This window comes from Phoenix dactylifera, chromosome 3 (genome assembly GCF_009389715.1).
Source record: "Phoenix dactylifera cultivar Barhee BC4 chromosome 3, palm_55x_up_171113_PBpolish2nd_filt_p, whole genome shotgun sequence".
NCBI classification, from domain to species: Eukaryota; Viridiplantae; Streptophyta; class Magnoliopsida; order Arecales; family Arecaceae; genus Phoenix; species Phoenix dactylifera.
Genome location: NC_052394.1, coordinates 6,791,635 through 6,931,950, shown reverse-complemented (window position 1 = coordinate 6,931,950; position 140,316 = coordinate 6,791,635). Strand labels below are relative to the sequence as shown.

Below are 140,316 nucleotides of genomic sequence, written 5' to 3'. Positions count from 1 at the left end.
TGATTTTAATTGATATCATCAAATCCATCCAAGCATTTCTTCCATTTGAATAATCAACATGGGTTGCATATAGAAGCATCAAAATCATCCGCGCTTTGAATTATACCTATAGAACCCTTTTTTTTCCTCCTTTCTGCTAAGCAAGTGCTACTTCCTCTTGCTGGTCAGAAATATAATGAGAGTCTATATGACTATTAAGATAACTAAAGGAAACCAACTATATATTAAGGTACGGTAAATGATTTTTTTTTTGATAGATCAGATGATTTTAATTAACTGAGAAAAAATATATCCATAAAAATCAGAAAATAAAATATTAAAAAAAATAGATAGAAATATAATGCCATTCAATGAGAAAAAGTAAATGACCTTTTCACTTGCAGAGGTAACCAAAAGAAGCCGGCTTGAATCCCACAAGAAAAGCAATGCTATATGGTGGTTCAACTCGCAAATATCCAAACCAGCATGACCTGCCAGAAAACAGGCGGTTTTCCACCTTGTGGCACAGTGATTACTTTGGAAATCGTGTCGGAAAGGAGACAATCTCAATCCGGGCATCCCCTCGGGGAATATGTCCCCACGAAATCTCCGGTTGAAAGGCCATGCTCATCTCGACGAGTAGAAAATAATTCCGGTTGGTACTGGGAGGCAGAATTGATTGGTTGGGACGTGGGTGGGTGGCTCCATATATTGATGGAGTAGGAGAGTATTAAACATAGCAATGGAAGAAACACTGGGAAGAGTTGGGAAACACCCCGTTATCGACTGATACGTCTGAGATGGTGACCATTCTTTACGCTCTTGGGAGACGTTGGGAAAGGGTTGGAAGGAGGAGCACATGAAGGCACATGCAAGCGGAAAGCACGCAGAGAAAGGAAAGGAATCTTTCCTCTTCTCTCTCATCCATAAGTTGGAAACACGCAGCTGTACGGGTGGCAAGAACCGACACCATTTGTTTGCTTGCCCTGCTATCGGATTTGGTTGTTTCTTGGTTGTTTTGTTTCATGAGATGAGAGAAATAATAAAGGGTCCTCCGTCCTGAGCTCTGAATGCGCAATCCAATGATGATGATGCCAAATTCTCAGCTCCCGTAGCTTTTAGTTTGGATTTTGCTTGCTTGACAGTCAGTAACCATGTACGCCAAGGAGTCGCCGCTATGGCCAGTAGAAACCTTAGTCGCACAGCAAACTGGACTTTGAATGCGAGGAGTTTGCATTTGAATCTTGAGAGGTGGCTTCTCGAAGTATTCATATGAATAATGTCTCCATCAAGTATATAAACTGGTTGATGGCATCCGCGTTACTCTTTCCGCATGCACATAAAATAATGCAGAGAACTATATCGCATCACTGCACCATAACCATCGAGAATTCCAACTGTTTGGGTCGGCCGATCAAACTTGAATCCATCTGTCACAGTTGAACGTAAGTTTGACAAATTGTCTTGTTCCAACTAATGTTTGTCCGCCAGCTGCCAAACGTTGAAGAGTCGTGAGTTGCGACCGCACTTTTTTCACTACTGGAGAATTGAAGGCCCCAAGGCTTCTTTCTTGGTGTCTTCCTTTCCACAGGTCCAAAGGAAAACAGTACGCTTAGGGCCGCACAGCTATTCTATCACCTAAAGGTTTTCATATATTTTCTAATTGGCTTCTGCTTTGGTCGTAACTCTTGCTCCCGTAAGGTGCCATGCAGAAGAAAATTGACCATCGCACATGAGATGGAACGCATTCCAGGAGCTCTGCTAGGAGCAAAGTTGAATCCAGCGTATAACTTTTTGTACAAATCGATAAGATAGCATTGTTTTGGAGATACCTGAAAGTACATAGTTACAGTAATTATTCTCATTTGATTTCATACTTTGCGTCAGGTTTTCATATGGTTGCGGTAATGCTACCAGAGGCTCCCTTTTCTGCTTTGAGTGGACATGCAGACATATTTGGCCATTTTTTGCTGTCATGGTGGACTAAGTATGGCTTTTCTAACAGCTATCATTGGACTGGCAAGGCTGTTATCATCGTTATCATGGCTAATTAAGATAATTTTAGGGCCTACATAATGAGAAAATAGTGTTACTGAAACCTTTGTTGGATTTCATGTACGGCATCTAATTTCGATGGACTGATCATGAGCTCAGAAGGATGTATGAGCATCCAATCATGCATGATATCTCATCAGTACCATTACATGCATCGACTTGCAGAGATCAATGTCTACTTGCATCATTCTCTTCTTGACAGAGGAACTCGCCCTTGAGTTATGGTTCACCGAATAATTTTCTAGTGATGCCTCTGTATAGCATCATCATCATGTAAGAAGATGGCTCCACCGAATATATCTGCCTCGCCTCATTATGATTGGGAGGACGATACGAGGTTGCATTGCTAACCAAACATTGATAAAATTTATCGTGCTGCCACGAGCTTTGGCATAAAGTTATAGATGTTGTTATTGTATTTTCCTGTGAAGAATGATTCATACCACGACATCATGGTTGCAGATCGGCACTCCAGAGATGCTGCAAGCTTGCAATTAATACAATCCCACAAGGTGATATAAAATAATTGCTCTGTAATCTTTCATAATTTCTTTCTGTCAACTTGTATAAAAAGATCAAAACCCAAACGGCTGATCAGGGCTGATAATGCTGGATCAGGGGAAAGATCTCAGGTGTACTGGCCATGGGTACAGGGGGACATAACCGATGCACCAGGTTCGGGGTTGTATCTAAAGAGTGATTCACCTTCATTCGCAGTGTTGTCCACTGGATTGCGCAATGGCCATTTTGAGATCCATGCAGACGGATGAAAAAAAAGATGTTGGAGTATTTTGAGATCTATATACAATGTGATCAAATGATTAATGTTATGAAAGAAAATCAATTATTGTTTCACGTGAAAGATACAACCCCAACCTCATAGTTGACCTGATTAATGTTTGAAACCCAATGAATTTGTTCTTACTTGATTTAGCAAAAATTTGAGAAAGCTAGCTTAAGAAAACCGGATCACGTAACAATTAGCATCACTCATAATATTTTTCTTTATCAGCGTGATTCTGTGTCAACCTATATTAATTTCTTTTGTTAGCATAATCTTGTTAGAGTGATTTTAGGGATCACATGACAATCTATATCACCTATAATATTTTCATCTATGGAGTTTGCACACGAGTATATATAATCTCTGAGATGTACCGAATATGTGAAGAAGAAACAACAGAAAAATAAAATCACTTTTCTTTCTCTTTCTCTTTTTCTCTTATTTTCTCCTTCTTCTCCAAATATTTCAACACAATGGATTTGCTCTTACTAGATTTAGCAAAAAATTGAGAAAGCTTAAGAAAACTGTCACCGAGCACAAAGTTAATTGGAGTCAACTGTCTGCAAACTTCATCATGGTGTTTAGATATACCTAACCAAATCCATGTACCTTGATGCTTACCCTTTATGGAATGAGATGTCAGGAACAACCTAAGCGTTACATATTAGGCCACAAGTTGTTTCCAAACCCAATAACCCATCACCCAAAAATCTAAAGGCATTTTTATAATAATATCCTAATATTTTCTTATTGTGGTGCAAGCACTTGCGTGCCTCCCACGACAATGAAGCACTAAGACTGTTTATCATCCTTGTTATATAGCGGATTTAAAGTCGATAAGTACCACATCCCTTTCTATTGAATAAAAATTCTATACCAGCGCTGCTATTATAAATCTTGTAGTAGAGCTTCAAGAATCCTGCCCCGTCAGCAAATTTATGACTCCCAATGCAAAAACTTTCATAGGGTCCAAGACCTGTTAGAATCCATGTTACGGACCGCCGCCATGGCCATAGAGTAGGAGTTGGAGAGGAGCTTCAGTTAGAAATGGATCTCAGAACTTCTAAAGGTTAGAACTTCTACTAACAAATTTAAATATTTTTTGGGTATTTTTTGCTTGAACACAAATTTCACATTTGACCTTTTTTTTAATCTAAATGGATCTCAGAAATCATATTCAAGTTAGTCATGTGATGGGTCCGATTAAAATTCACATTACCCAGCCTACCATGCCAAACATTAGAAGATTCAAAATTTAGAATAAATGAAGAGTCTTTATTAGAATCTTTAGGAATTACACTCAATTTGAATAGGTTTCCGATACAAATCCTTTTCCAACAAACTCGTTATTATGAGTGATTATAAGCTTATTAAATTCTTATACAATCTTATAGCCTCTAGATACAAGAAGAGATCTACTGATGAGATTTCTTCTAACGTTGGGGATGAACAACACTTTGTTGAAGATTAGAGTTTTTTAAGATGTCATCTTTAGGTCCACTCGTATTTTTTCTGACACTTGTGCTGAGGAGTCGTTTCCAAGTGTTACACCTCTTCCACTTGATTCTTGAAAGGTGGAGAATCATGAGCCATCAAAATAAATATGAACATTAGCTCTAGAATCAAGCCATCAATCGCAAAAAGAATGGATAAGAAAAATTAAAGAATTTTGACTTTCTGACTTGAAGGAAGATCGAGAACCATCTTCAACCTTATTTACTTGAGATTTAGGTGATCCTTTCTTTCAAGGTTCAGTCTTCCTATGGTATTAGTCCTTCGCCATAGATTTGACAGCCTGCATATGAAGCATAAGGTTTTCTTCCTTTCTGGCTTCTGATATAGACGGTTATGGCTTTTAGGAGGTCTAGAGGAAGAAACAAGGTTTGAAAGATTTTGATTTTTTTAAAAGAATTTTTCATGGGGTTTGAAATAAGTTTGACTTGATTCGGTCAAATTGATCTTGGGTCCAAAAGCAGGTTTAGGCTTTGTCGATGCTCTTCTTCTATCCTGATAGAGTTTATAATCTCTGATAGGGTTAAGTCGCCTTGCTTATGCTCAACTCACGAGAAAAACTCAACCAAGATAGAGTGAAAGAGTCAACCAAGGCTTGGACTCTATAATTTTTAGAAAATTTGCAATATGTCAATTCAACTTTTCTAAGAAGATCTTAAAATTCATAAATTTGGACATTGATAGATTTAGAATGCACCATGGCATATTTATGAAACTTAGATATAACGAACCAATCAAGATCGGCATTATCCAACCATATTCTACTTCAAGAGCATTCAAAAGCTCCTTGGCCAATTTGGTAGAAAAGTACACCTCATATAGAGGATCAGCAAGGGCACTAAGAATCCTATGACGACAATGAAAATCAATTTCTTCAGGAATTTTAGAGTTAGAGCCAGATGATTCAGCTTGAGGGCTAGGAGAGGGTTGAGAGGTTGATCCAGATGGTGGTCTAGAATCAGAAAATTCTATTATAGAGATCAACGCTAATGTGGTGAACCAATATTTTACTTGGCTTTGCCACGTTCTAAAAGAAGATTCACTAAATTTTTCGGGTTTGATTGAACTGCAATCATCAAAAAAAGTCATTTATGAAGTTTTGTTTCTTTAGTTTGTTCTGCAAACACAAGTTTCAAGCAGATTAGCCTTATATGTTTGAATCGTTAATTGGTGGCTTTCAATAATATACCTCTAGATTTTGAAATAAATGCAAGAAAGAGATGTAATAACAATAAAATTAAATTACTATACTAAAACAATATAACAAGTAACTTTGGAATTTCTGCATGTTTTTCAAAGATTACGTTCTTAGACTGTTGAAAATAATTTATCTAAAACTGCTATAACTTTATTTCATAAAAGTATTATAAAGAAATAATTTACTAGAATAGTTCAGAAGATTGAAAAGAGCTTGTCTGGATCGAAGCGTATGATATATACCGTCATAAGAATGTGATTCGTCCTCTACGTGCAGGTCTATAGTGATCTAGCTCAGTCTAATCCTCTTTGTTGGGAGGTTTGATCCGACAGACTTCTTTAAATACCAAAATGAAAAAAAAATTTGAAAAATGCTTGGAAGAAGAAAAACAAAAAAAAAAGAAAGAAAAATTTTATGTATCTTCTCAAAGAGCAAAAAAGTAATAGTATGGATTTAGTAATCTAATATACTGGACGTAAAGCTATTTATTGATTCTATCTGATGACGGATACAATATAGAATTTTTGAGATTTACGGTGTTTTGAAGATATTGCATGCCTATGGAAATCACAAGGGGAGCGAGAGAGATCCGAAGCCCATGGGAGAAGTCTTGCAGGAGAGAAGGGCGGGTAGAAATCAAAGAACCTCCCATTGAGATGGATTTCACATACTTCGCCATCTTTTCGCGTTTCTTAAAAGGTATGTTCGGTTACCAATTGCGGGGGGGAAGAATAATCTTAGGTGTCAGCTTTAAAAAAAAAAAAACAAGTACCATTTAGGTGAAAAGAAAAACAAAGACCAATCACTGTCTCGGACAGAGGATCTCGTGAACATCTGGACCAATCAGTGCCCTGTTTCGTACCAACGCTAGCCTCAGAGCTTATCCATTCCCTACTGTGAATATCATGTCTATCTATCTACCCCATTAAGTAAAAGCCTCCATCACCATCACCATCACCATCACCATCACCATCACCAGATTGTTCTGATCTCGTTCCTCAGCCAAAAAAATTGACGGCATTGTTAAAAAAAAAAACAAAAAACAAAGAAAGAAGGAAAGGCACAGGAAAGGAGCAACAGCTCGCTCTTCAACGCACACGAACTCCCAAAAGCTATTGGTCGCAGTCGCAATAGGTTAAAGAAAAAGTGAGAGGGAAGCGGCAAAGGAAATGCCCGTTTGCCCAGAGATCGAGACAGAGAAGTGGACCACAGGACAGCGTAAGTACCCCCGTGATCTCCAGATAAATTACACGAGCCACGCAGAGACGAAGACCACAGCGTGACACCGCGCGGGGCCGCAAAGGATGGATCTCCGACCATGGGAAATTTACTTGCTTCAACCATCACAGCATCAGTAAGTAGCGGTTAATATCGTCGAACCTCAAACAACAAAGAATTTTCTATTCCAGTTTGAGTAGAGAGATGATGATTTTGGCTATCATAGAAACAGGGTTGTTTGTATTTTAAATTACGTGTCTTGTTGAACAGTCTATTTAGTACTTCAATTATTACCTAATATAAAATGTAATCTACAATTGACAAGACGTGAGGAGTTCTATGATCAACTTAAACGAGTACTTAAGCTTCTAGTCTCATCCGTTCCACCATTAGATGCGAACTAAATTATAACGTCATAAATTACCATGCCCAGTCCTTTTGAAAGCTACCATTTAATCTTAACCACCTTTCACCTCGGAAAAAAAGAAGGTTACCATTTAATAGCAAGATGATTGAATATAAATTATAAGATAGCTTCGAAGGGAAAGGAAGCCACAAGACGCTGACAAATTCCAAAGATATTAATTACCTTTGCCAATGTACGGGGAATTCTTACACGGAAAAATTCCACCGTAGAGTGTAGGTCACTTCACTCTAACCTAGTCATTGGAGTTTCTTGCAGTAGCTGTTCCCGCTGCATCCACCCAAGAGAAGAATGAGAGAGAGAGAACAGAGAAGACTCGTCACTCCATGATAACAATCAGAGGTACCGACTGACATCTAAAGGACATGCAAAGGCTGTTAAAGAGACGATAAAACTATGGGCAAGAGTACTAAATAAGAGAGTAAAACTATAGATGTTACATCTACACAGGTGAAAAAAGAAGTTGAAATTATCGTTTTTCACTTTTTTTTTCTTTTATCACTGTTACCTACAGTAGATTTAAAAGATGGGGAAAAAAAAAGAAGAAGATGAAAGTAGAAAAAGTAAAAGCCAAATGGAAGGGGGAAGGAGAGAGACGACGCAAGAGGATGACGACAGCCTTCATGGTGATAAATAAACCTTCACTCTGTAATCCTCCGTCTTCTCCTCCGCTTGGTGTGGTCCTTTCCTCTGCTTCGCTTAGCTATCCTTTCGCAAATCAGTCTGGCTTCTGTTGTCCTGTCCTGTTCTCTTCTGTTTGGTGTCTGTACTCGATATTCAAAATGTTAAGTATCTAACGGCTGGTAGCTGAAGGCTAGTAAGCTAGCTAGCTTGCACTAGTACTAGTAATAGTAGTAGAAAGTAGCAGGCTTTTCGTAATGCTGTATTGGTGGTAGGCTGATTGATTGATTGCTGACGACCGAGCTGTTGTTTCCCTTGCCCATCTTCTCCCTTACCACCCCTATCCCTGTTTCCTTTCTTGCAAGCAGCAACACTACGGCATTGCATTGAGGGGTTGGGGAGACAGTGGACAGCCACTCTTATAACTTATAGTCTAGTAAAAGCTGTAAAAACAAAAACTATATGAACCTTCGGAAAACTATCCATCCTGACTGCAACTTCTCTTTTCCTATATCCATTCCACTATCACTCTTTCCTTCCTGCAACATAACATACAAGCAATGAAGAACAGCTAGCTATAGAATTCCATCAATTGAGCGTTGACTGCAAGACAATGATGGGAATATGGACTGCTGCTTACTTTGATTGGGAGGGCTGACCCCCACTTTACATTCCTATCGCTCCATGACCGGACGAGAACCTAGTCGAATCGAGCATTTTAACTTAAAAGTACTTCTAGATGATGAAGTACACATTGATGTAAGTTCAGGACAAATTACTACAATAGAAGCAAGCTACCTGGGCATCTGGAAGAGGCAAGATTTGAAGGTGGCCATGTCCAGTGTAGAAGTAGCCGGCAGCAGTGTGGAGGTGAAGAGATGGTTATTGCTGCTGCTGCTGCTGTTGCTGGTACCAATGTAGGAAGCCGTAGCAGCGGCAGAGGCCGCCAGGTTATCGGCTTCGCCGGCCGAGAACGAGTCCAGCGTAAACGAAGTCTTGGTGGGCGAAGCAAAGGGACTATCCGGCAGGTTATGCTCGGCACTGCCAAATTGTTGAAGAACAAATAATACAGCCCGTTACACAAACAAAACAATATATATCCATACATATAAAAGCTTCCCAAGCGTTAATAATTCTAAAAGAACCTTTCTTCTTTTAAGTTTCTTTTATTCTCTTTCCATCGCTGTAGTGGGAAAGAAATGGTTTCACAGGAAGAGAGAGAATAATAATAATAATAACAACAACAGTATTATAGATAATAACAAACAAAGGGCAAGTGGGAGAGGGCTTTTCAATTATTTTATCACCTTTCTTGGAAATCGCTATCTCCATTGGGGGTCGTCTCACCGGGAGATTCCTCCTTATCGGCAGCGTTGACTGGCGTCTGGCGAAGCAGTCCGTGGGAAGCAGTGCTTCCCTTGAGGTCTGGTGCCGCGCCAGGCGGCTCACCGAAGCTCTTGCTGCCTATGAAGAGAAAAATATACCCTCTCATTCACCTCCACCGTTCACCCGAAAAATAATCCAAGTATAGAAACCACTAGATTGCATTCATAGCTAAACCATCCATCAAATCCAGCTGATTAGCTCAATCAACCTAAAAGGATTCGTACCTTCCGATGGCGAGTCTTCCTGGCTTCCACCATTGCTCCTAGAATCCAGAGCAGGAATGGTGATGGTTGGAGGAGTGGCAATGGTGGAGCTGGTGGTGGAGGTGGGCATGGAGGAGGAGAGGCTTCGGGTTTTGAGGTCGAGGAGCTGGAGGCCCATGAATCGCCTGTTTTGGAGCTCAATGGCCTGCTGCAGCTCCGCTGCCTGCTGCTGCTCTTCTAGCTTCCTCCTCAGTAACAACTCCTGGCTGCTGGTGCTGTTATACAGCATCCTTGCTGCTGCTCTCCAATCCACTCCAGTTCAGTAAACTAAATATAAAAAGAAAGAAAAGAAAGAATACTGACTCTATATATCGAAACGGAGTAGAGAAGAACTAACCGAGCTGCTGAAGGTCATAGGGGTCTCTGGAGTCGAGGCCAGTAGGGGTAGTACAGCCGGAGAAATCCCCCCTCTCGGCCTGCTGCTGCTGCTTCCTGCGGCCAGAAAGGGTCGGAATTAGATATCAAGGTAGGAAACAAATGTTGCTCAAAAGCTAGGAAAACTTGTTCGAGCCAGGAGGGAAGCGGGGGAGGAGTGGTGCCTGTACTTGTCGGGGACTTTTCCCTTCTCCTTGTAGGGCTTGACGAGGACCCGGGCGTCGCACACGAAGTGAGGGTTCCCCTTGGCCAGGATAAGCTTCACCGTTTCCGGGTAGACGAAGGTCACGAACCCAAACATCCTCTTCTGCTGGTATGGGATCCTCACGTCCTGAACTGGCCCATAAATGCTTCATTTTGGAAACAGAAACAAAGCGGCGAAGATTAGCTCCCGGATGAACAAACTTAAGTATTTAATAGGCAGCAGCAAAATAATTCCAACCTGAAATAGTTTGAGACATCTTCTTCGCGAAAAGTGCTGTCGGCCGGAAAGGTCAAATAAATCTGCCTCGATGCCGGATTCACCATGCCGGCAAAATCACTCCTTTCCATTCTAGACCGGCCTATGAACTTGTGAGACTCGTCGCCTCCGAGCATCAGCGCTGCCGCCGCTGCCGCCCTGTCGGAATTCGAAAGCCAGCACCTTTATTAAGAACCATTCATGGACTAGGACGCTAAAATTGGATCTTTGGCGTCACAAAAAGAGAGAGAGAGCAAATACCTTTGGCTCTCATTCTGCTGCTGCTGGAGCAAAAAGTTGAGGCATTTGCTCGATGACGAGGGAGACGGCGGCACGGAGACAGTAGGGGAGTAGGGGAAGGCGGAGGCCATGAGCTGGGAAGCGCCACCCAGCCTCTGGCTTTTGGACCTCAGCAGCAGCTCCTGGCACTGCTGCTCCACCACGGCATCCATTTTGCTCCCCGCGGCCACCGCCGCGGCGGTGACGGCGGCGTCGTCGGGAAGCCCGTGGAGGAACCGGCAGGCGCTGCCGTTCTTGCAGTAGCCCCTGGCGAAGTAGAGGCAGGGCTTCCACCCGAAGGTGCCGGTGGGGTCGGCGCCGAGGCAAAGGTCGGTGACGGAGCAGCTTCGGCGGTGGTGGCCGTTGGCCCCCCAACCGACCCCGTAGGGGTAGAGCATCCCGTTCCCGTCGCCACTCGGGCTCCGGCACTCGACGTCCTGGTAGAAGAGGTCGTTGGCGGCGGCGGACTTGGAGCCCATGGGGAGGGGGGAGGAGACCTGGGCGTCGTTGAGGAAAGAGAGCTGGTCCTGGAGCTGGAACTCGTCGATGAGGTCTCCCGCGCCGTGGAACGGCGAGGCGACGACTGGATTGCATGGGCTTATGAGCTCATCAGCGGGGTTCTGGACGAGGACGTCGTCCGCGGAGCCGTTGAGAGCGCTGCCGTTGCTGTTGGTGCGGGAGAAGACGGGGGGCGGAGCCCAGGAGGAGGGGGAGGAGACGGAGAGCGGCGGCGGGGGAGCGAGGCCGAGGCGGGTGGAGTTCTGGCGGGGGAGGAGGAATGGAGATGGGGAGGCTACGGCGGCGGAGGGGGTGGCGGGGGTGGAGGGGGGGACGAGGCCGAGGTCCTTGCGGGCCTTGAGAACGACGGAGTGGACGAGGGCCTCGGGGCCGAAGGCGAGGCGGATCATCTCCTTCTCGCCGTGGTCTTGGATCAAAAGAAGCCCCATGATCTTGGCGGCGTTCTCCGGGTCCAGGCTCTGGATCCTCGAGAACACGATCCTCGTCGCCTCGTAGGCGTCCATGGAATTTTAGAACAAAAGACTCCTCCTCTTCTTTTACTGCTTCCTATTTCTCCTCCTCTTTTCTTCTTTTATTAACTCACTTCTGCACCGGCTAAAGAAAAAGGAAAGAGAGGAAAAAAAGGTAAAGAGGAAAGCATGAAGGGTGTGTTAAAAGAGAGAAACAAGACGAGAAAGAGCAGCTGACACTAACTCCCCTCCTACTGCTGCCATTAAAAAGCAGTTGTGTGGAGAAAAGGGTGGGGGATCGAAGAACAAAACAAAAAAAAAAAAAGAAAGCCAAAGTCTAAAACCTTATTCCTTTTCTCCCCAAATAAGCAGTACCACTGCTTGTGCTTGTGCTTGTGTTTGTTACCTTGAGCTTTGTTTGTCTAATAAAAAAGAGCAGCTGCCGCTGCTGCGAGGCTGCTGCTTTCTATGGCACTCGTGGTCACTGCTACTCTAGAGTCCTCTTCCCTCCCTCCTTTATCTCTCTTACTCTCAGAAGAACAGTGCAGCCCTGAGCTACTGGCCAACTCCATTCCCAAAGATCAGAGAGAAGAGTGGAAAGCTGCGAGTCACCAGCAACGGCCTATCAATTATCCTGCCCTCTTCGGCTCACTTATTGCTTCGCCCAGTATGGTTTGGCGACGATTCTAATGGCCTCTTTCCTCTCTCTATCCCTCTCTCCTTCTCTCTGCTTTGGTCGTTTAAAGCAGGAGAGAGTGGTAGTGTGTCGATAGATCCAGATCTGCTCATATAGGGCACGTTCTCCTCTGCACCTGAAACCTCGCTCCTCTCTCTCTCCCCTCCTTTCTCTGGCACGAGGCTCCGGGGGCTTGGGTCAATGGGCCTTTCCTCCTCTCACTCTTTTCTCTTTCCCTCTTCCTTCCACTGGCAAATGCCCTTTTCCCTAAGCCATGATTTGGGTTCCGGTCTTGGCCCCTCCTCGCTCCCTCCTTTTGTCGTCTTTATTGCTGTTCTCGTGTTGTTGTTGTTGCTGCTGCCCCCCTTTCACGATGATAATAATAATATAATAATTACGTCTAAACTAATAATATCCTGCATCCCAGTTCGCGCACCACCACCATACCGTAGCATATTTATTATTTTATTATCTTAATCATAAATCCAAGGAGCAACTATTCTGCGGATTTGAATGGCATCAGCTCTCTCTGGCGATCATATCGCCGTCCCTTTCGTAGATATTGATAAATGATGGGGCTGGTAAATGTTCACCTCCATCTGCAAATTTTTCTCGTTTCACCATCATGGATCCTTGCGGTCTCTAGGCCTTTCTTGACCTTTATTGCTTGTGTCTCCGTCCATGGAATTCAACTAAAAACCTTATTCTATATTCGCTTCAGTTATAAAAATAAGTACAAGTGTTAAAATAATTTGGACCACAGTTTCTGGGAAAGGAGTATAGCTAGTTATATTGGTCAAATTTATTTATAACAGATATAACTATTTCAAAAAAAATGTGTCATAAACTATATCTTAAGAATAAAAATATATTATATATACGGACAAAAAAGCTCATCATTTAAAGATATTTTAAAAGACATATATCTTCATTATTTAAAATAAAAACAAAAAATAGTCATGATATGACTATTTTTATTATTTATATTTTTCTTATTTCTGGGCCAAATGGAGCCTCTTGCTATTGTTATTTTTTAGTGCTCAGCTTTCACTGCGGCCTTTGGGTGGGGCCAGGGGGGGTTGGGTTAATCATGTGCACGGTGGCACCACATGGGGTTTTTGTACCGCGCAGGGAGGGGGGGAGTGAGTCGTGGGGTCGGGTGGGCAGTGGAGGGGACGAGACGGGTTTAAAGCGAGGCGAAAAGTACCCTGAGGCTTCGGAGCCTCACATGGCTGGTGCGGTCACCTCCTCGTTCCCACAACCACACGGATTTGATCCCACGCTCACATTCCACCATTCCACCCCACGCCCCCGCCCGAACGTTCGTGGTGTAAAATACCGGTCGTCATAATGATTTATACCAGTCTTTTGTTTTTAGGTTGATGGTTATTAGCATTGCGACCACTACTTTTATTTATTTATTCATAATGCAATGATGGTATCAATTTTTCAGATATAACAGAGTCAATTTGGCTGCATCACCATCATTTTAACCTTGGTCCTGTAATCCTGCGTCACAATAGCTTGAAGTGGATTTAGCTGTCATAACTGACAGTCATTCTTTTATTACTTTTTCACTATTTGTTTAATTATATGAGTATTTTAGCAAAATACAGTGGATACTAAATAAAAAAAAAAAAAGAAGATGCATTGAGGTTGGTTTGTTGGATCCTGTTTAGTTAAAGCCCACAAGTGTATTTTGAATTTTGTAAATTCTAATAGTCATAATGGCATAAACTGAATTTCACAACGGTAGGAAGTCATGAAAACTTTTTTTTCAAAATATACATACAGAGCTCTCTCTCTCTCTCTTCAGAAAAACTCCTTTCAATCTCCCTCTCTTGAAGTATGGCAAACTTTCTTCATACGCGGATCTCCTTGTAATGTGGCAAGCTATTGTAGAGTCTATGACTCAAGGTCAGATCTATTTCTTTTAAATTTACATGGTTACGTGGTAAAACTTTATTCTTCTTATAGCTCTATAAAAGTTGAAGTTTAAACTTTAAGGAATATGGTTATTGTCTGGGTAGAAAAACTAGGTTCGCATTAACCAATTTTTTTGGCCGATCATATTACATGTTAATTTCTTTAGCATTGTTTTTTCTTTTTTGTATTTGTTTGGAAAAAAAATAATCATCCGTGTATATCATCAATCATTTCTAACATTGCTCATTCTTTCCAGCTGCATGATAGCAATCATGATTACGTCTCAGATTCCCCACTTTGAGATTGGTCAGACAAATAACAAGCATCTTTTTCCTGTTACACCAATAGATAACGGAAATAGCGGTGCCACTGGTGAAAGTATGGTCGCTACTCACGTGCTAATGCCTTGAATGCCACGGACAGCCTGACGTGGAAAAGTCTCCGGTTCTCGAATCCTTCATGGCCAGTCTGGATTTGGAGAAGTCCGCAATAAAAGCGTAAGGAACAAATTGACCAATTGGGTCACTTCTTTGGGTCTGTGTGTTTGTGTTCGTGCGTGCGTGCGTGCGTGCACGTGTGAGCGCGCACGTGTGTGAGAGAGTAGGAAACGCAACACGGCAAGCTAGTGCCGGGGCAGCCATGGTTAGTTGATTGGCTCAGCTTTAAAGTAAGGAGGAGAGAGACGTTTAAGGAGGCAGAATCCAACAGCGCCCATGTTTGCCATTTCAAACCAATCCGGTGGAATCGGAAGCCGCACCGTCTCATCCCGCTATTACTGGCTATAATAGGAAATATCATTTAATTGCCTCGATGTTGGAATAAAAGGTTTTCTTTTATTCAGTTTTTAATCAAGAAATATTAGTTTATTCGAATGGGCAATGAATAGTTAGTCACATTAGAGTCACCATAAAGAAGTCATCATAGTAATTACTGTTTTTAAATATATAATATATTATACAAACACTAGAATAGGGTTCATCTGTGAATCTAAACACCTCCATGTTTTCTGGCTTTTAGTGATGAATAAGGCCTTGAATTATTTTTAATTTTTTTGCATGTATGCCCTATTAATCCGGCTTATTGCATATTTATACTCCAAAAATCACCATTTATATGCATATCCATCAAATCATCATGATTTAATAATATTGCTCATTTTATTAGATTTTTTATTGATGATATTAACAAATAACGATTTTAAGTATAAAATAATACCATTACCCTTCCGCATTAATATATTGAAAAAAAAAAATCAACACTTGGTTTGTATAAGGAGCTATAATTTTGTATAAATTTTTCAGAAATATTAATTTGAAGAGGTAAGAAAGTTTTTTTTTACGATTTTTTTTATTATTATCATTAGCCAAAAAAATCTAATAGAAGAGGTATTATTGCAAAACAAGATGATTTAAGAAACATATTTGTTGATAGCGATGATTTTCAAAAAATATAATATAATAAACCATATTTGCAAGAATGTACATGCAAAAAATCTAACTAGTTTTTTTACCATTGCTACGGTGTTATAACATGTGGTTGTTTCGAACCATTTATACCATGTTAGCTAAAAGGTCCATAACGCAATGGAAAAAAAAAAAAAAAAAAAACGTGATTCAAAGTATTGAAGCTTGCAATATTGACTGGTCTCCCGGTAGTATATCGGAGTTCAGATCAATGTAGTCATCAGGATCCAAGTTCAGATGAGCTAGCTCAGAGCCGAATCAGCCGATCCAAAATTTTGGTCAGGGGTCAGCTTGAGGGCGACCTGCACAGAACAAAACCCAACTCCTCAGCTGAACTAGCGGCGGTGCGGGTCGGGTTTGATGGCCAAAAGGGCGTCACGTCCTATCAGAGAAAGGACAGGCATGTTTGTTTTGTTCAAAGGGGAGGAGAACGAGGCGAATGGTCCCAAAAAATCCCATCACAGGCCAACTCTGTTTACTGCTGTTCGACTAAGACACCTTGTTTAATTTAATGATAACCCCACCATGATGGCAAACAAAACAAGCTTATCTAGCCCTAATTCCAGCTTGAGATTGGCCGACGGCTCTTTGCATATAGCTTATCATAGGAGCACTCTAATCAGTGGTGGTTTCGAACCCGAAGCTGTCACATTTGTAAGAATTGCACCCACTTGCTCGTACACTAATCTGTGGTTGCATGACTGGGACGTGGACTGAGTAAAAGCTCAGCCGCTTTTGAAGACCAGATGGCTGCCATTATTGCTGCGGTGGTTGTGGTTTTTGGACTGGAAGTTTGCGAGAGGTCTCTGTTTAAGGAGCCGAAATGTCTTTGTCGAGCATGGGGAATTATTAAGCCAGCTTTAGCTGGTTCCAATCTTTGATGCGCAGCTTCCCACTTATAAACTTCTCCATTTATGATTAGGAGTTCATTACGTTGCTTAGAGTTTGGGAAACACTGGCATCAACTGGGTTTGACCAGGAAAGGACAGGGATTGCACGGTTTTCTTCTATTTTTAGATCCAAATGAACTTCATTACAGGCTGAGGGCAGTACACGTCGAGTTTTCAGAGTCGTGTTGGAACTTGGAAGCATGATGCAAGGCTGCTCCCAGGTGCACTTGGAAGTGATCGTATTCCGAATGTGAATCTTAAGATCCGCTGTGCATTGCAGTAAAATATCGGAGTCTGTAATGGAAATATGCCTATCGCATCAGCGGATGTTTGGAGAATGCGGTGCCAAATTTGCATGAATAAAACATGGCTACTTTCAAGAGCAAATTTTCCACGCAAACCGACACCAGAAAAAATTAATGAAGCCTAAAATCTATAAGTTATTATAAGTTATATGGATACAACAACCTTATAGCTTGTTAAGACTTCAGCCACAGGATTGATTATGATTCTACAAGATACAACAAAAAATAGTAGCTAGGCATGAGAATTCTAAGGTTGATTTCTGAGTAGCTATATACATGGTCCCAAGACATCTATTGCCGGATAAAAACATACAAGTAATTGTGTACAGGGAAAGTGTGCAAGATTTACAAAAGAGATAACCGGGGCAAAGTAATTGACGACTATACAAAATTGAAGGCTTTGCTGAATGACAATAATAATAAAATCAAGATCAATTTAGCATCTTCATTTTGTAGGGAGCACTATTATCTTAGCCAAGTATACACAAAAATGGGGCACCTCAGGTGGCCAAGCTCTTCTTGTATCAATTTTGCTGATTTATGATTGTTTGCCTCTATTTTCTCTTGTTGTCTCTTCATTGCTATCAGTATTTCTATAGATCTTCTTTTGCCGAAAAAAGGTTTCTTGGGAGCATGGATCTTTGGCTTTGCATGTCCAAGTTGTTCTTACCTGTTTTCTCGGTCTCCTCCCTTTGCTTCAAGACTTTTTTTTTTCTTTGTTTCTTTGAGAAATATCTTTGCTACTAAGATTTCATCTCCTCGCACTGGAAGAACCCTTTGTTTTATTTATTAATAACTATGTTCACATATATATTAAAAGATCATCTCCTAAATGTAAAACATAGATTCACGTTTTCACTAATTGAGAAAGGAGCATACTCCTAACTCAAAAAGGGATCTTAGCCATTTCTATTCCACTGGTTGATGAGTCATTTCCTTGACTGCCAAGACTGAAATAGCGAATGTTTGAAAATATGCTCCATAACATCGATTGAGATAAGTAGCCTAAATTAATTCAGTTGATAATCATTATTAAGATAATACTTGATTGCTCAACATCGTCTTCTTCACAACTTATTTAAAGTTTATATAGACTTCCTTCCGCATGAACAATACGACTAGTTATTGCATCTTCAAGCTCGTAAGAATATCATAATGGTTTCCATGCAGTAGCTTAAACTTCCACACTTTGCTTTAGTTGACATGGTAGGTATAGGTAGATGAATAAAGATAATAAAAATTTGACAGCACATTACTTCAATCAAATCGTTTCCCTTTTCCCAGCTCATAAAACCACCTCAATTAGAACCCTAGTATATTATTATTTCATTAATTTTCCTCCTAGTACATCACCTTGCCCTCTATGTTGCAGGATATCTATTTCGTTGAAAAGCCACCAGGATAAATTATGCAACTATACAAGCAATCAGAAATTTTCTTATCCAGTTGCAAGCCATATCTATAAAGAATTTATAATCACATACAGACTTGCATCCATCTAGCTAGCCACCCACCTACCTACATAAAAATCCCACTTTGTTGGTTGGTCCTATTTTCCTTTGAGAGTTCATTTGATGAAATGCATACCGCCATGTTTATCCAAAATATAAAATAGAAATCTTGGATTCAAAGAATGATGCTGAAACGGTAAGCTCGCACTTCTCATGGATTGATATGAATACCATAAGTTGAAGAATTTATTTTATGGAAACACATTTTTTTATTCTTCATCTATACCTTCGCTTGGTACTTAAATGAACTAGAATAGCTTATATACATAGGACATAAAAATCTAAATTGCAATGTGCTGGATCCATAGATCCTCATGATTTGCGCACGATGATTATATTTAATCGCTAAACAATCCTATCCAAGATTAATGGCGCAAACCTTATTGTTTATGTTGCAAGATGAGTGAGATAGGCAATTAATGGAGCAGTTTTTTTGTCCAAGCTCTATAGGTAGCATGTCACATATATTGCCTAGGGCATTGGTCTAATGCTAGATATCTTATTGTTATCCAATTTGGCATTGCGGTGTTTGCCTAAAAGTACTATATATCTTCACCTGGTATTGCAGAGATTTCACTATAATATAGTAGGTTGTTGGTTGGTCTCATGAGGTGGGTCTCACAAAACAATGACTCCCCGCAAGTTTCGCTGCCTGCTGGCGCATGGCACATGGGATTAGTATCTTCTTGGTACATAATCCAACGAGGAAATCCCACAGTTTTCACTGGATTGATCCGTACCCTGCTACCAAACAGCAAAGATTTATATAAGATCATCTCCGAGCACAGAAAAACTAGGCTTCATGCTGAACCCCATGCAGTATCTCGAATAGGCTCTTCCATCCTAAGAATGGAGTTGTATAGATTAGAGATTGAGATGAGAAGGTAATTTGTTATGGCTACGATTGGATAAGATTCTTTTAAACAGTCCGTGCTCGCGTTCTTAGTGTCGATGGTCACACTCAAGTCAGCAATGGCTAACATTAATGTCATATCAGTTTGATACCATGAATGGGTAACTGAGGATGGTAAATTCAGACGAAAGCAAAGTACGTAGGAAGACAAACGACATCGCGTTCTTAGTCTGGAAGAAGGATGTTTTTTTTTTTTTTTTAGTTATTTAGACATAAACTTCACCCCGGAATTGTTCTGCAGGAGCACTAGAAGGGAACATGCTTTCCCCATTAATTAATGCTAATGCACGTACTTTTAAATTAAATAACTTCGTGACAAGGCTTCTTACTTGTTCAGAAACCTCTCTCCATTTTGTGGAGCCACAGAGCTGTCTCGGTGGAGCTCATCATCAATGACCGCATTCATTTGTCATTTGCGCAGACAGCGTCTTGGTCAGCACTGAAAAGAAAATAGAGACTGAGGCCCACCACCAGGGCACAATCAATTTGCCTGCATGATTGGCTTCTCTCTCGCTTTCCTCTCACCACATGCCTTTGAATCACTATTTACTGCTGTACTAAGGAAAAAAAAAAAAAAAAGAAGAAGAGAGGAGTACAAACACTACGTTCAGCAACACTGGCCCGTTTCTTTTTCCCCTCGCTATAGTCCCCTATTCCCTGGAAGATCAAAATGAATAAGCTTCAGAGCCCCTTCAAAATGCCAATTCTTCTGCTTCCTATCAAGTTTCTCAGTCTCAACCATGAGGTGAAATCTCTCTCTCTCTCTCTCTCTCTCTCTCTCGCCCCTCCTAGTACCAGCAGTAGTGCATGGGGAAGGTGGCTTTACAGGTGCAATGTTTTACTGTCCTTTTCTCTGAAGGGATTTTATCATATCATAATAAATCAAGAGAGCAGTGGAGACGTACCACATGCAGCTCCTCTCCAAGGTGCGATGATTAAACTAAATCTACCATCCCCCGCCCCACCCTGCCTCACCACCGATTCAGCTCCATGTGATAATGTCAGCTTCTGTCCTCCGCACCTTCCCCCCCGTCAATACCTCAGTAATTACTGCAATGATGGAAGTTATTGCAAAAGAGAATTTGGAGTACGCTTGCTTTAGGCTGGATGCACCGAAACAGAGCAATCCTGAAGAAAAAGACGCACTTCTTGTACCGCACGAATCGATCAATTTGATACCAAGGTTAAGATCCAACAGCCCGAGCAGTATTAAACCAATGACAAAATCATAGAATTTTTGGACTCCTGCCTAGAAGGGCAAGGGTGGTGATTAGGCCTCTTTGTTTTGTTCCATTCTCTGACATCACTCCACCAAACGTAGGGGTTATGAGATTATGTTAAGATGAGTCCCTTTGTCTCACCAATCCTTCTCGATCGATGTAATTGCTCCTAGGAACTGTGATCCCATATCAAGTGGCTCAATTAACTATATATTTGGAGAAAAGCAGGGTTCAAAGCGTCTTAGGATTGATTATTCCCTCACCTAATCTCTTGCAGCAGTTGGAATCCCTCCAGGTCTCCTTTTTCTCTGTACTTGAAAAGGTGGGGTGAGAGTGCACTGAGGAGAGAGCGGGGGATGAGGGGAACCAAACCAACCCCCCATGTGAGGCATCAGCTGGATACATTTCAAGTCACAGCCGAGCTTTCCGGACGGAAATGGGTCAAGCTTTTCCAGTAGTTTTCCCTTTATTTTTTTTTCTCTCTCCTTGGGGTGAGGGGTTGGGTGGAGAAAGCTGCAATCTTTTGCTGGGCAAAGCACTGCTCGAGTGCAGACAACTCATTTCCATCCCGTGGTGGCTTTCAGATGGATGTGACCACGGCCTGTGGCGCCTGTCTTCCCCACTTGCATCAAATTGGCTTATTTAAAATGCCCTTCTTCTCTTCGCTTTCTCTTTAATAATTGCACAATTAAAGATCAGATCAGAACCATCAGATCATATCGGAGCTGTATGCTCTCACTCTATGGTGCGCTTCCATGTGTGGGACTTTCCTGCCATCCTCCTGCAACTTTACATAGCCGGCAAAAATTGCTCACGTCCCCACCACTGATGTTTTTTAAAAAAAACCCATCAAAACAACCAGCTTATGGTGCTTTAAAGTGCTATCTAATGATGGGACTTGCTTTTTAGGTATTATAATTTGATATGTATTTTGCTTTCTTAGCTGATGATTCCATTTGTATGCGCTTTGTGTCTTTCTATATATTCTATGTCCTTCAGGTTGTCGCCTTTACCAAGGTCCAAGGTCTTTTCAATATGCTCCAATCTCCTCTTTCTGGAGGCATTAAAGATGTACCTAGGAGAAATTTTATGATATCGCCAGTGTACATTGGTGTGGGATTTCATCAAATGATAAGTTTGACAGGAGCCAGATTTGAAACTAAAAAGAAAAAAAAAATCTAAAAATTTCAAAGGCATTTCAAATAACTAATAACTAGGAAAAAAATACTTTATACATAATTCAGAAAACTGATAACTAAAAAAATAAGTTGCGTATGTTAATTAATTTAGAAACAAGTATGGAAGACACAATAACACCAGCACTGCTAAGATTATACATTATTTATCTGCAATTCATGGGTGTTTCTCAAAGAAGTCATTGAATTATTTAGTAATTCAATAACCAACAATAATAGGATTATCTGGCTAAGAGGAAAATCATGAAAGGCTTTTAACATTTTAGAGAAAATTGCTACTTTAATATCAATACGCATTCTCATTAGGGATGGCTAGGCTTGACCTGTTTAACTCGATTCAACTTATTGTAAGCCGAATTGTGTTACATGTTTGAATAAAATAGTTTGATTTGGTCTGAATTTTTGACATGTTTAATAAGTAGATCTAATTCTCTCTCTCTCTCATAGGGGTGTGTGTACTATATGGATGGATTATGTGCACATGCTTTCAGCCATTAGTTTATTATCGGCCGTGAATAAGAAAAGCCTGTCTGCCTGTCCCTTGGGCCACGTTGAGTTGGAGCCTTTGACACCCACTCCAAGGTTGTGAAGATTATTACTTGCAAGAAATCCAAATCCAATCCGGCCCAAAGGCGTGGGTCATCCTCTCCCACACTCCCCTACAAGCACGCATCAACCTCTATGCTCCCATAAGAAATAGAGTATGGCTTCATAGTACTCCTCTCAATCTTTGTAGCCTTAAGGTTGCAGGACCAGACCTTAGATTTCCATACCCATTAGGGGTAAAGAAGTAGAAAAAGGACAGGCACTCGGCCACAACCAGACCATCATCCTAATGGTGTAACAACTAACAGAAAGATAATAAAGACACTTCTCTAAATTAGATTGATGAGGGCATTGAGCCCACAAAAAGATATCCACAGACATGGAGTGTAAGTTAGGCGATCCTTTTCATGCAACGCACTCCCCCTACCCTCTTTTTTATTTGCCAATGGTGATAGCAGCACCAAGGAGAAGCATAAAAAGTAGTCCCGTTGATTTGGGATGGAGGACATGGATCCTACATCGTTAATTAAGATTTAAACTTAATGACGTTAGAAGTAATCATTCCTAATGGTCTCTTTTCTTTTTTTTTTGAGAACCAAGCAGAAAAATCACCAACATTTCAGCAGACCATGAAATGTGGTGAGGGAGGGATTTGAATCCAAAATCTTTTGTGCAACGAAGGAGAGGGTGTACTAGCTTAGCAAGATGGCACCCTTCAGTCTTCTTTACTCTCTCTCAGTTCTGAGATATAACATCAGCCAGTGGGGTCATTTTGCATTATTATTGAAGCTGGCGTTATCCAAATTCCCTTGAATCGTTGCTCGTCCTGCTCTTCTTGGGTCTCCGAATTATCTTTCCAACTATTAGACCTGAAATTGACCCTCCCACGCCGAGACACAATGCATACATCCAATCCATTTTGAAGAACAGTTTTCCCTCGTTGTATTCTCCCTCGATGCCGCTTCCCAGCTTCCCACCAAAGCATGAATGTCTAGTTTTGTGAAAAATCGGATTAATTCGACTGGAATAGTCTCCAACTATCTGGTGTAAATTGCATTAGTTTTTTCTTCGACAGCAGAGGAACAGATATAATGATGATGGTTCTCCTGCACCAAACGTAGGTTAGGAATATTGGTTTCAAAGTGTCACCTTAGCTTGCCCCTACTTAATTCTTTCAATAACTCATTATCACAAGACTGTAGGCAAAAGCGAGAGGAGTCTGAAATCATATGGCACCATCAAAGAATCAAGGCTCTACTTTGCTAGAACAACAACCACCATCAACATCCTATAATGTGGTCCAGCTACCAGAAAAAAAAGCTCAAGCTAAGGCTCAAGAGAGCAGCATGTTTGGTTATCATATTTAAGCCTATGAGATGCCACCTACATGAATTCCTTGTCAAGATCGAGCTGAATATGGTGGAGTGCCTACATATTTTTCACATGATCTTCAGATCAAGTAAAAGCTACCAAAAAGAAAAAGAGCTAAGGAAGACATGAGCTGTGAAATTAAAGAGGAATACTTGTCCTAGTGATTGATGGATTAGGAACTTCATGCATATTGTAAATTTGCAATATTCACGGAGAGTAGTGTTCAATGTCAGAGAATCACGTTTAATAGTGCGCATTAACATCACAAGCAATTCTTACATCTTCTAGTAGCTGGATTTCTCATCCGAGGGTACATGTCTTAGAAAATGGCATCCGAATCTATGAAGAAGCACTCAAACTCTATCAAAGCAAGCAAGGTTTTTATATGAGCCAAGCTGAAGTGGTAGGCCTCGTTTAAATTCTTTAAGAACTGGAGAATATGCAAGTAAATTGTGATGAATGGCAACAATAATTGCTAAAAATAGCCGTCAGAGAGTAATTCAGGTGCCTCAATGTAACTAATTTGCTCTACAGCGGTTTTCCTCTCCCCTCTATTCCTTTCCTTTTCCACCTTTTTACAGCCTTCCGGCTTTTGGACCGTTATTTCATTTTCTATGATAACATGATCTATAACGGTCAGATCAAAATTTTGGTTGAAATGGATGCAGCATATTTAGGAAGGAAATGCTCTTGAACTAAATCATAATGGAACTAAGGAAAGAATGATTGAAATAGCTCAGAATGCATATTTACTCACAGCAACTACTGTTACACCACATTCTACCTAGACTACAAATTGCTTCAGCACGACAATACAAGTATCATATTATTGTGAAAGCTTATATACATTTACAAAGAGCAGAGCAAGACAAAAGTTGTTCATCATTGTAAACATTATCAACAGAAGTGCAATGAGGTAGACATTACTCATCATAGTCTTGAGTACTTCTAGAAGGGGTAAAAGAATTGGAAACCATTATTCTCAGAGTCTTTATCCTGTAGATTTGGTAAATTAGAGGAAACTAAAGATGTCAAGAATAACACAGATAAATATTAACTTAAACAAACATTGAAAAATATCAATGAACTTGTTTCAGAAATATTAGCTCAGATAATCAATTTGTCGTATATAAGAATTTAAAGCAGCAAGAAAACCACTCAGAGATCAGAAGTATAGATCCAGAAACAAGCTTCGCACCTGTTAAACAATGATGCATGACTAACTGAGGCTGTACGTGAATTGCATCGGCAGCATAGTCAAAAGTTCTGAAGATGGAACCTTATCAGTCATGCTAAGCAACCAAAGCAATATGTCCTTAACAAGGTTGTCAAATTGCCTACGCAAGGCCAGGTGGTGGACCCTTGTATAGCCTAGGTGGATGCCTAGTTGCTTAGACGGCAACCCAGGAAGGAAAGCTCTTCAAGCTTTCATAATGTGTGCTTCTAATACACATGCATACATAAATATCTTTTTTTACCATCAATCGGACAATGAATCTATTTGTCATGCCTAAAAAGTCCGAAGACCAAAATCTACAAGGAGAGCAATACCGATATTGCTGCCACTGCAACATCCAACAAATTGTAGAATGCTTGATGGCCAGCACCTAGCAAGAAACAGGAGGCAAACATTCTAGAGGCTAGAAAGTAGGACAAAAGTGAAAATTAGGAAGGTGGAACAACAGCTCGATGAAGAAGAGGTGTGCTGGTCACTCCAACCACCGCTGCCAGTCATCATTATCACCCGCCCTATTGGTACACACTGATCAGCCCACTGGCTTCCACCAGATTGGTTGTAGCCTTCGCTACCCTCCCATGTATCCCTTATAAGGAAAGAAAACTGGAAAAGAAACATTTAAAGAGTAGGGGTTAAGTGGGCTTCACCTAGGCAGCCCAGCCATATTAAGTATTTGGGCTGCCGCATAGGTGCCCAGGCACCCTCTTTTAACAATGTTAGTCCTTAAACACTATAAAGCAGGAGAGGTTATATCGGCCTCAGAACATACAACAAAAGTTGTGCATAACCCTCACACAACCAAAACAAAAATAAATCCAGAAGATTTTCTTACGTGCATCATTAATATGGTAGCCTGTTATCTCAAAAAAAAACTAATTAAAGAGAACTTCTGTTTATAAAACCACAAAGTGGAAAAGTCATAATTATTCTACATCAATTATCACAATGCACTGCATAGCCATATTCTGGACAATTAGAAATATCTGGTGAAAATAACCATGTCCAAGAAGTTTACTCCATTCATCTGAGCATGGTTTTCTACAAATCCTTCAGTTCGAGCTGATGCTTTCATATTTTTTCAACAATAATTGCAATCAAGGGATATCACTGGAGAATGCTGACCTTTCTTACATCCCTTTTACAAGTTTTCACGCAAATTTATCAAGTCTTCCAATCCTTTTTCTCATTTATTACGACTTTTATCCATGTTCAAAATCTTCTTTAACATGGGCCTCCTTTTAGACTTTGTCACACAAGGTTGTGCCATATCAACATTTTCTCCATCTCCATCCCACAGCTTCATATAATGCATTTTATTCTAGCTTTGTCCTTCCTCAATTTATCACACATCGATCTCAATGTTCTCATATTTGTCTCCTCTAGTTTGCAGCCTTGTTCTTGTTTACAAAGTCTTCCTCATAATCGCTCCACAACTTAACCCCTTCGGCAACTTTATCATAATATTGGCCCCTAGTCTGTTTCATTTCCCCCACCACCTTTCTAATTGTCCATCCGACCTCTGGTCACCTTTTGTTTTCTTTATTCATTCTGTTAATGTATTTGGTGGGATTCCCATCTTTAATTTGAAAAAAAAATCATCATAATATTGGTGGATTTTGTTATTGTCATGTCCCTATATCACTTTAGACATCATTGCATTTAAGGGTTGTCACATGTCTATAACTAAAAAGGGCATACTAGTGCACAAGACTCCCGCCATTGTGGGGTATGGAAAGGGTCAACTGCACGCAGCCTTACATCTGCATGCAAAGAGGCCATTTCTATGGTCGTCTATCTATAACTGCATAAAATCCCATCTGCCAGCTTGCAAATACATGTCTTTCTCATCTTCCCCTCCTCATTTCCTGATATGGCCCTCCTAAAGACTTAATCATGCATGATTAAACTAGCACCAAACTAAACTACATCGCTTTCTAAATGGTCCCTTTAAGTGTATCATACGTCCATCTCAACATTCTCGTCACATTCATCTACTGTGCGAAGTTCTTGTCATCTTATGAAAAGATCGCATCAAGTATGACCTACATGAGCAACTCAAATAGAACTGAAGCAATTATCCTAACCAACAACCTTGCTCTGATTTTGTTGGCCCGTTTCCACATAAAGATTTCAGATAAAGAGTATCATCACTTTAAGTATCTCACCATAAAATCAACCATTTCTTATTGCTCGCGCATTCAATATATGCCTTTTGATTCAACTGATTTCAGACCCTCATCTATCAAGCTTTTCTCCATGTCTTTGATGTCTATCCATGGTCTAGTTCACCTACAAGTTGTGTAAGCAAAGATGGATCATGATATTAATAATCAGCTTATCAGTTACAAGTATAATATAAATTTGATAATCGCCATTCAAAATCATTCTGATTGACTGACTCTTTATACTGAAGATAGAGAGGTAGATAGGGATGAGTTGGATAGCATGAAGGCCGCATGTCGCACAAATGGGCTCTAGAATGCAAAAGAATACTAAGCCAATGTAGGATGGTAATCTAGGTATTTGACTGCATGTAACTCAAAGCAAAATTAATCACATGTTTCTCCCACATTTAAGAACTGATATTAGCAAGGAAAACTTCTGAATCACAATTATGAAGTGAAATAACATTTCACCACAAATTTTATGAATATGGTTTATCATGTCTAGCAGTTTTCCAACTTAGTAATCCCTCTTCAGTCTCACAAGGATTATCATATCACACATCATGCTTATTCCAGTCAAGGCCTCAAAGGCCAACAGGATGTGCATATTTATTAGTACATACCACACAAAGATTTAATAATGACTGAAGAATGAAACAAACAGGCTAAGATACACAAGGGAAACTGTCTCGCTTGCAACTTTGCATTTAGACTAATTTTTTAATTTCAGTTTATTGGAATGTTAGTCAAAACTCAAAGATTATTATTATTTTTTTTTTTTTTTGCGAAAAAGAACTTGAACATTATTATTACTTAACTAAACAAATCAAGCATTGTAAGCAATACCGAAGATGCATATGATTATTGACAAATATAACCATGGTTTATACTTTCCCATATCTAACGACTATATAATACAAATTCACATTATATTGGATTAAATAAGGAAAAGCTTGAAAGAGATTTGGGAAGTTTCAGAGAGTGAACAATCAACAACCTCACTTGAATGAAATAATCAATTTCTGGGAGGATCGATTGGACTAATATCCAGTTCAACCCAACAATAACATATATCAGTTAGTAGCACAGTACAGTACAAATCTATAATACACTATGGTGCAAGCTAATATGGGCTAGTACCAATATTGCAATAGGCAGCCCCTTATCATGCAAGCAACCATGTGGCTCCGGATGTATCATACAATTGAGAACAATGTAGACTAGCACTTAAAGCCATTGCCTGTAAAGTTGTAATCCTTGATCTAGTTTAAAATAAAATGGCTTCAAAAAGCATCTTGATCTATGCATCATGCAATGAAGCACCACAAAAAAAAAAAGAGCACATGTAACTCAAATTTATCAAGAAAACAAAGAGAAAAGATAACCAAATTGATCAATTAGTGATGGAATGCAGAGCTTATATTTTGGCTGGAGATGCTCTAAAGAGCTCCAAGAAACCAAGCCTGGCCTATGACCACCTAGATGAGCTAACCAATTAGAGCAGATGGAAACCCATGGGCAATCAACTTCTGTCAATGGAAACCCAAGTTTCACCTGTCAGCCACATGCTGACCCACATGGTCCAACATCACTTTAATTGCAGCAACTCATCCACACTGGGCACTGCGCCCTAGAATCCTCGAGCATTGGGATTAGCCAACATTACCTTCTAGTTGAGCATTGATCTCACCACAGCCACATATATAACATCTATTGTGACAAACATCCCAACCAACAGGTCGACAAACATCACACACCAACTCAAGTGCCACAACTTCCCCTGCTCCATAGTGAACCTCCCCTCCCCCTCTTCCACAATCATGGTGATCCACAATCATTGATAGATTGCCATCATGGTGATCCACAATCATTGTGGGATTGCTCCTCATTGGTTGTTAATGTCAATCAATGCCACTATTAGCGTCACCACTTCCAATAGTAGGCTCATTCCTGAAGTCTTATCCTTCTAGAATTTCCTTTTTCCAGATCAAGGGAAACAACATGAGGCGGTGGCTACTGTTAATATTACATAGGCTAGGGTATTAAGCACTCTTGATCAGGATCTGAATGGGCCTCAAAATGAGTTGAGACGAGAATTAGGTGTGTGTTCAGGTTTGTTGTGATCAGAATGGGAGTTAGGTCAGAAGAGGGTTCTGATTTAGGAAATGTTACACACTTTTGGGACTGATCTCTAGTTAGCTTCCATGGGTCTGGATCAGTAGTAGGCAAAACCTACTAACTGCCACCCTCAAAGTTCCATACACCTTCTTCCCCAAAGGTTCCACTTATCATTTTCTGTTTTGCATGATGTCACATTTATTGCACTGCAATTTTCTGTGAGATAACCTAAGACACTGATCACCGTAGATAAAAATAATTACACAATCTTTTACCCATTATTGATATTTCCAATAGCTAAAGTACATCATATCAACAAATAGAGTCTAAAAAATTTACAAAATTCTTCATCATCTACTAATTGCCACCCTCAGAGTTCCATGCACCTTCTTCCCCAAAGGTTCCACTTATCATTTTCCGTTTTGCATGATGTCACATTTATTGCACTGCAATTTTCTGTGAGACAACCAAAGATACTGATCACCGTAGATAAAATAATTACACAATCTTTTACCCATTATTGATATTTCCTATAGCTAAAGCACATCATATCAACAAATAGAATCTAAAAAATTTACAAAATTCTTCATCATCCCTCTTTATCGCAACCTAAGGGTCTCCATGCGGTAAGTTTTCTGTTTTCAAAGAATCTGAAAAGTTCACATGTCAAAATTGAGCAAATTGTTGGCATCTTGTCCGTTAACGTGCAACACAGTTGCCCATGTATTGGAAATAGACTCTCTTTCACAAGTCATCTCAATAGGTTTCATTTGTTTTGTCAGGAGAACAAGATTTCTCTCTCATCCACATCACTCGTTTCTTAGTATTTTATTAGATAGGCCTAAATTATCCTAGCGTCCAACCTTTGCAGCTTAGGTAGGAGTTTTAAGTCAGTGTTGCTTAGGGTGAAAGATTGAATAACTTGTGTGGATGTAAATTGGATCTTACCCAAGTTTGATGGAAGGAAAAAACTATCTCCAATAACAAATGCCAATAACAAGTTATGATAATGTAACCAGAAAAATCTACTTTCCTTTAATTAAATCACTAATAGCAATCTTTTAAAGTCAACTGTACATTATAGTTAACGAGGACAAGGCCCATCTGCCACATGACAAAAAGGCAGTGCAAAGATGAAAGGACTTAAGGTTGAACAGTGCACTGAAACTCCAACACTGAATTCTGAGGCATATTGCGTGGAGAGTCAACATTGGATACTCACCCAATTGGACAATGGCGGCACTTCTTCCTCATATGCCTTATAATAACTTGGATTCTGAGACCATGCTGGCTTGAAAGGCTCAAGCTGCAGACACAGGGGATCCTCATGGTAATGCCTTTCATAAGCATGGTTGCTACTTCTGACGATATTGTCCTCATGCCCCTGTTGAACGAACAATGAAGAATGCCACATGCAATAACCAAAATGAAATAGGATGATGATCAAAATCAGTGTAATTTATTTGCTTTGCATAATATACCAAAATTTGCCAACAAGCTTACACATAAGCTTCATTCTCACACAAGTTGGCTTTGGGAGTTCTGTGCCAAGCAGACACCATAGTAACTCAAATATGAGAGCAATTCAGTTAAGAAAGTATATTAACTGAAATAAATTATAGCCATTTATATCATGGGGAATATTTTGCAAGAAGGAACTTGGCAGACTAAATTAATGCAATGCAAACACAGTTCTTCTTTTTAACAAGCACATGTAATCCTATTTAATATAACTGTAAATAATATCTGAGCAAAACATGATTAATATTACCAAACTTGCATGTAAAGTGTAAGACTACAACAAAGTTGAAATCATCTTGGAGATTGAATTCAAATCAAGAAGGGCCAAAACATACACCATAAACACAAAGTAAACATATATAAATAGCATGTTACATGCAAGGTCAAGGTCGGGTCCTCACCCAGCTGGACCTGTGAGAAACCTCCTCCCCGTAGAACTCATGGTAACCCAGATTTCTAGACCATGATGGCATAAAAGGCTCAAGCTGATCACCATGAGTCTGCTCGTTGGAGTGCCTTCCATATGCATAGTTTGGATCTCCAAATATATGGCCCTCACCCCCTCGTTCATTAGAAGATGAAGAATGCTATCCATGAAAGGCATAGGATGGACATAATACAAGTGAGACTGAATTATCCTATACCAAAATTACACCAACAAGCATTGTACAATTGAAACGCATAAGATCCATAGACAAGATCACATACTCACCCAGTTGGACTTAGGAGATGCCGGTCGCTGGTAGTCATCATGGTAACTCAACTTCTGGGACCAAGTTTGCTCAATTGGCTCAATCTGAACATTTAGTGGCTGCTCATGGTAGTGCCTCTCATAACCGTAGCTCAGACTTCCAAATAAATCAGTCACATAATTCCTCTCATCATACGATGATGAATGCTATATTTGGAGGCACATATCATCGAAATGGAGCAAATAAAACAACATTAACTTCCACGAAAACCAAATTGTACCAACAAGCAAGTACAATACATAATGGTGTCGAATACAGAGACAATGTTCGCTTTCACCTGATCATGATACACTTGTTCTTCGAAGACCTTGTGCTCACTTGGACTCACTTGAATAGAAAGGGGCTGCTCATAGTAGTGCCTATCATAAGCATAAGTTGGATTCAGATAATCATAGCTCTCCTCCCTCCTCTCGCCATATGATGAGGACCACTATATACATCCAAATCACCAAAATCAGACACTTAGCACTAACCATTACAACAAATTACTCCAAAAAAATCACAACTTGATCCGGTACTCACACTTTCGTCAGTTTGCTCGTTGTGGACATCGTAAAAATCCAATCTTTGAGCGGGTGCCGGCTCGACCTGCACCGAAATCGACTGACTGCTCTGATTTTTGTTAGCATAGATAGGAATCCCATAGCTATCGACCCCAATCCTTCTCTCGCCGTACCCCTGTGCGTGCCCAAAGAGATAATCCAGAGTCCTTCCCCAGGGGTTCCAACGCCCCTCTTCCCCAAAGAGCCAGGACCTGAAGATATCCGGGTAATAGGGTTCCGGCTGATAGCTCCCCTGCGTTCCGTAGTCGTAAGGAGGGGGGCGCTCCGGTTCCGGCTCCGGCACTGGAATCGGCGCCGCCTGAGGCAGCGGTTGGGAGCGGGGAGTGGGGTCGGTTTTGGCCTCCTCGGCGAGGGGCGGTGGCGGAAGATCGGGGGTAGGGGAGGAGACGGGGTAGCAGATTGCGGGGGCGGGGGGAAGGGGGGAGCCGTAGGTGAGGGCGATGTCGTAACCGCCCAGGTAAGGGTGAGGGTTGTACTCCTCGAAGTCGTCCTCGTTGTAGTCGGCCGGCCCAGAGGCCATGGGGAGCGAGGCGTGACGCTACGGGGCGGCGTGGCGGCGGCGGCGGGATTCTTCTCCGGCCCTCCTCCGGCGGGCGGACATGGGGACGTGGGTAAGAGGTTTAGTGCAATGGCCGTCACGCCCTCATCTGGCCTGACGGGTTGAGCTAGGAGGAAGAAGATAAACCAAGATGGTGTCCACGTAAGAAAAAACTAGAGCGGGTCCCAGCTCTTGTTTTGATCAACAACCGTCGATTTGTGGGACCATGTAAACTCCCACACCGACTTTTGGTACTTGACCTGTGATAGCCTGATAGGCGTGCGGGAGTGTGACAAAACTCGCGTTGCAACGATTTCCCGGGGGCGTGAGTTGGCAGGCGAGTGAGGGGGTGGAGTGGGTGTCTCAGAAGTGGGTGCGCATAATTTAATTATTTCGATATAGCAGTGGAAACATCATTGGTTGCTTCCATCGGTTGCGATGTAGCGATCCATCCATCAATGTGTTGAACGTCAGCCGCCACTGCAATCAATAAAAATAACAGAAAATGACAAAAGTGTCCTCGGCGTTTTCGTTCATTGCACGTATATATAATAATTTATGTTTAATAATTTATAAAAACTAGTCTTATGCCAATTCAGTGAAGAGTCAAAATTATTTTTAAATAATAAGTAAATTAAAAAAAATTCAAGATTAGAAATAAATTATACTTATATTTAGTAGTTAAAAAAATCTCTGTTTATCTTCTAAAATTTATTTTTATCTAATACTTTAATTCATAATTTAATAGAATGTTAGCTAAATTGTTTACTTAAATAGTAGCTAAATGCCATATCAGAGAAAAAAATTAAAAAATGACCAAACTAATCTTAAGTGATATAACATCCACCTAAGGAGGAGCCATGGGTTTGGAGCTTGATTTTGATGAATCATCAAAAAATAGCTATATTCTAAAAGAAAAGCAATTTAAATCTCTTAGACAAATAGATGCCTCTAAAATTTTTTTGTTGCAGGAAACTAATATCAAAAGTTTTGTTGCTTGAGCTAACCTATTCATGTTCCAAGCTAGGCCATGGAACTGCAACAGATACATACTCTAAAAAGAAAAGTTCTCACGCATGTACTAATTTAGATCCTTTTGATGATAGGTTGCGAGAGCTACCATAATTCTATATGTAGATATAGAAATCTTCATTCATAGCGACAATATTAAGAAATCATGTCTATAGTATTGGACAAATAGAACTCAGAATTAGTAAATAATACGCCAGCATTTTCAATCTCTATGACATGGTGGGTGGAAAAGGGATAACAAAATCTGATCAGAAAGAATGCTCGTTGCCAAATACTGGTCGGAAATTAAGAATGATCGTCGCTAGATGCTAGTTAGAAAGGAAGCTTATCATCGGTTTCTCATTAGGAAGGGGCACTCGTGTTAGGATGGCAAGCGAGAAAAATCCTAACCACTGAATTTCGAAGAAAAAAAGAACTCTTAATGATGAAAAACTTCGAATAGATCAGAAAGTCGGAAAGTAAAAAAGAAAGCCATATTTTCTTGCAGAGATAATTTCAACTTTTTATAATAGATAAATAGCTAATATTATCAATTTAATTAGGTGTAATTATAGATTTTACAAAATATTAGGTGTAATTTATAAGATTATTTTAATCATTTAAAAAATTTCTGATGTGTTTAAGTTTCATTAAAAGCTAATAATTTGACACACGTCCTATAAATTAAAATATTAGATAAAAAATAAATTTTAGAAGGTGAGTATAAATTTTTTATATTATTAAGTGTAAATATAGGGAGATTTTTGTAATTTATCTTAAAAATAAACTTCCCGCTGTTTGCTCACGTGCCGCTTTTCTGTTTACAAGAGGAAGCCGTTTGTTCGGCGTATCAGTTGGCGCGTCCCTCTCCCAACTGCAACCTTTTCTTTGCTTCTAAGTCTTAATTCAAGAAAAGCATTTATTACTAGATTCGAGGATCTGACTTCCTCTTCGGAGAAGGATGCAGTGATGCTCTTGGCCCATTTCTCTCCGGCGGGAGTGGTCATGGTTGGTCAGGATGAGTGCTGCTTTTTTCCGGATCTTTTCCGGTGGTGGTAGTAGGCAAGCTCGGTCGGATAAGCTTTGCTTTGGGTGCTCGCCGTCCAATTTAGCTCCAATCTCCGATACCTGCGAGGGTCTGGAGAGTTCCTATCTCCAACACCGGCGAGCTCCAGAGGAGAAGAATGGGCAGGGCTTTCTTCTTTTTTTTTTTTTTTGTGCTGAAACAGATATTTCATACATGACGGGTACGAATGCATCCAATAGAATCGGCAAACAAAAGATTTCGTAATGCAACAGATATCTCACCCTTCCCAACCTATAGAGTGCCTTCTGAGTGGCTTGCCATCGGTAGTGGATGAGAATGATGTCTGACATGTTATACTATTTTGGTTGTGGCCGTGTTGGGCGGTCATTATAAGAGATTGGGCACCAGGCCTTTTGCCCGTCCACCAACAGTTCAATCATGTTGGGCCATAGCCACTGTAATGGATTGGGCACCAGGCCTTTTGCCCGTCCACCAACAGGCAACAGTTCAATCATGTTGGGCCATAGCCACTGTAATGGATTGGGGTGGACTTCCAATTCCGTACGCCTTTATGCTAGGTTGGGGTAATTTGTTGGGCTCTCGTTCATGAGCATTTCAACTGTATGAGATTGAGGTTAGGGATCTACGCAGACCAAGTCTGATTAATTTAACGATAAACCTAAAATCGAATTGATATAAATTAGCTTTTTAAAATCAAAACTAAAATTGAATCGACTATCTACAACCATAGTTTAAAACTGACTCGAGAAATTCAGTTTGACTTGATTTATCGGGGTGATGTTCCATAAGTTAGTTTAAATAGATTGGGCTAAATAGTTTAAAACTAACTCGAGAAATTCAGTTTGGCTAAATAAAAATTGGATTGATGTTTAATGGGCTGGATTAAATAAGCTGAGCTAAATATAAACATAAAAATTCTATTTTATATAAAATATATAAAAAAATAAATACACACACACATATATATATATATATGTATGTATGTATGTATGTATACATACATACATATTTATATGGATGGGTTGAGTTGCAGGAACCGGTATATATAAGTAATTGTAATGCACGCAATCAAAGGAACCGTAAACTGGATCTCCTTCGCTTCGTCCCCTCCACTTTTGAAAATATAAACCGAAATTGAGCTGACTTTTTTTTTCAAGCTTTTCTTAAGCCGACCTTGAATCAATTTGTTTAAAAAAAAAAAAACTGGTGCAAATTAAACTGAAAAGACCAATTCAAGTCATGGTTCACGATTTTGCCATATTTTGTATACCTTTTAATTGAGGTAGTAAGGAATGCACCTAAGGATCTAATCAGGCCGAGCCCAATAGCTAAAGACTTGGACTTGACTCAATTCAAAATATTCGGGCTTGAAACTTGATTCGAGATTGATTAGGCCTTAATACCCAAGCTCCAACTTGATAAAAAAAGAAGAAGCAATACTCTAGATCAACTTGGCTCGATTCGAATATCAACCAAGCTATACTCGAGTTCAAGTTTGAGCTCAAATTTGAACCTTAGTCATAATTAAAAAAAACAAAATCTAACATAATTTTATATTTCAAAATATTTAAATAAAAAATATTATAAAATTAAAAATAAAAAAATATTATTAAAAATATATATTCGACCAAACTTCCGAGTTTTTGAACAGAGTATTTTGTTACTCAAGCTTGACTCAAAAAGTTAATCGAGCTACTCAAGCTCGGTAATAGTTTAGCTGAGTCGAGATGAGCTTCGATTCAAGTCAAGCTCATGCTTGGCTCATTTGCATCGGCATAGGTTAGGAGGAGAAGGATGCGGAGGGCTCCAATTTTGCCACTGATGGTGGACGAGGATGCGTACATCTTCCACTATTTTGGTTGTGGGCCTGTGGCTGTGTTAGGCAGAGACATTGTAGTGGGTTGGGCACCAGGCTTTTTGCCTGTTCACCAACATTTTAATCGTGTTGGGCCATAGTCAATAGTCATTATAATAGATTGGGCCACCGGACTTTCGCTCGTTTGTGGGCTTCCAATTCTGTACGCCTTTATGATTGCTAGGATGGGGTTGTTGGGCTTTGGTTCACCAACACTTCAACCGTGTGAGATTGAGGTTTGGAGTTTACACAGATTAGGGTTGGTCCATTTGGAGATACATTTGAAATCGAACTAACCATCTATAAAAGCCCCTTAAAACCAATTTGGGAAATTTAGTTCGGCTCGTTTTTGTCAAATTTCATTTTCAATTGGTTAGGATAAATTTAAACATAAAAATTCCATCTTATATATAAAATATATAAAAATTAAAAATTATATATATGATCAAATTGAATAAGATTGAGTCGACTTGAATCAATTTTATAAAGACTCAAATCAAAGCTCAATAAATTTTATTTTTTTATTAAAATATACAAATTAAATTGAAAAAATTAGATAGGATCTACGATTTTTTTTTTGTTGCAACGGCGGCTCACACACAACAAGTGTGAATGCGGCCAATAAAATCAGAAAACAGAAGGCTACATAAAGGCCCAAGTACAGACCCACGGTCTATCCAGACGAAGCCACCGAAGTGGTGGGCCGCATAGAAAGCCATTCAGTCAGCAACTCCGTTTGCCTCCCTTTAGACGTGCGAGGCTTGGCGGGATTCACACTCTCCTAGCAGTTTGCGTATCTCATAGATCGCCGATCCGCAACTGTGCGCCCCTGACCTCGGATCCACTCAATCACCATGGCCGAATCCCCCTCAAGAATGATGTAGACCACGCCTAATGTCCACCTCGCATGGTAGATTCCTTTCCAGGCTGCTCTAAGCTTGATATACACCACTGACGAGTCAAAGGTCTGCCGCCCCCACTGCAACTAATCTTGCATCGTGGTCTCGGATGGTGAACTCCACACCGTTGCATCTCCTTTCATCAGTCACGCTGCTGTCAAAGTTCACCTTAAGGAAGTCAAACACTGTATAAGCAGAATGAGGACCTCGGATGTCCCTAGCTAGCTCAGGTGATGCCTCTGTTGCACCGGTGATCTCTGCCGTCTGCAGGAGAGCTCTAGCCGTTGTCACCCTCGGATGAGGACTAACGCTTTTGAAGATTCGAGCATTCCTGTCCATCCAATACTGGTAAACTAAATAGGCAGTGCAAGTCCCACTCTCCTGAAGCTCGGATCCCTGTGTCGAAGCCTCTAGGAATAGTAGGAACTCCTCAATGGACGCCCACCTTTGACTCTGGTCTAGCTAGCCCGAAACATAGCACCAAATCTGACTAGCCCTTGGGCATCCGATGAGGGTGTGGTATATGGACACCTCCACCTCCGGGCACAACACACAGGTTGCAGGGACCTCACACCTCGCCTCCTCAGCACAGTTTTGGTGGGCACGCATCTTCAGGCCACCTTCCAGAGAAATAGGGCAACCTGTGGGTGAATGCGCTCCTCCATATCCATCTACTCTCCATTTGTCGAGTCACCGGCCTCGGTACCAGCCACGAAAGGTCTCGGGTCCTCACCACCGGCGACCCATTCATGCTCCACACCCTCCTATCTATTATCGCCACCTCTGTGATGGGCACTGCTAGGATCCGCTCGACCAGCTGCTCTCCGAACACGCGTCTGACGAAATTCTCATCCCACCTCTGCTCCCCTCCGACGAAGAGGTCGCACACCAGCTTCCTGATCAAAGGAGAAAGCCTATTGAATGCATTTAAAGCAAACGGGACCGTACAGGGTGGGCCTACCTTACCGGTCACGATTCCATCGCCCACGAAGATCAACGATGCACGGACGGTCTCAGCTCGCGGTCCAAGGCATGAAGAGCATGAGCGAGTGAGCTCCACCTCTTCCTCTACCTTAGGCGGGCTTTAAATTCAGGTTCCGACTTAATCGACTGTCCTCTTCGATTGGCGAACGTCGAAGAAGAAGAATGCGGAGGGGACGGCCCGTGAGGGTTTCCTTTTTGGTTTTTCAATTTCTCCACCCCTGCAGTTCTCGAGCCACACATAGTCGACCATGGTGGGCTAACCCTGCAGTGAGCCTTGAGATAACTATATGTTCTTCAGAATTTTGACTGTTTTGCCATCCTCGATTTTCCATCTAGTCTCCATAATACCCTCGGGATACATGCATAGATCTTCGCCATATAAAAAATGCCTCCAGCGTGCATACCAGCCGGCAATACCGGGTCACCGTACTTTGCCCTCAATAGAGCGCCCACAATTCTACGATTTGCTGGCATTTCGCACGCCCGTAACTTGAGCTGGGGAGGATGACAAGTGTTCCTTTTTATATATATAAAGAAGTTGGCGTGATCTTTTTTTTTATTTGTTTAAGGACGCAAACTTTGTGGCTTTCTTTTTTATTTGTTCAAGGATGCCATCTTTTTCTTTTTTTATTTGTTCTTTTTTAGTGGCTTTGTCTTTTCTGGTATTTTTTTATATAAAATATGTTTTCAATTAATTTCATGTCGTGTCGGAAAACCTTTTCGGCAACTCCTGACTCTCTTGCTGCTACTTTTTTTTTTTTTTTGCTGAAATCTTGCTGCTACTTTAATAATGCATTGTCAGATCAAAGAAATGTTGGCCGCAATCACGGATGCCTGATTGAGGTCATCTCTAAAGATATTTAAAGAAAATTCACTCAAGCAATGAGAAGTTTTCCGGTAGATCAGTTTAAATCGATGCAAGAAAGCCTTCCCAAAAAACACACATGCAATACAAGAAAGGTTATTGATACGAGAAACAATGAAAATAATACAGTAGCACCCAACTGATATTTTTTTTTTCTAGCTACATTTTTGCATCAATAACTCATCTAAGTTATTGATGATCGAGTGGGTTAAATGCGACCATACATCAAATGCTCCATCCAAGTTAAAGCACACAGTGACCGAGTGGGTTAAATCGGAGCCCCCCACCAGAAACTTGGGCTAAAGCCAATTCTGATCGCTCTTCTCATCGGATTCAAGGTAATTCTGATCGGGCTTTGTGACCAGAGATGCCTCCTCGTGATCCTCTATTTGGTGAAGAATGGCCGGCTTGGGAGACCATTCAAATAGGACTAGTTGTTGATGCACAGTGATGTAAAGACATAATTTCTTTACTCCATACTTCGTGCGTTATAGGTTGCTCTCTAGCTTCATGTGCATCGATACGTCATCAAGCTAGCACCGCATCGGATCATCAAATGCTTTGATAATTCTACAGTACTCATAATTTTTTTAAGCTTATTTTGTTAATTTGAAAGCATTCAACTAGTGAGAGATTACATCACTTGTGTATTGTAAGAAAAAAATTCTAACTATCCAAATCATCCATATAATTTTTATTAAGAGAAAAACACTCTCACGGTAATACCTAGTGTTGTTGGGGATCAGCCTAGCTAAGATGCCGATCTGACTAAGCTGCTGGAGAGCTCAGATGATTATCTTCTTGTCACGCCCCCATCCCGAGATCACGAGCCGGGGGTCGCGCCAACCGCCGCACACCCGTAGGAAACTCTCCTCACGAGCATGCAAGGCATCTTAACCAAATATCTTAATATATAAAATAATTCAACTAAATAAATGCAATCTTATTCCATTGACTAACTCAAGTCATAAAGTCTCACAATTCTAAATACGCAGCAGAATAATAAATTTTCAACATGCAGAAATCTAGTTCTTAAAATAACAAAAGTCCAGCAATCATAATAAATATCCAAGATAACAAATCAACTTAAATAACCCTAATCTAAAATAACTTGTGCCACAATCCTTCTAGTCTCTCTCCTATTTTGTAACCCCAATAGACTAGTTCTCGGAATCTGTAAAACAACAAGAAATTATATAATGAGCTAAACAACCCAGTAAGTAATGAACACTCTAGCTAGATAAATCAAGCAATAATATGTAGAAAATAAATATATATGCAGTTCCAAGGTACAAGTCAAATATTTCTTAAAATCTTAAGATTCATTTCAATGTTCAATTCATCTTGTCGATCCTGGGCTATGACCACATGTTCCCTGTGGTAGGGTCATCAACACCGACTAATCTTCTTGCGGTGAGTCCTTCAGGACAGTCAATTGCCAACGTATCTGCCCCAATTGGTGGGGTCCTCAACATAGCCAGGTCGAAGTTCAATTAGTTCTCCATTTCAAATTTCAGTCATGAAAACATGCAGTGTCAAAACCAAATCTCGTTCATATCTTAATTTCTTTCAATTTATCAGATTCAACTCAACAGCCAGGAACTATGACTACATGTTCCCTGTGGCAGGGTCATATCACCGACTATTCTTCTTGCGGTACCAATGTATTAGCCCCCATTGGCAGGATCCTCAACATAGCCCGACTGCAGGTCTGAATCCATTTCAAGTCATTATTTTTTTCTTACATTATATTCAGTGTTCCAAGTCGAAAGGCACAATGTTAGAACAATTAAATACAATTCAAATCAGAAGCAAATACGTTCAATCAGAGTCATACAATATTCTAAAAATATACATAAAATCTATGCATCAAATTCGAAATCATGAATAATTTGATTTGTAAAACATATATATAGTTTGCCGATAAATCTAGGAAATAGGTTACATCACTTACCTTGCAAACGCGATCCACAGCAAATCCAATTAATTCCGCAAATCCCTCGCAGAACCTAATATTCAAAAACCATATGTTCTTTTAAAATTCATCACAATATATATATAAAACCTAAATTTTAACATTCTCCCAGGGCCGACCCTGCCGAAGTGTCTAGCACCCCGGGTTCGGGTTCGGATCCGGGTTCATACCCGTAAACCACCCTCCTTTTATTTTTTTTCTTTCTTTTCTTTTCTTTTCTTTTTCTTTTCTTTTTCTTCTTTCTTCTTTTCTCTTTATTCTTTCTTCTTTTCTCTCCCGACTCCCTTCTTCTCCTTCGGTGAAACAGGGGACCCCATGACCCCCTGTCGCCGCCCCCTCTTCTCTCCTCTCGATCGAACCCAAGGCGGCCGCGGTGGCCGACCTTGGCAGCGGCAGGAGGTGGTGGAGCAAGCCCGGCCACCCCCGGTGACTGGCGGTGGCGAACATGCCGATGGCTAGGGCAAGCCGTTTTGGACCCAAATCCGGCGATCGGCCGGCCCCAACCCACAACACATCATGGCCAAGCATCAGAAGAGGAGAAGAAGAAAGCGAGGGACTCTTACCTCAGCCCCGACGAAGACCGGCGCCTCCCCCTCTTCGACGGCAATGAAGAGGAAGAAGACCCCCCGTACGAACCCAATAGCCCTCTCTCTCCCTCTCACTTTCGGCGGCAACGCGAAGAGGACCCTCCCCCTTTGCGGCGGCTCTCCTTCGGTGGGCTCAAAGGAGAAGGAGAAGGAGAAGGAAGCCTTAAAACAGGGCTCTTCCTTCTTCTTCGGGATGGAAAGAATCCATCCCGTTGCTGCCTCACGTGCAACGTGTTGAGACTGGGCCGGTCAAGTGGACCGGGCCCAGTTCCAGGGTCTCACACTTCTCATATCGTAAAAGTTGGTTGAAGATTGTGGTATGTTTCTGAGGTAGTAATATGGTGACTGTATTGCGCAAGTGGCAATAGCTTCAATGCTGGTTGTACCCGAGATGGTGTTGGGTGGAGGAGACTATGCTCGGACCTTCATTCCGATATCAGATTTGACTCAAAATAGCAAAGATAGAGAAGTCTTTTTGTTGGAGAGTATCCGACGGCGGATCCTCCGATGCCCAAGTCAAACGAAGTCTCAAGGAGCAGTGGAGATGTTGTGAGGGCGGTAGAATGATAGTACGAGGGCATAAAAAAGCTCGAGAGTACTTATTTGAACGAACTTTTGTGGATGGTTTATGTAGGCAAGGGTCAGCACCTGTCACTAAGGTATTCAGACGTGTGGATCGAATGTTTTTAGCAGTCAATCATATATTCCAAAGGTCACACACGGGTTTTTAATCCGCACATTACGTTTCGCACATCTTGCTCGTTCGTCATGCGGTTATAGAAATAGTTTGCGATCATGGTCAAGACATTGTCAGCTGAAAGAGTGTTTAAAATTTAAAGAACTCTTCGTGCGCTTTTAGGGGCAGCCATATGGCAACTTTTAATTGCTTAGTTGGAAGTTTTGGGCCGAGTTCTAATTGATCGATCTGTTATGCTGGCTTTAATGAATTCCACGATATAAGAACACCTATGTATAAATTTTTGTTTTTAAGACAGACCATCCAGAATCTCTCCCAATTCATCCATATAACTGAATATTATATACATCGACAATGTTCCCTATCATCCATAATTTTTTTTTAAGACAGATCATCCAGAATCTCTCTCAATGCATCTGAATATTATATACATCGACAATGCTCCCTATCATCCGTCCTCACTATATTCTTTAACTACCTAACTAATGCCTTCAGTCCTAATTCCTAAACCCATTTGACCGCACACCATATCTTCCAGCGCACGCGTCGCGTTTACCCCTTCAAATCTTGGAGAACTCGAGCAATAGCTGAACCCAACCCAAACTATACCCACCACCAAACCAAACCCCAAAACCAACCATCTCACAAACCCCATGGACCCCACTTCCTTCTAGGCCCCCCACCCACCCTCCAGCCCCAAAAATCATTGAATATGCACCACGTGGCCATCAGCAACCGTGATTGGTTGGATGCGTAGCAATATTGGTGTGCAGGGCAGTCGATAATTTTTTTTCTCAATCTTTTGCCATCTTGTTACTTTTATCGCTTATTTTTGCGAGTCTCATGCATCTCGAAGCACCGCTACATCAACAAACTTTTGTGACAAGGTGGCGTGCACCACCATACGGTGCACACGCAATGCAGGGAATAATTTCTCTACGCTGATGGGGTACAGCGAACGGTAACCCGAGTGCGACAGACAAGCAACAAAATCACATAATTCCTTCCCCCACCCACCAGACCACGTGAACTAAATAACCCATGGTTTTTATCTTCGGTCGCTTGTGCGAGTCCGCATAAAATTCCTTTGTAGAATAATAGTAATTCATAAGTAACAGCTCTCTCCGTGGGGCTGTTAGTTTCTCTGTCTTCTCTGCTCTCTTCCGTGGTGCGATCGGCAAAGCCCCTGCTCCGTCGCAGCAGCAGCACCAGAGAGTTCGCGACCCAACGCGGGAGAGAGATCTCCCCGTGGCATCTATCGCCGCTCTGATCCCATCCCCCGCCCCGCGATCCGATCTCTTATATTAGAAGCTGGAGTCCGTCCAAGAAACGCCGCAGCCCTTGAAGCCGTCGCCGAGCAACGGGCAGATCCGGTACCGGTCGCCGTCCGCCACCGAGCTGATCCCGGCCCTCGGCGACGCCGACGCGAAGATGAAGCAGCGGGCCGCCGCGCTCCGGCAGGAGCCCCTAGCCGACAAGATCCACCGCTACCGCGGCGCCATCCTCGTTGTCTCCATCCCCCTCCTTCTCGTCTCCTTCGTTTTCTTCCTCATGCCCCGCTCCCCCGCTACCCCCCTCCTCTCCGCCGGCCGCAAGACCGTCCCCGGCGGCGGCGGCGCTGCGGCGGACGCGGGATCCAAGAGCTACGCGGTCATCTTCGATGCCGGGAGTTCCGGGAGTAGGGTTCATGTCTACTGCTTCGATGAGAAGTTAGATCTGCTTCACATCGGGGAGGAGATCGAGCTCTTCATACAGGTATAGATCGAGTAAGGTTGCGTCTACTTCTAGTTGAGTTCTTTATTTGAGGTTGGAATTCGAGTAATGTGTGTGAAGTTTATCATCTTTTTATCACTTCTGCGATGAATTTTGCTACTCCTTATTTTTAAGAAACGTCTTAAAAAGGTTAAATAGTGTGTAGAATACTTCGTCACCATGTGAAAAGATTTATAGATGTGACTGAATTTCTTTCAATTATTTTATCACTGAGGTTAGAATTTGGGTAAAAGGACCAAATTGGTGAAAGTTGACAGGGTCAGTTTACTTAACAGAAAAATGTGATGATAAACAGATCTTCTTTTTGATGACTCATGCATCACAATTGCCATTCTTTGGAGTGTGATTTTTCATGGGATGTTTGTGGTATCATGAGTGATCACAGGTCTAGCAGCAAGATCTGTTTTATATGCATCATGGAAACCAAATTTTGTAGCTGTTATAGCTTAGTAAACTCGTTGGAAAAAACGTGCCGAAACTCCATATCACACACCTCTTGGTGAAGTTTAAGAATAGGGACATTATAAACTTTGGTCAGAAATACAGCCCAATAAAATCTCAGAAGATAAAGACTTGTAATGCTTCTTTTCATGTGTCGTGCTTTCTAGCGAGCAATTTAAATGTGTAGGTCAGGAAGTTTTTCAAAGATCTTGTTATTTGGTGTCAAACTTTTTGTCCTTTATGTGCAGATAAAACCAGGCTTGAGCGCCTTTGCTAAAGATCCACAGGAAGCTGCAAATTCACTAATTCCTCTTCTGGATAAAGCTGAAAGTGTAGTTCCTGCTGACTTGCGAGAGAAAACACCTGTCAGAGTTGGGGTAAATAATAGTTTCTGGAACAATAGGATCACATGGTGTTTGTAGTTGTAAAGTTGCATGTTTGTTGTCATCAAAAGTCATTCATACGTTGATGCTTATCCAGGCGACTGCAGGGCTGAGAGCTTTGGGAGCTGAAACATCTGAAAAAATTTTGCAAGCGGTAATAACCTTTCTATATTCATCAGAAAAAGGGTTATGCTTATTTTAAAGCTGGAAAGACCAATTATTTCTTATGTTTCATTTTTTTATGTTCAGTTGCTTTAAATGAATTTCTAATTCCATAATTATAGCTTTATCCTTGCAAGGAACAGTCTGACTCTTGCTTTGGTACGGCACATACAGAATATCCCGTTATTTGCTTTGATCTGAACCTGCAATTTTACAGGTTAGGGATCTTCTTAAAGGCAAGAGCTCACTTAAATTCCAGGACGATTGGGTGTCTGTTCTTGATGGAGCTCAAGAAGGCGCTTTTCAGTGGGTATGCTATCCAAACTTATTTAATGATCGGCATTTCAGTTTGGAAATACTATTTAGTTCCTTGTAATATTGTGATTATTCTCGATATTGAAGCAAACTATTATTTATCTAGTAGAAAGCATTAGTTATAAAAAGGAAGCAGAGTGATTTAGATGATAGGCTTCATAAGTCTTAGAATTCTTATGCTGAACATTGCTGTTGTCAATTCATATGTGCAACTTCCTAATAATACTTCAGGAAACCTGAATTAGTTGGCCTGTTTCTCCTTTGTTCTTGTGGTGATGCCTTTCTTTATTTCACCAAATCTAATGAGATGTACATAACTCACCATTTAAAATCGATATCACAAATGGCCTAGTCAATCATCAGTTTGACTATGTCTAATTCGACTAGCTAGCTTGCATCAGATTCAAAAACAGAACTTTAGATCAAGTGAGAAAGCATCACATGAATGCTCCAGCCTTTTGCCTCAAGACCATGATGTACAAAACAACCTTTACTCGCTTGGTCCTTTCTTCCCGCAGAACAACAGCAACCTCATCTAACTTATCCCATGAAGCTGGGGCTTGATGAGAATAACTCTACACATGGAAGCTGTGCAAGAGAATTGAGTATCATATTACAATCGGCTGTTTGTTTTGATGCTGCTGACTGAGATTTTGCCAATGTATACTTTTGCGATGTAGGAGGGGCTACCTAAAGAGGGGAGGGGGAGCAAGGATAGAACACAAGCCTTTTGGAAAAGGACAAGTGATCTCTTAGCCAAACTGATCTCAAAGACAAAGTGAAATTCATGTTTCTTTATGCTACTTGTCTTGATGTCACTATATTATGCATCCTTTTGAAATCCTATTTCGATAAACCAGCCAAATATTGAAGCATGTGATAGCTGGAGTCTTCAATGACAGCCTTTTGCTTTTTTCTTGTATTTCGATTTGCACCTTCTTATTCATCTTCCATTATCCTTAGAGAAAAATCAAACTTATAGTTAAGCAGCAACCGTGAGATCTCCTTAAATAAAGAAATATAAACATTTTTCAGTTTTTCTTGTTATATTGTGTATGCTATTAGGTAATAAGGCTTGCATTGTACTCCCTTTTTTTGTTTTGAAAATACTTGAATACTTGTGGTTAGCCTTTTTGAGATAATTTTATTGTCCTACAAGGGTATGGAGAAATAATATCCTGGTTTTGCAAATATTTATTGCTTTTGTTGTTTATGTCAATGCTTGACCTTTCTATTCAATATTGTTCCTTTACTAGATTTCTAAGAAAATCCTTTATGTAGGTTACTATAAATTATCTGTTAGGGAATTTGGGAAAGACATACTCAGACACTGTTGGAGTGGTTGATTTGGGAGGAGGGTCTGTTCAAATGGCTTATGCTATCTCTGAAGAGGATGCTGCAAAAGCCCCAAAAGTTACAGATGGAGAGGACACGTATGTGAAGCAGTTGTTTCTTAAAGGAACCAAATATTACCTATATGTTCACAGGTTTGACAATTCCCTTGATCAACTGTTAGAGCTCTTGCTTTCTAATGTCTGTTTCATCCAAGACTTTCTCTTTAAAGTTAAAAAGGTATAGAACTTAATGATCATCAATCTGATTTTGGAATTTGTGCATTCAAATTCTAGACATTTCTACAGTCAATGACTTGATAAGTGACACCAACATTTCTAATGTTCTAAAATATAATCTTAACTGAGTTCTTTCCCTTTTAGTTACTTGCATTATGGTCTATTGGCTGGTCGAGCAGAGATTTTGAAGGCTGGAGACGATTACAGTACTTGCATTTTGAATGGTTATCGCGGTATGTTTTCCATTATGCTTCCTAAGCCTTCCTGATTGCAATGAAAAGAGTTTTTTGAATGGAAATTTATGTTTATGTTGGTATTTAATTTTATTTAATCTTTTTTAATGATTCTATATTTAATTATCAATTATTATATTTTAGCTATGAAATAATAGCTAATTGTTTTGGACAGTTTACCTTACTCGACCCGGTATGCACCCTAACCTAAATATTTTAGGTTGAGTCTAGGTCATACTTGACCCTGACCTAACTCGAATGACCCATTGAGTCTAGAATCTTTTTCATGGGCCTAACCCGACCTGAGCCAATCTATCAATGGGTTGGGTTGGGGTCCAAAATCAAGTCCCAAACATGTAACGGGTCATATTGGGTCAAGCATGCCACGGTCAGACCCAACCCATTTGCAGCCCGAAATTACTATTTAATGCAGGAAAGTTAAAATTTCCCTAGGAGTATGGAATTTTCAAATTAGGTATCGCTCATGCAAATTTTGTGTGCTGTCTTTTGTTATATTTTCTTCATCCTTTTAAATTAGCACATCACCTAAAACAGACAAGAGTTTGTAAGAGTTTAACATGTGCAATGGATTGATTGCACAAGAACCGACCATCAAAAGTTTAGAAGGCTACTATACCTAATTTTTCTTTTTTTGTATCCCTAGAGGTACTTTTGTCTTACTGTATCTTGAGAAACAGAAGTAATGCTCCTCTGTTAGCATTATAAAAGGTGACAAATTCACTGCTTATGCAAAATGATATATTTTGCATATTTTAATCTAGAGCAATGACAAATCTGGTAAAATGGATGCTTTAGGGCCCTTTTTGCATTGGCAATATGGTTTTTGCCTAAAGGCTTCATAATGAAATTTGGTAATCAGTCAGCATACCATGCAATTCTCTTACTGTAATCCCGGAGCATTTCATATGTTGTTATATCATGATCCTTAAGCTGCTTGCGGGTTTCTATTGAGACGACACAACTTTAAAATGTAGTCACAAGTTTGGCACTTGGCAATGAAAAAGCTGAAGTATAATATGCATTCCAAAAAAGGAGGCAGAATTTTCCCAGAAGTTTGAAAATTACTTGAATAAATAAAAATCAGAAAAATATAATAATTGAAAAATATAAATTAATAACATGTTTACATATTTATTCATGTGAAACAAGCGTTAGTGATATAAGAACAGCAAAAAGTAATTAAAAGATCATCGCCAACAAAACATTAGATTATTAATGGTTAAGTCATTAAGACTTTTTAAATCAATTATAAAAAATCCATGTGTATATTCTAAAATTTGCGAACACATCATGAATGTATGAATAATTCTTGATTTATTCATTCTTGCGGAATAACTCGGAGCACCATCTGTCCAATAATCAAAATCTAGAACAATTCAAGAAGTTTCAACGTTGTTAATTCTTTTGCTACTGTGCTCTAGAAGATTAGTATATAATACAGATAAAGGATCAAAATTTTATGCTTTTAGAATCTGTTAAATAAATTTGGGAGTAGATCTTTGGTTATCACTTTTGCATGCTAGTCCATTTGAATGTTTTTCACCTCCAAAAGGCTAAAATTTGCTGGAACCATGGTAAACCAATAAAGATATCTGGTACTTTAAGCTGCTAGAGTGGAACGTCATGATGGCAGCTTTAGAAGATCTTGCTTAATTTCATTTTCTTTGCTTATTCTGATTACGGGAAATGAATTCATGCTGTCTTATTGTTTGATATATCATTGGAATCTTCCTTCCAATTCTCACTTATAGCTTTTTCTTTTTCCTCTCTTTAAAAGGGAAATACAAATATGGGGACGAGGTATACAAAGCATTAGCTGCACATTCTGGAGCTAGCCTTTCTAAGTGCAGGAGTGATGCTATTAAAGCTCTCAAAGTTGATGGACGAGTATGTACACACATGAAGTGTACATTTGGTGGTGTATGGAATGGTGGAGGTGGAGCTGGGCAGAAAAATCTATTTGTGGCATCCTTTTTCTTTGATAGGGCTGCTGAGGTGATACATGACTACAGTCTCTTTCACACATAGGCATCTACACTACAGTCAAACATTTTTTATGCTGTTTTTTGAGCTCTTACCTTCTACTTTGTAGTACTAATTATGTGTCATTCTCTATATAGGCTGGTTTTATAGATCCCAAGGTGCCAGTAGCAAAGGTTAGACCTTCAGATTTTGAGGAGGCTGCGAAGCGTGCTTGCAAGTTGAATGTTGACGATGCCAAGACTACCTATTCTCACGTTTCTGTGGAGAACCTTCCCTTTTTGTGCATGGATCTTGTTTACCAATACACCTTACTCGTGGATGGGTTTGGTATGTCAATCAAAATGAACTTGCTTCCATCTGTAGAATTTCTCCTAGTTCTGTAAATATGGTCCTGATCCCCATATTTGTATTCTGACAGCGCTGGATCCACATCAAGAGATCACACTGGTGAAGCAGGTGCCGTATGGGGATGCCTTCGTCGAGGCAGCATGGCCGCTGGGTAGTGCGATTGAAGCTGCATCAGCAGTGTAAAGGCAATCTTACGGGAAATAGCCTTTGCAATGGTTTCAGATATTGGTGGTTCTGTGGCTCTGATTTTGCTGGCAAACAATAATGAGAAAGCTCTGCCAATATTGTCTTTCCTGCTGCTTTAGGATTCCAGTTACGCTGCAGTTAAGGAGAGATGGCTGTCGCAATTTTGCATTATAATTGATTGGTTTTCCATTTGTAACTGAGAAAGATGCATTTTGACACACATATTCTTTGCTGATAGAGTTCTTCCTATTCTTATGCAGCCCTTAAATGACATTTGATGATTATTTGTGAACATTGTTACAATTACATAATTATCAAAATTGATATTGGTTCATATGGTTTTTGCCAACTATCTGTCAAATTCCAATTGAACTCTTGCCTGGCATGATTCTGTGAGATTATTAGGGAGAATGTAAACATTCAGTGGGGCATTAAAACTGAAGGCTCAATCTCTATAATCATCAGTCAATGCTAACATAAATGGGCAAGCAGTTTCTATGCAAGAATTTGAGCAACCCCGATCCCAGATTTTTGGGTCATAAGCCGTTAGTCATTTGCCAGCTCTAATAATTCTCACTTGGGAAGACTTTGTAAAGGAAGAAAATCTATTATAGGAGCGGAAAACAACTTCCTGCTTAAAATGCTTGAATCACATCCCTTCATTTAGCAATTAAATGCTTGAAGTTATTTCTAGGTGATGCATCCCTGAGAATTCAGACATGAATAATTATAGTGCCTTCTTGACACAAAAAAAAAGTCTTCATGCTTGAAATGCCTTGAAATCCCAAAAAGATATGAAATCCTATAGAGCTAACGGATCCAATGCTCACCTTTATTTTTCCCGAAGCCATACCTCTCGAAAACCTAGATGCTACACTTCTTTTTGGTAGAAGCATATGCTACACTAGACATTAACAAAAGGTGTAAAGGAGAAACATAATTTCGACCGACTTTTTTACTTATATCACCACCATTTCATGAAATTAACTAAATGATACAGAAGGTGGGAGAAGAGGAGCTCCCGCATAGAACAGCACTCTCAAATGAGGGTACGAAACTCAGACCTGAAAAACAGAGAACAAAACTCACCCTCAGAACTTCCCCCTGGAACCAAAACAGGGAAGAAGTGGTACGCTCAAATATAGAGATAGGAGTAACAACATTACAAAATAAACCAAAGAGAAACAAGGGGAAGAAAAAGTCCAAGAAGCTGAGACCAAATCCAAGGCCACGAACAATAGGTTAACTGCCGGATGCACTCCCATTGGAGTGTGCCAACTGCCTGAACCATGCACCGAGACCTGCTACTGGAGAGCAACTAGATATCAGAAAACCTGTGGTTAGTGCAAAAATGACTATGGTCCTCAAGGCCCTAGCGAATGGAGAATTTCCTTACCTCGTAGGTCGTTAAAGGCCAGCAAATAGAACATTGAAAAAATTGCCAGGAGCATGTTCTAGTGGTAAATTATAATGCATCTTCATAACATTGTCACAAAATTTTTTCTCTTTCAAAGTAAGTCTTCAAATGCCATAGCTGAAGACCAGCAACTCCCAAGCAAACAATAAGGGATAACAGGCTCAACAAACCCATTCCTGAGGTTATGCTTTGATTTAATCTCTGTGTTTCTGCCTCCCTTAAACCAAATGAGAACAATGGGATAGTAACTTTGTTTTTAGTTGTATAATATCATACACAGCATTGAGAGGTATATTTACCTCTGACGCAAATATATCATCTCTTCATGTATCGAGTCGATAATTAACTCCAACTTCTTCAACTCCAGCTCCATCACCTGGGTGCAAGCAATTGGATTAAGAATTTTTAACACAACTTATAGAACAAGGTGCTCTGTCCACACGATAACCATAAAACATAGATAAATATGGGAGACAACATAATCATAAATCAAAAATAACAAGCCTTATTACCATTGAGTTTAGCTTTATGATTGCTTCTTCATTAAACATATTCAGAAGGTATTCCAACCTCAATCAGTGAAACATTTATGAACATTAGAATAAATTTTAAAATAACTATTATTGAAATTTAACTACCAAAGGCACCCTACCACTGAGCTAGCTAATGATGAAAATGAATTTAGACACTAAAATAAAACAACATCTCGTCCGCTAGCAACCAGCAGGGGAACTGTTAGACTGACTTGACATATTTTCCACAGTCCATACATGCAACACAGTGATTTATGGATTGCTTGTAACCAGATGGACATAATCTTGAATAGCTTCCCAGAAGTGGGACTGATGTACAGCATTATAAATTCTCCTGACAAAAATAGGACTTTAGCTTGAAGAATTTGCACCAAGAGGAACAAAGAAAACCCATGCATCGTCTTGTATAAAGAATCTAGCAGAACAAATAAATACCTTTAAACAATATCCTTTATTTAAAAATTCAAAGACTACATACTGTTTCTAAGTCCACTCATAAATAGCAATCTAGCAAGATTCCCTACGGTTTTTTCTAGAAGATTAGTAACAAAACCCGACAAATTTGAATGATAAATAGATGCTTTCTTTCCAATTTCTTTAGAATGAGTATTATTGCTTATTTCTCAAGATCATTCAACCAGATAACCTCATGACGAGGACAGATTGTGGTGTTCTTACTTGACTTTGACTTTGGTAACGTGCTACTCAGTTTATAGTGTGTGATGTATACACAAGTACATCACATAATTCACTATACGATGAGTAATTGTGGTGTAGTACAAAAAGAACCAAGTCACAAAGCAATTTTCAATATAAAAAATTACACCTCTATTCTAAAATATTTGATTTTCGCAACTATATATTCACTCCTTTTGAATTCTTTTAAATTCTAAAATATATATTAAATTCTGATCTTTTCCTCTTCCTAGTTATTTCCCATGTTTGCCTTATGTATGATCATCAACATAAGAAATTGCTTACATAAATTCCCTGCAAAAGAAAGTAAATTGTGACAATGATCACAAACTTGAAGCTTAACCCAAAGCCTCACAAAGATTAGCTATAAATCGAGAATGAATGTGCATGGCATCACAAATTCACAACCAATCCCTTGCATTATATTAATTCACTCGCTGTTGCCGTAATGACTCATCCCTTTAGTTTAGAATTGAATCATCGTCTACTAGGCATTTCAGTCCCCATGAATCCGAGGATGAATTCAGAGCAAGGAAGAGTAAATTTCCTAAGGTCTTCTTTTCCAAGTCAATTGACACATAAAAATTAAATCTTTTTACGCAAAGATTAAATGCTTGTTTGCAGTATAAACAAATGTTCCCCTATGAGAGAGATTTAAAGTGGAATCCATGTCCATCCTTTTCCTAGCTACAAGTCAAGGAAAAACGTATACAGCATTACAGATCACAGCTGTTTTTTTTCCTTGAATTACAGAAATAAATCACGAGCAAACCAGAGTAATTCCTGTAGAACGGAACAAGATCATTTCCGAACAAATTCACTCGTAAAAATCAAATAATGTTAGCTAGAAACCAGATAATTATTAGCAATATAGAAGAATTTGTGCTCAAGAAACAGATTTTGGGACGGAATACGTACATCGATCTTCTCCTTCTTCGCGACAGAGGTCCAGACCTTGGCGAAGACCCCAGTTTTCCACTCGAAATCCAGCGAGACGGCGGCATCGAGCCGGAATTTTGGAGACCAGAAGCAGGCGGTGTACCGCCCCGCGATCCCCGCCTCGAAGGCGAACTGCCCCGACTCCACGCTCTCCGAGTGGTGGACGATCTCTCCATTGGGAGCACTCACCTGCGACCCTCTCCATTTCTCGATCAGAAAGAAATCAACAAAAATTAGTAAAAAAAAAAAAAAAGTGATAAGGGATTACGCTGGCGGAGATCTTGTGGGCGGAGGGGGGGTCATCAGCCACGCGGAATTGGGCGACGGAGAGGGCGCCGGCGGCGAGGTCCTCGGTGAGGCATTTGATGCGGCCGGAGGGGATGTGGAAGACGAGGGCGAGGGGAGTCGCAGGGAGGAGAGAGAAATTTAGTAGTATTAGGAGGAATGGAGGAAGGAATTGGATCGAGTCCATTTCTCCTTCTCGACCGAGGATTGGACCCGGGACTACTCCGACGAGTCTCGGACAGGGAGACCATGGAGTTGTTAAGAGTCGGTGACACTACCAACCGTCGGTTACGATTGCATCATTTTGCGTGATTTATGAGGGAGGGACCAATTTGGTGCGAGTTACGTTTTCTAAACCGCGTTAATTATGCTCATGCGCATGAGCATGGCTCCTCGTAGGTTATGTAAGAACTAGTTGATAAGCCATCATATTGGCAATTTGGCAAGCATGGTACGAGTGATTACTGTGTTGTATAAATAGATTGGCATCTCGTGTTGTTGCAACCTGTGTATAAATTGTTGGGCAAAATAAGATAATGCACTAGCTTAGAAAGTCTGAGCACAACTTTTACGGATTAAGAAAATGTTCATGTTTTATATGATTAATATGGATAAAACTCAGTTGCTATCTCATTCGCTGTCTTATAATACACTTTTCTTTTTGATGTAACTCATGACAACCTAAAAAATTCCCCGCCCACTCACCACGGTCGACTCGTCCGCTCGGTGCTTCAAGTAAACCACTCATCCACGTTTTGCAGGATTGCAAGATTCATCCCCGTTCTTTAAGCTTGCAAAATCTTCAAAAGGTAGTGGTTATCTCATGTGGAGAAGAGTTCTATGGAAAACTTTCATGCTAAAACCTTGGAGAGAGTGTTGAGATTATAACTACTAGTCAGAAATTGCAACAAAATTGTTGGCGTACTTACCAAATTATGACCCGATTTGTGAGGAATAGAATTTGCAGTAAATGCTTAAATTGGTGATTGCTTAAATGTGATCAAATAGTAGAATTTAGAAGTTTGATTTCAAAAGAATTCATGCATTGTATTTTCTGTAATCGCATCATCTTATTCATACAGCAATTTTAGTTGATTGGATGCTTATTCCCGTATAAAGAATGTGGGAAAAAGAATTTCACAATTTAAATCTTTGAGGGTGTTTGCTACAAGTCTTTCATCCATCAGCTTGTGATCTAAATTCGTCAATTTCTTTCAGACTTCCCATTTGCTTCTCATCTCAACAGCAAGCGCGAATGTTTGAGTAGAGTTTTCAGAGGCCTTGTCCCTTGAGCGCCATGCAACGCGTCCTTCGCTCTCTCCATCACCTTACGATCATAAAATTACCTTATCTTATAAGATGAGATTCCCTTCTCAATTATATCCAATGGAAGAGAGGGATTGAAGGATTACCTTTCCAAGCTTATCCTTTTTGTATGGAACTGCTCTATGGTTTCCAAGAGATGTGGGAGGAGATTTCCTGCTGGCCTCTTCCCCACAAGACCTCCCATTAGCTCTGCTCCTAGTTACCATCTCTAGACTCCCCGTACTTCTGTTGGGCAATATTTGTGGGAGGCTGGATTCCTGATAATCCATGTCATTGGGAACGACACGTTAGAACAAGAAAACTTCTGCAGTTTTGCCCATTTGCTAATGATCAAATAAGTTTGCATACCAAGAGCAATACAGTGGCACAGTGCTTAAGGACCTCTAGGTTCAAACGAACATCATCAAGACTTCTGCAAGTAGAAATCTTGTAAGCATTCTAGAGTTTTACAGCGCACAACATAAGAAAAAATGATCATCTCATGGTAGGTGATGACCTGTGTTTTTGCTGACCCAGCCCGAAGTACGAAGCCAAGGTTGCCATCTGATATGAAGTTCATGAGAAGAATCTCTTCAAAATAGGGTTCGTAACAGGCAAAGTAATGAGTAATGCAATTACTTGTACGCACGGACCAGCTAATTCTCCAAATAATTTTTCTTGTAAATTAAACATCCAATAATTCAAAATCTACTGATCATTCTACAATGTTGTTTGCTGTGTTACCAATCACTCTTGCAGCAAGATTGTGATATGAAGTTGGTAAATTAAATTAAGAGAACCAAGTCTAAACTAGGTGACATTGTTTGTTTGAATAATTAGAAATAACTGACTTCGAATAAATTAAGTATTTGGCACGCATGAAATTGTTCGAGGGAAAACACTGCTTCCAGCTAGAAAAAGTTGTATAAATTATTAATAAATCAAGTTTGCTTATTGAGTCTATTACTGAATTTAAAAAAGAGGATCAATACATGGCTAAAATTCTCTTTTGCTCACCTTGAGATCACCTGCTCGCCTCCCAAATCCACGATTCAAGACAGCTAAAGAGTCGATCACTCCAATAGGCTCCGGAGCTGGCCGGCCGATCTCCGCAAACGCTTCCCTGATCCTAGGACAATCAAACCTTTGAATATTATGTCCAGCCCACACTCTCCCTGCCGAAATTCCAGCACCAACCAAATCGTTCAGTCATAAATTCTCTACCCGGCGACAATTCTTCTAAAAATTATATACCTACCATTCAAGATCTCAAAGATCTGGTCGGCGACCTCTTCAAACATCGGAGCGGCGGCGACAGCCTCTCGGGTGATGCCACTGAGCCTTTTTGGTGGCACCATCGACAAGTCCCCCGGTCTGATGAGGGTGCAGTAGCTATCCACCTCCACAAGCTTCCGAGGGCACACCAGTATGGCTCCAAACTCCAACAGACAGAACTTCCGGCCAGCTCCGTCCGGCGTCGTCGTCTCCACGTCGAAGAACGCGATCTCACCCATTTCGACGCCGTCTCCTTTCCTTTCTTCTCTCTTTTGATTCCTTCTTCTTCCAGGCATGGGCGTGGGATTATTAATACTGCTGGGCGGAGAAGGTTAGGATGGATGGAAAGAATCTTCATGGGTTTGTTTGGCTTGCAGTTCAGGTAGAAGGTCGGAAGGAAGGAGTCCCTACCTTCTTTGGGTCGGTTTTGTGAGTCGTCTCATGTCCGAAGCAAACTGATAGAGAGAGAGAGAGAGAGAGAGAGAGAGAGAGGTGGGATGGACTAAGAATAATCACGTAGAGGTTGAGGAGATGCAACGGTCGATTCCAACTTTCCGTAGCAATTTATTTTTTAAAATGGGCGGCTCGGTGGAGGTGCGTTTCCTTTGAGGTGGTGCCAATGTTGTTCCTTCGTAGACGGGTTACTGTTTGAGCGTTTCATTGAACAGGATTTGCTTCCTATAGCGATGCCAGCTTAACCGCACCAACGAATGGGCTAAACTAATTTATGCACCTTATATGGAATCCATTATGAATTGCTAACATATATGGTTAAACTAAGTTGGACTCTATCTAGGCTATGAGATGAGGCAAAAGAATAAGACTGAGGGCAGGCTTGAAAAGGGATTAGAGGAGAGATAGAGACAGTTTATCTTTTGCTTTTCCCATATGCCAAATCTATAAGAGAAAAGAAAAAACACGAAAAACTCTACGACGATATTGAGATGGAGAAAAAAATAGTAAGGATTTACTAATTGACATGAGCAAATGATTGAGAAAAAAGACATATAAATTGTATGATCAGGTTAGGTTTTGTTTCGATCAAGACTATAATTAAACGATCGATGGTATATATATGATTTTGAGTCCTATATTCTTATTGGGCGTATTTTTTAGTTGAGCTCTACAATTAACATACACCCGACCCAAAGCTTAGTGGGTCTATTTTCCAGACTGAAACCCTATATTTTAGTTAGATTTGGGTGAGAGAAATAGGATGGACTATTATGATTCTCAGCTACCCTACGTGTATTCTTCATGGAGTGGAATAATAATAAAGTAACTCAGATATGTGAATATTTCATAAAGAATCATCTTACAATTTTTTTATCCAAAAAAAAGATCCCTAGTGTTGGTGTTTATTATTATTACTTCATTTATTGGCATTGTATTAACTTATAGACCTATAACAGAATTGGACTTGAGTTAGATCTATCTTGCATCTGTATTTAGACTCACTAAGGAAAATCAAGTTTGCATTTGGGTTCAGTCCATCAAAATGAATAAGCTCCATACCTGCTTTTTAACTCAATTAATAATTGGATTCAAGTTTGATTCTTTTCTTTTTTACTTTTTTGAGATTTGATTCAACATATAATTATATTGAGCCAACCAGTAAAGGATTAATTCTATTCTAACCATACATTTAGAAACCATTATTTTCCTTTAAAATGCAAAATAATAGTTTTTATTTGCTCACTTAACGTAGATTTAATCCTTGAACAGGATAAAAATAACTATTATAACGGTCATTATCAATCATTATAATGAAGGCTATGTTAAGATAGCAATATAACTTGATAGTTATGTTTCTAAATTAAATGAAGTTATGCTTCTAAATTGACTTCAAATCCAGAAATACTACTTTAAATACATAGCAATAAAAGTCTCAAATCATCCTCATTTTTGTTATTCAATGGTTATCCAAATATTTTATACAAAATTGAAAATAAAAATATTTTAAAATTGATCATTGAAAATTTTTACTAAAGTTTAGATAATAAAATTTTCCCCGATAACGATCGCCTTGAAATTATTCTATTTATGGCCATACATTTAGAATTCATTATTTCTCTTTAGAATAGGAATTAATAGTCTTCACTTGCCTAACTTAAAATGGATTTAATGGTTGAAAAGTATTAGACTTACTATTATAGTAGCCATTATTAATAGTTGTAATAAAGACTAATGCTAGATAACAACATATAATTTGATAGTTATGCTTTTAAATTGACTTTAAAATTCAAATTTAAAACATTCTTTAAACGTATAACAATAAAAGTCTCTAGTCATTCACATTTCTATTATTCAATGGTTATCTAAATATTTTCTGCAAAGTTGAGCCTCAAAATTTTTTACTAGGTTTAAACCTCCTAATTAATGATCACTTTGAAATTATTATATTTCTGGCCTTGCTTTTAGAATCCATTATTTTCCTTTAGAGCAGAAGTTAATAGTCTTTATCTGTTAACTTAACTTAGATTTCAGCTTTGAATTCGGAGAACCGGACACCATACTGTAGGTTGGCCCATGCAGAAACCTTTTCAGCAAAGGACACGGAGCCTGAAGGAAGAGATATGCCCTTAGTCCATATCAGTCGAACTAGTTGGTCTCTGATGATAAGACTAGTTGTTGCTTTGAAGCCTCGGGTATGGATTGAAGGAGATTCTACTACAGTCAGTTCATGGATAAATGTAGGTTTTACAAATTAGGAAGCTACGAATCTAATCTTCAAAGATATATTGCATTGGAAATGGGCTTGTTAACTCATATATGTCACGAAGGAAATCGAGCAACTGATTGGGTAGCTGTGCAAGTGATCCATGGAGAGTTTGTGATTGATAGTCACAACTGTACCCTATCCTCTCTGGGAACTATCTTGCATGCTGATGCAATGTGCGTGTATCATAATAGATCTTAGTTAAGGAAAAGCCTCAGCTTTTGTGCAAAAAGAAAAAAAAAGGATTTCATCTTTGAAAAGTACAAAAATAACCATTTAATATCCATTATTAATCATTATGATTAAGTCAAATGTTAGATGACAATACAATTTAATAGTCGTGCTTTTAAATTGACTTTAAAATTCAAATTTAAAAATATAGTACTTTAAGTGCACAACGGTACAAATCTTATATCATCCTTATCTCTTTTTTTTATAGGGCATTTGGCATGGAACCATCCCAAAATTAAGGATGTATTTATGGTATATATTATATTATGACATATTATTGGTCATATTATATTATTATTCAATGATAATTTTAAATTATAGTTGAAATATATTATTGTAATTTATATTTATATAATGAAATTGTTTAATATATTACTTCTATGTATTTTATTATTCTAATCATAATAAATATTATCATTAAAATATATTTAAGTATAAATAAATTTATTTCTTATTATAATAATGTATTTATTTCTATAGAAATATATTAATAATTAATATACTAATAAATATATTTTTATATAATATATTAGGGTTAGTTTTGGTATTATACAGTTTGTGATGTTGAATTTCCATAAAATACAAACCTTTATTAATAACAATAAATATTATATACGGCTAGTGATCACAGTGATCAGACCAGTTATCTAAACAACAATTTTTATTTGAAAGGCTCATTAACTATATATTAATATATAACACAACAAATGATATTTTAAGGTGGTTGTAATAGGTGCTATACTTTCGCGCTTTTATTTTATTTTTCACAATTTTCCTACTTCATTCAACTCTAATTTGCTTTAATCCTCCCTCTTCATATATTTTATAATTTTTTTATTGTTACTGGTTAAAATGAATTATTTAAATAAAATAAATAAATTATTTACATTGAAATAGATCCTGCAAAATAAAGAAGCCATTGTACCATATCAACCTCACTTTGATGCTGGCTAGAAATCCTTATCTTGTCGCCGCTTGACCATAGGAGAACGATCACTCCATCGAAGAAGTTATTAAAATATTAAAAATTATTCAACTCTCTCCAGTCTCCACCCATCGGCGGTCGAACTGTCCCATCGGAGCCATCCTCAACGCCCTTCTCCACCATAATTCCTCCTCCCCCCACCGCTTCTCCCTCTCTCTCCACCTTCTGCTCTCTCTCTGGTTGAAGGTTGTTATATAATGCTTATCTTGTATTTTTTTTAACTTCTTTAATAAATCTTTTAAACAGTGTATAGATCGCAATGCAGCCATAGGCCGGGATTCTGGAAGGGGCCGGGGGATGGTGGACGACGCGAGGGCGAGGAAGCCCCTGCTGCCGCCCAGGGCCTCCGCCGGCGGCAGCGGCGGCGGAGGGAGGCGGATGATGAGGAAGTGGGCGCTGAAGTTGGGGACGAGCATCCTGTTATGGACGGTGATCATGCAGCTGACGTCGTCGTTGCATCCCCGCCTCACCAAATCCTGGCCCGCCGGCTGCTTCGACCACCGCGGCCGCCGCAACGCCACCAACTCCGTCCTCGACCTCGGCCGCTCCCCGCCGTCGCCGCCGGCGATCGTCCCCCGAAGTCAGTTGCATTCCCTCCCTCTGTGTGTGTGTGTGTGTTTGATCTGGATGCCGTCCTCGTTCTTGGCGCCGTTCTTGATTTTCTTGACAGGCGGTGGACTGGAATTTTACCAGTCTTTACTGAAAAAGCCAGATAAATCTTTGATTTTTAGCTGAATGTGGTGATGCTTGTGCACGAATTTGGATAGCGAATTAGGGTTTCTGCTTTGATTTTTGGTTCTTTTGTTTTTTCTGATCTTGGATTTTGCCGTTGCTAGGGCATTCAGTGGATTTAATTAATTAATCCTTCTACTTCTTTATTGTTAGAGGACCGTTCGGAATATTGTTTCAAAAATGTTGATGCTGGTTTGGTTATGCCTGGTTTCTTTTGGTTGGGTGTTGTATCTTTTAAATTTAGAGATTAATGGTTTGAATTGAGTAAGATCGGATTATTAATGTTTGCTTTGTTACAGTTAGGGCTTGATTAGGATGGATACTAGAAGAGCTTATTAGGTCTCAAAATCTTGGGGCACATAATACATATGTTGTTTTGGAATTAGCCTGTAGATGGTGTCCCCTGCCGTAGTTTTATGTTTGGGTCACGCTAGTCATGTATAGGGTTCTTATTGTTTGTTCTTGTTGTTGTTTTGGGATTATTTCATCTACTATAAAAGCCAATTGGTTGGTGTTCAGTGATAGAAATCAAGTAGATGCATGATAGAAATGGGCTAACTGAATCAGATGGGTGCTATGGTGGAAATGACATATTATTTGACCCACTCCTAGTTTATAATATTTACAAAGAAAAGGAAAGATCCAATGATAAGGCAATGCTTACAAATCTGATAAAGGTTGAGGACAGTCACAGTTGCTATGTCATTTTCCAGATGTATAGAGAGAGTATGCATAAATCTGTTAAGATTTGAAGAAAAGGTGGAGGCCATTAGTGGATCGATATAATCATCATTTTATTGCTATGCTGAAAGTTCTTTCAAAAGGCCTGCATTTCCTATGAGGAGATTATTTCCTCTTTTCTTTGGTCATTTGATTTAACATCGAGATTGCTGGCCCATTTTGTTATCATAAGAGGGTAAATCTCCACAAGGATTTTATTGATGAAGGTGGACAATTTGCTGTACAGGAGAATCAGACCTTGAAGGACGAGATTGAAGATATGAGCAATAGAATATAATGTATATAGTAAATTTTGGATGGAGGATGCAAGGAAAAGTTGGGCTCTGTAAAAGTGATTTATAATTACATGTAGTTAGCAATTTGCATGATTGTCTGCAGAATTGGCACACACAAGCTTGAATTTGACTCACCTTGTTTATGCAGCTCTAAGGCCTCGCATTGCAGATCCTGGAAGAAGTTAGAAGCGAGAGGGTAAATGTAGGGTTCATCTGTTTTCTGCCTATTGTCTCCTAGAACACATAATATTTTGTCATGATATATTGGTTAACTTCATACAATAGTGTGATAATTCAACCATAAGATATAGACTTTCTGCATAAATTCAACCAATAGAAGAGACATAAGCAGTCAATATAATCTAAGATGGATTCAAATGCACACATGTTTTCATATACCCAGCTTCCTTAGAGGTATATCAACTCACAGACTTGCTCTCGAAAGCTATTGGAAGCACTCCAAATCTTAAAGAATACAAGGAAGCAATGATAGCATTGTGACATTTCTCATGCGCTTTATGTTATGTGTTATCATATTTTTTATCAACATAACAATTACCTATTTCTAATTTCTGTTGCTAAATATCTAAGATCGTAGTATGATACATGTCAGTGTTTTATATATTGAGCTTTTGTATTGCTCTATCGTCTCATCTGCTTATTTTTGAAACCATTATAGATAGCTAAAATTTTTAATTACTTAGGTTAGCAATAGTGGCACCTTGATGTTGCCCATGCATTATGTGCATCACCTATCAAAATGCAAGGTCTTAACCTTATAGCACTGTATTGGCTAAATTGTTTATGAGATTTGCAATGCTAGCATGCTTATGAAAGATGAACTTTTTAGATGATAGTGTTAACTCATTTGCAGTATTTTATTTGGTGAAGATCTGTTAAATGCTGGTGAAGCATGGTTTGAGAAAGATGCAATAGGCAAGACTAGGAGGTTGCTAGCAGCTTTTATATATTTGTCTTGGTCATTGTTATTTCGCAGGCTTTACTCTTGACTATTCAAATTTGTTCTTTATGAAGGTGCTCAATCTGCCGTATTGGCTGATCTCCTATCATGTTTGATGTGTTTAGTGGGAGCTGTTTCTTTTTAACAACCACATGTAGTAATGGCTCTTAGAAACTTTTTACTAGCTTTCATAACTCAATCCTTATCAATCACAATCTCTTATGAGTTACTTATCTACTTCCCGTAAAATTGCATCTTCTTTTTTTGCTAGTATGATATCAGGTTTTCCCTGTCGTATACATTGATGAAGTTGTAAATAGCTGGAAATTTTCAATTTGATCTATATTCACTTTTGTCATTTGTTTATCATGTCTTCCTTGTGCAGCTTCCATGAGATTCTTGTTGAAAGTTTTCCTAATATATCATTGACACCAAGATTATCAATTGAGCGAAGTTTGCATAGATTTTATAAGTAACACACATAAACAACATACGAAAAGCAAAGTTCATCGAATTTATCAGCACTGTGGATCCTTGCTTGCAGTTGGATTCTATCCATTTCCTTAAAAATGAAAGATGTCTTAAATTACTTCTTACTACTTCTCTAATGTCTTCATTGTTTTTTATATTTTTTAAATAATTCTACCAAGAACTCTCAGTTCATTAGGTTCATCTCTGAGCTGTAATCCACATGTCTAGGTATTCCCAAACATTTTTTCCCTTTTACTGCTACTCCTAACTTTCTTCTGCTGCACCAACTCCTAACTCTGTCATCCTAGTTTTATCACATAATTATCCTTGCATCATCACAAACTCATAGGCCTGCCTCATTTCTATATGTTCCATACAGTAAACATGGTTTTATAGTTGTTATTACAAACATTTTTGTCTTATAAGTTTCTGCCGAAGACTGAAAAAAAAGTGTGCTTCGACTTCATTTACCTTCATTCCATTATATATAGAACATAACTTTAGCAAGGCAGTTTGTTTAGTAAATCTGTGGTCCCATAATTTTATGTAAGTTTCTATTCCTCACATATGTTCATTTTTGTTGAACAACACATACTATTTTGCTCCACAAGTTGCTTAATGTTTACATAATCTACTGAGTCATTACTTCTATGGGTGTTTGTGAGAGAAGATGTCCTGAATCAACCTAACTTTGATGATGACTGTCTTGATGTCAATAATTCTGCTACTATTTCAAGTTAATGCTATTTACCTTATTTTTTTCCTTTCTTTTCTGTTGAAATACCCCATTCTCTTTTAGCTGTTTCATATCATGTTTATTTTTTGTGTTCCCTCTGACATTTGTAACATACAGCTCCAACAGTATCACTATATACTCATACAAACAGAAACTAAACTTTTCCTATCAACAGTTCCATGGGCGTCGGATATCATTGAAAAATCGGGAGATGTGAATTAGGGACATAACTAACTTTTAGTCTTTTGCTTTTACACAAAATGGCTGCCCTAGAACTTGAACCCATGCCATTGTATTTGTCAGCCAAGCCTTTACCATTGCACCAAGCGATGGCCCCTAAATGTTGCTACTTTTGTTATGCTAAAATAATGATCCATGCTAAAGTTGACCTCAAGCTACTTTGTATTAATTTTTACGTGATTTAGAAATACGTTTCCCCTAACTGCTTGAAAATTCTTGTCCAGGGGTTTACAAAAGCAATGGCTATCTTCTGGTGTCATGCAATGGTGGCTTGAATCAAATGCGAGCTGCGGTTTGTAAATTTTATCTCAATTAACTTCATCTGCTTTTCCCAAGCCCTCTATTTCCCACTGCCATATTATGTGCGATGAGAACACCTTGGTTGCTGCTGTTCATCTGCTATTCTTATAATAGTTTGTGACCTTTCAGATCTGCGATATGGTCACTGTTGCGCGCTATCTGAATCTAACCTTGGTAGTTCCTGAACTTGATAAAACATCTTTCTGGGCTGATCCTAGGTATGAAGTTCACTTTTAGCTTGTAGGCTGAAGCTGTACTATTGTTTCTGGAATGAATTTTTTTTTTTCTGACAATAGTCAATATGTTTATGCAGTGACTTTAGGGATATATTTAATGTTAATCATTTCATTAATTCCTTGAGAGATGAAGTAAAGATCATCAGAAAACTTCCAGACAAGTTCAGTAGAAAAATTTCAGATAAGTCTGGTAGAAAATTTCGCAGGCAAATATTCTCTATGCCTCCGGTCAGCTGGTCTAGTGAGAAATACTACTTGAGGCAGGTCAGTCAAAGGAACATTTTCTTCTTATTACTGCATATAGTATTCCTCCTATGTAATCTACTTCAGGCATGGATTTTCTTGCAAAAATGTCTTGCTTGCAGATCTTGCCTATTGTAAGGAGGCACAAGGTGATCCATTTTGATAAAACGGATGCTCGTCTTGCAAACAATGGCCTTCCTATTGAGCTCCAAAAGCTTCGTTGCCGTGTTAATTATGAGGCATTAAAATTCACGCCACAGATTGAAGCTCTAGGTGACAAGCTTATCTCAATTCTACGGAGAAGGGGGTTCTTCGTTGTGCTTCATCTGCGATATGAGATGGATATGCTATCTTTTTCTGGTTGTACACATGGATGCTCTGATGAAGAAACTGAGGAACTCACAAGGATGAGGTTGGCTGTTTACTCGTTCCTTTGAGAGTTCTTGCTTTTGGTTTTCTTCTCCCGCCTTAATTATCGATAGTATTTGTTTTGCATTTTTGAACTTTTAGATATGCATATCCATGGTGGAAAGAGAAGGAAATAATATCCGAGCAGAAAAGGCTAGAAGGTTTGTGCCCTCTTACACCTGAGGAAATATCATTGGTCTTACAAGCGCTAGGCTTCACGAGGGACACCCAGATATACATTGCCTCTGGAGAGATCTATGGTGGCGAGAGAAGGCTGGCTGCTCTAAGGGCTGCATATCCTAAAATAGTATGGCCTTATTCTTACTAGTCTCAGTTTGCCTTTTAAGATGTCAATCTGACTATTGTCATTCACCTTCCGAATTACAGGTAAGGAAGGAGATGCTTCTGAGTCCCGATGAATTGAGGCCTTTCCAGAATCACTCAACTAAGATGGCAGCATTAGATTATCTGGTTTCTGTTGCAGGTGATGTTTTTATTCCCAGTTATGATGGAAATATGGCAAAAGTTGTAGAGGGACACCGCAGGTTTGCCTCTTTCCAAATCCATTTCATTTGCTTCTTTTCTTGGTTACCCCTAAATCCCTCTAATTGAGAATCTGCCATCTGAATAGCGGTTCTAATATAACTTTTACACCCCAGCTTGAGAGGTTTGGCACTGTCAAGATATTTTTTATTTGCTAAATTTTTTATTGGGGTTGAGTAACTTACATGACTAATTTCTCAGCTCTTTGTGTCTCTTTTATAGAGAGCATGTAGTCGTAGACATGTAAAACACACATAAAGATATGAGTTTGTGCTGAAAATTTTGTTTCAGTGACCGAATGAATTCCCAAGTTTAGGAACTCCTTAAAATATCCATCTGCTCTGTTCAGATTCCTTCATTTAAACATTCATTTAAATTCAGTGGTTTAGCTTTTTATCAACTGGCCTCTGTTTTTCCTATATAGGTTTAGCGGCTTCCGAAAGACCATTTTGTTGGATAAGAGAGAACTAGTAAAGCTTTTGGATCTCCTCAAAGATGGGAAACTATCGTGGAATCAGTTCTCTAGTGCTGTTCAAGAAGTACACAAGAACCGAATGGGCCAGCCAGCTATAAGGAAGGTCATTCCTGAATGGCCAAAGGAGGAGGACTATTTTTATGCCAATCCTCAAGAATGCCTTGCCCCTCTTAAGGAGTCCAGGCACTGAATCAGGGCATCTGAATTCTGAAGCTGTTGATAAGTAATTCTTGTCATCTTTCTGACTATGATATTCTCCTTTAGAGGGTATGCCAGCGTATCTGCAGCTTCCTTTGTATAGCTGACCAAGTTTTTTTTTTCCATCTCTCGTTTTTTATGAGCAAGACATAGATGATGCAGTATGCAAAGAACCTGGGACAGAGAGGAGCACACAATGCTGTCATAATGGAGCTAAAACCATGAGCATAGAGTGTAAAGATTGAAGGATCACAAATTTGATTTGTTCACAACCTGGCTTCGTTCTAGCTTCATTTTTGATGACTGCTTTGCCATTCTTTTATAGCTCAGTTCTTTTGATTCTTCGTATATTTTCTTCAGTTTAATTGACACAACTATAATAGCAAACATGGTGGCCTCTAGGCTTGTATCAGGATTCTTCTGCTACCTCTTTCTTTTGTTACAAAATATTGAGTTTAGTTACTGAATGTTGTCTTCAGTTGCAATTACAAACTCAATTTGATGGGCTACTGCTCATGTAGTCATGTGATTCTGAAATGGGAAACATATTAGTACCATGGCCTGAATTCAGCATCTCCATCTCTGTTGGTACCAAGTATCTTGAATATGAACTTTTACATTGCTCCGTTGTATTTAATAGCTGTTTCCTTTCAACTGCTGCTCTGAAAGCTTTGTTGGTATCATTTTTTGCAAGTTGGAAGGGTGATGATGCATCATTTGTTTTTATCCCTCCTCTCTTTCATGTATTCCTGATTAAGTACTGACCTATTAATGGCATTAGAATGTGTGATTTAAGCATTATTTCAATATTCAATTCCATAGAGGCTGTAAGAATTTTGAACAGCTGTAGAACCCACTGGTTAGAAGAGACTCAGCTCTTCTATCAGTGCTTTAAAGTTTAGTTTTGCCAGAAGAGACTCCGGTCTTCCATCAGTGCTTTGTAATTTAGTGTGGCATGTTAAGCAGGCATTTCTTTGCTACCCATATGCCTAGCTGGTGGAAAATCGCTTTGGATGTGATTTAAACAACCTCAAAAGTATGGTTGTTTTCTTGGGAGACAGCAACAGGGAAACCATAACATTGTGGCTAATATACTCTATGCCATGATTTTGTTTTTGGTTTTAGAGGGCTACAGACTCAATAAGGAGGACCGAAAGCCCCTTAGCCGGCTCGATGAACGCCGGCCTACTTATGACAATTTGAAAAATTCTATGGTACTCCAACCATGTTGAAACTTACGGCTTGACAGGATTAAAGAAAAGGTATAAAAGCTGCTTGATCTAAGCCTCAGTTGCCGGCCTGTGGAAATGAGGTAATTTGCAGGCGACCTGCAGAAACGTATGGAAGATGCCACCTGGTCTTCACAGGCAAGTCTTAGACACGAACACCTTGCATTTATGTATTTATTGGGTAAACCACTGTGCCATCCATTCATCCATCAAGAACGAACTTTCAATATGATGCTGATCCCGTGCCAACTTATATTAAGAGTTTGGAACAGCAATTTTGCGAAAAAAGATACCAGCAAGGAAATCTACATAATCATTTGGCCTATTTTCTTTATTGGTTATTTATGCAGTCTAAGCATATGAAGGCATCTAGAGGAGACTGGGGAGGAAACAAGTATCAAGTGTGAAAATTGATTTCTTTCATAGGATCTTCTCTCAGGAGACTTGGCTCCCTCCTCCAGTGGTGCAGAAGTCAGAAGTCATAACTCGGCTCATTCTTGTTCCGCCCTTAGCTCCTTGGACGTGGCCCTGCCCTCGACGATTTTCCCGGCATTTACCGAAGCGCAAACCGCACGCGACCTTGACTGGTGGATACTCTAAGCACAAGCGGGAAGAGCCTTCTGCCTGCTCTCCTCCCTCTTCTCTCTTCAAAGGTATGTTCTCCAAATTTGACACCATTTCACGAGCCACGTCGATAAACGCAACTACTGCACTTTTTTAAGCTTAAAACCCTTCAGTTGCCTGCAAACATGGCTGCCCTATTCTACTTGGATTGAAAGGAGTGATTTTGTTTGTGCTACGTTATTTATATCTCCTTATGAGTTTTTAATTTTTTGTTGATTCCGAAGACTGATATTTAGCTTTTTTATCAGAGGCATCGTTTGTAAGTGAAAACACTATCTCATGGTCTTTAAATCTCAGGAAAGATTTTCTCTTTTTTTAAAAAAAAAGGAAAATGAGGGCAATCAGTGGAGTCAAAGTAACTTGACAACTTATCAGTGAAACATCTTTAAGCCTCTTCAAATTTGAGTAAGGTGCTTCTTACTGGTAATCATATCAAGGTTCAGGCTATGTTCCTGAATATAGGTGCTTAGCGTTATTCATGATGCAAAGCATAATGTGCTACTTGTTCTCACCGAGAACCTCTCACGTAAAGTTGCAAAGTTAGAGACCTCATTAAGTCAGAGCACTATTGATTCAGTTGCAGTATGACAAGGTTATCAATTTAGCATTTTGTGATATTAAGATGCACGATATCATATGTGTCTTTCCAGCATGATGGATGTTATTCTAGAACTTTCCACATAGTTTAAGCTAGAGATGAGTGCAGAGACATATTTTCCATCATGTTTTCATGTATGCTATAAGTTCAATAGTGGGGATAAGCGGAGAAGTAGTCAGTACCTTTTGTTTCGCTAGTAGATAACTATAAGCTGCTGTACTAATTTAGGGTTGCAAGGTCTGATAAAGGTGCAAAAATCTAGTAATTTGGTGAAAATTTTAGTATTTTTTTGAAAATTTTCTTATTTGCCTAAGAAACCAATCTTTAATGGCCTTTATGTTTTGCAGATGATATTTGCTGAAGTATGGGATGGTAGTTAGGTTAAAATAAAGCTGTGAGAAGAGATCGTACAAGTTGTGTTTGGGAATACAACAGATGGACCGAGGATATGTCTAATGGTAAGCATGCTTGGTGAACAAGGATCCTTGAATCCGAGTTTATTTTGTTAGGCTAAGAGTTACCTCCTCAGTCACTTTACATCTAAGCTACTTCTCCACCGTTGTTCCAAATCTTGTTCATCATCATTTTCTGTGGCATTTACTGCCACTGGAGTAGCCTAAAGTTGATATGTCACAGCCATTTCCTGAAATTTTAATAGCTAAATGTATTTTCATGTGGTGAGGCTGCACTGGAAGTAAGGAGAAAAGGATGACTAAGGATCCTTATCTCGTGTGATGATTAAGGATAACAAATAGGGTGCTAACACAGGAATCCGAGGCAGGCTTTTGTGGTCTTAATAACGAAAAACAAAGTCTGGTTTGATGAACAAGATACTTTGGATGGCCAATTGGCCATCATAGGCTTCTGGTGATGTGGGACCTTAGTAGCATATCTTTTGATGCAACCTGCTGAAAGTGGAACGGTTAAATGACCCACTTGAGATATGAGTTTGTCCCCTCTCTGTCTTACTCTTTGAGTTCTTTGCTTTCACCTCCAATTACTATACCATGTTATTGTTTCATTTTCTAATTATAGGATAACATTGTTCTCTGATTTTCAATTTTTTGAGAGTGAGATAGAGAATCTTTCAGAGTTTCTCTAGCTCGCTCTCAAAAAATTGAAGACCAGTGGTGTCTCGTGCTTCATACACCTTACAGTCCACTACGCCTTAATGATTATTTGCTTGCTTAATGATGTCATGTTGATTCTCTTTTTTCCTTAAAATGATTGTACATATCATGAGTTGTAATGAACAACTCTGTCGGGCTTTCCTGTATATATGTATGTACAGATGCATGCAAGCATCGTGCATACATTTTTTTGTTTGAATACAATGCTGTTGCACTTTCAATTAATGTCCCTGAGAATGCTGCTTCCAGCCACCATTGGTAACCTGAGTTCCCACTTATATTTTGGAAGAATGATGCAAATCTTGGAATTACAGTCAGAATACATTTTTTTTTGCGGGGGGGGGGGAGAAAAGTGCGATGAGGTGTTCATTGTAAGTTTTCCCCCTTTTCAGAATTAATAATAATAATTAATACCATGTTTTGGTGACATCAAATGTACTTTTTGCATGGTTTATTTCTTGGTGTTGAAAGGTGTTTTCTTTGTGAATGTATTTGAGACACACGAGTTTGAAGATTTACTTGTGAGCAATGTTTATAGTCTTTTAGCCCTTGCCTTCTTTCTGTCAAAAAGTTTTTTGACTTCTTTAACAAGGACTAAGGTGGTTAGTCAGCAGCCTTGAAATTAAGGGAAAGTCATTCAATATAAAGAAATAGTTATTGGGGGTGAACTTGGATATCAATAACGTTTGGGAGATATCCCTTTTGTGAGCGGTTTGTTAGGTCAAGGATGCTGAATGCCTGGGTTGGTAAAGTCTCTTGGGGTTAATACAAGAGACCTGGGCTAGATTTTGCTTTCCATTCTGGTCTTCAGCTGGGCATCCACACATCCTAGTTATCAAAACAATCAGAGATAGATAGAGAGAGAGGTGGATCATGTGAAGGAGTTGATTAAGATTCTTGTGCTCTTCTTTAATCTACTTCCTATGTCTTCCTTTTCCCACCTACTTTAATCATTATTATAATGTGACGCTTTGTCATCGTCTTCAATCCTCTGAAGTTGTACCATGCTCCAGAGTTATCATCTTTTCCTTTGTAAAAGACGATTCTTTTTCCATCTGATGTTTTTCCGCCGATATCATCAAATTCAATGAACTCTGCTGCCCCCTTTTCTATCAATTGAAGTTAAATTGCACCTTCAGAATAGATTCTTCTGGAAATGTGATTTTGGTTGAATAACATAATTTTACTGGAAAGAGATGCATCCTTAAAATATATGCAGTGCATGATCTGGAGCCTTCTCTGATTAGATACCAAGGATTACCATCAAATAATTTTTCATGATGACAGAATTGTTGGCTGTTGTAGACAGCTGTAGAATATCGAATACCTAAGAGAAACTAAAGCAGCACATTCAAAGGGTCACGTGCATCACTTATCCATTTAAAATATTGCTAATTGTACCAGTGGCGTCAGTTCTTCCTGAAAAGAGTACTTGTGATCCTCTGGTAAGCTTATTTTTCACGTTACATCTCTCCTACTTGTTTCATCTTCCCCTTAGCATTATTGTTCAGACCTCTCCTTCAACTCCCCATAGCTTACAAACATGAACTTGTAGAAAGCAAGAAAGCTCCTTTGTAAGCTCTCTCTGACCATCTATGGTCTATCATTTACCTCACCACAGTAACATACTTTCTGCTTTCCATCAATTTGGTTCAATACTGTAAGATGCATCAGATTTTATTTTCTGGTCGGCGAAACATCAACATAATCTTCACTACCCACTATCTAGCTCCTTGAAATAATCCCGGTAGACGATTCAGGGGAGCCACAACAGGGGAGCAAAGCACACGAACCGAGGACCGTGCATTCTAGTTTGATATGATTTTGTAAGTTGGTTCCTAGTTCATTGTTACTATTGCAGGTCAAGTTTGCGAAGGTACGTAGAAGCTTCTCCTTGATAGCAATTTTACTTTTGGTTCTATGATCTCAAGCTTTAAAATATCTTTGTCAACCAAGCTATTGGCAGAACCTTCTTCGTAGCACGTGTACCCCGGATTCCTGCACTGCCCCTGAACGCAAGATGGTCTTTTAAATCGAGAATGACTGGGTCACGGCAGCTGTTAATTGCGGTATTCTTCTACATTCGCAATCATCTGGAAACCATAAAGGTAGAGTATGGCAGATCAAGATTCCACAACCATGCTGACTTATCCTTCTATGAATATTATAAAATCAAGTTTCTCGCCGAAGACTATTTGAGGGGACGACGAGATGCATTCAAACAAATAGACAACCTAACAACCAAATTTCTTGTCGAGCGTGGATTTGTCTGTAACACGTGTGGCGTGAGAATGCAATCTGACAGATTGTCTGAAGTTGATTTGGATTTTTTCAAAGGTCTAGCTTTACGCAGAAGCATTAGGCCTGGGTCCAATCTGACCTGAAAACGCATTTCAATATTACTGGGCAATGGTTAATATTAAGTTCATTTGCGGAAGAGAATCTCTACCATAATAGTAATATGCAATAATGAGAGCAGGATTAGACAAGGCAAAGTTTCCTCCTGCCAAAAGAAAATAAGGAGTTCATCGTGTGGATGCTTATTTGCTCCAACCGATGACCATTGGCAATATCAGTTAATATTCATAGTTAATCGTCGTGATATTTTAAACATGATGCCATTCGTATAACATTCGCAAAAACATATGATTCATGTACAATTCACAAAAATTTTGTTTCATTTTCGCTGGGTACCACCTACTTGCATATGCACCCGAATCTGCTTCTGTATCAGCAGCTTCAAATAACTCCTGAGATATTGAGAAGAATATATTGAATTCATGCAGGCATGCAGGCAAAGCCGATGACTTCTAAATTTTCACAAGATAACCATAACCATAGCTCCTAAGAGTTTTCCCATCAAGTCTGTAGGAATTCTGCTTCTATATTTCCTGAAAACCGAACCTTTCATTTTCTATAAACTAAATCAAGATTTACTTCCACAACTAAAGTCATGTTTTCATATACATACCCCAGTTTTTTTATTCCCTTTAGAAACAAATGACAACTGTTTGAAAATGCCAGGGAAAGCAAAAGAAAAACCAACAAATGAATCCTACACCACAATCCCTGAGAAACTTGCTGCACTACACATCCTCCTTTCCCCTGAGGTGCCATGCTGCCCAGGTCTATATACAATGGTTCTGTGAAGGCCCCCCTAACTTCAGAAGGGTGGCATGTTGGTTTGGCTCGGCTTCAGGTACGGCGAGCCGATCGTCGAGAAGTAGTAATCTTGGTTCGACATGTCCATGGCCGGCGTCGCTCCAAATGCTGCTAGAGAGCCCTGCAGATCTTCTAGATTCAAGTCGGTAAACCAATCGCTATCCTCTTTCGGTCGCTCTATTGTCCGAAAGCTACCAGTTGTGCCGGTTCTCATTGCTTGAACTCCATCAGAAGCTTGATATGGCTGAGCTCCAATCTTCCCCAGGCTGTCAAAGTCTGGGAACACCTCATTCTCGATGTCTGATTCTGGATTCCTGAAGCTGTCCGATGCCGTGTCGTCGTGAGCCTCCATCGAGTCTGTCATCTCTCCGGAGGATCCCTCCTCCTCCTTTTGCCGCCGCATCTTCTCCCAGACGTTCTTCTTGTTGTACAATCGACAAAGTACCCAGTCGTCCAACTGCAAGTACCAATGGAACAAACTCTTGATTAGTTCTAGAAATAATTGGAAAAACTATAGAAACTAAATGGTGATGAAAGGGGCCTCTGTTTCTGATGGCATACTCTGAGACTATTCTTCTTGTTGGCAGCTCGATTGGTGTCTGCGAGCCGGTACTCATGCATGATCCAATCAGTCTTGATTCCTTTCGGCGCCTTTCCATGGTAGAACACCAGAGCCTTCTTTATCCCAAGAGGCCTGCCGCTCCCAGGCGGCGTGACCGGCTTATCGGCCCCTGTTGCCTTCCAGTATCCCCTTCCGGCGGCCCTGTTCGGCCTGGACCCGTTCGGGTATTTCCGGTCGCGCGGGGTGAAGAAATACCACTCCTTCTGTCCGAAAAACGCCTTCCCTGCTCAAACATCAGACACCGAGAAAAAATCAATCCCTGATCAGAACCACCAACATCACAAAAAAAAAAAAAAAAGGGAACGGAACATGGGTCGAAAACTTTGCATCCATTCGTAGAAAATCGGGACTAAGGTGTTTGATCTGATACCTGGGAGGTCCCAAGGGTCGTACTTGTAGAGATCGACCTCGGCGATGATAGGAACGGGGAGGCACTGGCAGGCGATCTTGCGGCAGAGGTAATGAACGACGAGCTCTTCGTCGGTGGGGTGGAATCGGAAACCCGGCGGCAGGTTGAGCTCAGCCTCGGCATCTCTTCTCCTCCCTGTCGTTCCCATCATCATCTTCTGCTCTTCTTCTTGGCCGCCGCTGCCGCTTCTGATGACAAGTGAAGGTGGTGATGGTAATCCGCTCGAGGTCTCAGTTTCTTTGGCTTGTGAAACTCGGTAACTCGGTGGCGTATGAGGAAGACAGGATGAGGGAAGGGGTTTGTTGTGAGGAGACGGGCCTGGAAAGGACCCGAAAAGGTGTATAAATATCTGGGAGATTCGGTGAGAGGAGGGGAAAGGGGGTAACGTGGACGCTGTGGCGGTCACTCTCTCTCTCTCCGGCGCTCGCTGGCACTTGTGCTGTTTTTCTCGTGAGAGTGGGGCCGACGGCCCACACGTGGTGACCGATGGGAGACGGTGGCGCCGAGGAAGCTTCGTCCCTCGGCCAAGGGCCAACCCCCGGGACCGGCACGGGCTCATCTCTTCCTTCTTTGCTGTCTTTAGGTGCGGTGGGTCAAAGGGGCGAAGTCGGTCGACGTCTTTTGAGCGGTCAAAAGGGAGACTGGATGTTCGGTGGTTTGGTGGGTGACGTGGGGGGGGGGGTGGCATCCACCCCCCGAGGCTATTCACGCACGTGGTGGCGAGGGGATAGGCGTCGGGGTGCCGCTCGCTCTCCCCAGGAACTGGGATTTTCGTTTGATTTTTAATAGGTGAAGGGAGGAGATGACGTGGCGGGTCTGTAACAGCACAAAATCTGGGGGAACCGCAAGTCATTTCGATATTTCCAATTGGGATCTGGTCTTTCTCACGGTTCTCAAGCTGCTACGTTGGACAAGTAGGTGGCTATGTTTGACAAAAGGATGTATTTTTAAGCAAGTAATTTTTTTTAAAGAAAAACTAGCGTTGTGATGGGGCCGGAGTGGATTGAATATTTGAATCCAACCCCCTCGTGCTACTTACACTATTGGAAGCACGATACGAAATCTAGAGTAAGCCACTAAGATGATAGCTTAGTAGGAGCATGAACTTACTTCCAACCAAATGGTTTCGAGGTCGAAATGCATGGACGTCGATTAAATTGTGGAGACCAGATGCTCCCTTCTTGGACACGAGATCTAGAAGGGCGTATCGCTCTGCTAATAGCCTCGGTGGTGCCAGGTGTGACGCACTCACATGTGGTATTTATGCCGGAGCCCAGAGAAGTAACCGAGCCGGGCTCACGGGTGGGGAGGGTATGAGTAAAACCGGCCGGAATGCCCAACACACGGTCATTTCTGCCGGCATCGAACATTCTCCTAACGGAATGGAGGGCCCAGTGAGTACTGCTACGCGGGGGTGGGCTTGTTCCTTCCTCCCCTCTTCCTTTTTTTTTTCAACAAAAAAAAATAAAAAAATCTAGAGTAATTAAGTGATATAAATTGGAGGGAAAAAGAGAGAATCAAATTAATCCTGGGTTAGGTATACAATGAGTAAATTCGAAGAAGAAAAAGAGGATTCCGGTACTTTCTACCTTCCCTATTCCATCTATTTGATGAAATTGGAATAAAATCATACAATGTTGTGCTTATTCATTCATTTAACATGGGTTACGGGGAAGCCTCACTCGATACAAGTGTCGTTTATTTAGGATGAGGTAGAAAAATGCGTCGCGCCACGCCGTTGCAGCATCATGTCACGTTGAAATGGTGGTTGAACGTCCCATGGAAGGTTCGCGTGTTCATGAATTGGAAGCCAAACGTCAAACCCCTACTTACCGCAATGAAGGGAAGGCTGCCTGATTGAAATGTGGGAGCGCGGATTCTCGGATAAACCGACGCTAAGCCTTGACGCCAGCATGCACAATGTCAGCAAATATGACGCCACTGCAAACGTTCTCCGAGAAAAAAGATCAAAAGAAAAGCCCGCAAGGTTTATTCTACGAGGACCTAAAGATGCGTTTCTCGCCGCCTTGTCACCGCTTCCCTTTTTTTCTTTTTTTTTTTTGGGTAAAGAAAAATATAGGGAGGAGAAAGGGACAAGCCCACCCTCGTGTAGCAGCCCCCACTAGGCTCCTGTTCCGCCAGAAGAATGTTCAATGCCGGCAGAAATGGCCGTGTGTTGGGTACCCCGACCGGTTTTACTCATGCCTTCCCCACTCATGGGCCCGGCTCAGCTATCCCTCTGGGCTCTGGCTTGAGTCCCAAGTATAAGTATGTCACACCTGGCACCACCCTAGCTACTAACGGTTCAAGAGCGGTCCTATACCTCATGTCCAAACAGTGACCGAAGCCATATTTTAATTATCGTTGCAGCGACTCGAACTTGGGACCATGAGGTTAGAATCCCCGTCTAGTACCACCTAAGCTACCACCTTGGTGGCGTCACCACTTCCTTTTCCGGCAAGAAACATGGACTAGCCCACTGCGAGTTTATCCCGACTGCGTCTCCGTCTGGATTCGGTCCTTTTCTCTTCATTTTTGAACATGCGGGATGAGGAATAATTGACTGAAAATTCATGGCCCAGGGCCACCATGTGCTTTTTAGTGGCTGAATTTTTCAAACGTTATTTGAAACATTGTGTTTGCTTAACATGCAAAACATAACTTGTTGGCTCTCTTACCATGTGAATTGGAGAATTGTTTGCCGTCGAATAAATTGCTCTGCGAATGAGTGGATTAGGTTGAATTAGAAAACATACAAGATACCATACTGATATTCTTGACCAGACGGAATTATTAAATTAGATTATGTTTTAAATTTCATCATTTTTTGCAATAATTTATGAATTGATAAATAAATTTTCATATTCTAAATCTGAGAAACATGAATAGAAAAAAATATTTTCAAGAAATATATTTTGAATTCTGTACCTTTCTCAAGTGGGAAAGGAGCTCCAAATAGCTGAGGGATAGCATTGGTCAACAAAAAATTTGATATTTAAAAGTCATTGACTGATAAAACAAGAACATAATGGCGGAAGAAGATGTTGTTGATGACAAAATTTTCTAGCCTTGTTACCAATAGATTTAGTTTTCTTAAGCTTTATGTTTAAGGCAATAGCTAGTACTTTTAGCTGGCTTTTGCAAGGTTAAAAATATCAACTATGGCAAGAGAAAAAAAAACAAAGAAATGATGCATCATCTGTGCTTGGGTGCCTTTCTCGATGGTTTAGCTGATATTTGCTCTCACGCACTCAGCGGGCGAGCACAAGTATTTTAAATAATGGCATGCCAAGTCATGTGGGTTCACTTTCGGACACATTTTGCGGATTATTGGTAGCTTGCACCTAACTCAATCCGTACTCCACGTTCGGCACGCGGCTAACTCCATGCAAGGCAATGCCCACAAAAAAAAAAAAAAAAAAGACAAGCTGCTTGATATCTTTTATGGGTTTGATGTGGCCCATCTTGCCTTCTTACGCCGAGTTATTATTATTATTTTTTTGATGAAAACGGTATTTCATATCACTTTAACATAAGTACAATTTGCTAAATTAGAAAAAAAAGCAAACAATACAAAGAAGAGAGTATCTCTGATACAAACATAGCTGACCTCTTCACTATACCGAGCAACAAATGAAACGATGGTTCGGCTGCTTTTTTCGCCTCACGAAATACATGACCCATCTGGAAGGATGCCAAACCTTGGTCCAAACTGCAAATCTCCCGAATCAAAGAAAGGCCAACCCCGTGGGTACCGTGCCGCGTTATTATTTAGATTGCGGTGGTGTCCATGCTTTGTCCACAAGATGATGAATATTCTATCGATTTAGTGGGCAAAATGAGCCTATAGGTGCAAAATTTTCGTAAAAAATTTAAAATGCTTTAAAGTTTGCGAAGCAAGACCTATCATTCTTTATAAATATATCCCTGTGATTAGCAGTACAAATTGTCGGGAATCTCGCACAAGTTCTATTTCATTCTCGAGCCATGTCTTCGTCCGTACCGCGGAGGGCGTCCTACTTGGTGGCATCTGTCGGCATCTCCAGTTGTGACTCAAGCGATCGGACCGAAACCGTTGATGAGCGGGAATCATCCTTATCTCATCCACTTGCGTTTAGACTGTGCTACCGACTGGTCCGCATCAATTGAAGGGGCGGAAGCACTTCTTTCACATGCTGCCAATTTGAGTTCGGTGGATGCTCTGTCTTTGGGTCACATAAAAGCTATCAAACCAGAAGGCACTGAAGTTGAGCAATGTGCGTAGGTTGTTGCTGCATCGTGAGCAATGTGCGTAGATTGCTCTTCTCCAAATGCTCGTAGTGAGACACATGTCACGCCGAAGCGTGACAAAGGATTTGTAGGGGTTAGGTAGGTACTCTGGGCTTTAGTGAAAGCAATCTGGCATCTGGTGGTGATTATCTCCTGGGAGAGCTGTGGAAGCACGTAGTGAACATGTGTCACGTTTGGCTTTCATTTGAGTGAAGCATCTAACTTTTATGAGTGAAACAAACTTTTATGATGGGTTTGGTTCAAGCTAAAGATGCTAATAATGCAGTTTGTGGATCTGACTGGACTGGTCAGTGATCACCATGGAAGAACTTTATTTACTTAATTCTTGTGCATAATTGATCTTGATGTTTATCCTTGTCATTAGGCCCCGTCTGCTGGTTGGGTTCGACAAATAGTTCCCAGACACTGTTACTGCTGCATGCCTATGGTTGCTTTGAAGAATAAAGAGTTTGAAGTAGATTGCTAGAATAAGACTAGACTAATAAAATGGATAGCTGGTTCCAAATTGTTGCATGACCATTGCTTGGTAGACTTTTAGAGTAATATGTAACGTGATGAGAAAGTTAACCATCTCGCTTAGCTGGTGAATTTTGCCTGCAAATGGTCCAGGAAATTGACCAAGGCATTATGGATTTTGTGCTAATATTCGAGTATACCAATTCGAAGGGAAGGTTTCGATCAACTATAGGAATCATAGAGAAGACCTTTCAAGAATTGTTATAGGGGAGACCTGTAGTGAAGCATATCTGTACCAAGAAGAGAAATTTAAATGGAGACTATATTATGGACAATATTATCTATAAGACTAATTTATACAATTCAATGACTTGAATTTGAAAAATTAGCTCGTGTTTCTTATCACCTTAATGGTCACTATATCATTGTCACTCTGACAATTCTGATTCATTTGTATCACCTATGATATTTATGTTTAGAGTTTTGCTTATCGTACCTTGAATGATCATCAAATGGGGTTTTATGCACTATACTTGGAAGTAGGTGGTTCATGAAAGGCTTTGTTTGTTGCCATACCAGAGTGAGACGGTCTTGGTCGGTGATGCATTCTTCTAAAACTCTAACGAACGATTGCCAGAGTCGAAGATGGCGAATCGACTGATGGAGGGTGTTGAAGAAATTATTGGCGGTGGTAGCCGAGGTCTACAAAAAGTTGGCGCTAAGAACAAACCTTGGGCGAAAGTGGTGGAGAGCCAGCAATGTCAAACGCCATGGACTCTTCCATTGATGTTAGATGAGGAGATTGAGAATCTCCAAAGGTACTTCTCAGGGATCCTTGGATAACGGATCTTTCGTGGGTAGCTTGGCCCACTTTAGTAAATCAGGAAGCATTGGAGAATATGAAGGTAAAGGATCCTTTTATTCCAAGTGAGAAATGTTGGAACACCTCTCCTATAGGCCAACTATTCAGGGATTTCTAGGTTAATAAGGTTATATCTATCGCTATTTCGTATTATGATGTGTCTGGTAGAATGATGTGGGGAATGAATTGTAGCTCTAAAGTTCAAACTAGAGATCTCTACAAGCTCTTTACGGAACATCAAGATGATAGGAGGGATGGTGCTTGGGTTTGGAAGTGTGGTGCGCACCCAAAGGTGGCACTACTTTTATGGAAATTGGTTTGGGATCGGATTCCTTGCAGAGTTCTCATCAAAAGATGGTTGGATATTAGTCCTGAGTGTAATTGCTGTTCTGCAGAAGAGGAGATGATAGATATATTCTTTTTTAGTGCCCAAAAGTAAGACAGTTATGGCAATTACCAAGCTTTCCTCTTGGTTGTATTATTGATCATTATCTTGTTGAAGCATTCATTGAATTTCTAAGACTTAATAGAAACAGAACTAGTAAAATATTATTACGTATAAGGGTTGTATAGGCTTGCTAGAAATAGGTTTATATTTGAAAACAATGATATTCCCCCCAAGAATTGTTATGGAAAGAGCCTCCACCCAAGCTACAGAAGTTATTCAACTAGTCACGATTGGAGAATCTTTAATAGCTTGAGACACCTATGACTCTACTTCATGCTGTTTCTCGAATGATTTATATTACTTCAGGGGCTGCACCTCCGGACTTCCTCAATATTAATTTTGACGATAGTATATTGAACGATGGTGTTAAAGGTGGTGTAGCATTTATCATAAGAGGACCTAACGTAGAGATAGTGGCCATCCGAAGTCTTCCTCTATTTCTCCTTTGTCTTTTTTTCGGGAGCTTGGGTTCGGCCAAGTGTGGGTCGGGCCGGTCAAGTGGACCGGGCCCTAACCAAGATCGGGCCTCCACAAACACAATTCACACGTGCATTTGGCAGCCTTGCTGGGTTGGACAGATTAGAAAGAGGTATCCATCAAATTGCTGGTACCCACATCATTATATATCTACGTCCCATAGTGGGAATGAAAATGGACTAGATGGGCCCATTGGGTCTGGGCCAAGAGATATCGTTAAGTGGGCCGAGGGCTCACCTATCCAATGTCCGTCGCATCTGCTCCTTTTGCTGAATGTGATACAAGTTTTTCGCCGATGACGTGGACGGCTGATCTAACACCATCTCCATTAATATTCGTGCCATAGCGGTTATCCTATCCACAACTTTCCCCGCTATCGCAATCCCACCAGCGTCATAAATTTCTCTCTCCCTGGATAAAATAAGAATAAGAAACTATCAATAAATCAAGAAAAATCAGCAAGAATTTGTGGCTCCTACGAGCTCGCTCCAATCCCGATAGGATCCCTTTTTGCCACTCGGATCGCTTCTCCAGGCGCTGCCGTTCTGCGACGGAGTCCGCGACTTCGGCCACTCCTGCGATCGGCCGCGTACGCCTCTTTCTTCTTCTTCGTCTTCTTCTTTTTCTTTCTTCCCCTTCAATCTGTGTCGCTCGCTTTTCCTTTGATTTGATCCGAGTTGGTGCAGTAGGTCATGTCATTTGGTGTAATTTCTCTGGGATTAGGGTTTGTCCGGTTTGAATTGCGGGAAATTCTGAGACCAGGGTAAAGAATTCGGGGCGGATGGATAGGGTTAGGGTTTCTTGATCCACTTTGGCGTATATCTGGACGGGTTTAGGGATAGTCTTTATGAGACAGGATGGTGTTTGAGGAAGATTAGGTGATTCTTGAGCTCTTGTTATCGCTTATAGTTTATAGGGTGCTAAATTCTTTTCCCTTCTGGGTATGGACAACGCGAAGGAGTGTTATCTTTGAACTTGTTCGGCTTCTTGTTTAAACGAAAAAGTTCGTTGTTTTTGGATTATGTTACGTTCCAGGATAATTCATGGGTAATCCTTTAGACTTCCAAGGTAAAATTATGGATAGTTAGATCCACAGTCTTGATGTGAAGTTTTAGGCGAATGATATTCTCAGCTGTTTGAGTCCTGAAAAATGTAATTTGGTTTGCAAAGTTGAAAAAGAAACAAAAGGAGGAAAAACATATGTACCTTTGCACTTTCCAATCAAGGATTATTTGAGATTTTCATTTTAAGTACACAATGTTTTTTTAATCGTAATATTTCTAGATTACAAGTTTTTCCCCCTGAAACAATGTGAATAGACCATGTGAGTTGTATTGGCATTTAGTTAATGTATAAAATTAGCAGTTCATAATGACTTTTTAAATTAAATAAGTGTGAATGTATCAACGAATAGTTGCCTTTTCTTGTGCAAAATGATGTCTATCAATACTGAATGAATCAGCATGTATCCATGATGAGGTCTGATGTGCCCATTGTGTATGAAGAAAATAAAAATAGAGTTTGAAACAATCTACTTGTGATATGCTACTTTTTTTATTGGCCTATTCTCTAGCCTTCATAATGAAAAATTTACATGTTACAGTTCCCCATTAGTTTTTACAGTAGTGCCTTGTATTGATGCAGTGAAAGATCGAGCAGTATGAGTTTTGTTTGTCCATTTGCTAAAGCAGCTGGTGCCGGTGCTAGCTATCCAATGAAACATGAGGAGAATCATAGTAGACAGCAGGCAGAATGTGATGATAAAGGAGATACGAAGAGCAATGATTCTACTTCTGTTGGTGATGGCTGTCCTATGAAACATGAGGGGAATTACAATAGACATCAGGCAGAGTGTGATGATAAAGTCGATACAAAGAGCAATGATTCTACTTCTGTTGGTGGTGGCTGTCCTATGAAACATGAGGGGAATTACAATAGACATCAGGCAGAGTGTGATGATAAAGTCGATACAAAGAGCAATGATTCTGCCGTAATATCTCCGAAATGTCCCTTTGGATATGATTCTCATACATTTAAGCTGGGTCCTCTAAGCTGCATGATTTGCCAGGCGTTGCTTTATCAAAGTAGTAAATGCTTGCCCTGCTCCCATAAATTTTGCAAGTAGGTAGTGCATACAGCAGATGACATGTCATGCACTTTTCTTGTAGAAAACCAATGTTTAAAACTTTAAATGTTCTTACCTGCCACTTGTTTCAACAGAGCATGCATCTCTCGCTTTAAGGATTGTCCATTGTGTGGTGCTGACATAGAGAAGATTGAGCCTGACACAGAACTTCAGGTCACTGTTGATCGCTTCATTAATGGCCATGCTAGAATCAAGAGAGTGAATGCAGATGGGCAAGAAGTAGATGGAAAGAAAAATGTGATATATGGGGATGTATCTATGGAGAGAGGGGCTTTTCTAGTGCAACAAGCTATGAGGGTGAGTAAAACGAAAATTATGCTATGATCTGGCTAGTTATCTCTCTATTGAATATTCTAAAATTGAAAATTATAGCCTCTATCCAGGTTAGTTTAATAATATCTTATTTATGCACTCATCCTTGGACAACTGCCTCATAGTTAAGCTTTCTGTTTTATCTGCAGGCTTTCCATGCACAGAATATAGAAAGCGCAAAATCAAGGCTTTGTCTTTGTGCAGAGGATATCCGGGAACAATTACAGGCATCAGACAGCACATCAGATTTATGTTCGCAACTTGGGGCTGTCCTAGGAATGCTAGGGGACTGCTGGTGCGTCTCTTTTCCATCCTTGTTTCCTCAATTTCTGTTTTGAAATTTGTTGTGTCTGCACTTCTAATATGGGGATTTACATATTAACACCACTTCAGGCTTAATTAATTAGGATTTTTTTATTAACAAAGATGTAACTTGTGAAAAAAAGTATTTTGGTGCAATAGTAAGGTAGCTCCATTTGTGATCTGGAGGTCATGGATTTGAAACATGGAATAGTCTCTCCGCATATGGGGCAAGGCTGCATCCATCTGACCCTCTGCAGACCACGTAATCACGAGAGACTCATGCACTAGGCTGCCCTTTTTTAAGGATGTAACCTGTAAAAATGTAAATTGCATTTTTTCAATAGATCTATGTGAACTGAACTATATTTTGATCTTAATCTACATATGACTTGCATATGATTGAGTCATGGCCCTTAGCTTTAGGCAAACTGAATTCTTCTAGCTGGAACTCTGATAGAATCTTGAAATAAGCAATATGGTTGCCTCTGCACTCTAAGTTTTGAAAGAATATAGGTTGCAGAGGGTTGGTGCTAGGCAGGTGCCAAGAGGTCAAAGCAACCCCGAAAACAGTAAGTTCAAAAAGGGGAGAAACATAAGCACTATTTTTATCTACAAGCTGGAACATAAGATATCGAATAAGGCGTAGTAGGTCAATGAGAAGTACCAACTTGGGACCATTCCATACTAATTCATAAATCACTCTCATTCTGCATACTTGAACATGATATTAGGACATTGAGGTGGGCGTCAGAGGTGTTTCTTTGTTTAGGTTTTTGCCTTTTTGAAACTGCAGTTCGAGCTCATCTTTATTATAAGCATTGCGTTCTATCTGAGATCAAGTTATATGGGAATTCATGCATATGTCCTTCTCATGCTTTCAGAATAGTCCTATATATGAAGTAACATAATTTCATTGATTCTCATATGCCTAAATGATTCTGAATTGCTACTTAAATCATGCTCATACTATCATTATTGCATGTTAAACTTGTGCGCTTTCATGATTGCAATGCAGTCGAGCACTGGGTGATACTGGTTCAGCAGTCACTTATTATGAAGAGAGTGTTGAATTCCTTTCAAAGCTGCCTGCGAAAGATCTGGAGGTTGGTATTTGGTTTTTAACCTTAAAAATCCCAAAATTTAAAAACATCGTATACAAATTGTTGTTGGTCGTTGCACTCAGCAACCTAATTTAACCATACATTCTTCTACAGTTGGTTCACACTCTATCAGTTTCACTAAATAAAATTGGAGATCTTAGTTACTATGATGGAGACCTGGAATCTGCAAAAAATTATTATACACGATCTTTGGATGTTCGACGAAATGCAATCAAAGAGCATTCTAATGTATCTTCCCAGGTAAACATTTGTCCTTTGCCTTTTATTTTCATATCATTACTTTCGTCGTGGTAAATAGTGCAATAGTCATATCCATCTTTTGAAAGTTCAGTTAAACTAAATAACTTATTTACAGTTGGCTTTTCCATATCTGTGTAAATATGATGCATGCCAACTCTAACTAGCATCTTTGTGTAAAATTTTACGCGCTTGTCGGGATTTTATTTTCCAGTATTCTTATGGCAGTGGGTGTTTTTAAGTCTTGGGAAGCACCAACTCTAATAGCTGATCCTAGAGCATTCTTTTGATTGTTGGGGTGTTCGCATTTCAGTTTTAGTCATGCTAGTTTAGGTTGTGCAATTTTATATTAACTGTATACAAGTTTTCAGGTTGATTTTGTATTAGGTTCTGGTAGCCTATTTTAAGTAGAAGAATATGAGAGAGAGAGAGAGAGAGAGTTCAGAAATTATCTAGACAGTGGTATGAAACGAGGATGCTAGATATGCATTCTAAGCAATTCTATTGAACTTTTAACGGTAAAGAAAAAATAAATTTAGTTGTTTGGGACGTAAAACTTAGAATTTATCTATCCTAACATTTTTAAAAGTTTGATTCTTTCTATAATCTTTTTCCTTGAATGAGAATTGAGTTCAATAAGCCTATAGAGGTATACACTTTTATGGGAGGGTCAAATAACTCAAACTAAGATATCCAACTGACTTATATGGTGAAATAAAACTATATTAATTAATTATACATAGTGTTTCTCCTTGCACATTTATGAAATTATAGTTGCTGGAAGGTGATAGTTTTGATATCCTTGTATGATGGTTTCTCACTCATTGTTCACTTGAAGCACGATTGAATTATGCTTGTTATCTTTCATGTTCTTTCAACCTTTTTTTTTTTTATGTTTAAAAGAAAAGGAAAGATTTTTATGATCTGCAATCCAGTCCATGATCCAATCTGATTTGACCCCTTCTATGATTTATGACGTGATTAACAACATTTCCAGCACGTATAGGTCTCAACTTTTTCTGGCCTAGAGACCACCTTGCTACATTCATTTGGGCCTCAAAGCTTCATCTCCTTAAGATCTCCTTCAGTAGCTGCTTGTAGGTGCTATTACTAAAACTTGGCTTAGCACTTTTGGATAATGTGTTTAGTATAAAGCCTAAGCCGCATTTGTTGTAGCAACAATGCAATGGCCAATTTTCTCGCCAAGCATGTGCTCAATATATATGATTTTTTTTGATCATTTTTAATCTTTGTCATCATTTTTATTTTTAGTGGTATAGATTAAATATTTATATGAAATATTCCCTTTGATTGAGTTATTTCACTTATACAAAAAGGATAAACTTTTTTGGTACGTGACAAATCTTATTTGACCTCTATAATATCAATTGAACACTTTAGCGGCCCCTTGTTCAATTTAACTCCTTGTGTCCTCAAGATATTGTAGGAATATACACTATAAGTAGGGTTTGAGATGGCCTCGGTGTAGGTCAGTCCACTTCTGCTTGAGCCCGGCCTTGATTGGTTGAGTTTGGTGCCAAGCAGAAGCCTCATTTTTTCGTCAAAGCCATTCTTGAGCTTGGACGGCTTGCTAGGCATCGTTGCATGTATTGAGAGACTAAGGGAACCTCGGAGGAGGTGTGGCTAAGCTTGGAGGGGACGTGGAAGCTTAGCGAAAGCAGAGGATGTTGAGGCTCAATGGGTGCAATTGTAGGTACAAGGGGGATGAAGAGAAAATCAGTCTTGGAGGAGGTTGGCCAAGATTGGAATGCCAACATGCGATCAGGGGCGTAGCGAAGGATGTTGAAGGGCTGATGGCTATGTCATGGATTTGGGTTTACCTACCAGGTGTGGGTGTATCTAAGCATCAACTCCTTTTAATATATAAAAATTTCTTCTTAGGGAGACATGCCTAAGTGTCATACCAATATCCATGTTTAAGCATCGAGTGTAGGTACTCTAAGCGAAATCAAATGGTTTGAGAAATGTAGTTGGTGGGCAAAACTATAGGTGAATGGAGGCGAGAAAGGTGGTCTTGGAGGGGTGTGGAGGCTGAGATTAGAGAGAATGTCGGCGAGGAAGCAGCAATGACCTACCGGAGAAGATGGAGGATGGTGAGTTGGCATAATAAAAAGGCTAGCAACCTTGGATGGGGGTCATACTCCATGTTCAAGTGTTGAGTATAGTACTCTAAGCTAAGTCAAAGGGTTTGAGGAACGTAGTTGGTGGGTATAACTATAGGTGCATGAAAGCAAGAAAGGTGGTCTCAAAGGGGTGGAGAGGCTAAGATTAGAGGGGATGTAGGTGAGAAAGCAGCAGTGGCCTACTGGAAAAGATGGAGGATAGGAAGTTTCGCATAATAAAAAGGTTAGCAGCCTTGAAGATGGTGGATGAGGTGGACAATAGGTGGTAGCAAGTGGGAGGCCTATTTGAGTGGGGGTACTTGTCATAGTTATGGAGGATGGAGAGGGGAATGGCTGGTGACAATTAATCGAGGGGCTATTAAAGATTAGATAGGAATGGAGGCAAAGGGGATGGCTAACACTTCCCATGTCCATCTTAGTGGCTGCTTGAACTTGGCTTGAAATATATTCTAGTGGAATTTTTGAGTGCCAATCCACCTTGGGACAAGTAAGGATTTGGTCTATCCAACTTATGATCCATGTGGATCACTAGAACCGTTGTGCACTGTTTAGACCTCCAAAATGTTCAATCAAACCATTTTTTGTTGTTTTGGAAACTTCTGACCAGATTGTATCTTCTAATTTGGGAAGAATTAGATGAAATGACAGAAGGCAAAATTAATATAAAAGTTGAGATAAAACTCCGATAAGATTTAGCTTTTTCATGATTATTTCTATTTTTGCTTGCTATTTAAAGAAAATTCTGACCTCTTTGAATTAGAAGAGGAATCCGACTCAAATTCTAAAATGGCAAACCTCACTAGTATAAATAGAGGATCTTTGTAATAGCTTTATTCATCTTTAATGAAAGTGAAGGGCTTAGAACCCTACTTGCAAAATTTTTTAATATTCTTTGTTATTTTATTCTAAGTGATTTGAGTTAAGGGGGTTGTAGAAAATTCTTGTTCTCGCTGACCTTATCATGTAGGGTGCATTTTTTACCCTACTTGCAATTCAATATGATGGTATTTAGTACTTAAAAAAGCTGAAAATAATGTTTTTCTTCCATCCTTAGGCCTTTCATATGGAAATCTGCATTATATCAAGATGTTAAGAGTAAAATTTTGGTTTTCTAGGAAACTAGGTAAATGCTATGATGATGAGAGTCGTAAAAAACCTAATTCTAAATTTTGAATCTGACTTGGATGTCTAAGAGTCTGCGGGGCACTTCACATGGAGCTGAAGTTGAAGTTATGTTGATAACTGGATGTCTACATGTGACTTCTGTGATTTGCTTCTTTATTTTTTGAAAAAGGCATGCAAATTGTTCGATTTATGCATTTTGGGCCCCTAACAAATCCTGACTGTAGTATGAACTGTGAAAGAATGCAAAAATAAATTTAAAAAATGGTGTGACATGCAATGACACCATATATCGAATCGAGTGTTGGTCTGATACTGTCGGGCTGGCCCCTAATCAGCATAGGATTTGTAATGATACTTCAATCATTTGGTTGGAAGGATAACTAGCATAAATTGCTAATAATATATAATTTTTGAAGTTTTTTCTCCATATCAAGAAGGGAAGCTTAGTGTGAATTGCCAATGACAATGAATGTTTGTCATTTGAGAAAGAAATAATCATTGCAAACTTTCAGTGTGTATTCTTTTTTATTGAGTTTCTTTAACTACCTAAAGAAGAGCTAGCTCTTATCTTTAGATCTTCGTAGTTATACTGATTAACCCTTCTATAAAGCATGCATCATCTTTAGAAAATCTTAATGGTTTTGATGTAGTCGACAAGTATAAGTATCCCTCTTTGATTCTCACACCATGATAATAGGGTCAATTGATATAGGTGACAGACTAATACATAAGAACTCTCTCTCTCTCTCTCTCTCTCTCTCTCTCTCTCTGATGTGAGGAAACGGTGCTAACTTATTTTCATATAGGTTGTTGATCTTGCAGTTTCTCTTGCCAAAGTTGCTGATGTGGATAGGAATCTTGGCAATGAGGATGTTGCAATTGATGGATTTCATGAAGCCATAAATTGCCTAGAATCTCTGAAGTTGGATTCCAATGAAGCTAGTTTAGAGCAACGGGTAGCTATGTCCATCTTTTGTGGCTCTCTGTGCTTTTGTTTTCTAGCTCTTTTGTGTGTGTGTGATATATAATGTATCTATACTGACTTTCCTGATACGTGTATATGCAGCGTCACTCGGTACTTGATTTCTTGCACAACGAGCTTGCCAACAAACAGACTCCTGTCTCCAACTCTTCTTAGGAGGCAGCTAAAGACGCGTAATGCATCCTGTTCAACATCTGGATCTTCACAATCATGGTAGATGAATAGCACGGACACGAGATATATGCATATTCTCTACTGTGTTCCCCACCTGGCATGTAATTTAACTGGCCCTCACGGTGAGGATCTAACATAGCCATTTGTTCATGGTTCTCTGCTACATGGTCATTTAGAACAAGCATATTCTTGTGGCTTGGTAGCTTTGTGTTGTGCATCTAGTGAAGCTATATTAAGCGTATGCCGTTATCCTTTGCCTGATATTTCATATTAAATGTACCAAATACATAAAAAGGCCAATTATGATTTGGCATTAGTGTTCATAATGTACTTGGTTGTATTTTGATGGTTCAGAAAATAATACTAGACCTTAACTAGGTTTGAATCAAATTTGCAGTCTAGCTTGTTATTGTAGCAAGTTTGTTATTTTAGCAAGTTGGTTACTGTTCCTTAATTTTTGTTCACAAGTATGTAGGAACATACCTTCGTTCCAGCATGCCCTAATCGCGTACACATTCTGTATCCTTCTTTATCTTTAATTTTTGTAGTTGATAGATTTTGCCAGCTTAACTGGTTAAAACCCGAGTCCGATTAGGATTGAGGAAGGTTCACTTTCTTTTTTTTATCTTTTGCACAAAAGATGACATAGAATTGTCTTTGATGGTTGTCTTGCTGTTCTTGTTGCTGTGGAGATTAGCAGTTTATGTATTAATATTTAAGTTTAATTATAAATGGTTGGGCCTTAGCAAAAGAAAATTATAAATGATCGAATAAGCATCTCAGCTGGCATTTTCTGTCCAGAGTGTCTCAACTCCACGCTGATACCAGAAGCTTAATGAGAAGGCTCATAATAAAGAGTGCATATTGTGCAGCTGGTTAACCAGCATAAAGGAAACGAAATGGATTGAATTCATTACAAGACTCTAGGTAGATAGTAACAAAGCAGCATTAGGAGATGCAACAGTTGATCACTGCCATTCTCAAGCTACGGGACCGATCTCAAGTCTATTAAATATATTGCTTGTTGATATTTTTTCACTCTCCCCAGCTGTGAAGATCGTCCAGGTCAGTTCCCGGTAACGCAGTTCCCAGGCAGTGTCAACATAAGATCCTGAACCCACGGCCTCAGCAACCGAAGATTACCCAGGAGGAAAACAGCAATCGTTTTCATCGGCTGCATTCATGACTGGAGAGACTCGGCGAGCAACCAGGAGCATTTCGACCGCCCGGGCCCTACTTGTACTGCTGCATTTTCCCTGCTCTGCTTAGAATTCGGTACTTTCTGAAACTGTATGTTATCGCAAGTGAACCATGAAACCTGGCGACCCAAACAAGGACCGACGTAAATAAAAAAATTACCATGCCAACAAGAATTTTAAGATTGCTACAAAGGACATTTTCTTACAAAGTAGTTATACACCATCCTACAAGGCAACCTAAAATGAGAATCAAAAGTGGCAAAACAAAAAACGAAGAACCATTATAGAGGGTGCTGCGTCCTGTTGGTCAAGATGATTACATATACAACAAAATACAACAAAAAATATTAACATTGCTTCAGAAATCATCAGATGGAAGAATGACTCAGCATATGAACAGTTCACAATCACACCAAATAGCAATCAGAGCTCTGAGAGTATGGCAGGAATGTAGTGAGAAAGCTCGGCTGTAAGGGACTGAAACCCATTCACAAGCTGTGTGTGGAAGTCCTGATCTTCTTCACCTATCAACCTAAAATGTACCCGGATTGCACGCTTGCAAACCGCCATGAATTCCAGTAGTGCAGCAATAAGCTGCTGGAGCTCTTGTGACCGAAGCCTGTTCGCAGGTTCGCCTGACAAAAATGCTGTGCATACACTAAGTACCCCACTGTTCACCTGCATTATAAGATTTAAATATCAGAAGCAAGTTCATAGTCCAAACTATACCTGCTCAAAGACTGGGTGACCAGACCAAACCTGGACCATTTCGGATGGGTTTGGACTGTCCTCCCACCTTACCCTCCGCCCCACCCTCAAAACATAAAAAAAACCTCCCATCCCTGGAGTACTTTTTTTCTTTTTTTAAGAGAGATCCTTTAGCAAAACTCACAGCCCAGCCCGAAAATCCGAAGCTTGATAAGTAGCGGGTTTTTAGACCCGAGTTTGGCATGAACCAGCGTTCAGGTTTACTTAGCAAGCCTGAGCCTGCTACTTAGTGGGTTTCGGGCTAGGCAGAGCCCGGCCCAAACACAGCCCACCAGTTGAGCGGGTCTAGTCCAAACCTTTCTCTGTGTTAGAGACTAGAGCTTCATCAAGACTTCCACACGGTGTTGAAAATGCAGTGCAACTTGATTAAAATACACCGTTATCACATGAAAATGCTGCATCTTACCTGCACTGCAACACTGCCTTGGAGGATCCTTTGTAGACTTTGAAGTCTAGGGAGTTGGTCACCTTCTGAGCTTCTAGGCTCTTCAAGCTCATTTCTCAGTGCGGCTGTCCTAGTTTCAATCATTCCAATAGCATTTTCCACTGGGGAAAACTCTAGAGATTCAGACTTGACAACAAAAAGTCGATTTATGAGAGCAGGAAAAGAACCCTCGGTTTGCAGTACTGTGCGTCTCTTCCACTGATCTTCCAGCCCTCCCTGAGTCTTGCCATTTTTCGTGAATGGGGTGTCAAACAAAAACCGGTCAAAGACACGAGCACGTATACTCCCAGTAGACAAAGAGAAAATTCTCTCCCTTCTACTGCCCAAGTCCTCATCCTCCATAACAGGATCAACAGCAGTTATCTGCAGGTAACAGACACCAGGCTGTAACTCCTCCGCATTGACTTGCCTAGAATCTGGTATAATATGCAGGGTGTGATTGCCATCCATCTTGCATTCGTATATGTGACTCAGCTTTTCCATTATGTCACCTAGACGCACATCTCGTGGCTCCCTGTACACATACTCCTTTCGGTCTAGCTTCCCAAACCGGTCCCCATAAAATCCAACCCGGTAGTAAGTAGCATCTATAAACGGTATTGGGCTTGATTCCTGTTCAAGAATTGATTCGTAGATACTTGTGAGGGATGTGTGGCATTTAGCAAGTTGCCCGTATGCCCTTCTGCTTTTATAGACAGGAATTATGAGTTCCAAAATGCTGGCACAAAAATGATACAGCTCTGCTTGTGCAAAGAGCTTATTTGCAAGTTGAAGGTACTTGACAGCAGAATCCACTGTCAATTTTGATGCTCCATACCCTTCAACCTCAGCTGCTGATGCCTCAGCAGTCACCGCATTGCTAACCATGGGGCAAATCTTACGCAAAGAAGCAACATGTTCTCTGCTCCAAACAGCATCATTCCTTCCCACAAGGGCCTATCAAATAGATAAATAAATGATAGAGAACTCTACAGAAGGAATAGGGGAAAGATTAAATGGGTCATGAACTCTAGAAAACTAACCTGCATGATTACACCGGCTACCGCAACTGCACATTGAGCAGCTTCAGCCCATGACTGCATCTCCTGATGTGCGTCGCATAAATGCAGCAACCACATGATGTGAAGATCTGGAACAGGCGCATAAGCCATTGCAAGTTTATAAAAGCTCTCTGCAGCGGCATATCTGTCTATAGTCATCGCAGAAGCCTGCAGAGAAGCATCACATGATTTCAGAATAAGACCTACATGATGAAATTTGCATTCTTACTAGTCATCGATATATCAAGAACACGAAGTTACTTTAATCTATTTATTAATCATACACTTATTTTCAAAATTTAAACAGCAATGAATTGGCCTGACACTGTCACTGTATACAGCCAATATGTGTTGCAGTCTTGGAGGCCAGAGCCCCTATGCTAGACAATGACATCAGTAGGAACCATACAATGCTAGTTGATTCTTATGACCTTCATTTTAAGGAGATCAGACACAATGTAGAAAAAAAACAAGCAGCTGCGGCACTAGGAGTATCCCTGCATGCTGGGAACTGATGCAATAAGAAAAATGCTTTGGGGCTCAACCCTGGTTCGGATTTTTTTTCAAGAAAAAGCTTAATTTGTGTATCATGCAAAAATTGGTGCATCCAACCACAACCCCACGATGTATCGCCCCAACAATGTAAGCTGCACCAATCTCCTCATTCCATATGGCATGAAGCATTCTTTTTTCAACACCATGGTTGGGCCCCATAGCATTACTTTAAGAGCAACCAAGGATCCATGCAAAAATATTGACTGCCCTTTTGTTTCTGATAAGACACCAAGCTAAATGGAATAGTTTTATGGCTTACCAAAAGAGCATGCTCCAGGCCTGCATCAAGAGCCTGGATAAGACTATCAGATAGATGTTTGACCTCCAACCAAGTCCAACGGTCATCTGTTGAACCTTCAGGAATTGCCTCAAGTGCATTGCCAGGAAGTCCACAATCTTTTAGTAGTTCTATGCTCCTACTTTCATCTGCCATTTCCTCCAAGGATTTCCTAAGACGCCGAGCTTCGCCACTCTCTTCAAGAGATCCATCAGACTTCATCTGAGTTACTTGCACATCAGACATCAACTCTGATAAGGTAATCATCAACATGACCCTCAGCCGTGTTGTGTGCGTAAAATAATAGAATGAACTCTGTAGACAGAAAGAAAAGACAGGCATCAGAATTTCAGTACAAACATATTCCTGGAATTTCATCTGAAAGTCGACAGCATACCCTAACAAGTATCTGTAATCCAATAACAGCCCTTCGCCTGATGGAATCATTTCGAAAAACTGCAAGTCGTAGAAGATGAAATGCAACTTGCTTCAAGAAGCGATCATTCTCTCTGGCCATCAGAGTCGCACCATGAAGATTGAATATATTGTTGAACACAGGGAAGAAAGCTTTCCAGAAGGCCAATGGTTGACTTCGAGAAAAGAGACCCATCAATATGGATGTGATGCAATCTAGCTTTGCATAATCAGTAGCAACAATATGAGATGCAGCAGCAACTGAAAACTTTTCAGTCATCTCCAAAACCTGAAGGCTGACTGCAGTACTTAAATTCTCCTCCCAAAGTTCCTGAAGGGATATATACAGGGTGTCAAAGCAGCTCCGTAACTAAGAAAATGACAAATTTAGATTAAACCACCTTGCAAAACATACCAACTTTTGCCTTAATATCGGGTGTAGAGACTCTCTTAATGCCCTGCTTGTAGATCCAATTCTAGATGACTGTGCTTGTGCAAGTGCTTCCCTTAGAGAATATGGTTGATTAGGTGAGCTTAGCTGAGGACTGACTCTGTGCCACAAATATCCATTTTCAGGCGTTCCCTGAGGCTACATAAATAAAGAATATATTCAGCAAAGAAAAGAGAATGTTAAATCAATATCAGGAAAAATTGATTGAATGGCCTTTCAAACAAATATATCATCCTGCTGTCACTGTGCTTGTCGAGCATTTTATTATGAATTTTGTAAACCCCCCCCCCCCTTCTCCAAACAAATATATATGATAAGCAAGTATCACTTCAGCAGATATTTTTCTTTCCCCAACCACAAGTAATGAAAATGTTCAGAATGACATGCAAGAGGCATATCAGTCAAGCAATCTCAGAGTTAATGTGAAAATCAGGATTAAGAAAAGGAGCGGATCAAATGTAGGTATGAAATCAATAATAGAGGTGTTAATAGTAGAAGTAACCAATAGATTGGCAAATCAAGTGACCAATAGATTGGCAAGTTGGCAGTTAAGTATATTGACCCAAGTGTATGCAGGGCACAGGAGTCAAACGAACAAGCAAAGTGTAAATCGAAGTACAAGCAGGGCACAGGAAGTCAAAAGGAGAAGAAAAATACAGAGTCAAATATTAAACATAAAAATGTTTCAGTGGACAATTGATTAATTTGATTATGTTGCTCGAGGTATCATTGTTAAGGAATCATGAGTGTGTGCACTAAATATTATTGCCCTCCTAGCATCAACGATATTGGGCTGACAATATTGATACTAATTTAACTCAAAAAACTTTTTGAAAGACTCTTACATAAGCTGTCAAAACTGCTTAGTAAGAGGATGAAAAGATGTCATGGTGAATTACAAAAGTTTGAGTAGAGTTGAAACATATATTAGCAACATAAATGTCCTACGCGAAGACCAATTATGTGTTGTGTATACCTCCTCGAAATCCCCTTTCTACAGTTATACCATAACTTGCACAGAAACCTAGGTACCCAACCTTTATCTGCTCAATTAAGAATAAAGCAAGTTTACGATCATGCCTACTAGGAGAGTTGGTGCAAGAACTTATTTTAGCCATTTTTCATTAATCAGGGATTTGAATCATACATGACAATGAAGATTGCTTACATTTTCCAACCACACAAGATTACAGACGTTTGGGCCTCTATAGTATCTTAAGCACCAGATTGGAACTCTATTAAGCATAGAAATTTTAGCTAATAAATAAGCAAGCAAAACATACTCTAACTTCTTGACGGGAAGCCTCAGACAGATATGTGTTGATTGTTGGAGAAAGCCGATCAGAGTACTTAGGAGAAGTAGGTCCTTCACCATCAGGGCTCCGAGAACTACAGCTCATCAGCATGCTGTCTGCTGGTCTCTTGTGCTGTGATATAAAGCATATAGTAACAGCTTAACAACTAAACAAGGATGCAGCCATGCCACCATCAAAAAAAGGATATTCAAGACAACTAATTAAAGCAAACGTATTTGGACCATAATTACAGATAAAAATAAAGTAGTGCTTGGCAAGCATGTCTCCAAATCAGTTGAGTGTGCGAAACAAAAGGGGACAATTTATGATGACTCGGCTAATTCAGTAGAGACAAGCTCATGGAGACAAAAAGCTGTTTAAAATCAACTATGTTACGCAATAATATTTGAGGATCACCAGACTCGATGCGGACCACTTTGTGCGGGTTGAGGGAATTACTTCCTTCTCCCCAGTCAAATCAAATGACCAAGAAAATGTATACGACGTCATCACTCTGTAGTTGTTCGATCAATCAACCATACCTAATAATAATAATGATGATAACAATAATAATAATAACAACATTGACAGTGATGATGATAATGATGATGATGACAATGATGAAGACCAATATTATAAGATATTGTTTGAACTTTGAAGACAAACCTCAAAATGTACGAGACACTCTTCTAGGAGCTTAAAGAACAATCCGGTTCGAGCAATACTTTGTTGCCATGCCTTGACAAGGGATGCATCATCCAAATTCCTTATGATTTGCAAAATGACAATTAACACTTCACGTTTTTCAACAGCATTTAAATTATAGAATACTGGCATCTCATCTAATATCTGCAATTCAGCAATCAAACATATTAGAGAATTCAAATTCATTTTGTTAGCAACAACAAATATGACAAAATAAATGGCTGAATTACAAAATCTTCATCAATTTGTAAGCAATTAAAAAAAACATGTTCTTGTCTTTTCCTTTTAAAAAATGAGCATTTATTGTCAAATGTTAAAAGCCATCCATATAGAACATGAATAATTAAAATGCATGTTTATCCAACTTGCACCATGGAATATGTTTTCACCTTACATTCATATATAGGCTACTGGATGTAAGAATTGAAGAATGGCAAATATGGCAATGAGAAAAACATGATACATCTAGTCGGACAGTAACTAGCAATATATCCCCAAAGCCCAGTGCTATGCAAGCATCTGAATCCTTGCATGAGTTTTTATAGCGGTGCCAAATTATAACAAAAAGGGTATTCCGTCCATGCATATATGCTGTCAATTTTCCTTGTGCATGAGACTATATAGGAGCGGCTGAGAAAATGCTGACAGAAGTTCTACAACCTACACAAGGATTCCATAAGATATCATTAGCATTATCTGCATCCCAAGTTGAAAAGCATGTCATCATATGCTTACACATTCTAATACCATGGGATGTATGGAGACATCTATGGTGTTCACGCTGAACTTTTCTCATGAATCTGTCCCTCATTTTCATCGAAGTACATCAGATATTTTTGATATCTCTGTGATGCAGCTGTAAAAGCTTGTATATCATTTTGATGTCTTGGTTTATGATCTTTGTTATTTCTCCTTGTGACAAAAACACTTAAAACCATAATCATAAGCAATATAGCTCTCTACATTTCACTGCATGATCATTTGATTGGTCTTCCCCTTCCTGCTTCTCAACCCTTCAATACATACTCAAACTCCGATCCTTATTGGATCCTCCTTGGTTCTTTGGATGTGTATCTGGTCCAACGCCTATACATTCTTGAAACCCTTCATGTTATTTAATTTACTTTGTTAAATTAAATAATAAACTCGCGGTCTTACATTCTTACTACCCGTCCACCTTAGCATTCAATTTACTACGACATTACGCATACATGCTAGGTTCTTTTTATCATAATCATACCCCAGAGCTTTGAAAAATGCATGCAAAAGATCTCAACTAACAGAGAATCAAAATAGGCAGAAGCACAGAATAGGTCATACTTCAAATTATGCCTAAGAAGATGAAGTACATTCAGAAAATCAAGGTAGTGGATTTTCAGTCCAAAAATCTCAAATTTGCCTTTTCTTCATCCAACAGGTTAAAAATGAGTGTTAAAAGAAAAACAGAAAAAAGAAAAAGAACTTTAAAGCAAATATTTGTCATGCAAACTTTTTGCTCTTAAATCAAATATTGCAGGCATAAATCTTGATTAGAGACTGAACATGCATAGTTATGTAGGATGCATAGAAAAGATATTTACATAAAGCAAGAAAACATCATTTTGTTTACCTGTCCAATAAGAGGAAAATATAACTGAGCAATGTACAATCTATCATCAGGTTTTTGGTAACGAGAGTCAAATTCATGCTTGCACATAAGGACCACCAAGATACGAGCTGCCTGCATTCATGAAAAAGAAAAAGAAAAGCAAAGAGGAAAATTTATGTTAAATCCTAGCAATGCAAAAAAGAAAAAATGTACCATATAATAATTTGTATTTAATAAAATGAAAATACAAAATATGATCTATAAAGATCGCATAATTTATTAGAGATAAATAGCTCACTTTTGCTCGTTGCAATACATCATCATGATCCAAGGTGAGGAAAATCTCCTGAATTAGAACTGATGAAAGATAATTCCTGTGAAAGAAAGGAAGATTTTGAATGAGAACTATCATGAAATAACTGCTTTCTCCAGGGTCTCCAGATATGACGTTTCGAAGATGATAGCGGACATTAGATATAAATTAGTTGGTCTTAGAAATAACTCAACTTTCTTAGAAAACTGTATCTAAAACAAGGAGACAGAGAGAATGGTGAAGCCAAGTAAGTTGTCTTTGGTGATAACTGGGAGGAAAATCAAAATCATTAGGTTCATGAATTATGTATTCATATGTGCATAGAAGATGTTCAAACGAAACTAAGAAGTATGATTAATGGAATGAGATATCTGGATACCCCTATTTCTGTTTTCATTTGCCTCGAGTATCAAGAAAGATGAGTTCATTAATTTTATTAACATTGAAACAGACAAAGGGAAGGAATGGGTTTTAACTACTTTTAATAAACTACAGAATTAGTTTGTTGTGACCTGGAATATGACATTTCCATTTCCGGTAAGCTTCCTAGCTTCAAGCATCCTTCTAGTTGACCAAGCAAATTGCAATATGATACATTAAGCATTAACATTACCAACAAGCCTTGTCTCAACCATTTCAGCTAAAAAATTAACGGATCTCAACTTACTCAAATGAACATTATCAGTAGCAAACATATCTCTCTCTCTCTCTCTCTCTCTCTCTCTCTGTGTGTGTGTGTGTGTGTGTGTGTCTGAGAGTCTGTGTGCATACTTGGATACATAGACAAAAATATATGTGCATAAGCATGGACATAGTATGGATGCAATCAGGTTGAGTAAACCTGGATCTATTGGGTTTTTTTTGGTGGAACAGAATAATCATATCATCCTAGTGTAAATACAACCACAGGCATCGGCATAAATGATACCATACCCAATGCAAACCAAACCATACCCATAGTTAAGAACCATGAGTTGGGCATGTCTCCTGTTTCTAAGAGCAAACCTTTAATTAGGATGGACATGGATCTCACAGTCTTGAATCAAGCCTAATTGATCAGACCCAAAAACAGACCTCATATGACCCAACAAAATTGGTTCAAAATGTACAGATATTGCATCTTTGACTTAGACCCCAACCAAGACTGTCCAGAAAGAGATTTGACATGAGAAAGACCCAAGCGATGCATAAGATCTGGGTCAAAATCTTACAAACTAAATTCTAGTTTGGACCATGTCAGCTAGTTTGGGCCATGTCTAGCACAAGCTGGTCACAAACCCAACCTGACCCATTTACAGCCCTAATAGAGTAGATAATTAATAATCCTCAACATTTTTGCCCTTTGTTGCAGGTCATTGCACTACGTAAGAAGAATTTAAACATGGACATACAGTTAACGTACCAAAGACTTGTATACACGAAATTCGACTAAATGAGAAGAATATTTCCTTCTATTTTCTGCATGATAAATTAATTCAAAACTGTGAACATATTTTACTTCATTATGAGCCCTTGGGTGCCCATACTAATATAGGAGCACCCTGTAATTGTGAAACGATCATCCTATGGCACAGGGAAGCTAATGAACAAAAGTATCAGGATTCAATATATCAACTGAATGCAAGATGTAACTGGAAGAATAGTCAGATAAATCAGACCTATCTGAAGGATCTCTCCCAGGCATTTCCACGAAAAGATCATGATCGCATATTATCTGCAAAAAGGTCAGCTTGCAGTCATGCAGGACTGCTTGGCAAACTCCAGCAAACTTGTCCATATATAAGGAAACCTGCAGCAAATCAAATAAATTTGATGTATATAGGCATGTTGAAGTTGAGAAAGGCCAAGCAATCTAATCTAGAAAATTAGGTATCGAGTTCTCCTAGTTATTTATCGACAATCATGGCCTAACAGCGAACAGATTCAGATGACAAAATTTAGCTACAGGAGGATAGTTTGAACAACAAAAATATTAGTAGAAGAAAAGGAATCCAAGAAATATTTACAGCATTCCATGGACCTGGAGAGAACAGAACTTTTGTGATGCAGACATGGTAGAATTCAAGTAATTGCATATGAGCAGGGTCAAGATGGAAGCTTAAGCATTGCATAATGACTGTTGGACAAAATGAAAACAAGATTGATACCTTGCTAAGATGAAATACATGCTAAGATTGAGGTACTGGAATAAGCCCATTAATTATGTACCTAAGATATAACTTAACGCCTTGCAAGCAAGATGACATCCTTGACATGATATTAAGCCATGTCCATTCCCTTCTTTCTCATAAAGAGAAAGGAGAAAACCCATCAACAACAACATTATTGTAACAGATACCATCACTTGATTTAAATCCACACTACATGATCAACACATGAACAGCTTGGTTGATTAGCTCTTTTCAAAGCACAAATGCTGTTCCTAAAGCATGTAGGCTTCATAATATGATAAAGGTCATAAATTCACATAAAAGCTAAAATAGTACCAATTAATTGTGACAAAGTTATTGTTTTTTTCCAATCCAATGTCATTCTCAAAGAAACATTGGCGAACAACACATTTAGCAGCTTAGCATAAAACCAAAAGTACCCCTAAGAACATTTAATGCCAAGGAACAGTTAAGATGGAGTCAACATACCAGTTCAAACACTTGGCGCGGCTCAATTATTGATAACAGATCGTAACAAAAGAATGCCAGGCTACTATTCAAGCGTTTGGCTAAGCTCATACCCTTCTTGCAGCGCTCGTGAACCTCTGTCAGAAGGCAATCATAAAGCTGCATGATACATCGAAATACGCCTTCCTTTAACTGCAATGGTGGAATATCTTCACCTAGAGGAAAGAAATGCCAGCCTTATAAATTCAAATGGAGGAACCTTTTCCCATAATTAAAACCTCTTCACTCATGCCCACATCGTGTAAATGAATTTTACAAGCATTTTGAGCTTGAGTGATAATTTTCTTTTTTAAGTTAAACGGATGTATAAAATTTTAAACTGTAAGTCAATTTTTATATCTGAACGGTGATATTCAGATTCTAAAGTGGCGAAAATGCCAAATTAATACATTAAACAAACAAGAAAGTTAAGAAAAAAATAAAGCACTGCATTCTTCATGTCTTCAACATATAGTCAAAAAAATACTTGTCAAGATCAAAACTAGCACCAAAAGGTATGACAGCAAAGTAATCACAAACTAGACAACACTGTAACTTATGGGTTATTAAGAAGTCCAAGTTAACATTTACACAACAAATAAAAATGCAAGGTCTAGCTACCATTCAAATTTAAGTCTGCCCACTCATGCATGCATAAAAGACAAACCATGCAATAGTGTTACAAGTATGGTGCAAAAGTTAATCATCATGTATCAGTCCTACTGGCCCATAGCAGCTAGTATGGTATAATGAAAGTCAGGACAAAATTCAAGCGGTTTGAAAGGATGAATCCTTCCTCAAGACCTCTCTTTTCTTTTCTTTTTTCTTTTTTTTTTTTTTGGGGGGGGGGGGGGGGGGGGGGGGGGGTGCCGCACGTGGGGAGGCATTGGAAGGGGGTGCATTCTTCAAAAATTTATGAGATTGCTTAGTCTGGGCTAGAAATTTTTGAATCATAGAAAAAACTTAGCTAGTTGTTGATTCAAGGATTCCGCAATAATAGTATAGATTTAAGTTTAAATCAAGACCAGACTCAATGTTGCTGTTATGGGAAAGTAGTTAGTTCTGATACACTAAACCAAACTCGACGTGTTCAATCCAATGGGTTCGATTTTTCTTTCGCTATAGGGTGATGAAAAATCATAGAGTCCCCAAGATAAACTAATATTCCATTGAAACTTTATCTTAGAGTATTATTATGTAATGTGGAAACAAAAGAAAGAAAACCCTTGTGATAACATAGACAAGTGTACATCTATAAATCTAGGTTGTTGCTTAAATATCCATTTAATCATCAAAGCTTCAACTGCTATTCAAATGTCCATCTAGATTTGCAAATGAGGACTTGTACAGAAGAACCCCTTATATCAAGGTAAGTCTCGAATTTAAGGTTATAATGGCATTAATTATCATAAGGCTTTGTTGATAAAGAAAATTTTTAAAAAGACAACTTGAATAAACATAGCGCTACCTATAGGAAGATTGTGATCGAAAAGACAGCTTTGTTCTAAGGCCATTGATTTAACAATAAGCTCCAAAAAGAACCACGCCATTGCCAACACATCATCATAAACTGGTCCAACACGGTAGCCTTTTGCCTGGAAAGAATAAAAACGAAACAATCGAAAAAGAGACAAACAACAAGATGGTCACAACAAAAGCTCTAACAAGGAGCAAATATTTTTTCAATAGAATGAAAGCATCACTTGAGACATATATCCAGAAAACACGACTTGAGAAATGCAATAAAAACGTAACTTTATGTACAACTCAATAGAATTATAATAAAAATATGTTCGTTAAATTAAAACAAGCAAATTTTTGATGGTTGAACACTACCAAAGTGGTTCTTATATTCTAGAAACTAAATGAAGTTAATTGTCGGTGTTTCCCAACAAAATAGGTCCTATGATCCATTGCAAATGTACCATAATGTGAGAGCGTGATTATTAAACGAAATCATATTTTTTGAGAAAATCTCTTCATTCATATATGATCTAAAGAAATGAAGGATTTTGGTTATCTCATAGAGGACCTCACAATGAATAAAAAAGAGTGCAATTCCAGTTACATGCAGAAGTTTTCACAAATTGCAAATACATAAGAATCTCGGACAAAATGAACCAGTCCACAATTGTAAAAATTAATTAGGAAATTTTTCAAAAAGAAAAATAAGTTGGTTTTACTATTGCAACTTTGATACATGTTTTCTTTATTTTGCATGAATGAGGCCTTTTTAGCTGCCAAACAATAATGCCCTCAGTCCCTGTCATGCTGGCATATCCACCCCATGCCACACTTGGCAATGGTATAACAAAGGTTGCACGAGTCTTGTAGATCAATTGCACAAGCTTGTTAACTGACTCAGAATTAACACTGAGCAATTTTGTAAGAGAACTTGCAGGCTTGCACAAGTTCTGAACATAGGTTGCATAAATTTCCAACTACTGGACCAAAAGCACAGGTGGGTGGCAGAGGGTGAGGGCATTTCTGTTTAATGGCGAAAAAACATTTTCACTACAAAAAAAAAAAGGTATAACGAAGTAGCAATAGTAAAACCTACTTTTTCTCGGGCAAAGTCCTCAATTGATTCATGTGCGCTACAAATTAACATATAATCTTCTAGGCAGATTGTCAAAGTAATGGATCTATACTGCAGAATGAAAAATAATCAAGAAGCCCTTTCCCATCTTAATATTGATAGATATAGAAGCATATTCCATATAAACTAACTGTGAAAGGATATAAGGCTAGTGCTTACCTTACTCCGAGCCAAGCTACCCCAAACTGTAGATAAACCAGGATAAACTGGTGCTTGCCGACCACCGAAGTCATCAAAAGCATAATCAACATAGTTAACAAGAAAGCGATTTCTTTCAGCCCCATCAGAGGACTCTTGTTGCACCCTGCAAGACATAGTAGACTGTGAAGAAAATAAAAGCAATTCTTTACATGCATAACCAATAATGATATGAAACAGGGTACAGACACAACTGACAGGAGAATCTGGTTACTAGACATTTGCACTAGTTCTTAGATTTGGAAACCTCACAGAACAAGATACTTTATTATTAGAAAAGTGTAACTCAAATAAACATATTTAAAAGCATAAGCAATATCAGAAGCCAAGTTTGTCAATTTCTGGTATTTGGTTAATTCTAAGATCTATTTACTAGCCCAATTAATGATAAATTGGCTAAAATTTTGTTTGAAATTTATATATTATGAATAAAAAAGGTGAAGCTAAAGATGTTAATGCTGTGACAACCCTAATTACATAAAAAATCACATATTGCTTACACAAGTGGGATTTTTGTCTATTAGACATTTTCTGACCTCTTTGAATAAAGGTTGGCTATTTCCCTGTATTTCTTTTATGAACAAAAGGTGCCGGACGTCCATGACAACCATAAGAACAATTACTGGCTTAACATTTTTGGAAAAATGCATCTATAATATAGTAAGTTGACTATGAAAAACAAACTTTGTCCCATCTATGTGAGGTAAGCATCAAGAAATATAGTAAAAGGTATTAACCAAGATATTTACCTGGTTAGAATATTGACCATAGCTCGAAATGCTGCAACCTGCAAGAAAAGATGGCATTGACAAGATAGAGGATAATATATAGCTGAATATCAACAAATTACGAGAAGAAATGACAAGATAAGTAACTTGGCAGATGAGGTTTTAGTAAAAGAATAAAATTCAAGAAAATATAATTGAGCTTAAAAATTAAAAAGCGAGACAGCATCATTGACACGTAAAAGCCTGAGCTAACAACAAAACCTGAAGGGTTTCACCACCATCACCAATGAGATGTAGAAGCATATTAAGAATTGGTTGGAGAAACTGCAGCAAAACAGTTGACTCAACATTCTTCAAGCTGTTGATAGCCTGCATATGAAGTCCTTCTTCAGTTATTCAACAATATAATAGAATCATAATTTTTTTACTAGATCATCCACTCAATTGTAGATTGAATGCAAAGATACCATTAACAACGCACATACTTCTCTTGCATTTTTCTTGAACAGCAATTGGCATCAAAATGGAAAATTAGCAGCAGTCCCCCAGCTAAAAATGTTATTTGTAACAATAAAGCAATATCCAATGATTACGAGTAGACTATGAATTCTTTTTCATAATTATTCATAATAAGGGCCACCTCCAATGTTGACCTAATAATGTTAATTACTTTGAAGTGCTTAAACTTTAGAAGCCCATGATGAAGTTAACTTAATATTAATCGAATGCATTTGGATAATATACCACTTTAAGAACATCCTTTTCACTTTCCTAGCCATTAGTAATGAGAACAGAGCAAGACTCAGCCTTCCTACGTTTCCATTGAATGAGGCTTTGTTTCCCATTTCATTTCACCTTTGCGAAAATTATTATATTACCAACAGCGAGAAAATGTCATGATAGTAAGAATGGCATAGTAAAAGGAGACATATTGATTGTTGAAAATGAGCGTAGGGTGATGCACTAACGCATGTGAGTGCCTCACAAAATACAGTCAAACATAATATCTATCATGTTACAAATTTACAACAAAGTAAACCAACATCTTCTCAAACTCAGTGTACTAGATTGGCCAATCAAAATTTTTCTTTGGAAAAAAGACATTTCCACGATCCAGAACTATTTCTGCAAACATTATAGTCATTTGCATCAACTGACTTCAAAAGAAAATCTCATCTGCTGGCTCACATAATGTTTGGGAGACCAAACTCCATGAAGGAATGAAAAGAGTTCAATACTCAGCAATTCATGAAATATCACATGCTCGAAGGAAAAGAAAAAAGAAAAAACTCAGCAGATTCATTTGTACTTTATAGATATCACAGCAACTCAAGAGGTCAATAAGTTGTGATGCAAGATTAATGGCAGAAATCAGATCATCATAATTTTCTTCTTCCCTCGAAAATACTACCAAACCCTTGTCTGCTCCATTCATATGCATACAAGCACTCTGGCTAACGGAAACAAGGTCAGAAGACATTAGCATGCATTTACTAGTATTTATATTAAAATATGCATCGCATAGTTAAAGCTTAGATCCACCTCAACATACAGAGAAACCAATAATCATCAGAAGATTCAAGACAACTGATGGTAGAAAAAGAACAGCAACTAACACTTAAACAGAATTAATTCTATAGAGAAACCAGTTCTCATGAATAAAGAATCAAAAGCAAAAGCAGTGCAGAAACCAAAAAGAATACCTCAAGAAGTTCAGAGCCCCAAGGAGGACTTGTACGAAGGTTATGCCGGTCATACTCCAGAAAGAAATCTCTAATTCGTTCATTGACTGGAAACAAAGAGGAGCATGGCCTTAGACGTAATCTGAAGACATTTTTCCCATCCTCCAAGTAGTCCAACCTCTCCTACAAGATAACACAATAGACGACTGTAGTCAAATTAACAATACTTTATAACTTTTTGCAGGCCAACTAGATCTCCGTATTAAAGTCAACGATACATGAATCTGTTGGATAAAGCAACTTAATATTAACCATAGCTGTATTTATTTATCAATCATGTTTTAAAGAAAAGAAAACTTTGTCAGTAGGATACCTTGCCACTGTCTTGGAGATAACGAGGAATCAGCTCTCTCAGAATGGGTAATGATAAATCAGACTGCAGCCTGAAAAAAAAAGATAAGAATTGCATACCTCAATATTTTAATAACTTCAGCACTTCAAAACTGGATCATAAATATGCTCCAGTCCTGGATTATAATCAGGGTACTAACATGGTTTCTCTCGTTCATTATAAATGATACAAGCCTTGAGATGAGTTAAACATGGCACTTATTGATCAAATGTCAATTCAGTTCGAACAAAGTAAATTATAGGTTCAAATATATGTAGGCAATGTTGGATGCTTTCTCGTATCAAGGCATGTCAATAATAGGCACCATACAGGACATTATATGATAGCATTTAGGACCACAAATTGATATTGCCACATAAGTGCTACTCTCAATCTCAAAGAATATTTACATTTTTATAAAGCAATCGAAATTGAATAGGTTCAATAATGAATCTTTTGCCAAGTTCTTGACACAAATTATGTAGAATGTCAGGCCTAGCCAGCATATGCTATTGGTACTTGGAGTCATTTGTCCAGCCTAGCCAGCATATGCTATTGGTACTTGGAGTCATTTGTCCAGTTATATACCAAGAGAGCTCTAGAAATTATGCATCTTCATAGAAGCATTATATAGTTCCTCTAAAACAGCAAAGCCTATTAAGAAGAGATAACAAGCCAACAATTTACAAAATATACAGAATTAATTGAAACAGTGATATGAAACCAACACATAAATTACACTGCAACAATAAAGTGAATGGAAAAGTAAACAAGTAAAAAGTTAGTGCAAAGAACAAGTCAATACAGTTACTAGCCATCACATATCATCATAATCCCAGGACAATCATAGTCAAGATTGCAAGGATTCTCATACTGGAACTCATCATCCTCAATATTTCTCTAAGTTTATCATGCAAAAAAGGACATAGGATAATACTGCTAGTTGAGCTTAGAACGCAACACGTACTGAATGTGGGTGGATAGTGGAAGTGCAGCATATCCAACAACTACCTGCATGTGTTTACAGCATATCAGATGATGCTGTGAGAAACTCAGGTATGCTAATACATAATGAAACATTTCTATGCAAAAATCAAATAAGATCACAATATATTTATCATGAGATCCACAATTTCCACTAAAATCCTACTAATAGTAGGATGACGACTTACAGGCTTTGGAGCTTCAAGTTTCGTTTGGAGGTCAATATGGAAAAAAGTGAACAAAAGATGGTGTTGCAGAGACAAAAGGGCAGGGAGACAAATTTTAATCTCATCATGGTAGCAGGCCATTCTAGCACCACTAGCAATTTGTGTATGAGCCCATTTTTGAGGTGCTTGACCTGGATCCCTTGGATAAATAGCCTGATGACAAAAAGACCAGTCATGTATCAAGTTAATGCATTCAAAACTCAGACTACGAAATCTAAAATGCTTGTACCATTGTAGTTACAAACCTCTAATGGTTGCTTGCGGATGTCAGCATCATCCTTTCTCAATTCGACCCTTATGAATAGATTTCTTTTGCGGCTCAAACTAACAGTCAAGGGGTATACATAAAGACAATGGAAAAGTTGTAAAAATGGCTCGCTCCTGGTCATCATGCGAAAATCAAAAGCTTGGAACTGCCAAAGCACCAAATATTCTGATCAACATTATTAAGACAAAGTATGCATGTCTGAAAAAAACAAGTCCAAATTCTACAAAATTGGAAGCTAGTCAACATTATTCAGTCAGTGACAGCCGCAACTTTAAATTAGATTTACTAAATCACTGAAAATTGTGGATATATCTCTGTTTCTTGAATAAAGGCCTGCATATTGTGTGTAAGAAAGAAGAAACCAAGATATTTCAGGCACTCACGCGCGCACACACACACAGCAACAAAGCAAACTTCATTGAAAGCTAACATCGTTCAAAAGAAAGGAAAAAATAATACTCAACACCATCGTTAATAAGACGATATATTAATGCAAAAACAAATTTCCGCTTCACTCTGTCTCGCAAGTACTAAAATCTTCTTGGCATTAAACGCTCAGGTCAGTGTTTGCCCAATTCTGCTCTACCCACCACAGACATTTTCAGTGAACACATCTCTGTACAACGATCTCGCTTTGTATGTAGAACAACCAAGTACACATATAATCCAGAATTAGCCTTCCTGTAGAATTTTTCACGGTTTTCGAACTTTTCTGTTGTTGTTTGAATTTATATTTACATGCTTGTGATCATCTCGCACCATAACTAATGCTCACTACACCATAATTGTAATTTATTGCTCTTGGTTATGCAAAATTTTCTAACTTTTGCTTTAAGTCTGACATATTACAGAACCATCTCAGATAGTTATTCATATTAATTCATGCATGCAAGAGCCAATAACCTAAACATTATCCATGAACCTCTCAAAGAAATCATTCAGTACAGTATCAAATTTGTCATGTGTCATAATTTTCAAGTATTTAGACTAAAATGATAGTATAAAAGTTCTTACATTATTAGGCTTCTTTTATTGTTTCCTCCACCTGGACCTTAACAATTTACTAGTTACCTGATATTCCCCAGGAACCTATCAAATCAACCTCTCATTCCAACATCGGATTTGGTATCATTTATAACTTAGTATAAAAGTTCTTACATTATTAGGCTTCTTTTATTGTTTCCTTCACCCCGACCTTAACAATTTACTAGTTACCTGATATTCCCCAGGAACCTCTCAAATCAACCTCTCATTCCAACATCGGATTTGGTATCATTTATAACTTGGTAGGAGTACTAATGTTTCTTCCACTATGCAACTTTTGATAATGTTTCCTAGAAGCACCAAGCACACTAAATGACAGGGGGTAACAGCAGTATTAATCAAACTAGATATAAAATTAAACATGAAAAAAAATTCTGCGCACAACTCACATCATCACTACAGTAGTCAGGATGATTTTCTACGAACAAATTTGAACCATTCTTGTGCAACTCTTTCTGATCACCGAGATTACACTTCAGATTACCATTCCGCAGCCCATCAAGACCATTGCCTAGGTTTTTTACATAAGCAGCTTCAGCAAACCTACCACTGGCATCATTTGAATCATTGATCACACTTCCACCTTCAGAAATGTTGTCGGCATCAACATGGGCAGCATGAAGCTTTTCAATCTCCAATCTCAGTATGCCTTTCACAGGCTTGTGCACCTTCCTTTTAGGGTCCTAAGAAAGTAAATGGAAGAAAAAAAATAAAAAAGAAGAGAAGATATCATAGGGGATAATTAAGTGTCAATTTTACAGATACAGAATGCAAAAATGTGAACATCTGCTAACCACCAATTTTAAATCACAGCAACTTGAATGATATATATTTGCTATATCTTTCTGTCATTTTCAAAACTTGTAGATTAACAATAACAGAAAACTTTAAATCTTCAACCAGAGAAATCTCCCAGAATCCTTAAATTTGATTTAGCAAGCAAAACTGTTTCAGACAACACCTTCAGATTAAATTGATAAACAGAAGTAAAATTTTCAAAATGCACAGATGTAAAGGTCTTGGAATGCAGAACAATCACATAAATAGATGGATAGAGGCACTTACATGTTATCATCTAAAAAGAATGGCTAAAGAAATGTCATGCAGTTTACACACATTTTATGGTAAAAACAGGGTCGAACCCTCTAAAGCCACATGAGAAATGGAGAAACTACGAATGCATATAGAGGAGACCAATAGCAATTCGAACACTACAGAAGTCGTTAAAGAGATTAGGCAATGAAAGAAACAAGAGACTTTACAATCAAACTTAGATATGAATTACTTAATTCATGTGTGTGAGTATTGCTTGCAGAAAAATTACTACAAAACATAATAAGTATTAAATTTGTTAATATGACTGTTAATAATGCATTCACTCTTTTCATTTTTTACATATACAGAGCATAGTTATAGAAACCAGACTAGCGACCAACCTGACCAAAGGCCTGGGTCATAGATCAGACCAGATTATAATTAAAATATTTTTAAAAATTAAAATTTAATATGTATACATAAATTTGCATCACCATTTACAATATTTTTGTTTTTGATGAAAACTACTAATAACTTTTTACGTTACATACTAAGCTTTATAACACATTGATATACATTCTACACTATGCTTTAATTGCAGCATAAATAGAAAAATCATTATTCACTTAATTTTTTAAAAAAATAAAAGTAAAGTTGTACATAATGTAGAAAATATGTAAATTTTTGATATTTTTTTAAAATTAAAGTTTTAAAAGCATGCAAATGCATAAGATCATATATATATATATATATATATATATATATATATATATATATATATATATTCCCCTTAGTTTTGCAGCAAAAAGAAAAGAAATGTTTGTTTTTTGTTTTTTATTGGAAAGAATTGATTATTAGGAGCAAGTAAATAACATCTTTTGAATAACAGATACAGTTTATGTTGCTTGATAAACTATTGAAAACATATTCTTGTGTTGGTGGTTGAGAGCTCCTGACCAACCCTTTGATCATAGGTTGGATTTCCATATCAGACTCCATTTGTCAAAAATTTTCTTTTTGTTGCAGACCATTTCACTCAATTTTGCCCGCCTGGTTCACCGGTTTTCTCAGAAAATTGGCGATTTCAGCAGGATTCATGTGGTTCAAACAGCATTTCCGGTCTTGCATGAAAACAGGACCAGCCAGGGGTCATTTGCCAGTTTTCAAGTCAGACCAGCTGGTCCAGTCCGGTTTTTATAGCAACAATACAGACTACATCGTTAATGATCACAGAACAATAAAATATACTGTTGTAGAAAATAAAAATGAGACACATATCGTTACATGCCATAAATTCATATTGACCAAAAAACTTATCTGATTAACAAAACCAGCAGATGATATTGAATTGATAATCACCTGAAGTGATTCCTCTGTGTAGCTTTCTTTGACCTTATTTAAGTTTGATATCTCAACAACAACTGAGCTTCTGCTTGAATATTGGGCCAGTTTGCCATCCAAATTGATTTTGGAAAGAGGTTCCGCAACACTATCTTGAGAGCTTGAGGCAGAGATGCTGGGAGTGAGTGGACTGCTGGGAGAGGCAGCACCACCAGCAGATGCAACATTGTTATTCTCGAATAGTGGAATGATAGCCCATGCAAATGACTCTCTGTAGGGCATAATTCGAGACCAAACTTGCAGCTTCTGTTTTTCCCTCTCAGTTAAGTGCACCTAGAATGCCAAAAAACTTACATGCTTAGATTCAAAGACTCTACATTGCACACCAGAAAGACCATCAAAAGAAACCAGACACAGATAAGACAATTGGTATTAGAATAATGAAATCGAGAATGATGTTACAAATAAGATCTGAATTTTCTCACGTGAAAAAGATTTTAAACGTCATTTTTTAATTTAGAGATGTCTTACAAGATGTATTAAAGATGAGCAATAGACCCTCATTAATTGTCCCAAATAATTACAAAGAAATTTAAACAAGATAAACCTTGTCTTCCTCGACAAAGCCTGGACAAAATAAATCTTGACTTACAGGTTCCTTGCGAGAATAAACAGATGAAGTAACCCCCCCTTCTTCTGTAGCAGGTTTCTCCAGCTGAACGAGAAGGCATACTGATGCTGATGGAGTATCTAAGGAGAAAATACCCCGACATTCTGAAGAAACATTAACCTATAGAGGAAAAAAATAAAGAAATCAGTTTTTTTTCTGCAAAGGGAAGAAGTATGACAGCGAGCCCAAACATGGTAATAAACCAGCATAAGGTTGCATCGGTATATTTTATCAATAAGTTCAAAAAACTTTATTAAAAGGTAATAGCCAAAGAACATCTGAAACAAGCTACACATCTTACATCCTGCAGTTCCGTTGGTAGAACACGAAAATAAAAGTCCTCTGACAATTTTTCTCTCCTCTCTCTATTATACAAGCAAATTGTACCATAAAAGGGCTCTACAAGATAAATAATCAAAACATCAGCACTTTAAGAACCAGAATCATTAAAAATGTGATCCAAGAAACATATATCTATTAGTAGCAGCAGCACAAATTATGGAACATCAAAAATGAAAATTGGCACACAACACTCACCGACTAATCCAGCTTGAAATGACAAGGATAATACCTTCACGGTGATATTCAATCCACTGAGACCCATGATTAGGAGTTTAGCAACCACAGGAAGAGTCAGAAGCAAAAAAGCTCGAAAACAAGAAGCAAAGCTAAGCAAAATCATGGACGACTCTTAACAGTCATGAACAAATACTGCTGTGTAATTATCTAAACCTTTTATGTTGTGTTGGAAGAGTCTCTGGAGTCCTTTGCCCAAAAATCAGTGACCTCTCATTTTCCCAGTCAAATACTGGCTCATACGCTGGCAATGGAGACTCACCAAAATGCTGAAAAAATATGCAAAACCGTTATCCACCAGATATTTACAGATCAACAGAATTAAAAGAGATGGAAAGAATGACATATAACATGCTCAATGCCCATGATAGAAATTCTATCAGAAGGCTTAAGTTGTAACAAGCCAATGCAGGTAAAGGTAAAAGACAAAAAAACAACAATGTGTATTGTGGCTCTCGTTTCCATTTCCTTCAAAATAAAGAGAAAAGAGACCTCAAAACTACATCAGACAGAAAGCCACAAAAGGCCAGGTATAGAGCAGAATTTATGAGACAGCATTTCATATGAAAAAAAGAAGAATAGATGCTTCCAAAACCTTCATATACACCAGCTAAAATCAAACAATGGCCTCCAGATTTCGATATATCCACTGACATGGTTGCTCCTTAACTAATATATGTACAAAAATTACATTTTACAAAGCCTAATTTAACAGCAGAAACCCTGATATCTAATTGCTTAAAGCTAGGACAGAAGCACATGACATTTTTCCATACATATCCATACAAAATAACACTGCATTTGCATCTCTCGGTAAATGAGTAACTTCTGATATGCATGGCTAGCCATAAGCATGCCTCAGAATAACATGAACGGGACATATAGAACTTGGCAATGTAACTGCAAAAATAGATCACAATAATTTAACTGACAAATATGATAGATTTGAAGCATAGTACACCATACTAGCCCGAACCGGACAGTACGGAGCGTTCCATACCGTACCGGTTCAGCAATGGTACACGATACGAGAAGCATACTGACACTTGGCATGCTGAAAATACCCCATACCAAGGAATGCTGAACCAGCCGGTTCAGCTCGTACCAAACCGGTACCCGCGCGGACTGGTTCGGTTCAGCCACAAAAAACGGTTCCGGCCCTGGCCAGTACAACGCCGAATCAGACATAATCAGTTCCGTCTAGTTCGGCCAGGACTCGGTGCGAACTGGCACCGAGTTCGGCTCAATATGTGGCATTTAGTGCCACCGCCTGTGGCCGTGGCATTGCCACGGCACGCTGTTTTTGACCGGTTCAGACCGGTACCGAACCCATACCGGTGCCAACCGGTACCGGTTCAGCGATCCTTGTCCCGTACCGACACAGTGCTAATGTGGCACCAGTACGGGATCCGGTACCGAGATAGCAAATCTTGATTTGAAGGATTGAAATATATCACTCACTTAAAATTGCATTATACAAGTTGATGAGTCGGGAAAGAAGCACCACAAGATATTGCCTAGAGATGACAACATAATACTTCAACAATATGCATATCCATAAGCTCTTCTTAACATGTATATTTTTGTGCACAAAACCCACAAATACAGATGTACATATGCAGGTTATCAAGCATATCTTCCCTCTATGCTGCACCAAAAATCTCAGTAGAAGTTTTAGCAAGTACCATATTTAAACTTTTGGAGGACGAAATGTAGGAGCTGGTCTCAGGTATCTGCCTTCCTGAGGTGCTGGGGATATCATCATTAATAGCATCTTCAGTCTTAGATTGCCTTGCACTAGCAAGGTGCATTTCTGTGGCATAAAAAATTGAAATACATAAATGATTTCATTTTCATGCCAAAGGAAATCATAAGAAAATTATCTTCAGTATGATATTGTCACCTGTTTCAATATCAGTATCAGGCCCTTCAAAAATTTGACTTTGAAAAGATGATGATACAACAGTTTCATAGTGCCCATACTTGGTTTCATCCTTTACCCAATCAGCCTTATAGCATTGTACTAACTCATTTAGATGTGGCCATTGATCCAAATTTTCATTCAGCTGAAAGCACAAAAAAAAACCTATAATATTAGTATTTGCATATTCAAAAGAGTGGACATCTCAAACATACAAGAGCAGGAAAGAACAAAAATATCAACAACTGCATCACAGGATTTTATAACTTACAAATTAACTTAATTCAACGATCCTACCATAGATTTCATGCGACTAGTTTACTTGGACAAGCATTCAATATTTATGCTAGTATGTACGTGATTTTCTTACAAAATAAGTTCAAGCATTATCCATCTTAGCAACACTGCAAGATTAACAAGCTAACTTGTATCGGTCGCTCACACCAACCAATGTTGGAAAACACCTAGTCTACATTAGACATCAAATAAGTCTCCAATTTCTTTCCCATATAACCATAAGCAATATAATATATGTAATAGAACTGTTAGGCATCAGCAACTGAATATGTCTTCAAGACCTCATTACGTTGGATGACTAATTTGATGGTTTTGTAAAATATTATGCAGCCAACAGCAACCGTCAGTTACAGGTAACATCATCAACACAAATAGGTGAGGATGTATGGTCTGGAGTTCTATAAGAAGATGTAATCATTTGGAATACATGACAGATATCCAAACAGCTGCCACTGAGGGTGGTGAGGTTCTGAGGCACGAATGGCTAAGCTTCCCTGTAGGTTTATCCAACCACTACAAAATCCTGAATCATCCCTATAGACTGTCAATCCACTCCCAAATCCTGATTTGGTGTATAAGAGAGGAATGATATGAATTATATGATATGACATGCACATTATTTTTATTGAAATTTAAACATTAAAAGAAAACAATTCATCTTCATCCTCGAAACCAGTCAAAGAAAACCCCACAAGAAGCCTAGCATAAACAATTCAGTTACTCTAACTGCATACTACTTGTAGAGAACTCAATCAAAATAACAGTGCATAAAGAAAATCATTTTATATAACTCACTCTTTTAATAGTAAGATCAATCATAAATGAAATAATTATTTACTTATTTCAAAAATAGAGAAGGATATATTTACTTAAAAAATTTCATGCATGCAAGGTGGACACCACCAAACAATTGCATAGGAAAAAAGCAACTATTCCAGTGCCACCTATGAGTTGCATGAGTTTTTTATGTATTCATGCAGACACATTTCTGGCCCTACAGTTTCAAGATTGCCCTCTGTAATGGTCATTAGATTAACTATATTATAATCAGTTCTATAATTGCTGAACTCGGTTTTTGTCATAAGTTTGGACTAGATAATACAAATATTCATTGGCTTAAATGATATAATCAATTAAAACCCTTTAAACTGGTTAGTAAGCACAATGAGAAGATTGTTTAGGATGGGAAGCTCTCTCTGCAGCCAATAAGTCTCATCTATAAAAAAAGTATTTAGCAGTGGAAATAATTCTAATGAAAATTCCAAATTTAACTATGAAAAGAATAAACAAACCAATGGGTCCAGCTCTGAATAAGTAGCCCATTGGCGCATTATCCTTCTAAACCGCTGCCCATTGCACGATGCATAATCTTCCATTGCCTGGAAAAACATTTATGAAATATTTAGTAACGTAATAAACAAGATCATAAGAGGTCAGGAATTGCCTAGTTTTCATCAAAAAAAAAATATTACTCAAACCAAAGATATCAAAATAATAAGAATGCACTTTAACCATATTTATTTGTTGTTGAACTATCAGAGGCAGAAGATTTAATCTCAGCTTCTTACAAGACATTGCTGATCATACGGATGCAGGCATCGGCTGCTTTCAAGATTACCAAAAAGCGACAAAGCAAGTCCTTGTATTTGACTAAGAAGTAAGAAGCAGAATATATAATTTATCCATGTACAAGAGCATGGTTTAGTGAACATGGTTGATGGTATTTTTTAATCAAAAGTATGAAATTAAAAACATTATAAATATACAAGCTACCATGCAAAAATACCAATTTAAAGAGACCAAGAATTTATAGAGTAGCCAAAAAGCTGGTTCCACATTAAGCATGCACATCATAGAAATATTCAACTTGAAGCAGGAAGTTGGGGGCACTTTAGTACTGAACAAAAGGTTGCTTGAATGTTGTATAGTAAGTAGAGGAAAAAGAAAAACAATAAGTGAATCCAGGTTAAAAGCCCACTACCTTTGTTAACAGTCCCAGAAATCTTAGACCAAGGCCAAGTATTTTTCATCCCTAAAGAAACTATCCCTCACAGGCAACATTTGTTACTAACATTATGGTTTAACTTTCTGCTTCCTGAAAGATTTCATATTTTTTTTTCATTTTGCTTGATGATAATGTACATCAAGAAAGAAAAGCAGTACAAATATGAAACAGAGAAACAGTAAGACTAACTCAAGAAGGATAAGATGTCAATTTAAAAAGCATGGAATGAGAATGTTTTCGCAAATGTACCAACATATGATGGAGAACAAGAAGTTGAGATGTCCAACATGCTTAACTTTCAGCTTGCACCAATGATATTAGCAAAAGGACACAAAGCTACTCATACAGGGTGAGATAAGCAAGGAATAGATTCATTATTTGATGCTATCGTTGCATAGTCTAAACCAAATTAGTTGAATAGTGTTATATGCAAGACCTAAAACAAGGCACTTGACATTCTTCAAAAAGAATTGGCTGAACAAAATTGACTCATTTTTTGAGTAAACGATTGAATCAGATTCGGTTGGGTATGATAGTGTTATATGCAAGACCTAAAACAAGGCATATAAACAAGGTCCGCCGTACCGCCCGGTATGGGCGTACCATACCGTACCGGGAGGAAACCAGTACGAAACATACCTTCAAGTCGGTACAAGCCCGTACCACCCGTTATGAGACGTACCGAAATAAAAATTGAGAAAATTAGTTAGAAAGCTATTTCGGTACAGAGGTATACCGTACCGTATTAAACCGAACTGATAAGGTACCGATGCGTTATCCGGTACCGATGCGTTATCCGGTACCGATGCGTTATCCGGTACCGAGATTGCGGACCTTGCATATATACAATGTTATCCTATGTTATGGTTGCATAGATGAGACAGGTCTTCGGTTGCAACATGTAAGTATGTCAGACATTCAAAAATTCATACCAAAAGGGTTTGTACAGTTTGAAATAAATCAAAAACAAAGAATCAGTCTGTATTTCAATTCAGCTATTTGGTTTATAATATGTGCTGGCTATTAGACAGTGATGGCTATTAGACAATGATGGCTATTTAATCAAGAAGTAGAAAGTTTTACTCATCATCTGCTCTTTAGTTAAAGACAGTTGCTGTGCTATGTGAAGAAAGCTATACTAAGGGACTAAATTTCCTAATGGATCATTTGTCCTCTATTATTGGACTTTTAACACCAAAATGTCTTTATCCAAGAAAACTACTTTAAGCAGAAATGGGCATTGCCGGGTAGCAGCTAGTTTTACTCATAGTTCAGAAAACTAAAAGTTGCTCTCACAGTCAGTTTTTGTAGATTCTGAGTTGCTATGTTCTGTACTCAAAGAACCAAAACTTTATTTCAGATATAGCAGATTTTACCTTTCTGGGACTTTATCTAACTACAGAATAGGCATGTGGAACTGTATATTTTCCACATATTGTAGCTTCTCCTTTCAGATTTTCTCCTAAAAACCAGTAATATTCATGAGTCCATCTCTCTAGGAGTCACTTGTGGACTCATCCAAACATGTTTGATGACCCTGTTGCAGGGATGATATGTCTGCTAATGATTGCACTCGATCCAGTCATGCCAATTGCAGTCGAGATGTGCTAGGGTTGGCATTGTTCCCAGCCGCCATAGGAATCAGTTCGCAAGGAGTCATCATATTAATATGTTTATTGTACTTCAAGATCAGCATTATCCAAATGTAAACAATATGGGGCATTTGCAGTATTGATAGCAACATGTTAACAATTAGGATGACTTGGAACTCAAGAGACAGTACCTAATCTTTAAGATATTTTATATCCTTAACTACGGTTTGGCTGAGATCTTCAAAGAACCATCCAAAAAGTTGCATCAACAAACTTGTGCTTTGGAGAATATGCACATCTATCTGATGGTGTCTCATACACCTGTCTCCATTTTGATGTTTGTGTTTAAAAAAGCAAGGCCTTAGGGTATCAAAATATAGCCACAACGAGGTGAAATAATAGAGTTACAACCTAGCTATAGAGATTTAGTATTTGAAGTGGCAACAAAATGCTAACTATTGGAGCTAGAGTATACTTATTTCAAATTCTACATGGTGCAGTGCACTGAGATGACAATTTAGATGTCCTACGATGGCAAAAATCATGATGTTGGTCTTACATATCCCACTTGTGGCTTTCAACCCATTACATAATCAGAATATATGGATACGTGATTTTTTTGTTTAATTTGTCTCCAGTGTGATATTACAACTTGGTCTAAAGCTAAAACAACACAAATTTCAAATGTTCCCATAACAAAATGCATGTACATATCAAAATGTTTACTGACTATGGCTACAAAAGCAAATACAAGTACAATGAAATATGTGTCCTTGTATCCATATATTGCAAATCTTTCATGCCCAGTACATGCATTCGTATCAATTCTCAAGCCCATGTTAATCATCTAACACGAAAACATCACCTACATCCGGTACTAGGTAACTAATTCAAGAATCGTACTTAACATGTTACTTGCACATAGAGACATGTAGAGAAACTTCTTGGTACTGACCCTCTAGTTAGACTCCAAAATTCCTTCAAGAAGCAACACATAAGTTGAAAAAAAAAAGATAACTCAAATGCCTCCAAGAAGCAACAAATAAGAAAAAAAATCAAAAAAGAGAGCTCAGGTTAGAAATTTCTTCTTCTTCTTCTTCTTTTCCTTATTTCAAAACCTAATATTCGTAGTAAACGAAATCAAGCTTCTACCGCAACTCATTCACTCAATCTCCGGTAAACTACTTCAGAAAAGGGACGCCACAAGTTTCAGAGTTAATAACTACAGCAAAACCATTCCAATAAAGTCAACATCACTCTACTCAAAAACAATAAACAATACTACAAAAGAAAGAAAGAGAAAAAGAAAAAGCAGCATTCCTTTTTCCCCTTTCTTGATTTTCTAGGTCAAACAAAGAGTCAATTCTTGAAAGAAAAAAAAAACATCAAAAAACTCAAACAAAACAAAAAAAACACAAAATGTCGCGTTTTTTTTCTACAAGCCAGCATACAACGAAGCTCAAATGGACCACTAAAGATAGAAATCCAAGAAGACAGCAACAATGAAAGAAAGAAATCAATACCATGGTACGCGCTAGCAAACCTGGGCTTGAGCCGACCTTTCTTGAGCGAAGGATCGTTCTAGGGCAGGCAAGAGCAGCAGATCAGGGCAACTTCAAGAAGACCGGAAACCTAGAAGTCGCCGATCTCTCGCATCAATCGCCGACGGCGAGCAAGAGAAGGGAAGGGGCCTCGGAGAAAAGAATGAAGCAATGCCCTCCCCCTCTAACTCTCCGGCTGGCCTCGGAGAGGAGCGCGGGGAGGAACGGGGGAAAGGGTTTGGTAGAGAGAGAGAGAGAGAGAGAGAGAGGATGGCAGGTGGGATGTAGCTAGAAAAGAAAAGGGATGTGGGGGGCGGGGAAGAGAAAAGAAAAGGGAAAAGAGAAGGGAAGGGGGAAAAAAAACCCTCTCCCCCCCTCTCTCTGCGTGGCTGTATTTCTATCCTTTTCCTTTTATCTATGTAGCTATTCAATGAAATATGATCTTTTACCAAAAAAATGAAATATGATCCAATAATGGCTACAAGTAGCGAGTACAGTGAGGAGTGCTATAATTTATAGATTTATTTATACTTGTAGCCAAAGGAAAGACTTGGCTTTGCCATTGCTTTTGCCCCCCACGCCCCAGCTCTGCTGTTAATCCCTTCAAATTCCAGCAAAACCCACCCCCCATTCTCTCTCTCTGTCTTGGCTGAGTTGGTGACAGGGTGAGTGGGCCCCACCGGCATGTGAGAGCTCCTTCGTCCTCTTCTCCTTGTCGTTTCAACTGACGGCATTGTAACGTTTTAACCGACGTTGTTTGCAGTTTTCCCATTTCGTAAAGCACTTTTACTAGTGCTGGTTGCAAGTTACGGGGCCCAGCCAAATACCAAATAGGTTGGGTTCCATCGCATGCGGCATCAGAGAATGGAGTTTACTTTGGGTACCAGTCTTGGGCCCTCAAGTTTTTTATCTTGGTGTTCTTATGCCCGTATATAATGATTGGTGGGTGGTAAGATAATGACCTTTATTCTGTGATAATGCTTACTCACGTTACGATATAAAAGCTAACAACTTTTTGATACTTTTATATAGCCATATCGACAGGAAACATTTGGGGGTTTTGATCTCACAGTGATGGTTTTATAAACGACCTTTTAATAAAATTTGACGCCGTCATGTTCGTCGTAACGGTGTGATTAGCGGCGGCCGGTAGATGGGTCCACCTTGGCCTGTAGCAAGTCAAACCGGTTCGGCAATTGACCCGGATGAGAAGAGGGAGTGACTTTGAAGAAAGGTAAACACGGACCGCCGGTTCGGGTAACGAGTCGTCGGCGGTTCGGACCGGGGGCGGGTCTCCCGGAGATTCTTTTCTGGAGACATATGGGTGTCAGCTCTGAAGACAGCGTCAGTTTTCAAAGAGAAGTTTGAAAACACTCGTACGGCAGCCCGTACACGAAAAGCAAGGAGTTTTCAAAATTAAGTAAATTATTATCAAATAATTAACTATATTAGAATTATTATTATAAGTAATTAAGTAAATAATATTAGATGAAATTGAATAGTTTATTTTGTTTCTCAGTGCTTGCTTTTTTCTTTTTTTTTGGCCCTTTTAACAAACCCGTGAGCCATACACGTGACTCGGGCTGGGTTCCCCAGTTCCCCTTGGCCAGTATTTTTTTTTGGTAAATAGCATTTAACTTTATGGAGGAACGGAGATTGGTGAGAATCTTGTTTTAGGTAACACCGTTATGGTCACGCTAACAGCCATGGGTGAAATAATTGCGAACAGTTCGAAATACTATGGTATAGATGATGGGTGACAGGTTGTTTTGAGAGTGGATTGAGCTCAAGATGGTATCAACTCGAATCATGTACGATGTATCTTTTGCATGGCAGAGAGTTGTCCATGAATCGTTGCTATATTATCCATCTCAAAAACAAAAAATTTCATTCGATTTAGAAATTGAGATCATCATGTTAGAATGCCAAACAAATAGATAGTTGTCAAACGCGTTTTTTTTTTTGCTAAAAGTCAAACGCGTTCGGTAAAAAAAAAAAAAAAAATTGCATGAAAGTCCTCTACTCATGAGATGGTTGGTATGATGACAATCCAGACATGCACAAGCTTTCGTTTTGCAAACAATCCACAGCAGAAGATTTTGTTTCAACGGTATCCAACAAGATCCAAAGCTAGATTAAATTTTCTAATTTTCAATCAAGTATTCCAGGCTTGTCTTAATGCAACCTGTTGCTGGAAATTGGACCCGAGGGTGGCCACTTGGCTGAAAAGGAGGAGCTCTGGTGCGGGCGGTACGTCAGTGGGTTGCATCCTCCGTGAGACCTGCAAAAAGGCGGTGGCCAGAATTTCCGGCGCCGGTCCTCTGATGCTTAAGTCAGAGGGGGCTAATGTGTAGAGGGAGAGAGGTTATCTCTTGAAGTTTTCAGAATTCGGATCTTTCTAAGAGGGAGAGGATTCCCTTTTATAGGAGGGATATAGGATTACCTGTAGTGTGACCGGACGAATTAAATGAGTTACCGTCATGATTGAGTGTGGTCATCTGAATTAATGTGTTGTCGTGAAGGACGGGACTGGAGCCAATGAGTTGTTGGGGGTGACCGGATGTAGTTGGGTGAGTCGATGAGTTGCCATGGATGGCCTGAGATTTTGAGTAATTCGGAGATCCGTGGAGACCATGCGCATTAATTGTTGACAGTCGTAGCATGGTATGGTCCCTGATTGATGTATCGTGCCGTGGTCGGCAAGCAAAGCATGGTACGGTGAGACTGCTGCAGGACATAGCCGCAGCATGTGGACAACGAGCTCGGTCTTTTGAGCTTGGCCTGCATGAGCTTGATCTTCTGAGCTCGGTCTGCATGAGCTCGGTCTGCATGAGCTCGGCCTTGCTGTCGGATTTGGGTGCTTTAATTGTACTTGTGGGATGGTCCATTTTTTCTCCTAACACAACCTCTTATACTCCATATGATGTCAGATGTTCAAATTTTGCACCGTTATAATATACTCACAAGCTTAAAAGTTACAACATGAGAATAATCAAATTAATTATGGCTGTATCACATTTCTTTTCTTTTTTTGCTTTGATGATTACATAGTCTCTCTCCATTTTTTGCGGCAATATTTAGTCTTCGCATAGCAGGTCATTAGGTTAAAATTATCTCAAACAAAATATTTTCTACGTAAATCAAAGCCAATGGACGATATATCCTCATAATATTTGAATCAAATATATTTTCTAAAAAAACATATATATTTTAATTATAAAGCCAGAGGTCCGGAGCCTTTTCTTCGACAAGAGTCATCACCATGTGATCAAGATTTCCTTTTTAAAGACATGGTCCTTCAAGCATCTAAATAGTGTCCTAGGACATGTTTACCTGCCACGAATCTCAATAGTCTCCTAGGACATGTTTTCCTACCACGACTAGTGAAAAGTGAACGAAAGACTGCAAGATTAACTTCTGTGCATGTATAGTTCTGGTGCAAGTGGCCATCTAATTTTATCATGATTTTTCGAAAAGAAAAAGCCAAAATGAGTTTGGCTAGAGGCATCATGGAATGACTACTGGCTGTTGCTTTTTTTTTTGAGAAGAGGAACAAGAGGCCCACCCAAACTACATCACAAATGAGGCAATGGAGTCAGCATACTGGTGATTTACAGAACATCGACTTATTAAAACCTGACCCAGCAATCTCAATGAATGCATTTTTGGGATCCAAACCCAATCATAGCAGTGATAACAAGTAGTGGCTATTAGTTCCCAGCTGTTTCCATGCTTATAACCAAACAATGGTATAATTGTTTTAATGGTCATCATGACACTATAATGGTTTATATTTCAAAACAAAAAGAAAAGATGTATACAGTGGACTTAAGGACTATCATCCTTGGTTTAAAATAATGACCACCATCAAGGTTTTGCTCGAACTTCTTTAACCATAAACACATTTAAGAGCTAATGAGCAATGAATTTTATCAAAGAGCTGCGACCATTGTAACAACATAAAGAAATCTCTCATAATTTGAAAGTGTCAAGGTGCTTCGCTTTCTTAGAAAGGGTATTTCCATTCCTTAACATGTTCACCTCTTGCAATGCAACTAGCCGGTACAAGATACGGCATGCTTGCCTTGCAGACTTACACCGCACAGCTTCCCTTTTAAATCCCTGATCAAGCTCTAAGAGTTCATAGGGCTCATGAAATATATCCCTCGATCCTTTTATCACCATCATTCTCTGTTCTTGGTTCTGGGAGTTCTGGCCAGTGAGGGAGCTACTTCCCCCTCCTCGCCATCATCTTGCTGGCGACAGTTGCTTTTGCTGAAACAGCATCAAAGATCTCAGAAGATATTGGTTTGGTATTTGGAGCCCTTGCATCTTCTGCAGTAGATGAGTGAGTTCGGCTTCAAAGTTCCTGCTTCATTGAATCGAAGGATCCACTCCATTACCCTTCACAAAACAAAAAAAGGTGAAAAAAAAATCAACACCACTAATAAGCAAGCAGAAGTGGCTTTTAGAACATGAATTGAATAGGGATTACAACAGATTCAAATTTACAACTAATTGTTATATGCTGCCCTACCAGTTCTATCTCTTCCACAATGAAATCTGCCCATGTTCCTGGCTTATCCCCTCCATTTCAATCTCACTGGACTGGTCAGTTGTCTTTTCTTCACCATTTCTTCCATCTCCAATATTTCAGCTGAAAAAGTATGCATTTGTTTGACTCTCCTATTTATATCCATCTCATAATTTGATCTTCGAATTCTTTGTTAAATGGCAAAAGAATAGCCTTGTGATCTGTGCTCTTTGATCTTCCATTTTGAATTGTTCTCTGACCTTGCTTGTACTTCACCTACAGAAAATACAAACAGGAAAATTTGACCAGTATCGATATAACATGGATAAAAAGCTACATCTATAGCCGTCAAGGTGGTAGCCCAGTTGGAACGGGGCTCTGCTTCTAACCAAGCGGTTCCAGGTTCGAAACGCGCGGGCGTCGATTAATTGTGGGGACCGGATGCCCCTAGCCTGGACGCGGGGTCTAGAAGTGCTACTGGTCGGCTGGTAGCCTTGGTGGTGCCAGGTGTGACGTACTCACACGTGGTGCTCGTGCTGGAGCCCTGTGGGGTAACTGAGCCGGGGCCACGGGTGGGGAGGGTATGAGTAATATATGGCTGGGGCCTGGTGAGCTGGGCCTATACCAAACGGTCATTCTGCCCGAATCGAACATAGTCCTGGCGGGGGCGGGGCCCGGTTGGGGCTGCTACGCGGGGGTGGGCTTGTCCCTCCTCCCCCTACCTCCATTTGTTTAGCAAAAAAAAAAAAAAAAAAAAAAAAAAAAAAAGAGCTACATCTATAAGAATAAGAACTTGAAACAAATACATCTGGCTTAAGATGAGCAAAAATAAAATATGATGCTAAATTTTTCAAATAGATGAAAAATAATGAACAAATTTCACAGCGCTAACTTTATCATTCTATTTGGTGATATCTAACCATAATATATAAGATAACTCGAAACCAAAGCAAATGAAGTATCCGATCTTCCAAAAAGGGAGGAGCAAATATATTAGCCCAAGACTGCATGTACATCATGATTTTTCTCCTCCATTATATCCTCAGGTGCTGGGCCTTCTTTACAAGACAAAAATAAAAAGATACTAATAGGGGGATTCTTGCTACTTCATGTAATACAGGCAAAGCTTCCATTATCTTATTCTTATCTTAATTCTTGTTATGTATGATAAATCAATCCAATACTGAGAACATATTATTTTACTGTCATCATGAGCACTTGAGTGCTCATACTTTTGCCGGAGCAGCCCGTAATCGTGGCACGATCACCCTATGCCATACCGAAGCTTATGAACAAAAGCATTGGGATTCAATATATCAACTGAATGCAAGATTGTAACCCGAAGACTAGCTGGATACATCTCCATACATCTGAAGGATCTCTCCCATGTATTTTTTCACCAAAAGATCATGATACAGAGGTTATCTGCAAAAAGGTCAGCTTGCAGTTGTGCAGGATTTGTTGAGGTTAGGAGCATATCAGACTCAATCAGCAAAGGCCTCATCATCTTTTTGTTCACTGCTGATGTGCACACTAGACTTGTAAATGACGGGTGTTGGAAACAGCTACTAGCAGAAGCAGACAAAACATTAATTTGTTTCCTCCTTCCCTCTGCTAGAAAGTTTCACCTAAAACAATTATAGCTTTGCTATGCTGAGGATGATATTTCTGAGCATCTTAACAAATATGAATTTGTGTTTGATTACACACTATAATAAATTCATTTGAGGACAACTTTCCTACATCGCTTCCCTTTTATTTGGAAGAGAAAAGAATGACTAATATGGCCCGGAACATGCACAAAAATTCTGTTAGTCTGATAGTAGACAACATCTCCAATATCACTAATGTAGTGATCATGTCTCAAACTCTTTGCTAGGATGCCAAATAGGTGAAATGACAAAGTAGCAGATTTCTCAGGCTCCCCATAGTACTTTCCAAGCACCGGATTTGCTGCCTCAATCTGATACATCAATGCAAGGTTTTTGACTAATTACAAGTAGCACTTTTCTCATTCATCTTTCTGCAGAATGTTGAAGAAAAGGTAACAAGTCAGTGCTACTTACAGCTTCCACTAGATAGTACTGAGGTATCTGTGGGAAAAGGTGATGTATCATGAGTCCCATATCATGGTGGATGTTGTGGATCCATCCATAATCCTGTTCTAGTGTCGACAGTCCTTTGCGGAGATAACTCCATTCCTAGAGGAAAAGAACAGCAAAGAAGCTCAGCACAAAAATCCACCCACAAACTGCTGCCATAACTTTGGCAGCCTAACATCTCTTCTAGATACACTAGGATTTGAGACTACTTCATTTTTCTGTGACCTAACAGAGGAAAAGGAACATATGTATAAAGTGATTTTATATGCAGTTCCTGCATTAGTTTGTTGGGAACAATTTGACAGAAATAATCAATGAAGAAGGCCCCAAAAAACATTTAGGGAAAAACAACATGCTATTTCCATGTAAAGGTGTTGAAACCAATTTCCCATACACAACGTGATGAATGCTCAATTTTAAGATGATTATAAATTAAGCACCTAAATATAATAGTGGTTTTTCTAAATGGTTGGAGATTGGCAGATGCACATCAGAGAGGACATATATATGATTTTACACCTCTCTGCGATACCAGGGAAGTTTCTCATCATGCCTGTGATGATGCAAGTATGTCACAAACTCCAACCACAAAATGAATACCTGCATTTAAGATCACAATTGTTACAAAATACACAATCAAAATACATGAATGCATTCACTAACAGTAGACAGAGAATTAATAGACATACCAAATAGGGCATCCATAAAGTTCTATCTGGATGGAAGTGTGAACCTCTCTTCCATGGACTCCTCTTCCACTGTAAATCAACATATAGATTAAGAATTTAGCTAAATTGAAATCCTTAGTGTCCATAGTTTATCCCATTGAAGTGTGGCTGTGTGGGTGCTCACCAGAGAAAAGAGGTATTCAAGCATGGGGAAAGGCAATGTGAAATGAAGAATCTGAGGTACAGAATCCAAATTCCTATATAACTTCCCAGATAACTGCGAGTAATCCAAAATGATAAAAACCCGTCATCATCAAAATGCTTGAGAAAAATAGCAATCAATCCATAGGTCAAGCAGGCGCAAGTGACTAACAGGGTGCCATAACTCGCCATTCGCAACATGCCCAAGGTTCTGGTGATGAATCCTGTGACCATCCTACTGCAGAGATTAGCAGTATTACCCCAATATTAATTAGACAGCCAAAGAGACAAGGACATACAGTGAAGTTAGGGCACAAGAATAGATAAATGGAGCAAATGCCCAACCACACTGTTCCCTGTTCAGCTTCGGATTGCTCGAAAAGCTACCATGCCCACCGCTAAAGATTCAATTTTTATAAGAAAACAAAACAAATTTGGCTTCAACTCCTACAAAACCTGAAGGGTTTCACTACCATGAACAATGAGATGTAGAAGCATATTCAGGATTGATTGTAAAAACTGTAACAAGCAGTTGACTCAGCATTCTTTGAGCTGTTGATGGCCTGCATATGAAGTGTTCATCTTCTGTTATACAACAACATAATGAAATCACAATTTTTTAACTATATCAAATGCTCAATTTTCAATTGAATGCAAAGATACAATTAGCAATGCACATATATTTATTGTATTTTTTTTGAATTAAAATTTGTATCCAGATGGAAAATTAGCAGCAGTTTCACAGATAAATATGTTACTAAATGTGTAACCATAAATCATCAAGACAATGATTAGGATTTGATTATGAATTTCTTGACCAATTATTCATGACAAGGGCCACATCCAGTCTCCAGCTCATAATGTTAAATACTTCTTAGTGTTTAATAATTGGAAGCTCATGGCTAGAGTTGGGCAACGGGCCGTGCCGGGCCGGCCCGGCCCAGGCCCCCCGGGCCCAAATTCTAAGCGGGCCGTGCCTGGCACGGCCCGTGAGGCACGGAAGGCCAGCCCGGCCCGGCCCCCGGCCCCTCTATTGGTGGGCCGGGCTGGGCACGGCACGGCACGGGCCGTGCCAGGCACGGCACGGGCCGTGCCAGGCACGGCACGGGCCGTGCCAGGCACGGCCCGTAACGGGCGCAAACGGGCCGTGCCAGGCACAGCCCGCAACGTCTCTAAACGGGCCGTGCCTGGCACGGCCCGTAACGGCTCCAGACGGGCCGTGCCTGGCACGGCCCGTCTGGAGAGGGGGAGGAAAAATAGCCGTTTCCAACGGCTATTTTCGGGAAAAAGTCGATTTTACCCCTCCCAACAGTCCAATAACGGCTAAATGGAGGGTTATTTTGGGAAAAAAAAATTTTGGGCTTCTATAAATAGCCCATTCCTCCCTCATTCTCACCACACCAAACCTCTCATTCTCTCCTTCTCTACTGCTATTATTTCTCTCCTCTAAAGTGCTCTTCTAGCAATTTAATTTTTAGTTTGTTCAAGTGTTACACAAGAGGAGGTTCCTGTTGAGAAGAGAAGGTCGCTTCTGTTGAGAGCACAAGAGGAAGCTCGGAATCTCGGCTCTGCCTCTGCCCTCCGACCCTCTACTCAATTCCTCCTTGCGGTTAGTTTTTATTTTTTGAATTAATCATAGATATGTCATCTTTTGAGGAAAGTCAGTTTGGCATTCCTGTTTCTGAGGGAGAAGAAACTAATCCCCAACCCCCTGTTCCTAGTTCCTCTAGAACTGGTGAACCGAGTGAAGGTCAAACCTCTTCTCGTAAGAGGACTAGTACTGTATGGAATGAATTTGATAGAGTTATGGTTGAGGGAGTCTGGAAAGCTAAATGTAAAAAATGTGCCAAACTTTATAGTTGTAGTAGTAGTGGGGGAACAGGGCATTTAAAAAGACATCAAGAGAGTCATAGGATGCATGATTCTCATGCTCAAACTCAAAGTAGCCTTAATATACAAGGGGGATTACTTGTAGGTAATTTTGCATATAATCATGAAAATCAAAGAAAAGCACTTGTAAAATGGATAGTTAAGGATGAATTACCTTTTAGTTTATGTGAATCTTTTAATTTTGAAGAATATGTTCAATTAAACCTACAACCTGCTTACAAAAGAACTAGTAGGCGTACATTTAGAAGAGTAGCTATGACCAATTTTTTAGCAATGAAACAAAATTTAATTGAAACACTTTCTACTTTAAATGTAAAAATTTCATTAACTTCTGATATTTGGTCAGCATCTGTAGGTAGTAATTGTTTTATTGCCATTACTGCTCATTATATTGATAATGATTGGCAATTAAATAAACGTATTCTTGCTTTTCGTGCTTTTGATTTTCCACATTCTGGGCAACAAATTTCAAATATAATTTATCAAACTGCATGTTCATATAATATTAATGATAAAATTATGTCTATTACTTTTGATAATGCATCTAATAATAATTCTGCTGTTGTATTATTAAAAGACTCATTGCATCCCATATTAGATGGAAATTTACTGCATATTAGATGTGCATGTCATATCTTAAATCTTTCTGTTCAAGCTGGCATGGGCATGATTCAAGATGTGATTTCAAAAATTAGAAATGCAGTTTCTTTTATTCATGCTTCTAGATCAAGACTTCAAGAATTTAAGGAATTATGCATAAATCATGGTAAACGTTTTAAAAAATTTAAACTTGATGTAATTACTCGTTGGAACTCCACATATAGCATGATACATGATGCATACCCATATAAAAATTTATTAAGTGCATATATTAATGATCGTGGATTAGGATTTACATTGACTGAAACTGATTGGAATAAAGGAAAAATTTTGGAAGATTTTTTGCTTAGTTTTTATAATGCTACCAATGTTTTTTCTGGTATTTATTACCCTACTTCATGTTCATTTTTACAACAAGCATATATAATTAGTCAAAAATTTGCAGAACATAGATATGATGATGTTTTAATGCCTATTATTCACCTAATGGAATCTAAATGGAATGAGTATTGGGATAGGATATGTCCTATGCATAACTTAGCTGCTGTATTTGATCCTAGAGTTAAATTAAATGGCGTGCTAATTTTACTTGATGCATACGCTGAAAATATGAATCAAGATGCTGAATCTGCTAAAGATGAGGTAAGACAACTTCTTTATGATATTTATGCTATATATGATGAAAAAATTCGTGGATCTAGAACACAAATACAAACCTCTATTCCTCCTTCTAGTAGTTCTCGTTCGTCATCTATTTTTTCATTCATTGCACAGAGAAGACACACACATGCTTCAAGTTCCTCTTCATCTTCTTCATCTTTAAGTAGTGAACTAGAATTTTATTTACGAAATGATCTTCAGTCTGCATATGATGAAAATCAAATAGAGAATCTAGATGTATTATCTTGGTGGAAGAGTGTTAGAAATCAATATCCTGTTATGTCTGCAATTGCACGCGATATTTTAGCTGTGCCGATGTCCACGGTAGCATCGGAATCCGCTTTTAGTGCAGGTCGGCGTGTTCTTGACGAAAAGAGAAGTAGGATGACGGGCGAAACGGTGGAGATGCTTCTCTGCTTCAAGGATTGGCTGGATGCTGAGGCAAGACTTCAAGATAAAGGTGGACATAATACAACATCCTCTGATGATGATGATACAAACACTACTGAAGACTGAAGACTGAAGACTGAAGACTGAAGACTGAAGAGTGAATACTGATTCACTGAATCACTGATGATTAGTAAGATTTCTTAATTTTTTATAATTGTACATTTTTATTGTATTCTGGAGGTCAGACCAAGGTCCAAACCTCGGCCCTTTCTTAGTTTCTTATTGTATTCTAGAATCTAGAGGTCAGACCAAGGTCCAAACCTCCCTTCATGTACCATTTTGATTTAAATTAATAAACTGGTAGGGGTCTATGCCAAACCCCCCACCATTAAGGTGGCTTTATATTCATAAATCAAGATTTCTTAGTGTTCAATATTTATTAATTTATTAAAAAAATTTTATCGGGCCGAGCCGGGCCCAGGCCCGGACCGTGCCAGGCTCGCGTGCCAGCCCGGCCCAGGCCCTTATGGGCCGTGCCGTGCTGGCCCGCGGGCCGTGCCGTGCTTGGCCCGCGGGCCTAGACCGGGCCGTGCCGGCCCAGGCCCGAAGCGGGCCGTGCCTGGCACGGCCCGCTGGCCAGGAACCTCTAGCCCAGCACGGCCCTATCAAAGGGGCCGTGCCAGGCACGGCCCGGCACTGTAGCTGGCGGGCCGTGCCTGGCACGGCCCGCTTCGTGCCGTGCCGTGCCGGGCCGTGGGCGGCCCGGCCCAGTGCCCATCTCTACTCATGGCAAAGTTAAACTAAAGTTTGTCGAATGCATTTTTATCATATTCCAATCCAAGAACAGCTTTTGTCACCTTCCTACCCATTACCACTTTTCCATTGAATGAGGCTTTGAAACAACTTTTCTATTTCATTTTACTTTTAGGAAAATTATTATAACACCAACAACAATAATGATAGTAAGAACTGCATAGAAAAAAGGGATCTATTCATTGCTGAAAATGAAGGTGGACCGATGCAATAATGCGGGTGCCTTACCCAAAACATTCAAACATGATATAGCGATATAAGATTTTAAGAACTTATAAGAATAAAAAACCAACATTTTCTCAATCTCATAGTGTACTATAGATCAAGAGCTAGTCCAAATGTCCAATCCTCAGCTATTTCTGCATGCATTCTAATTATTCGCATCAACTGACCTCAAAAGAAACTCTTGTCTTCTGATTGACATAATGTTTGGGAGACCAAACTCCATGAGAGAATGAATACAGCTAAATTCTCAGCAATTGGTGGAATAGCACAAGCTCAATTTTATTATTAGGAAGAAGAAGAAAAAAACTCTCAACAGATCTATTCTTTACTTCCAATGAGTTATGATGCAAGATTAATGGCAGAAATCAGATCATCACAATTTATTCTTCCCTTGAAGATACTACCAAATTTCACACCCCCCCCTTCTTTTGATTTGTTAGCATATGTACAGAAGCAATTAAACAAATAGGAACAATGCCAAAAGGCATTTCCATACATTTACTGGCATTTATATTAATATGTGCATCACATTAACAAAGTTTAGATCCAACTCAACATACAGAGAAACCAATTATCATTGGAACCCAAAAGGACTCAAAAGAACAAACAGTTGACAAGAAACAGCGACCAAACACTTATAACAGAATTAAGTCTATAGACAAACCAGTAATCATGAATAGAGATTCAAAAGCAAAAGCAATGCAGCAACCAAAAGAATATCTCAAGAAATCGAGAGCCCCAAGCAGGACTTGTGCCAAGGGTATACTGGTCATACTCTAAGAAAAAAAATCTCTAATTCATTCATTGACTGGAAATAAGGAGGAGCATAGTCTAAGACATAATCTGAAGACATTTTTCCCATCCTCCAAGTAGTCCAACCTCTCCTACAAGATAGCCACAAACATAAAATCACATTGTAAAATTACTATGCTTGATAACTTTCTGCAGACAAACTAGATATCTGTAGTAAATCAATGGCATGAAAATGATATCTGTGAAAACCAAGTAGACCTACTTGGCTAGAATATGTTGTACAAAAAAAATATTACACATAGCCGTATTTATTTAGCAATTGTTTTTTAAACAAAATAAAATTTTGCCAATAGGATATCTTGCCAGTCTCTTGGAGATAAGGAGGATTCAGTTCTCTCAGTATTGGTAATAATAGATCAGACTGCAGCCTTAAAAAATTAAGAATTCCATACCTCAATATTTTAGTAACTTCAGCAGTACTAAACTAGCTAATAAATATGCTTCATGCTTGGATTATGTTCATAGTACTGCCAACATTGTTTTTCAATTTCATTATAATTGCCAGAAGCCTTGAGACGAGTTAAACATGTCACTTGAATGATCAACTTCTGTCCATTACCATTGACAAATCTAATAACAGGAAATTATAGGTTTGCACATAAGTAGGCAATGTTGGATGCCTTCTCATGTAAAGGCATGTCAATACTAGCACCACGAAGAACTCTATATGATAACTGATAATGTCACGTAGGGGCTACTTTCAACCTTGAAGAATATTTACATTTCTATAAAGCAGATGAAATTGAATAGCTTAAAACATGGAGTTCAATTGTGAAACCTTTTACAAGCTAATGTTGACACAGATTCTCTAGCATGTCAGGCCCTAACCAGCAAATCCACAAATATAATCTAATCACACGCATTTATTAAGCAGAATATAACCTTGAAACCAAAACCAAAATGGTTTTATTGATCATTGGTTATCACCATATGATAAAAGCAGAGTACTCAATGCCAATGCAAAATAGTTCAGCAATTGCTAGAAGTATAAAATTATTCAGATCCTAGAAATTAGTTCAATTTTTTAAAGAAAAAAAAGTAATATAATAATGCTACAACTTTATAATAGCAAAGAACTCGTTATTCAAACATATAGCAAAGCATATTAGTATATAGAAGACTAAAGACATGAAAATACTAAATATGTTATGAAATTCTGGATCTTTCAGGAAGAAAGAAATCAATCTATGTGTCAGGAGGTCATTGCAGTTATCAAGGTTTAGCAGAAGAGAAATTTGATGGCTGATAAAGAACAAAATTAACAAGTAAAAAGAACATTAATTGGGATACATGAAAAAAAGTAAGGAGACATTCTATTTTAGAAAAGGGAAAAAACAGACTTACCTGAGATTTATTTTAGCATGGATTGACGATATAGAAAGGTAAAAAGCCCATCTTCCCTTGGCAACGTCCATAAATTATAAAAGAGTTGCAAAGGGCTAAATCAACAACGTTCTCCAGAACTCAGAAGCATTGCTTTGACTACACTATTAGCCTTATGCAGTTCCCCTTTTGAACAAAGCGAAGCAATGATGGAGTAATAAGCATCGAAATCATAGCATAGTGAGTTTCCTATTAAATGTTCATAATCTTCTATCTCATGATCCTTTTCCACCTCCTTGCATGATCTGTGATTCATATCAACTATATCTCCAATCATATTTTTTGGTTCTGATTTCACATACAAGTTTCCAGGAACTTTAATCACTACTGGATAAATTCCTCCTCTTGCAGAGTCTATCATTTCAGTATCAGTATCCAAATATCCTGATTCATGCAGCTTCTTGAGCTGTCTGTTTTCACTGTCTGACCTCCGCGAGGGAAAAAACATAGATCCAACTTCACTTAGGACAACAATGACTTCTTGAATTCTCCCCTGGTCACATGCAAGAAATAGAAGACTTACTAATGATTCTACATGAAGCCCATCTCCAGCTCTGTTAATTAAATTCGTGACTTCTGTACACTGAAGCATGTTCCTCAATATGCTCCTTGCTTCTTCCATCCTTCCCTTAGCGAAGAGTCCTCTTATCAAGTTCAGGAAACCCAGGAAATCTGGAGAAAACCCTCTCTTTCTGTACTCAATGAAAAAAGCTAGAGCACCTTCAATGTCACCTCTTACACAACAACCACTGATCACAGCACTGATTGTATAAGCATCTGGTTGTTGACAACTTCCCTCCAAATCTGAAAGAACCTGGAGTGCTTCTTCTATTAGTCCAAAGCTGCAATATCCACTTATCAATAAGTTGTAAATGCGAGTATTCGGGGTGATGCCCTGATGAAACATCTTATCAAGTAACTGATTTGCGTCTTGCAGGAAACCTTCTTTAGATAGAGCAGCTATAAGAGTAGCATATGTAATAAATGTAGGAAGCACACTATTATGTTCCAAAGAGTCAAACAACCTAAATGCTTCAACTAGACATCCCTGCTGGCACAAACCGTTAATCACTGAATTGTAGATAACAATATTTGGATTGATCCCCTTCTTTCTCATTCTTGCACAAAGATCTAATGCTTTTTCGAGGTACCCTGCCTTGCAAAGTCCATCCACCACAATGGAGTAAACAACTACATCCAGCGATGCTCCATTTTCCTCAGCTTCCATCAGAAATTTATGTGCATCCTGAATTCTACCTTCCTTCTTAAGTGCATCAACAACTGCTGTCATAACACTGACAGAAATATTCTTATTGCTCATATCACTCAAAAACTGAATACTTTCTTGTACATTCCTCTTACAAAGGTAAAGAGACAATATATTAACTATTCTAGGTTCAAAAGTTCCATGATCTTTGATGCAATCACACATTATCAGTTGAAAAATCTGTTTATCTCCATTATGAAGGAGACCTTTGAGGATTTTATAGTATGATTTGCTCATAATGGCTAAACTTCTCCCTCTAGCTAACATGTATACATCCACAGCGGCTGCAAGAGAACCTTTTGAGCATAAGAAAGCAACACTATCATTGCATATGGAAGAGAGTAACTCAGCATCTAACATCTCCAACCCTTGAATAAACTTCAAGACTCTTTCTCCATTACCTTCTCTAAAGTGGGCTCTTATCAACATCCTGTAAGTGACAGAATCAGGACTTGGGTTTCTATCAGTGAGGTCCAGGAACACTTTGACAGCCATATCTAACATATGTTCCTTACAGAGTCCTTTAATAATACAATTATGAATGGCAGCACTAGCAAATGATGAAGTTCTCCTGTACACATCAAAGATCTCCAATGCCTTGTCGATCATTCCATGCTTACAATACCCATCAACCATTGTACAGTATGTAACAGAGTTTGCAGCTAAGCCTATCTCAGGCATTTCTTTGAACAGCTCACAAGCATTCTCGACCATTCCTGCCATGAACAAAGCCTTGATAAGTATGTTACATGTGATGACATCCATACAAATGCCCGCTTCCTCCAATCTCCTCTTTACATCCATTACACCCACGACATTCTTTTCCTTCACATATCCATGTAACAACGCACTATATGTGAAATTGTCACTGGCAAAACCCTTTGAGAACTCATCTGCCTTACTTGTCTTGCCGGCCTTACACAAACTATTGATCACCGTGTTGTATGTGACACTCCCCACTTCAAGTCCTTTCCTCTGCATTTCCCCAAGCAAAGCAAAAACTCCATCCAAATCTCCCTTCTGACAAAATCCATCAATCAAAACTGAATATACAAACTCATCCACATCAAGGCCCGATTCTTCCAATTTCCTAAGCATGCAAAATGCCTCCTTTAATTTGTTTCTCTTGCAGAAACCTTGAATGACCACGGTGTAAGTAACCAAATTAGGTTCATTGCCACTCTTTGCCATCTTATTTAGCAACCCAAATACTTTCTCTACGTTCCCTTCCTCGCATAACCCATCAATGATGTTAGTATAGCTGACTACATCCGGCATTATCCCCTTTTCTAACATCAACCGGTGCTTCCGAAGCCCCTCCATCAGAAATCCCTTCCTTAAATACCCACATATCCAGCTACTATAAAGAACTGCATCCAAGATCACACCTTTCTGCTCCATCTCCCTAATTAAATCGGTTGCCTTATCAATTTTACCCTCTCTACACAATGCATCAACCGCAGCTGTATAAGTTATCAAATTCGGCTGAAAGCCATCAACTTTCTCTACTCTTTGATAAAATCGCAAACCAAGTTCCGGCTTTCCGATCTTAGAAAACCCGGAGATTATCGAACTGCAAACAAAATTATCAAATTGGCACCCATTCTTCTCATCCGTCATAACATCCAACACCTCAATGGCCCTTTCCATCATACCCCAAGAGCTAAATGACGCAACTAATGCTCGAAAAGTATTGGGAGAGGGACAAATACCACGATTTCTCACACACTCTTGCAGTAGTGAGAGCGCTCGATCTGGATCTCCTTCCTCGACGCAAACTCCCTGGATTACAGAGCTCCAGAGGCGCTTCCGGGAAAGAAAGGCGAGATTTTGCGCGTGGGAGAGGAACTGCTCCGCTTCTTTGAGGCGATGGGATTTGAGGAGTGCTTGGGCGATTAAGGAATGGATCTGCGGGTCGATGGAAACGGAGCTGGAAGAGATTCGGGAGAAGAGTTGGCGAAGGAGACGAATGTTTCGGGTTTTTAGATGGAACGAGAGAAAGGGGTTTAGGGTCCAGATTGAAGCGCTGAGACCGCGCTCCATCTGGAGAGAGAGAGAGAGAGAGAGAGAGAGAGAGCGTAGAGAGGAGGAGAGTCCTGTCGCTCGCGGTGGCGGAGGGGGGACGGCCGCGAACGCCGATATTCTCATTGCGCGAGAGGTAAGGCGATCTAATCACCGTTGTCCGTAATTCGTCGCGTGACATCCATCATGGAGTGACGTCGGCAGATCGTTGCCGAGTTTTTTATAAAATTACTCCTGGCATGAAAATCACAGCCGTTCATTACATTTGTAACATCAATATATGGTGAACTGGCATATGCACGGATACCTTTTTTTAATTATTTTTGAAATATAAACCTCCATACTAAATTATAATAAATAAATAACCAATTTTGATTATGATCAAGCAAAATATTCCACCATATTATTACAACCTATCGTCCACACACGGCGGATAAAGAATTCTGCACTAATTAAGTTTTCATGCAAAACTCCCGTCATTAATACTAATGTATTGGATATATTTTTTTTAAATTATTTTTGAAATACAATAAGATAACAAATTATAAAAATAAAAGGCTTCGTAGCCAAATTTTTATTGAATATTAAGTAATAAATTTTAATAGTGGCCAAATATATTAATACTAACATCATTAATATATTACATATTAAGCAATGAAATTTAATGAAGAGCAAATACAATAACAACGTTATTATAGTAAATAAAAATTTTCTACAAGCTGAGCCTTTGTTTTGGATATATATAATAAGTTTAGAATAACAAGTTGGCAAAATCTAATAAAAATCATCGGCGACCGTTTATAGTTTTCATTTTTCCAAAAAATATTTGCTCCTTTAAAGTTTGAAAACCAGAGAAACTTGATAGAGGAGTGTGATGTATTTTAGTTGATCCAAGTTGGATAGTCTTGCGATCTACTATAGATCATAGGTTCAGTTAAAATATGATTTTGTATGTGCGGGCACGCGTGCGTGTTGTTCTGTTGGGGTTTTGGCTTCTTATTGGTGCGTGGATGTGGGCAAAAAAAATTAAAAAAAAAAAAAAAAAAAAAAAGAAGGCATCCTCCATGTAATCACAAGACAGTCTCACGTTTTGCAATTTTTTGTAAACAATCTGTGGATGTTTTGTGAGCAATAGCAGCCTCGTGGGTCATTCTTTCCTCTTGACGAATATGCCAACCTCATTTTTTGATTTTCCAGTACTTTTTTCATGTGATGTGAACCAATTCAAATGACACGCATATATAGTGGCAAGTGATTTTTGTTCCAAAGCCATATGTCAAATCAAAACATGGTCTCTTCACAAAAAAAAAAAAAAAGTCAAAACAAATCATGGTTTCACGAAAAGGAATATCTTATATGTTAAAACGTTCAAACATAATCCATCGTTGTTCGTTTAAAATGAATTAGGTTTAAACTATGTTTGGCTGATTGTAAGGAATTGGAACTTCTTGCTAAAATGACACTGACTTTCTATTTTAAAGCCATTTAAATTATTTGTAAGCCCATTTAGACTTGGAAACTTCTTATAAATTCAAGATGCTCAAGTGACTTTTCTGCCTATTTGAAGGAATTTTAGGTGCCCGTTTATACACAACCAACGATTATCATTCGTTACTTCGAAATATCTGCAGGCTTTCGAGAGAACTTGGCGCTTTTCGAGCCACTCATATTTTTCAAGAGGCGAATAGCGTCGCTGACTGGGTTACTTCTTATGGTGCGCATCATTCAGGAGAGTTTTTCTGGAAGAGCCCCGAGGTCGTCCCCCCCTCCATTAAATTCTTTTCTTGAATTTTTCTGGATGCACTCACACTAGTGTGTGAGTCACCATTGTATTAAAAAAAAAAAAAAAACATACGAAGTCTGTCTCCGAGGGCACGTTCTCCATGGAGTTCCTGGTAACTGTATTTTTCTTTCCTTTTTCTCTCCCAATATTCTCATCTAGCGTGGCCTTGAGATTTTTTTTTCAATAAAAACATGTGTAGAATACTAGTGTAGATTAGAGACAATTATGTTGCTGCTGGTTCACATCTTAAGCATTTAAAATTTTAACCACAAGAATTGGAGAGGCATGCCATACACTCGTAGCAACCAATTTTCTATGGCTCATAAGCACTGATAACATAAAATGCCAATTCTTTGTTTTCTCTTGTGCCACTGCTAAATTTGAGTTCACTCTTCTTAGGTCTTAATACCCTAAGCAACTAAAGGTGTTAGTGCACTTGTTAGAGTGCATATAGCATTGAATAGCTTCGCATTATCCTTTCCTTGATCCTCCAATCAATTAGAATTACAAAGAAGTATGATTTAAACTCTCATATTTTATCATTTACGATTGTTCCATCATTTACTATAGATAATTACATGTAGCTACATTTTT

The 140,316-nt window shown here is 39.1% G+C and overlaps 11 protein-coding genes across 28 annotated transcripts; 3 read left to right on the top strand and 8 right to left on the bottom strand.

The window, feature by feature from the left end:
• Nucleotides 1-7,547: 7,547 nt before the first annotated feature.
• On the bottom strand, nt 7,548-12,513 carry LOC103702192 (zinc finger CCCH domain-containing protein 53-like). Of its 4 annotated transcripts, none has more exons than XM_039124443.1 (10): nt 11,929-12,513; nt 10,537-11,667; nt 10,258-10,434; nt 9,986-10,165; nt 9,778-9,872; nt 9,402-9,674; nt 9,099-9,255; nt 8,590-8,832; nt 8,432-8,491; nt 7,548-8,330 (listed from the first exon to the last, which is right to left on the bottom strand). In XM_039124443.1, exons 2-9 carry the CDS (start codon nt 11,574-11,576, stop codon nt 8,458-8,460), a joined length of 2,199 nt encoding a protein of 732 aa, XP_038980371.1. In that variant the 5' UTR covers nt 11,577-11,667; nt 11,929-12,513; the 3' UTR covers nt 7,548-8,330; nt 8,432-8,457. The 4 variants fall into 4 exon arrangements, with proteins under 4 accessions (XP_038980371.1, XP_038980370.1, XP_017697078.2 ...); XM_039124442.1 differs by having other exon boundaries at nt 9,980-10,165; nt 11,929-12,512; XM_017841589.3 differs by having other exon boundaries at nt 9,402-9,677; nt 11,929-12,512.
• Nucleotides 12,514-24,262: 11,749 nt separating this feature from the next.
• Nucleotides 24,263-32,559, bottom strand: LOC103702193 (uncharacterized protein At5g39570-like). Of its 3 annotated transcripts, none has more exons than XM_039124438.1 (6): nt 31,855-32,557; nt 31,610-31,762; nt 31,293-31,478; nt 30,982-31,167; nt 30,282-30,443; nt 24,263-24,535 (listed from the first exon to the last, which is right to left on the bottom strand). In XM_039124438.1, the coding sequence occupies exons 1-6, from the start codon at nt 32,413-32,415 to the stop codon at nt 24,488-24,490; spliced, it is 1,296 nt and encodes a 431-aa protein (XP_038980366.1). In that variant the 5' UTR covers nt 32,416-32,557; the 3' UTR covers nt 24,263-24,487. The 3 variants fall into 3 exon arrangements, with proteins under 3 accessions (XP_038980366.1, XP_038980368.1, XP_038980367.1); XM_039124439.1 differs by lacking the exon at nt 24,263-24,535 and adding an exon at nt 24,542-29,515 and having other exon boundaries at nt 31,855-32,558; XM_039124440.1 differs by lacking the exon at nt 30,282-30,443 and having other exon boundaries at nt 31,855-32,559.
• Nucleotides 32,560-43,485: 10,926 nt separating this feature from the next.
• LOC103702194 (probable apyrase 2) lies at nt 43,486-50,104 on the top strand. Its single transcript, XM_008784527.4, has 9 exons — nt 43,486-44,109; nt 44,817-44,945; nt 45,049-45,105; nt 45,331-45,423; nt 46,710-46,915; nt 47,144-47,232; nt 49,031-49,248; nt 49,374-49,563; nt 49,655-50,104. The coding sequence occupies exons 1-9, from the start codon at nt 43,786-43,788 to the stop codon at nt 49,765-49,767; spliced, it is 1,419 nt and encodes a 472-aa protein (XP_008782749.1). The 5' UTR covers nt 43,486-43,785; the 3' UTR covers nt 49,768-50,104.
• A 590-nt stretch (nt 50,105-50,694) lies between these two features.
• On the bottom strand, nt 50,695-53,907 carry LOC108511123 (transmembrane emp24 domain-containing protein p24delta9-like). 2 transcript variants are annotated; one of them, XM_039124437.1, is made up of 5 exons: nt 53,624-53,907; nt 53,335-53,544; nt 51,487-51,563; nt 51,167-51,404; nt 50,695-51,088 (listed from the first exon to the last, which is right to left on the bottom strand). In XM_039124437.1, exons 1-4 carry the CDS (start codon nt 53,825-53,827, stop codon nt 51,260-51,262), a joined length of 636 nt encoding a protein of 211 aa, XP_038980365.1. In that variant the 5' UTR covers nt 53,828-53,907; the 3' UTR covers nt 50,695-51,088; nt 51,167-51,259. The 2 variants fall into 2 exon arrangements, with proteins under 2 accessions (XP_038980365.1, XP_038980364.1); XM_039124436.1 differs by having other exon boundaries at nt 50,695-51,077.
• A 759-nt stretch (nt 53,908-54,666) lies between these two features.
• LOC103702196 (protein NEN4) lies at nt 54,667-56,486 on the bottom strand. The gene is made up of 6 exons (XM_008784530.3): nt 56,204-56,486; nt 55,963-56,120; nt 55,463-55,509; nt 55,315-55,378; nt 55,053-55,223; nt 54,667-54,967 (listed from the first exon to the last, which is right to left on the bottom strand). Exons 1-6 carry the CDS (start codon nt 56,457-56,459, stop codon nt 54,875-54,877), a joined length of 789 nt encoding a protein of 262 aa, XP_008782752.1. The 5' UTR covers nt 56,460-56,486; the 3' UTR covers nt 54,667-54,874.
• Nucleotides 56,487-60,112: 3,626 nt separating this feature from the next.
• On the top strand, nt 60,113-70,133 carry LOC103702197 (rhamnogalacturonan I rhamnosyltransferase 4-like). 2 transcript variants are annotated; one of them, XM_026802654.2, is made up of 10 exons: nt 60,113-60,341; nt 60,421-60,735; nt 64,536-64,603; nt 64,741-64,829; nt 64,925-65,111; nt 65,213-65,502; nt 65,601-65,805; nt 65,886-65,982; nt 66,466-68,596; nt 69,513-70,133. In XM_026802654.2, the coding sequence occupies exons 2-9, from the start codon at nt 60,453-60,455 to the stop codon at nt 66,510-66,512; spliced, it is 1,266 nt and encodes a 421-aa protein (XP_026658455.2). In that variant the 5' UTR covers nt 60,113-60,341; nt 60,421-60,452; the 3' UTR covers nt 66,513-68,596; nt 69,513-70,133. The 2 variants fall into 2 exon arrangements, with proteins under 2 accessions (XP_026658455.2, XP_008782753.2); XM_008784531.4 differs by having other exon boundaries at nt 65,886-66,043.
• Nucleotides 70,134-73,161: 3,028 nt separating this feature from the next.
• Nucleotides 73,162-74,823, bottom strand: LOC103702199 (NAC domain-containing protein 68-like). Its single transcript, XM_008784533.4, has 3 exons — nt 74,450-74,823; nt 74,019-74,302; nt 73,162-73,914 (listed from the first exon to the last, which is right to left on the bottom strand). The coding sequence occupies exons 1-3, from the start codon at nt 74,640-74,642 to the stop codon at nt 73,459-73,461; spliced, it is 933 nt and encodes a 310-aa protein (XP_008782755.2). The 5' UTR covers nt 74,643-74,823; the 3' UTR covers nt 73,162-73,458.
• A 6,619-nt stretch (nt 74,824-81,442) lies between these two features.
• LOC103702200 (protein NCA1-like) lies at nt 81,443-89,955 on the top strand. The gene is made up of 8 exons (XM_008784534.4): nt 81,443-81,610; nt 82,666-83,142; nt 83,242-83,464; nt 83,629-83,774; nt 84,798-84,885; nt 84,997-85,143; nt 89,216-89,365; nt 89,476-89,955. The coding sequence occupies exons 2-8, from the start codon at nt 82,682-82,684 to the stop codon at nt 89,545-89,547; spliced, it is 1,287 nt and encodes a 428-aa protein (XP_008782756.1). The 5' UTR covers nt 81,443-81,610; nt 82,666-82,681; the 3' UTR covers nt 89,548-89,955.
• A 953-nt stretch (nt 89,956-90,908) lies between these two features.
• Nucleotides 90,909-120,698, bottom strand: LOC103702203 (guanine nucleotide exchange factor SPIKE 1). Of its 3 annotated transcripts, none has more exons than XM_008784536.3 (31): nt 120,354-120,698; nt 116,526-116,612; nt 114,919-115,081; nt 114,701-114,828; nt 113,172-113,284; nt 112,977-113,032; nt 112,741-112,838; nt 112,422-112,559; nt 111,788-112,102; nt 109,783-110,076; nt 108,327-108,494; nt 108,043-108,234; nt 107,838-107,881; nt 106,853-106,922; nt 106,501-106,662; nt 105,059-105,166; nt 104,819-104,856; nt 104,031-104,175; nt 102,741-102,867; nt 101,255-101,448; nt 100,274-100,404; nt 98,601-98,676; nt 98,324-98,434; nt 96,676-96,858; nt 95,998-96,141; nt 94,679-94,852; nt 94,247-94,594; nt 93,832-94,164; nt 93,000-93,185; nt 91,939-92,913; nt 90,909-91,442 (listed from the first exon to the last, which is right to left on the bottom strand). In XM_008784536.3, exons 1-31 carry the CDS (start codon nt 120,354-120,356, stop codon nt 91,188-91,190), a joined length of 5,559 nt encoding a protein of 1,852 aa, XP_008782758.2. In that variant the 5' UTR covers nt 120,357-120,698; the 3' UTR covers nt 90,909-91,187. The 3 variants fall into 3 exon arrangements, with proteins under 3 accessions (XP_008782758.2, XP_038980362.1, XP_038980363.1); XM_039124434.1 differs by having other exon boundaries at nt 120,374-120,698; XM_039124435.1 differs by having other exon boundaries at nt 120,390-120,698.
• A 3,600-nt stretch (nt 120,699-124,298) lies between these two features.
• LOC103700576 (pentatricopeptide repeat-containing protein At5g57250, mitochondrial) lies at nt 124,299-138,082 on the bottom strand. 9 transcript variants are annotated; one of them, XM_039124429.1, is made up of 9 exons: nt 134,612-138,081; nt 128,350-128,439; nt 128,049-128,114; nt 127,860-127,952; nt 127,697-127,765; nt 127,448-127,607; nt 126,972-127,106; nt 124,909-125,181; nt 124,299-124,775 (listed from the first exon to the last, which is right to left on the bottom strand). In XM_039124429.1, exon 1 carries the CDS (start codon nt 138,063-138,065, stop codon nt 134,712-134,714), a length of 3,354 nt encoding a protein of 1,117 aa, XP_038980357.1. In that variant the 5' UTR covers nt 138,066-138,081; the 3' UTR covers nt 124,299-124,775; nt 124,909-125,181; nt 126,972-127,106; nt 127,448-127,607; nt 127,697-127,765; nt 127,860-127,952; nt 128,049-128,114; nt 128,350-128,439; nt 134,612-134,711. The 9 variants fall into 9 exon arrangements, with proteins under 9 accessions (XP_038980357.1, XP_038980354.1, XP_038980355.1 ...); XM_039124426.1 differs by adding an exon at nt 133,221-133,338 and having other exon boundaries at nt 127,860-128,439; nt 134,612-138,082; XM_039124427.1 differs by adding an exon at nt 133,230-133,338 and having other exon boundaries at nt 127,860-128,439; nt 134,612-138,082.
• On the bottom strand, nt 126,626-128,068 carry LOC103702202 (omega-3 fatty acid desaturase, chloroplastic-like). Its single transcript, XM_039124002.1, has 7 exons — nt 128,049-128,068; nt 127,860-127,932; nt 127,697-127,765; nt 127,540-127,607; nt 127,154-127,232; nt 126,972-127,106; nt 126,626-126,868 (listed from the first exon to the last, which is right to left on the bottom strand). Exons 1-7 carry the CDS (start codon nt 128,066-128,068, stop codon nt 126,626-126,628), a joined length of 687 nt encoding a protein of 228 aa, XP_038979930.1.
• Nucleotides 138,083-140,316: the final 2,234 nt, after the last annotated feature.

Bases quoted from the DNA above. Each gene is read 5' to 3' on its own strand.
- LOC103702192 (XM_039124441.1), bottom strand. From the start codon at position 11,576: ATGGACGCCTACGAGGCGACGAGGATCGTGTTCTCGAGGATCCAGAGC. The intron at 9,256-9,401 runs GTACGAATCCTT...TTCTCTTCATAG, and splicing joins GGAAGACTCGCCATCGGAAG to GCAGCAAGAGCTTCGGTGAG. The intron at 8,833-9,098 runs GTGATAAAATAA...ACAATTTGGCAG, and splicing joins GATAGCGATTTCCAAGAAAG to TGCCGAGCATAACCTGCCGG.
- LOC103702193 (XM_039124438.1), bottom strand. From the start codon at position 32,415: ATGGCCTCTGGGCCGGCCGACTACAACGAGGACGACTTCGAGGAGTAC. The intron at 31,479-31,609 runs GTGAAAGCGAAC...CTCCAAATATAG, and splicing joins AACAAGTGTATCATGATCAG to CATTCATCATCGTATGATGA. The intron at 31,168-31,292 runs GTGAGTATGTGA...TTTCATGGATAG, and splicing joins CATCTCCTAAGTCCAACTGG to CATTCTTCATCTTCTAATGA.
- LOC103702194 (XM_008784527.4), top strand. From the start codon at position 43,786: ATGAAGCAGCGGGCCGCCGCGCTCCGGCAGGAGCCCCTAGCCGACAAG. The intron at 45,424-46,709 runs GTATGCTATCCA...TCCTTTATGTAG, and splicing joins AAGAAGGCGCTTTTCAGTGG to GTTACTATAAATTATCTGTT. The intron at 49,249-49,373 runs GTGATACATGAC...TTCTCTATATAG, and splicing joins TCTTTGATAGGGCTGCTGAG to GCTGGTTTTATAGATCCCAA.
- LOC108511123 (XM_039124437.1), bottom strand. From the start codon at position 53,827: ATGGACTCGATCCAATTCCTTCCTCCATTCCTCCTAATACTACTAAAT. The intron at 53,545-53,623 runs GTAATCCCTTAT...AGAGGGTCGCAG, and splicing joins CCCACAAGATCTCCGCCAGC to GTGAGTGCTCCCAATGGAGA. The intron at 51,405-51,486 runs GTAAATATACCT...ATTTGGTTTAAG, and splicing joins ATGATATATTTGCGTCAGAG to GGAGGCAGAAACACAGAGAT.
- LOC103702196 (XM_008784530.3), bottom strand. From the start codon at position 56,459: ATGGGTGAGATCGCGTTCTTCGACGTGGAGACGACGACGCCGGACGGA. The intron at 56,121-56,203 runs GTAGGTATATAA...GAATTTCGGCAG, and splicing joins GATCTTTGAGATCTTGAATG to GGAGAGTGTGGGCTGGACAT. The intron at 54,968-55,052 runs GTAATCCTTCAA...TATGATCGTAAG, and splicing joins AAAAGGATAAGCTTGGAAAG to GTGATGGAGAGAGCGAAGGA.
- LOC103702197 (XM_008784531.4), top strand. From the start codon at position 60,453: ATGGTGGACGACGCGAGGGCGAGGAAGCCCCTGCTGCCGCCCAGGGCC. The intron at 65,503-65,600 runs GTTGGCTGTTTA...TTGAACTTTTAG, and splicing joins GAGGAACTCACAAGGATGAG to ATATGCATATCCATGGTGGA. The intron at 66,044-66,465 runs GTTTGCCTCTTT...TTTCCTATATAG, and splicing joins GTTGTAGAGGGACACCGCAG to GTTTAGCGGCTTCCGAAAGA.
- LOC103702199 (XM_008784533.4), bottom strand. From the start codon at position 74,642: ATGATGATGGGAACGACAGGGAGGAGAAGAGATGCCGAGGCTGAGCTC. The intron at 74,303-74,449 runs GTATCAGATCAA...ATGTTTGAGCAG, and splicing joins CGACCCTTGGGACCTCCCAG to GGAAGGCGTTTTTCGGACAG. The intron at 73,915-74,018 runs GTATGCCATCAG...TGGTACTTGCAG, and splicing joins ACAAGAAGAATAGTCTCAGA to TTGGACGACTGGGTACTTTG.
- LOC103702200 (XM_008784534.4), top strand. From the start codon at position 82,682: ATGAGTTTTGTTTGTCCATTTGCTAAAGCAGCTGGTGCCGGTGCTAGC. The intron at 84,886-84,996 runs GTTGGTATTTGG...ATTCTTCTACAG, and splicing joins TGCCTGCGAAAGATCTGGAG to TTGGTTCACACTCTATCAGT. The intron at 85,144-89,215 runs GTAAACATTTGT...ATTTTCATATAG, and splicing joins ATTCTAATGTATCTTCCCAG to GTTGTTGATCTTGCAGTTTC.
- LOC103702203 (XM_008784536.3), bottom strand. The intron at 107,882-108,042 runs GTAAGTCGTCAT...AAACACATGCAG, and splicing joins AACTTGAAGCTCCAAAGCCT to GTAGTTGTTGGATATGCTGC. The intron at 98,435-98,600 runs GTGAGCTATTTA...TCATGAATGCAG, and splicing joins ATGTATTGCAACGAGCAAAA to GCAGCTCGTATCTTGGTGGT.
- LOC103702202 (XM_039124002.1), bottom strand. From the start codon at position 128,068: ATGGCGAGTTATGGCACCCT. The intron at 127,766-127,859 runs GTGAGCACCCAC...GTTGATTTACAG, and splicing joins TTGAATACCTCTTTTCTCTG to TGGAAGAGGAGTCCATGGAA. The intron at 127,107-127,153 runs GTGGGTGGATTT...CTTTTCCTCTAG, and splicing joins CAAAGTTATGGCAGCAGTTT to GAATGGAGTTATCTCCGCAA.
- LOC103700576 (XM_039124426.1), bottom strand. From the start codon at position 138,065: ATGAGAATATCGGCGTTCGCGGCCGTCCCCCCTCCGCCACCGCGAGCG.